This window comes from Trichogramma pretiosum, unplaced genomic scaffold, assembly GCF_000599845.2.
Source record: "Trichogramma pretiosum strain Unisexual culture from Peru unplaced genomic scaffold, Tpre_2.0 scaffold6, whole genome shotgun sequence".
NCBI lineage: Eukaryota > Metazoa > Arthropoda > Insecta > Hymenoptera > Trichogrammatidae > Trichogramma > Trichogramma pretiosum.
The window spans coordinates 1602524-1722692 of record NW_019641678.1 but is presented as its reverse complement, the minus strand read 5'-3'; the positions used below and the strand labels follow the sequence as shown (position 1 = coordinate 1722692).

The window sequence follows — 120169 nt, the reverse complement described above, 5'->3', positions numbered from 1 at the left end:
GTCTGTCAGTTTGCCGCTAGAGCGTAGCGAGGGTTGCATTGACACGAGTGCAAGATTGACAATTGACTTAGTTACGTATATTATTTTTCATCATCGATTGTAGGAAGTCGATTTTAAGATTTTCCTGCACGGCGCAGCGTGCGGGAAGTACCATTTCCCGCACGCAGTGTTGAAAATCGACTTTCCGCACGTTGTAGTGAAAATTAGTGTACGCAACTGGGGCCGTTGTCAATCTTGTACTCGTGTCAATGCAACCCTCGCTACACCCGGGCTGCAAACTTGACACTCGTGCAGATCGACAACCTCCCGCCCGCCCCCGTTGCGTAATCTACTATTTACGAACACGAGACAAGTGATTGGGAAATTGGTGTGCCCAAATTTACGGCTTCGATCGATGAAAAGAGAAGATAAAAAAAGAGGAGTCTCCTACTTAAAATTGAGATTCGCTTGCGACTCGTAACGTCAACTTCGCTATGCATGTTTTTCCAGCTAGTTTGAATTTACACGAGCTGACATTGAAAAATATACAACAGTCGCTACCAACGGATCTATTGTTAAAAATGTCAATCATGACATTTGCTACAAGTGCTAATTAGAATACGTATATGTATATGGTTAAAATTAAGAGTATATCAATATTCATTCGCAATTTATCCCTCGTGATTAATTATTTCTCAGAGCTTAGTTCTTAAAAAATTCAGTTTATTTTTCTTCTTTCGAAAAATTAAATTGTATATATGCCAGGCCTGTAATGACGATAAAGCTTATCGACTTATTTTCGTTCACTGAAATTTCGCTTCTCGTAAACGAGCGATAAAGCATTTATTTGTCGTTTTTCGTTGCTCTAGTAGTCGCAACTATATTATATAGTCAAAAAGAAAGAGAGAAAAAGAAAGTAACAAAAACGATCATCCCTTGTAAAAAAAGCCAAATATGTAGCATCGAACGGTAGCGTTGAAACGTAGCCCGCGTAAACAGTGTATTATAATGTAGAGTCAAGGAGGCTATGCGAAAAACCCGTCCTCGTTCGTGCACTACCGCTGCGGTGCTTGTAGCGCAAGTATAGCATATAGGTATGGTATTATATAGCTCGAAGTGTAGAGCGAGCGAGCCGAGAGCTGTGCTGGCTTAGCTCGGCTGCTCCGAAGCGACGAGGACGCCAGCGAGCTCTTACAGCGGTTTCTGCCGTTGCTGCTGGCTCGGCACAAAAACCTATGGAATTTCCGAGGCCGAAACACACCGACACGTCCATCGCGCTCCGTACGTGTGTATAGCCTGCCTTTCTCTTGCCGACGCTCGCGCGGCTGCTGCTGGCTCGAGTCCACAGAACTGCCGAGAGAACTGCCGGCTCGCTCCTCGCATCGCGTCAGCATCCTATACATGTGGCAATGTACACACGTACACCTCTCAAACCTTCATCCTCGCCTCGCGTCGACTTACGTATACGCGCAACTTTTTTTCCACTGTACACGATGAGCTCCGTACCGCTCGGGGCTTTCTTCCAAACGCTCGAGCTTTTTCGCTCTCTGCTCTTTCTCTCTTGCGCAGGCTTGCGATTTGCTCATCCTTGCTTATGCCAAAATAATCAGTCGGCAATTTCCTCCTCGCCTTTTTTCATCCTTTTTTATCGTCCTGCTGACGATCGCCACATTATTTTTCCTTTGCGTAACTCTGTGTACCAACGTCATGCACGCGCAAAATACGTCTCGAGCATCTCGAATTTCTATGACCGATTATATACGAATTATTAAGCACTTTATCAACTCATACATTTATTAATTAAATGTTGGAGCTTCAACGCCAAACAGCAAATCATGCTACGTGTTTTTAAATTATGAATAATTGTTGAATAAATAACTCAATGTTTATTGCGGAGCACAATTGAAAGAAAAAAGTAAGCTTTTTGAAGTGCACAGATGCAGCGGGGCCATAGACAACAAGAGCGCTGCGTTTTCCTTCGTGCTTGTCGCTCGCTGGCGCACTAAGCGCGGGGTTGAATTTCAGGCTCGACCGAGGGAGCAACAACAAGACGATTGGGGCCGATCGGGGCTCCCTTTATGCGTGCATCCTGGCCATACGCGAATAGCAGTCGTGCCTGCTCTCATGCTGGCCTCTGTGCATGTGTGTGTATAAACGTGATCATTCGGCAGCTGTGCAGTCGGACGCAGAGAACCCACACACGGTTACACATATGCGCACGTCCATATAGCTCGAACGTGTATAACGGTGCGCCCGTATATATATAGCTTATGGACGGAAGAGCTGGCAAGAGCAGAGCGGCTGCTTGTGTATATAATATATATATTTGTTGTAGGCACGTTGCCTTCCTTCGTTCCGCTCTCTCTTTCTCTTCGAAAAGTTTCGTTTCACGCTCTCGGGCCGCCAGCGCGCCTCTATACACATAGCTGTAAAGGTAAGCCTCGTCGCTCGCTGATCTCTGTCGGGGCCGCTTTCCCGCCTTCCTCCGTCTCTCTGTCTCGTATGATACATAACGAGCTGCTTTGTATAAACTCGAGCTCTGGCATATACTTGTACTACTGATCTTAAAAGCACCCACGTGGACCATTACTACGTACCGCCTGAAATGCCGCAACCTATATCTATTGAGAGATTGATCTCTACTCCGAAACTCTTCTTTCTCTCTCTCTCTCTCTCTCTCTTTCTCTACATTTAATACGAATGACGGCGCGAGAAAAACACGAGCGATCGAAACCCGAAACATCCTTCTTCCTTTTCATTTCTCATCATCAGACCGGCCGGAAAATCATCGTTTTCACATGGGCATGCAACGTATGATCTTCGATTACGATTAATATTTGTATTTTTGTTTTGATAAATGGAACCAAATCCGAGAGAAGCGAGGCGAAATTGCCTATATATGAAGCTTTACGCTACCGTTACCAGTAGTACGATCCCATATAAATGCGCTCGTGCCATTAACGAGCCTCGTATATACGTGCCGGCTGCCGCGACTCTCCCGACTTTTAAATACTACTATACTACTGCCTTTTGTGCGCGCGGCAAACGATCGTGCCTCGAGCTTGTTTCTCTGCGTACACGAGAGAGAGAGAGAGAGCCGAGAATGAAACGCCGTACGTCTACCTACACTCCTTGAAAAACTCGCCGTACTTTGTTATATGTTACTGCTGCTGCGGATCGAGTCTTATTGCCACAAACACCCACTCGCCAACGAGCTCGATGCACTCGACGCGCGCACACCTATCGTGCTTTCGATGCATTTTCTGCGACAAATGTTGCGCCACCTCCACTCGCATATTGTCTGCAAAACTAAACACTACCTCTCAAGTGTACTAGTACTTTTTTTCTCTTCGTACAGATATAAGTTGCGATTTCTAAGATGAATCACGCGACTGTGTTCCAAATTTTTGTAAAATATTGTACTTTGGAGTCATTACTCGTAATCGCCGAAACGCCAAGGCAACCAATTTTTTTTATTCTCTTTTCCTAAACTATTGTTGAGCACTGATGTTTCCGGACTATGCTGCTGGAAACGCATAAACATTTATTTTTCTACGAAACCAACCGAATGAATAATCCAACTGTGAAAATATGCCTCCGTCTGGCGGAGCGAAATGAGTCTTCGAGTGTCAATGAATTTATCGTTCAACAAAATTTGAATATATAAATAAACTGCATCTGTTGCATGATACCCATTAAAAATAAATCGTTTAAATTATCTATTCGTCTGATGGATACGCCACAAATATCTCAGTTCAGATAACGAAAGCAAGTTCCCACTTAATTGAGTCGTGTGTGTGTGCAATTATCTCGAAATCCAATAATCTTACTTTCCAAAATCGAGCATAAGCTTGTACGTTATAAAGACTAGCTGGAATTCGATCTTTCGAAAGATGAAAGAAGATTAATTGAGATTAAGTCACTTTGAATTTTTTGCTCTCCAAACGAACTTCTGTTGATCCGAATGAAAATTATCGAACGATTTTCATCGACTCTTGAATGATTCAAAGAACAATAGTCATTAAAGCTGCAAGTAGATCCATGCCAAGCACTACATACAAGAGCCCAAGTGTTTACGTATACATGGACGAGTGTAGCGAGTCGACCCCCTTTATCCCTACTCTCTGCTTCTTCTCTTTCTGAATGTGGCGTGAAACCCCATTGAGAATTCAGCGTACAGTCTTATCTCTCGCTCGGCGGCTATTATACCACCCATATACAACGACGAGAAAATAATGCCACGTGCGCGATAGAGCAAGAGCAAGGACGAGATCGTGCCGTGTACTGCTTGCTATCCACGCGCAACCCCTTTTTGTTGATATACCGGTCGTGTACGTGTAGCTCGAGATCGATTCGTCTAATGTCGCAACGATCGCAGCGCTACGACGATCAATTCAATTTGCTTCGCGCGTTTCACTCGATTGCTTAAAATTTTCCCGATTTTTTTCACGTCGCTGAGCAAAACTTCATTTCCTTCCGATAACGATCGGTGAATATCCTGCTCCGAGCGAGTGCCCACTGCTGTACACGTTAGGCAAGGATATTTTATTATAGAGGGAAAAAAGTTATAACAACGAAAAAGGAAAATAAGTATAGTAACAAACAACAACCGCGATAGACGACGACGGCGACGGCTACGACAACGACAACGACAACGACGACGACGACGACGACGACGACGACGATGATGATGATGACGGTGATGTAGCGGAGAACCGCAGGATGTGTGCGCGCGACCAACTTATCATATTCGCATCAGAGAATCTATTGAGATAAGTCACGCGAAGCGTAAACTCGTGTGCGACTCGTATGAACTGCACATAACACGAGTCGCAGCATTATGAGCGTTCATTTGAAATTGTGACTTGTTCGCAACATTCCATCAAAGTCTATCCTTCGAAATTATCAACTTTCATAAACATCTTTTATTTGGATTATCATGAATTATAGGATCCATGATGAAACGAATATGTTTTTCTGTTACAAAATAAGTTTTACATCGCAGCACAATTCTCAAAATTTTAAATGATAATAGGCAGCAAATTTTTAATCAAATCATGGAATTGCGAAGTTTTAAATTATTTCGAGCCATGTCCAGATATATGGTCAACGTTTTATATTTCGAAAGATAGTGTAAGCTTTTTCTGACAATTGTTTAAGGAAGTACCGGAGTTTGGCTAAGATGATTATTTTTTAACACATTTTTTTCACATTTTAACTGAATAATTTTTCAAAAAGCTAAGTTGATATCTTTTTTGTGGTTTTTTAGACATTCACGAATTTTTGAAGTAAAATATTCAGTAGAAATATTAGAGAGCATGTTTAAAAATTAAAGTTTTTTTCAGAATATCTATATTTTAGATATCAAACTGTGCTTCAAGAAATCAATTGCTATTAGCAATACATGGGTCATTAAATTAAAAAAACTCGAATGGAAGTCAAGAATAAAAACTATTGTCATTGAAAATAGATGCATTATATGGGCATAGATATTGCAGTTATGATTGTGATAATAAACCACGATAAGCACATTTTATTTATTCCCTCAATAATCACAGACGTATACATTTTGGTATACAATTATAAATTAAGAACGAAGATGTCAACCTTACTTCAACCGAAGTGGAAGTCAAAGTGATTTAAAGATCATAAAAAAAAAATAATTGTGATAATCACAACTTTTTCGATTAAATCATTATATTAAAATCATTTTTTTTTTGAAATAGAAAAGTGGTTGATTGTATTTTTAATGCAGATCGTTACATAGTATGCATATGTTATTCAATAAAAAATGTGTATACAATAATGAAAACAAAATGTATCTTATTAGAGAAAAAAGATTTTCGCAACGGAAAAAAATTGCCTTTTTGTTCGTAGGCTCTTATGTAGATTAGAGTTTTTTAATATCACATTATGTCACAAGAGCCTTAGTTTGAAGTGCTTATATGAGTTTTTTTATGAAGTAAGATATTGCAAATAATAATAAAATTGTTCTAATAAACATTCTTACCTCTTATATCTACTACAGGTTATAGAGCCCAGGTTTCAATATAAATTCATAGAAACCTGGATGGAAAGTGTTAATGCTATTAAATTGAAGAATCGAACTTTTCATCATATATTCATTGTATGTAAAGGCTTATTATTGTTCTTTGCACAAACTTATTGATTATTACTTTGAGTCTAACCTATATGTGGCTAGCGACACAATTTGTCGAATATTCAATGGAAAGGCTGCGCGCGCAGGCCGAGTTTTCGCGCGCTTTGCGATGTCTCATCGTCGATCGGCGCACGTGTGCATAAATCGATATCGCAATCGGTAAAAAAATCGTACGCAATGGTAATTCTCGCGCAGAGCGCAAAGAGCTCACGAGCGCGTGATCTTTCGGACCAATAGGGGTGGGGAACCAGTGCGGTATCATCAACCGTACGATACTACATCGAGTGGAATATGCGCAACTGCACGAGATACACATTGGCTGCCGTCGGCGGCAAGTTGGCGCATCAAAGCACATTTAAATTTTTGAGTGCTTATATAGCTGGCGCAAGTATGTGTATAATACGGCTATAAATGTGCAGAGCAGCGCAGTTCGGCCCGCATATTGGCACAAGCAAGACTTGACTATAGATAAGCCGGGCTCGCGTGCTATCTAACACGCGCTGTGCGATCCGTGGAAAACAGGCCGCGTCGCAGTCGCAGTCGCGCGCGCACTTGCCTGCCGATTCAATATTTTATCATAAAATACATGTGCTGCAGCGAACATGCTTCGCTAAGCATTTTGGCCTTATCGAATCTGCGCGACAAGAGGTTAGGTGCTTAAATGATAAACTACATTGGAGTTTTACAACCTTGATGCTTACGCAGCTGCATTACGATGCACGCCAAGTGCAACGAATGAAGCGTGACGTTCGATTTTCGCGTCAACGTATGCGGCTCCCGAGTCAGGCAGGACGATCGACCGTAGCTCGTTTCTATAGATAGAAGGGAGCTTTAACTCGAACCTACATTGAAGCTGCAGAAAATCCAGAGATTGTCTTATATATTCTCTCAAGGCCTGTTAGCTCCCTCGGCCAGAACGAGGCGCGCCGAGCCGCATGCACACTCCACTGGCGCAGCGGCAGCCAGAACGAGGCAATACCATTGCACATGTACACGGCTCACGTATACTGCACACAGCGCTACAGCTTCCAGAGAGTTATAAAAGAAGGGAGCGTTTGCGCGAGCGCAAATTCCAGCCGTGCGAATGTGCGCTGAGCCTGCAAGCGAAATGTTCGCTTAGCTATATGTATCTGCGTTGGCACTGGCTATATAGGTATATAATAGCGGTGCAATCGCGTTTCCATCGGCGCCGTCGCCGTCGGCGCTCTTTCTCTCTGCGCCTTTCATTTCAGGCAGGGGAAAAAGGCCGGCTGCAGCATGGGAGCGGCTCGTGCTGCGTCCAACTCGAGCTCGTTTCCGACAAAAAGGGGAGCCCTAACCTTAACAAAATCATCGATTCGCGTCCCTCGCCTGCGTTGTGCCGAGCTCCCGCGATGCCACGCAGCGAATGTGTTATATTACGTACGTACGCCGCGTACTTAGCTGCTCGTCGCTATAACCTATAAAACCTCACCGTGGGAGGGGTTTCGAGCTCGCTGCGATCGTTTGTCATTGTCGAATACAGAAGATCGTGGCTAGTACCCGAACGTATATTTGAGCTCGATTAATTTCATCTCCTTGGAATTACTTTACGGGACGACGATCGAGTAAACAATTTGATGGGAAAATTATTCGAGGTAAAAAAAAATTCAAATCTGAGGCTATTACGCGCGCCACTAATGCGGATGTTGGAGAAACTCATTAGCGCGGCGCGAGCGATATATAAAAGCACTTAGCTGGTGTGCTCGGCGTTTCGAAACGTTGCAAAATCCGTCGCGCATACGCACGGCTTTGATGTTGAAACGGAGTCTCGTTTTCAAAACTCGATATTATCGAGCGTTGAAAAATTTTTCTACCGAGCGTCGTTGCGAACAAGTTGAATTTTTCATCGACGTCGCGAGAATCGCGAGCGATAAATGCAAAAAATTGTTAAGCAAAGCAATATTCATCGAGCTGGTTTATCAGCGCGCGCGCGAGCGCGCGAGTTTACATTCAAGTTGAGTCGCTCTACTGCTAGCCAAGTCGCTGTCGAGCGCTTTTACAACGCAGCGCAAGTTAGGTATATGCTAGACTGCAGATATAAGAGTCCCGTGACGCCCTCGCTCGAACGTACATGTGCGCACATACGTGCCGGGGCCGAGGTTTTCTCCATTTCTCTACTGCTGCCGCTGCTCGCTTATATTCTGGCTCGCAGTTGGCGCGTCGCAGTCCGTACACATGCACAAGCGCGGCCGTGCACATACACACGAGGTAGCACACGTGCGCGCTCCGCAGCAGCAGCGAAGCAGCATTGGCGACGGAGTCGGAGCCGGGCAACGAATCGACTTTCCGCCAAGCGTTGCTGCTGCCTCGCTGTACTGCTGGCACGGGCACAGCACAGCACAGCGGAGCACGCAGCGCGCATATATAGACACGTATATATTCAGACCTCGCGCGCGTTCCCGTTTCTCGCTCGGCTTCTCGTTATATTCTCTCTCTCTCTCGCGTGCGCTATACACGCTGCCTGCTATACTCGGCGGCTCTCCCTTTATAACCTCCGCTGCTCTGCTCGCTCGCTCGTGTTGTTGCCGCTGCTGCTAATACTGCAGCCGCTGTCGAGCCGAGCGAGGCTATGTGTATACGTGTACACGTATATATACATGTGTAAAATATCCGCCAGCCCACAGTCAGGCAGGCAGTCGCGCGCTTGCCGCTTGTTCGCCTTCGAGCGAGCTTCGTCATCTTCGCTCGAGCTAAGCGCTCGCGTATATATGTATGAGCTGCCGCTCACTGCTCGACGCTCGTGTATATAAGCCGTCTTTCACGAGTTGGAAATAAATTTTCAAACGACTTTTTTCCTTTTTTTACCGTTTTTTGCCTCTTTCATTGCGAAACATGAAAATTATTTCAGAAAAAAAATAATAATACAAGCTTCAATAACGTCCAGTAATGGGAAAAAGCGAAATGCTCGCGCGAGCGATTCATTGGTTTTTGAAAGTTCAAACTCGCCGAGCGAGGAAACATTCAAAAGCAGACAATGACGATGACGCGGCTATAGTAACGCGTTTGAGCTGCTTTTCTTGCCTAGTTGCGATCTCGTTCGCATAACCTAAAAGTTAGTGGCGGAGCGCTATTTTGCCGGCTCCCTGTCTGTCTCTACTCTCTCGGAGTCTCTCGAGCACGTCTCGAGAATAGTTGGAGCGAGCTATACACGCAAAAAGCCTTTGCACGCGTGTTGAGCGCGCGATGACGTTTGACAGCTCTCGAGTATTCTGTAGCAATAGCTATACACACTATATCGGTGTATCGTATACGAGAGCGAAGAGCTGCGCAATGGTCGGACTTTTTCGACTATACATAATGCATGTCGCAGACTGCAGTGAGAGAAGGACGGACTTACGCTGGCAGCGCTTTAACGCGCGTCTGACGCTTTTCCACTATCGCGAGGCTATCCTCGTGATATACTCGTTGCGCTATCGCCGACAATTCGTTGCTCGTTTTTCTTCTATGCAGAGCTGCTTCGTTCATCGTTCGCATGCGAGCAGCTTTGATACACAACCATCACAGGCCGTTTTAAAGAGTAAACAAGTTTTTCGCAAGCCCCATTTACATCTCTCGATTGCAATTACTTTCATTCATAAAATATACTTATACATATGAATAATGATTGCTTGGATCGATTTATTTTTTCAACATATGCTACGGACAACTGGTCAAATGGATTTAATCTTGAAAATTATAATGTCGATCAACGTTAAAAAAGAAAAATATTAGAACCTATTTCGATGAGAAATAGGGCTGAAAATAAGGAATAATAAAGTTACAAACGAAAATAGAATTTGAATGGCAATTGAAAAAAATTATCACAAATAAAGTTAATATAATATAAGCAATTACTATTTGAATATTCATATAGCTCATCACTTTTTTATGACCATTAGATAATGGAAAAGCCATTGTGAACGGTGAGAAAGCTGGATTTTCAAAATCGAAAGTCGAAAATAATATCAAACTCTGAAAATCGATCATAAAGAAGATGAAGAAAAAACAGAGATGTATCCCCACGTTCAAATGAAAGAGCACAGATACGCGGAAAGTACGTGAATTTTCAAAGCTTGTAATAACTGAGAAAAGAGTAAAAGTTCATTCATGTTAACGATCGTATTTCAGGGTATGATCCACATGAACAGGTAAAAATCGGGCATGACACGCGTTCTTGTGTTACATTATATAGGAGAATGACACATTGCTACGTTTCGAAAAATACCATCTCTCAATTCGTCGGCTAGAGGCATGTGTAAAACAACCTTAACGTTCACTTGTATCAGGCAACGTTGGAAAGCCGCAGCGCAGAACCCGAGAGATATACATAGGTAGCAGCAGAGCGAGGCATAAAAGCAACGTACACTCATGCTAAATAGAGGGGGAGAAGCGACTCGACTCACGGCTATACGGAATAATCCGTATATATAGGGGCGATCCGGTCGCAAGCATATACGCGGGCTGCTATATGGATCGCGCACAAGAGCGCCTGGCACTGGTATATTGCGATGGGTGGTAGCGATGTCGGTGGTGGTGCTGGTGGTGCTGGTGGTGGTGAGAACTGCGTCGAGAGCGGAATTCTCGAGCGGGCAGAGCGCAGCGCCGCCTGGCGGCCCACTCCCCTTCGCGCACACTTTGAACATTCGTATGTGCCAGCGGCCGCTGCATGAGGTAGACAACACTGCGCCAAAGTCTGCTCGTATGTGTGCTGCTTATATACGCTTGTTTTGAAACGACGTTTTTCGCTGTACGCAACAGACACGAGCTCTCGAGCTTTTAATGATATTTGCGCTTGTATTTCGAATCGATTGAACAATTCATTAAAAAAGCCAGACAAATGAAAATGGTCTCTTTTACATTCGATAGTTTCTCTGATTTTCGCCAGGAAAAGGCATAGATTCGAACTCGAGCGATAAATTGCTCGAGAGGAATGAAATATTTTAAACGAGAAAATAGAATATGAAGAGGATCGAGGCATCGGTCTAGCGCAACGAGCGTAGAGCGCGACACCGGTTCACATATGCTGTGTCAGTAGTTCTATGGACTTTTGCATCGTGTGTGCTCAATACCGCGTGGTCAGTGGTGCATCCAACATATATAGACGAGCATATACACGACGGCGACAGTTCGCAATCAAAGTACACATACGGGCAGCACATGCACACAAGTTCGGAGCATTAAGACAGCAGCAGCAGCAGCAGCAGCAGCAGCGAGATAGATTAAAGGCGCAAGAGGGAGTCGAAACGAAGGGGAAATCGTTGCTCGGTAAACGTTGGTGGGGGCATTTGTGCCAAAGGTTGAAAGCAGAGCGGTATACGCGCGCAGCGTATAGAAACGGCCGTAGGAGGGGCGCTCGCCGTGCGAGAAACCAAGAGCTAGCGAATCCGATCGGGCCATAGTGTGCTGCCACCTAGCATTGAGCGCACATAGCTATATGCTCGCACACGGCTCTTTGGCTCTCGGCTCGCCTATACGGGCGCCCAGTTAGTTCGAGTCTGTTAGTTCATGCAGTCGGGTATCGTAGCCTCTACAACTGTACATACTCACACACGCTCGCATTAACACACACCCATACGTATATAATTTATATATGTTATACAGTCGGCGTTTACATATATATATGCACGCGCATACCGATTTTCGTCGCTCTCGTCTCGTTTAAAATTTGTGCCTGGTGTTTCGTTACGTGCTCTTGAGCCGTATATATAGAACATACATATATACGCATCGAGTGTGCAGTGAGTGCCACGCGTGACACTTGGTTGACAGAGAGACGAAAAGAGCCAGTGACTCCAGCAACTTTCGGCTGATACAGCATTTTTGATTTGTTTATTATAAATAAGGAAGAAGCTCAATTTACCATGGCTTCCGCAAAAGACACAGCCGTGTTCTTCGCTCAAGGTACACCCGCTCAGTTCGAGTACGTGCTGAAGCTCTATCCGCAAGCTCTGCGCTGCAAGGCCGAGGGTCACAAGTCCCGTAAGGCCGAGGAATTGATCAAGCTCGATAATTGGTGAGTAACGTTGGCTTTAGTTCAATTTGTGTGCTTGGGTGCGAGTGTAACATGCATAAATACGTGTGCGTACAAGAGATACACGACGCTACTGCTGCTGCTCCGTAATGGCGAACGCTCTTGTGTGCCAGCCACATACGTATAATATATGAGCACCAAATGCTGCATGCTGCACTCGCACGTATAACTGCCTGCTCCGAAATTTACAAGGGACTCGAAGTGCAGGAAATTTTTTCGACAAGGGTCTGCGAATGCTTTGACAAGCACGAGACAGATCATCTTTCGGCCTGTTTTCTCTCCACTCGGTTAGCGATAGAACGCGCGCGCGCGCTGCTGCTGCTGCTGCTGCTTATACAGTGCTACTGCTACTGCTACTTCTCTCTCGCTCCCTCGGACAATGAACTCCCGATGATGTTCGTATCGTCTAATTTGCACACGCACTCGCTCGCGCACGTTTTTCCATAATAGCTCAATCGAGTCTCGCGATACGCATATCAGTTTTAGCGGGCTCATCCGCTCTCGTGTCCTTTTCTTACATCCGCGAATACGTCTAGTCGCAGAAGCAGCAGCGGCAACACACCGCTCGCGTGAAAATATCGGAGCTTTCTCTATTCGTATCAGTGAGGGTGTCGAGTGCGTTGGTGTGCGTCGAGAGGACGTTTTTGAATTTCGTGGTTTTCGCCAATGGACGAGAGGGAGATAGCGAGTAGGGGTGCTTTACATATCCCTTAGCGCGAATAAGGATGAAGCGAGAGAGACGAATACGTAGATTTGCTCGTACGTGTGCGTCTGTGTGCGTTCGAGTCGAAGGCGCGCGCACTGCTCGATTCCACGTAGTGTAATGTTCGCTCGCCCCCTCCTGTTTCGCTCCGACTTTGCGAGAGTAGGGGAACGTGGAGCCAGCAACAGCAGCACAGGCCAGAGAGTTGCTTCCTGCGCGGCTTCGATTTCTACGGCCTGTTACACACACACACACAGCAGCGGCGCTAGCGGCTAACGGCCGAAGGAGGGGAGGGCAAGATATCGCGCTATGACTGATGCTCATTGTATTCTACGTATATATACGTATATTCCCTAAGCGATGGATGTTTTTGGAGCAAAGTAACGAGATAGATGCGTTTGGTTACCTCACGATGATTGCTTATCGGGCCTTTTTTCAACTCGCTTTTGCCTCGCTGGGAGTTAGCTTGTGCAAAGCAAGTTGGAATTTCCGTGGGTGTGGATGATGGATTCAAAATGGTGGCGAGGATAAATAGAGGCGAGGACGATGACGATGCTGCCGTACGTTGCTTTTTATTTGCAAAAGTTCACAATTTCAGGCTGAAATCATATTCGTTCTTGATAATCTGACTCGGACCGAGTATCAGTAATTACAGACGAATTATCCGCGCCCTACAAAAGTCGCCTCGGGCAAACACTGCTGCGTTCAATAAGTCGCGACCCTCGAGCTCATGATCTGCTTTTCTAGTCATTAATTTATTTGTGAGACAGGTAGAATAAACATTCATCAAATAATTTATCACTCGACTCTTCGCGGGCTTGATCGTCTGATATGAGTGAAAATTTATAAGTTGATAGCGCCTGCTGCTGAGATATTCATCATAGTATACTTTAATACGAGTCTTTGCCTTAGATGTATTGGTACGAAATTTTAACAACAAACAACTCGTATAAGAAAACGTTTGTTTATTTACAATACTTTTTTTAAAATAAACTGAGCGTGACTTTTCTTATGCGTCTATTTGTATACAAATTATAGAAGAAGTCGTATGATGTCTGTGTCTTGGTGTGTAAAGCCTATTGGTATTCAATGCTAAAAATAGTCTCAGAAAAAGAGTGCAATAAACTCAAGCTTCTTATTAAACACATGTATAACGGACTACACACATACTCGTGCGCGTACATATACACACATCAATTGACGAGCTCGCTTGTAATACGCAAAGACATCACGTTACGGCTACGCATATCGTATCATCATCGACAATAGGTTATATACGTAAGCCGGTGACTCTTTTCATCTCTTGCTCGTTAGTTGTCATTGACCTTTAAATGCTTCGGTATTTTAAATGCCACCTCTAGCACGTACCACACCCACTCACTCGACCGCGTTGTGATAAACCAAAACATGTTTTTTCTCTTTCTTTCGTTGTATTAGCAGACACAATCACGTGTACACGAGTAAAAGTCTAAAGTACTAGAAAAAGAGCGAGGGAGAAAGAAAATACAGTACCCAGACACAAATACCAGCATCGTGCATGCAGTGTAATAATCTCTCTCTCTCTCTCCTACACTCACACTCGCACTTTTGCTGCAGTAGTGCTTGCACAGGCTTGTCTCTCCTTCCGCGTGCGCAATGTGTCACCACCTCCTATCATATACACACACATACACACGTTGCATGCCGCCGCAACCGTTGTTTTCATTCCCTATTCCGGCGACTTGTATGTCAAGGTTGCTTAGAGTTGATCTCTCTCTCTCTCTCTCTCTCTCTCTCTCTCTCTTTTACACAGTCACTGGCTCGCATGTACACATGTAGCTGGCGGGCACATAAACTCTCGCACATTCGTTTTCATCTCTTTTTTTCTTTTCAGCTTCCGCACGCGTAAATCCTTTCCTTTTTTTGTTCACGCATGGAGAGGGACCATCTCGTCTACATATATAGCTATATACACTATTGCATGCGATGTATACGTTGACGCTCCGTTTCTTGTTTTTTTAGTTTTTGAACGAGCTTGTCTGCGTGAACTGGGGATCGTATTGAGTCAGTGACTCGCTATCGAGAGACTATTGTTTTGAAATTTGCGTAACGGAAATAATTCGTGGAATTTATTTGGCACTACACGTGCCTCATCTTACTCTGCATATACGTTCAGCTATGCGATACGTATGTGTAGCTAGCCTTTTAATTTCATCGCTGTTTTGACGTTTTTGAACGAGTTCAATGACATATTGAGAGTCATTCAATAAAATACATAGTTTCATGCTTTATTTTACCGTAATTTATGCGCGTACATTCAATATCAAATTGACGTTATCTAAAACATCTGCTTTTTGTGTTTCAGGTACCAAAATGAACTTCCTAAGAGAATCAGATCACGAGGAAAAGATGCTCATTTAGTACATGACGAACTGGTGCAGTGCATGAAATGGAAGCAAACGGTAAGATATCCAAATTTTGACGACATTTTAAAGGGTTTTCTTTTTCACTAAAAAAGGCGACTTAGTATTTTTTGCGCTATCATGAGTGACCGCAAAGACAAGTAACCACAACGATTTTTTGCTTTTATAGCGTGGCAAGTTTTACCCGCAACTGTCATACCTGGTGAAGGTGAATACACCGCGTGCCGTCATGGCTGAAACCAAGAAGGCTTTCAAGAAACTGCCCAACCTCGAGCAGGCCATTACTGCTCTTTCGAATCTCAAAGGTGTCGGTACCACCATGGCTTCGGCTCTTTTAGCCGCTGCCTCGCCCGAACACGCTCCCTTTATGGCTGACGAATGCCTGAAGGCTATTCCAGATATTGAAGGATACGATTATACTACCAAGGAATACTTGAACTTCGTTCAACACATCCAAACCGTCGTTGACAGGCTCAATCAACAGAGTGAGTTCTTTTTTGCAGCCTTAATCATTGCTAAATTTGACAAACAATAAGTTTAAACTAATTTGTACGCTTGTTTTCGTTCATTAGATACAAATGGCACTGTTTGGAGCCCACACAGCGTTGAATTGGCATTATGGACGCATTACATTGCCAACGAAATGAAGCCCGAGCTACTAACTGGCATTCCTGATGCCGATGCCGTTCCAATCGGAGTCAACGGCAATACTGAGAATGGCACTTCAACGAACGGCGATCAGCCATCTGACGATAGCAATCAAGCCTCTGAAGTAATACCCGCTGAAGAAAAAAAAGAAACGACAGACGGTAAACCAGCTGTCGCGACGACAAACGGAAATGCTGCTCCAGTAGCTGCCCTTGATGAAAACAGTACCACAACTTCGTTCAACGAGGATTCGCTTGACAGGACGAACTCACCAAATGCGCCCGTCGTCACTGAAAACAACGTCAACAACGTTGTGAGTGAAGACACGACAAACGATTCGATTGCCACTAATGACAGCAGCAACAGTAACCCAGCGACGACGCCAAGGCCGACCGACGAAGAAAGCGAGCCCACCGAGGGGGACGATTCTCAGGATAACGTATCTGAACCACCAACAAAGAAACTCAAACAGTGACCTGTGTCAGTTCACACTGGCTAATTAGACAGCAGCATCACCATCGGCACCGTGTAACTATAAGGTTGAAGATTCACCGCGATGATGACGATTTTCAAACTCATGTGAAAAGCCAGATCCGATGAAACAAGCTTGTCATACACAACAGAGACTAATAACAAAACATGAATGTCAAAGAATGCTTAAACTTATACATTAAAAACGCCTGCCAGAAAATGTGCGTATGAGCGACTTTTAATATAATGGCTACATGAAATGAAATTCACAAAAGTGGTAGATAATAGTAACGATTGGAAGTAAAAGAGTGGACTCTTTTATGGTATATACAAAGCCTCTCAGACGTAGTATGGACAATTTTTTTCAAAACGATAGGAGATCGTTGATTAAATGAATAAATATAGATTATATATATATGAATTATATATATGTGCGAATTTAGATGACTATATAAAGATATATAAATATATAATTATAGTTTACTAATAGACCACACATATACACATACGTACGTACATGCATACATGTGCATTGAACACACACAAAAAAAGTCGAAAATGCGATAACTGTAAATGAGCGAAAGAAGTGTATGTATGTGTATTCAGCACTGTTGTACGGTGTTCGTCTCTTCTGTTTTTTGTTTGACAAGATGGCGATTATGAGAAAAAAAGTACAAGCTTGGTTCAGAGATATGGCTACGGGTCCTTTTCCGATTTAATACTAAGTTGATGATGACGATGATGGTGGCAATTCCTACATCGGCAGCTTAGCATCACTGTATACTCGGAGGAAATCAAGCAACTGCTTGTTTTTCTTTCGTTTGTGCATTGTTAACGTCATTTACGCGATTTTATTTGCTGTGATAGCGAACTCTTGTAAGACTTGATGAGACAAAAAAGATTTTCGCGTTCTTTTGATGTTGCCTATTAGAATGCGCGGGTTGGTGTCATAACAATCGATTATTATGTGCATCATTACACACGTCAGCAAAGAATTTTGTTTATATTATATTATATATAACGACGCGGTTTAATGATAAGGAACAGATGGTGGCGCTGATCATTATGCTATTATTTAAGTAATAAAAATATATAAATAATTTCTATTGTAATTCTTAAAGAATCATTACCATAATTTATATAATTAATTTAAAAAAAGTGAAAAAACGCGCTCGCAAATGAAATGGAGCATAACATAAATCCATGAAACACAAAAAATTTTTATAAAATCGATTGAAACCAAATTATCTTGTAACTATACGAGAAATCGTTCGATGTCTTGAGAATGACTGAAGATATATGACTTACCTGATCATACAGGTTAACATCTTGAAAGATATCTAGCTCTAGCTTGGTGACATGATAGAAGAAAAAATCACACTCAACAAAGGTTATTCTGTACAGGGATACAATTAGTATTTTTTTTTGCATAATGTCGTGTGAAATCGAAGAGAGGAAGGAATAATAGTCGATGAACAAGTTTGAGAATGCAAGTGAGAGTAAATGTTAAAATTTTAAGATTAAAATAAAACGTTTTACAATAAACTTAAAAAGCTACAAAAAAATAATCTAAGAAAATCTACAATTAAACTTTAGGAGACAAACAATTTAATTATGGAAAATGTAGAAGATAGCTACTGTACGTTGAGAAAAAAATTAAAGAACAAATGTGTGCTTTAGCAGTGAAAATAGCGAGTGCTTAGGAAACCTAAAAGTGTATTAATAAAAAATAGTGCTGTATGCATGCACGTGCGTGTTAGTGACTCATGAGTGAGCAATTGACTCTGCCAGAATACGATCCTTTTAAAATTTTATAAATAAATACACAATGATCCATGTAAACATATTATATATATTTGTAATTTAGCGATACGTACACACACTTGAACAATACACTTACCCTCGTGCACAGCTGCACAGACACTACCTAAAAAACATTATGGCAAATGCGAAAATGCTCCTAGTGAATTCTGAACGTCAAAAACTTGAAAAATTCTCTAAACGAAAAAGTCATCATCACTGAAAAAGATATTGTGAATTTTGACGAGTGTCGAATATTGAGCTCGTTTATTGTTTGTATATGATGCAGTTTAAAAAAATTATGATGAATTGTATTTTTTTTTATATATATGTATAAAGCATAATTTACGATCATATCGAAAGAATGTTATATCTTTTCTATTTCATCTTGAAAGCTATGTTTTTTTTTTATCATAGACTTCAAAAGTTAACAATTTAATAGATTATAAATGATCAATTTAAAATGAACATTAATGATGTACGTATGATTTATATACCGTTTGAAAATAAGAAAATAAATAAGAAATTGTTGCAGTACGCGAATGTTCAAAGTTTCTATTATTTGATTTTTTTTCTATTATTAAGTTAAAAAAATACGTATAATGGCCGATGGAAGAATTGCACTTCTTGACTTTAACTGTATATCGCATCGTTTGTGAGTAATTTCTTTTCTTGAACAAATAAAAAAGTGTGAAATCGATCGAAAATGTAATCATTCACAAAACGCATATGAAACAAGATACATTCCAAGCCAATGCTTATGCTTACCTGTATTATATACCGAATAATTATGATTGTAGTTAAGTATTTTTGCTCTTCTATTAGATTTACCTTTGCATTTTTTCATTATATTTTTATTATGTATACGCGTAAACTTACTTAATTTTTATGTCTAATAAAATCGCTTGTAATTTATAGAACTTTGCGTTGTTTTTTCGATTTTGCCGTGTATGCCACCCAATTCGAGTAAAAATATGATTTATTTACGACGGCTCTCAAAGCGATGTACAGAAATTAAGGTTTAAATCATCTCTTTATACCTGCGTAATTATGTGTAATATTTGAAATAAAAACAATATTTATAATCATAAATAATCGTGCTCGTGGTACTTTCTTTTTCCGCAACCACATTGACAGAGTAAGCGTAATCTATTCGTGGGAATTTTCATGATCTGTTTTGTAATAATTGAAGCTCTGTGTGCAATTTTATTAGTAGTTGTATTATTTTTCTTGGTATAAAAACTCACAGGTCATCTGAAAAAGCGGACACTGAAATCGAATAAAGTCGTTGATGTGACATTGCCGTCTAAGTTGATTAATACTAGTTTAAAAAAGTTGAGCTTCAAGCGAGCAATGTTATCGCTCTTTAATAAACTTTTTCACCTCTTTGAATCTTTGGCACGATTAATTATCAAAGTGAGACTGAATCGATGTTTATCGTCGAAGAACTTTCCAAATGATNTTTTATGTATTATTTTTTTATAAAAATGAATGTGCATTGTAACAAAATTTAGTGCGAGTATAGGATACCGTTGTTCATGAAAGGTTGAAAACCAATACTGTCCATTTTCCAGAACTATCTATTTTATGTATTATTTTTTTATAAAAATAAATATGCATCGTGAAAAAAATTTAGTGCGAGTATATACCCTTGTTCATTAGTTGTGAAAAACCGATACTGTCTATTTTTCAAAACTCTGCAAGTTAGCGAATTCAATGCAAATAAGCTCTCGTAAAGTTGCAGGAATGTTGCCGGAACATTGCCGGAACATTGCTTTCACGAACCTGTAATCTAAGCTGTAGGCTCTCGTGAAGTTGCGGGAACGTTGACGGAACATTGCTTTCGCGGACTCACGTTAAATACAAAAAATCATTGAAAGTTGCCGCAACGTTGCCGAAATCTCGCGGACGCTGAACGACGACGCTCCAGCAACGTTACTTCGTTACCATATGGGACATAAACTGCGTTGCTTCAACGTTGCCGCAACGTTCATGACACGAGTATGTTAAAGTTTCAATGTTTCAAAAATATGGTTGCCGCAACGTTGCTGCAACTTTCCGTGCTATCAGGGCAAGTTGTGTGTACGCGCGGCTGCCGGTCTGCGTATGTATGTGTTTATGTGCAGCACAGTTAATTCGATTATGTATAGCGAATTATAATTACATATGTAAGCTAAAAAAATAAACAAAACGATTGAGAAAAGATCGAGCGTCGATTAATTACATCGATATTACTCATGCATAACTCCCCGTCACGCGTTATCTTTCCAGAAGCAAAGGAAAAACGATCGCTATATACATATACGTGTTATAATAAGACGCTATATAATACGTAAACAAGTCATCGAGCTTGCAAGTGTCAACGACCCGAAAAACGGTAGTGCAGTGTTTAATACGAGAGGGTGCAGTAGAGTTGTTTATATACTAGCACGTGTACGTAAGTATACATTATCAGCGGAACAAGTATAGAAAAGGAAAGGAAGAGAGAGAGAGAAGAAGGCGGAAGAGAATTTGAAAAGGCATAAGTAGGTCACGCAGTGGCTAGACACATACTTGCACAGAGGCTTTATGTCTGTACTATATAGGTATATACATATATACATACTCTCGAGATACAGTAGTCGAGGCCGTGACCTAGTAAAACGCCGCGATTCGACCTTCAACGGGTGTGTAAACTCTCTCACTCACACTTGGAGCCAATCACATGCACACATGTACACGTACTTACAGGCTTGTATATAGAGCGCATACAAAGTCAGACTCGGTGTAGTACGTACGAGCTTCTCTTTCTCTCTCTCTCTCTCTCTCGTACACGCTCCGAAACCAAAGGGGGAAAGGCTATCGTGCTATCCTATCCCCCTTTTGATTTACGCTCACGCAGTTGCTGTATATAAACACGTTAGGTAGCTGTAGCGAGAGGCTTTGATCTGCCTACGCGATATACCCTGTCACTCGGGGGTGCATGTTTAGTGCATAGCATCGATTCGTAATCACTCTACTCGGCACGATTTGCACAGCACCTAGACACGATTCCTTTTCATACTTATGATAAACACAAGTTGCAGGTCAATCACCAATGACTGCAAATACTGATTTTGCGAGACTCGTGTACCCGTTCATGCGCAGGGAAAAACGTCGTGAATCGATGACGCAACCTGTGCAACGAGTACAATAAATTACTGTATCTTACGCTTAAATGTCAACGAACTCCTCGACCCGAGCTCGCTCTCTTACGATCATATGCCTGTTACTTAACAATGATGCTATATGAATGCATATTGCGCGCCTTCGTATGTCTGCGTCGTGTGTCTGCGTATATATTATGTAAATGTCAATGACAATCGTAAAAAAATTACGTCGATTTTTCTTCGCTAAACGCGCCATTGTATTGCTTTCGCCCCTACATTATGGTATGCACGTGAATCGTGATCCACGCGTTTGCCTTCAACTTGACCATGAAACGCCTCGAAAACCTCTCCTTAACCAAGTTTACAGAGAATGATTTGAAATTCGTTATATACAGTTTTTTGGCATAAAGAGCTCGGAAAACTCTTTCTTATATTTTGATCTCGCATTATTTTAAGCCAGGTCATTAAACAATTTTCTACGAGTCAAAGTTTTCTACCCCTCTCTTTTTTCGATCACTATCCCCTTCTATCGATAACTAATTCAAAATATCGTCTTTTTTGATTAGTAAAAGAGTACTAGCTGGGTCATTCAAAAATATACAGAGAGAAATTCGTATAACAGAGGTATAGAGAGATAGTATTTAATTACATTTTAAAAGTTCTCGGCGACCTTTGATCATCATTGATGATCTTCATATAACAAAATAAAATTTATCGAGTCAGATATATTTGACAGACTGTGAGTTGTTTTTTATTCGCTCTTTTCCCTTGCAGCTGGAGCCCATTCACAGATGTTCAGGCTTCACTGTGTATCACGATTTTTACGAGTTCAAAAGCTTTGCATTATGTACTTGTACCCTTGCTGCATGGGTATACAAAAACTATCGTATACCATTTATTCTGAAAAAAGTTGAAAAAGACTGCCACATATCGTTATTCACAAATAAGTTTACACTTTTATGATTAAAATTAATTACTTTTTCCAAAATAAGTTACACAATGTATTCAAAAGTATTCCGAACAGTCCGAAATTCAGCTTGAAAAAGGAACTTTTTGACGGCGTGAGCAAAAATGATAAGATTCCAGATCGAAAGTATTATATTTTTCATTCACCACTTACACAGATGCCATTTCGCAAATTTATTTTATGGTAATTTTTGTTAAATCGATAAAAATACAACAAATTATTGCATAAATGAAGTATTTAGGTTGTAGTACTTAGTTTTTAGTTATTCGATTAGCTTAAGAACGTGAGATACAGATACGTAATAAGCAATTTTTGGGAAAATAGAGTCTACTGCATGAATTTATATAACTTTCAACGCCGGCCCAACCGACGCCTCTCATCCCGCGCAGAGCTTTAATATTCATGAAAATCATCTTCAATATTCACGCACGGTGAAAAGCAAAAAATGCGGATCTGCAGAGCCATATTCGTAGCTGCATTAATCGTGATTTTTGCACAAATTCTTTTCTGAATTTCATAAATGTCTAAGGCAGCTCGTTATTGTCATTTTATACTACAGAGATTGCTATTAGGGATGTTTAAACTTTTTAATAAAACTCGCGGAGTGTTGTTAAACCATAAAATAAAAAAGAATAAAATCGCAGAGAAATTGAACTTGTCTATATTACGTGCTTCAACGTCCCCGATCAATACTTTCTCTCTTTTCTCCTTCCTCACTACCGGTATGCCCCTCCACGTGAGCGGTCCGCACCCATAAACGTCCCCTCGGATAGCTTGCGCAGCAACGTTTTAATTTATCATACCCACGTTCGACAAAGTGACCAAATTTTTCCGAATTGGTAAATTTTTTTTGAATTTCCTTGCGCATCTCGGGTGGCCGGCATTTCGTCCAACGAATCCTCTCGAGTAAAATTGCTGGACAGATTTATACGTGAAGAGAGGTGACGAGAGCGCACAGGGGGCGGCTTTGCGTTTGTATGTCGAATTGGTGTATGTATAAGTACGTTGCCAGACCAACCGATCGATATGATATAGCTGGCTCGTCGTCGTGGCACTACGGCAAGCCATATCAATACTTCAAGCTGTTTAAAAGCGCGCAAATTTTCATCAAACCCGGCTATTCGTAATTGTGGACAAATGTCTCGTTAAAAGTATTTAATTCGACTTTTCAACTTTTCTCCTTCTTCAGAATTAAGACGAAACCATGCAAATTTTGCGAATTCAAAGCATCGCTTTGTAAACAATACTTTTATGTAGTATTGCTATTATTTTTACGACTGATTTTTTCTCGTCTATTGGTTCGACATTACACAAGCTCTTATGCGCGATGAGGTATTTTTAATGGAACATCGCGTGTAAATGAAATCAGTCAATACCCCAGGAACGGAGTCGAGCTGAAATATCAGCCCTTTGACGACTCGACGCATTGCTTCGCGTAAAAACACGTCTATTCGACTTTTCCGTATAATATCTAGTTCAAATACCTACGCGCTGTGCATGTGTATACTCGAGCCTTTTAAATCGACCCTCTTATGCTACTACGAGTCTGTGTGTGCGACAGCGAGACTGCGGCAAGGCCATTGACCGGTAAACTTCTGCATGATATATATGCACACGTATATGGTTGATTCTCCCGAAATCTGCTTTTTCGGGTATGGAAAACGAAAAAATGGTGAAAATTTTTTTGTCATATTGAACGGCGCGAACTAGTTTACCCTTTTTTAAACCATAAAATATGAATAATTATTGAATCTGGGGCTTTGAGATTTCGTTTTACGAAAACTATGTCCGATTTTATGCTTAAAATCGACTATTTTCGGTTACGGAGGTGACACACACGGAGGTGACAAATCGCTGCTTTGATCAACTATGTAAGAAAAATAAGAAACGCACAAAATTTTCCGCACAACCCGAAATTTGGTCATGAAAAACGAGTCTTTTGACGGGGCGAGCGGTTAAAAAGAATGATCATAGCTCGAGATATTCATGTCCACGGAGGTGACCGTTTTTTTGACACACGTGAATTTTTCAATAGAATAATTATCGCAGCATCGATAAAATGTAAAATTTGAACCCGCAACCTACACCAATCGAAAGCTGGGCTATAATACTTGACATTTACGTATCTAGCGACATCAAAAATGAGTTAGCGACCCAAAGCAGGCGGTATGTTTGAAATTATTCAGAAGCATGATTAAAATCCGAGACATTTTTCAATTGCGTGGGAAATTTTTTTAAAACATTTTTCAAAGCCCTATAATAGACTTAAACTTTACTCTGGATGTATAGAAGCTGGTCTCATAGTTATTATAGGGTCAGGTGCTAATGAGAATGCATGGTACATGCAAATAGAGTTGATTTTGAGATGTAGACATGCCACGGAGGTGACATTTGGCATGTATATCTTCACGGCAAATTTAACTGACCCTAAAAAATTGAAATATTTATGTCCTATCATGAAGAATACAACAATATTGAATGAATGACCGAGCCAGTTTTGGCTCATCTTCACTAGTTTAAGAATATGGCATAAAGACATGCAAAAAGCAGATTTCAGGAGAATCAACCATATATAACAGAGAGAAGTAGCAGCAGCAGCAGCAACAGCAGAGAGAGAGAGAGAGAGATGAATGAAGTGTGTTACGTCACACGCAACTTGTGGCATCGCACTCCCTTCCTTGGCTGTATAATATACCTATAATGCCGTACTATTGCTATATATGTGTACCTCCACCCTGATGCTACCTTTTCGTTCTCCTTCTCCAAGCCCGCAGTTCGACTTTTTCACACTGCTCATTTCACTTGATGCTTGCTCTTTCTCTCTCTCTCCTTCTCTTTGCGCACACTTTCATTCACTACTTGGTATAAATTCCTTTATGTACTCGTATATAAGTATGTATAGATATAGATGTACGCTTTCCCTTTCAACTCCTTTTCTCTTTCTTTCTTTCTTTTGGCTACTTCAGCTATCTAACTTTTTTACCACTACATAGATTTTATAATTATATCTTCGGTTTGATTGCATACTGGTAATAATACTTGTAATTCATGACCTTTTTTAGCTCAACTTTCTTTTTAACTCTTAGATTTTAATCCGATGACCCTTTACAATAAGAAGCGAGATTGAAATTCCGTAGAAAAAGTGGGAAAATTTAGATTTTAAGCTTTTTCCTTAAAAAATATCACATTTCAACTTTTTATTAAAAGTTAGAGCGTTTCAGATTATTAAACACAACTTACGTTGTTTCAAAATTTTGAACGAAATACTGGACATTTCGAGGCTTTGAAAATTTTTTACAAATTTTATAATAAAATAAATTAATTGGGATAAAAACCCGAGGAAAAAATATTTTTCTCAAATTTTATAGAGATATTCAATTTTTTGTGGATAATTGTATCTTTTCGATGTCGGACTTATTTTTCAGACGGAGTTATTATGGGTGCCTACTTGAGACGAGTGACCCAGCTCATGCCATTCTTTAAATCTTTGAATATGCAAACCCAAATAACCCCTAGTAACCAAAAGCGTTCCAATCGACCCAAGCCGTGCACTTCTTAATAATTAAATATGCAAACCTTGGTAATTTCAAGAATTCCAAGTAACTGAAGCGACCGATCTCGTGTAGTTTTTTAATTCATCGACCTAGAATATCCGAAGCGACTAGACACTTTGCAATTTTTTGGGTACAGATAAACTTTAGTAAGTAATCCAATCGACTCATCTCTGACAATCTTTTTGATTGTCCAACATGCAATAAAAAAAAAGAAAGTCACGAGCTGGCACGATTCGATTACTTACGATTACAATTTAAAGTTCAAATGAATCGCACGCCCTGTGGTGATTAATTCCGCTACTTGAGTTTAAATATTTTATTATTAGATAAACAGTAAAAGGTGGACTGATTTAATTACTTGGCTTACTCGGGTTTACATTGAATAACTTTTTTCACCTAGTTGCTCGACTGGTAGATATTTGTACCTTGAGCTCGAGGCTCCCCCGAAGGAATTTGAGAGCATCAGCTACGCCTCTGAATTGTCAGCAACCGAATTTATCAAATTCATACAATTGTAAGGGTTTTGAAACTTTAATGCTACATACTATGACGGGGGAAAAATTGATCAGAAGAGCACGTACTAATAGGCCAATATATTCATTATACACAATGAATCATAATAATTAAATAATAAGTGGCGATTGCTTCATGCATAATGACTGTTACAATAAATATTGATTATTTCGAAAAACAAGGGAAACTTCCAAGTATCCGTCAAAAAAACTACAATTTCTTACATTTCTTTACACATGTCCTGGCTTTTGTAACTACATTTAAAACTTCCCACTCTTCGTTCCTCATTTCCGGAAGAGGTGTCGAACTAATCTAATTACTAGCATACTATCTTAAACTTTATCCAATAAGGTTCTAATTATTATTTTATTAATTTTATTTACAGATCATCCTTGTCTACAAATTTTAATTTCATTTATTTACACTGTGTACAAAAAATACAATACGTTATTTACAAGGCACTTAATTTACACTAATATGAATATACTGAAAATATATTGAAAATGTATGTTAAAGTTTTATGCTTCCATTGGAACGTCCCCTCCTCTACCCTCTCGTTTATCTTGATCTTTTAGATTAGCGTACAATTTAGTTCTTGGATTACTTGGAGTACAATTTAGACGCCCATGAAATTCAGGTCTAGGATTCTTAGGCACAGATGCTGCCAAGTAAATGTCCATAAGACTTTTGTTCTGTAATTTGAGTGGTTTTCCGTGGACACCGCTTTTGCCCATATTCATAATTATGCTAGGGGGTGACATTGGAGAGTCCGTAGTAGCCCTTATAACAGTCGCTCTAGTTGCAGCTGTTACCGAATCTTCTTTCCCAATTCTATGAACAAAGGTATTAAGTTGATTGAAAATCATTTGAAACAGTTGAAGCTAAGCACTTACCCATCGAGTTCTCGTAAAGCTTGATCAAGCTCCACTTTATCTATGTCTTTGTCACTCTTGTTTCTCACTTCGAGTAGACATGTAAGCACTTCGGTATGAAGAGACGATGTTTGAGAATGCGCGCGAAGAAAAGTTTCCAACTCAAGCCAGAGTAGACGGTAGTGTTCTTCTCTGCGGCCTCCTCCTTTAGGACCTCTTCCAGTAAAATTAGGAAGAGGTAGAGGCTCATGTTTGGCTTCTTGCCCGAGTAAGCTGAAAATTATCTGCTTACATTGAACAACTTCATCCTTAGTAATAACATCTTTCATCATTGCTTCGATCAAAGGATCGCAATACTACATAAAAAAAATTGTTAGTTACATTTATTTAAAATTTTATACAAATACATTCATGATCAATTTTATAAAATTACCTGTTTCAAATTAAATATGACAGTGTTAGAGATGTTGATTGGCCAATACTTCGTGAATTTTTCCAGACGTTTCCTCATTTTTTCGGCAGGTTCTTCTCCTCTATCATTATTGCGTCGTTTCAAAGGTACTAATATGTTTGCTCTCATCAAGTTTCCAAAATCCTATGGCAACATTGTCAATTTAATTTCATCTGACTTAAATTAAAAATTAATAAAAGTATAATTGCTAAAAAAATCAACTTACAGTTATTCTATAATCAGTAACTCGCCCACCACAACCCTCACTTATACTAGGCGGATCTTCTAATACACTTCTGGCAGTGGACAGTGTATGTATAAATATTTCACCTCCATGACTGGCTAATAAATGAGAAACTGCTTTACCACCACTTTTTTTTGACATTTCCAACATCACGGAACGTCCATTTAACAAAAAATTAATCAAACAAGACGAGGGTCTACTGTTAATATCAAACGGTGTGATCCTGTGCATGGCAGTGCAATTTTGTAAATCACTAGAACTCACTCCTCTTGGAGTGCTCCACTTCAATGTTATCGTTTCATAATCTGTTCCTTCTCCAAAGCGCCGAAGCGTTTTTAAAAGCGCTAAGTCTGCAGGATTACCTATTCAATAATTATAATAAGTAATTAAAATTTTCTCAAATTTGAAATTTAAAAATGGAAGTTAATACCTTTCAGAATTGATGTATGAGCTCCAGCAGGATGAAATATCTCCACATCGTAATTTGCAGAAGAGCTTGCATTTTGTTCTTCTTTCATTGGTATTCCTGTTACAGTTGTGCTAGCAAGATTATAATGTGATAATATTAAATGGGAAAGCTTAGCGTGTAAACCAGAAGCTTTCATGGAATGTACCTCCATAGATAGTATAGGTGATACCTGGAAATTTATTTTTTATTTTACCCGTTGAAATTATCAAAACAAATAAATCATAAATAAGGCAATATAAATACTTTATATTGCTAAAAATTAACATTTATGAAACTTACCTCATACATTTTTCTATCTGACACTTGAGAGTCAATATTTAAAGGAAAGATATTAATTATAACCAGATGACAATGATGAATTGGCAGGAAACTAAAATAATTCGGTATTAAAAATAAAAAATTTTATTGAAACAGAATTTTCAATGTAATTAAATTTTTCTTCACTTATTTACTTACTTTTCTGAATTAGCTATTTGTTTATTCTGAGCTAATAAGTGATTAGCAAAAATGGCTTCTAAACTTTTCAAGTTTGAGTTGTCTCTTGCACTGGTTATACATATAACTCTACCTCGATTCAGAAATTTATTAGCAGAATTTGGTGAAGATGATAAACTTTGCCTTTGTTCATTAGATATTTCTGACAAAGCCTCTATGGCTACCTTTAGTCCATGAATCACAGAAAAATCAGAGCCTGATTGATGTGGCAAAGGAGTTCCAATGAGTCCAAATCCATTCATAATATGTGATGCAGTTTGTTGTAAAGGATCCCATGAATTCAATATATGAGCAATATGATCACTCGCCACAAATCTTATCTATGAAAGTACAATTGTCTTAGAAGATACATGACTTTTCAAAAATTATAACTTATTGACAATTACATTACCAATTTACCACGTGGAAATAAGTCCCAAACAATTCTACAGTATTCCATAGAAGTTTCTATACTTGTAGTCCAAAGAGACTTTGATATAGATGGAATAGGCATAACATTTGGACCTCTTGCTTTTAGGCAATCAAATTCGATCGAACAGTCAGAGGATATCCCAAAATAAGGTGTTCGGTCAAGAACAAAAACAGTTTTGTGATTAGCCGGATAAAGGCTGTCAAATGTATTATCTAAACTCATGATTATCTGTTTCCTAAAAAACGATAAATTGACTACTTTATTTCACTTTGTAAAAAACAAATGATTTCATCAAACATTTAATTTAGTGCTTCTTAAAATATTCAATTTTTACTTAATTTTCATTTTACTTTCTTTCTTTTTATACATCATAAACATTGCGAATGTGTATATTTAATTAGAGAATGATAAAGTAAAAAAATATTTAAATCATTATAGTAATACAATATATTATACCGAAATCAAAGTTATTTACTCCATGAACGTTGGACACAAAAGTATCCAAAAATAACAGTAAAGTAAGCGCAGCCGGCTAAAATGCTCAAACATAAAACATAATAGTCTCTAAAAGACTAAGGTTATGATTATCATTTATGACTCTATGTCTCTATCTGACAATTTACATTCTACTTTGTTTGACTGATCACTGAGCCCTGTACACTAGCGCTCTCTACAACATTTTTTTCGCCGCATAAATTTGAGATTTTATTTTATTTCATTATAAAAAAGCAAAACTTAAAATAGTTTAATTTATACATTATCATTGGAATTGAGAATAAGTATTTAACTTTCTAAAATTAAATGCTATATACAAGCGTAATTCAGTTGTATAATGAAGTAGTTGAGAGGATTTTTGAAAAAAAATTTGGGTACTCAATATTATACTGCATTCTATAAAAAAATTTAAATAAATAAAATTTTTCAACTTTGAAAATGTATTTATTTTTATTTGTCATGAAAATAAAATTATATTTAAGATACTTTTGACCAATTAGACTGATTAGCACCACCCTAAGTCGGAATTGCAGTGGTAGTTGCTAGAATTAGCCCATTCTTCTGAAACCCAATCACTACCAAGTTGAAATGCAGCTGCTGAATCATGTACTGCATCAGCTGCTGGTGCAACTAATGGAATATCATCAGTCCAATTTTCAGTTGGAGCTATTTGAACATCATTGGTTGACCAGGGTTCAACTGAAGGAGTTTCTGAGATTAAGATCTTTAGCTTGCTCTTCTTTTTCAACCTGAAAAATGTTTTGAATTTTAATACCTTGTTTCCAATACAATTTTGAATGTGTAAATTAATAAAATTGTGATCAGAAAAGAATAAGCTATATAACATGAGTACTCTAGATATAAGTTTATCATCATCTTAGGCTGGTAATTAAATAGTAAAATATATCTTTTTTACAATATTAATTTCATAGTTATTGTTTTTACCTCCACTGGATTTCTATAGAAGAAAAGATCTATAATAACATCCCAGTTTGTTTCTCAAGGAATGACTCCTTTTATTCAGAGATCTTCTCGAGCTAAGTACCACCACATGAGGCCAATACAAGGTTGACCCTTATTGTTGCAAGGTATGGCAATATCAACAAAACTAACAGGTGAGTCAGAAAGCAATAACTGGAATATTGACATAGGATGATTCAATGATAGTATGATGGTCTGCAGCTGGATCAGTTACTATCAGAAGACGAGACTCGCGAAATGCCGACTGTAAATAATTCAAGTTCCGTTGCAATTAACTCTTGAAACGATCGCGTTCTTGTTTGTTTCTAAAGCTCCATTTTTTCTCATCAAATGATGTTCATCATACCTGAATTTGATTGGCGAAGGTTCCGGGAGTAAATCTTCCAGCAATCGCGGTAGCCTCAGTGTGAGCCGCAAATTTAAGAACAGCAGTCCGCTGATAACAAAGATTTCAGATGGATGTTCAATCGCCGATGTGGCTCGTACGGCCAATAATAGTTTTTCCCAAGTTACAATTAATTAGCTGGCAACATGTTTTTTCGGAGCACCATGACTAATTTGATCCAAATGAATTCGCGGACTTGGTTTTTTTTTTCAATATTGACAGAAAGCTTATTTTCATCGGTTGGCAAAAATCCAATAATTTGGTTTTTTTCATTCTTTCATCTATCCAATAAATGTTCACAAACCTTCACAAATCTTCTTTTAATACTTCTATAACACCCGACACTAGTAAATTTTACTTATTAAACACTAAAAGCACTATTGTTATTCACTAATTAAATGTTGAGCCACTAAATTTGCAAAAAACGATCAAGTTCTGTAATGATCGTCCCCTCCCTTCCAAAAAAACATTAAAGTATAAGTATGGGCTAATCCAAAAAACAAATAATTATAATCCGTAACTAAAAGATCTCGAGCCCATAATTATTTATTTAAAGAATGTTGGTCAAGCTTATTATTTTATATTTTAAAATTAATATTAATGCGATTCCCTTACATTTCTTCAGTTGCAGTTGTATTTTTAACTATTAAAAAAATTAAATTTGAATTCACGATTTTATAAGGAATTAAAAGAAATCATAAAAGAATGCACAAGTTTCCGAATATATTATGACGAACGCTGTACGGTATTGACACAGAAAAAATATCTGGGCGATTGTGAATGATTTATTGCTAATCTGCTCGTTTTTTTGATTACTTGACATGGATATTTTTTGAGGGTCAATATTTTTTTGAATAGTAGATTTCTTGCACTACTGCAAGTGGCGCATTCAATCGTCGCAAACGGATTCAGGAATCAGGATGTTTATTCAGGTAGTGGCGCCACCTTCAGTCTCAAAGTAATTTGCACCGACCCGCCGCGTCGCTCAAACTCTAGACGATAATGCGGACCGCAGAGGGCCAATGATTGACTCTCTTTATCGGTACATTCAGACGTTTGGGCACTAACCTATTGTTAAGAATCTCATTTTTTAAATTCAATAAAATTCATATTGGTGTGTGATCGAAATACTACCTGTGACAATGTTTCTTCATTGTATTCGTATTTCCTTTATAGTTGAGAAGAAAATGTTTTTCATTTTTCAAGCTATTTTGAATTCAAAGACCGGAACTTTTTTTGCCTTGCATAGTTCCTTCAATAATTGCACAATCCGATCGGGAGGGCGCGTAACAATCGACAGGATTAGCGAATGACATAATGCGTAGTTTTCTCAATTGGCATCGATTAGTTACAATATCCGGATCTCTCTCTCTCATTTTTTCCTGAACCCTCAAAGGAGTAAGTCTTTTTTTGAACTTTTTTACTCGTGGTTACAATCATTTTAGATTAACTTTGGAACTCTCTTCAGAGTAAGTGCGGGTTGTTCACATGAACGATTTTTGACAATAATCGATTCTAAGTATGTGAAGTACTATCTTTTGGTAGCTACCTAAATATGACTGCGTAAAGTTCACTCGTCCAAGCTAGAGTATCTCGCGCGTTTCATTTGTTTAATTAGAGCACGCAACTAAATCAATAACAATCAATTTTTTAAGATAATAATATCCAATTCTTTCAAAATAAATATTCGCGTAGAATGAAACAATGTATTGATTCACATCATTTGCAATCCCATAATTTTTTTGAGGTTGGCTCACACGCGGTCGTGTTATGCGAATGAATCCTGAGGCGATTTTGATTATTCTGAATGATCAATAGTAGTGTAGTAAATAAAATACTCATGCATAATTATCGGGTTTCTCATTACAGGTCGGATAAGAGTATTTGACTAAATAAAGTCTAAGATGTCAGGAGGTTATGAAATTCTCGCCCTCAAGGAGGAGGACGTTTCCAAAATGCTTTCGGCATCCGTGCATTTGGGATCGCAGAATATTAACTTTCAAAATAAAACTTATGTTTACAAGCGTCGTGAAGACGGGGTTCATATAATTAATTTACGTCGCACTTGGGAAAAACTCTTATTGGCCGCTCGGGTCATAACCGCCATTGAGCATCCATCCGAAGTTTTCGTTATCAGTGGACGTCCACACGGGCAACGAGCTGTTCTGAAATTTGCGGCTCACACTGGGGCTACCGCGATTGCTGGAAGATTTACGCCCGGAACCTTCACCAATCAAATTCAGGTATGATAAACATCATTTGATGAGAAAAAATGGAGCTTTAGCAACAAAAAAGTACGCGATCGTTTCAAGAGTTAATTGCAACGGAACTTGAATTATTTACAGTCGGCATTTCGCGAGCCTCGTCTTCTGATAGTAACTGATCCAGCTGCAGACCATCAAGCTATCATTGAATCATCCTATGTCAATATTCCAGTTATTGCTTTTTGTGATACTGATACACCACTTCGTTATATTGACATTGCCATACCTTGCAACACCAAAGGTAAATTTAGTATTGGTCTTATGTGGTGGTTCTTGACTAGAGAAGTTCTTAGAATGCGGGGGTCAATTCCGCGAGAAGCAAAATGGGACGTCGTCGTGGATCTCTACTTTTACAGAGAACCAGAGGAGGTGAGAAAAATTGGTACATCACAACAGCAAATCAACATTGAACGATTTATGTGCAAAATATTTTTCGTTAATTTTCTAGTCCGAGAAAGAAGAACAAGCTGATACCAAAGCTGTGCCAACACTCAAAGATATCGGAAGTTATCCTCCAGTACTGATGGATAGCGCTGCAAATGATAATTGGGATGTGAACGATATTCCTCTTTCAACACCAGTTGAAAACTGGGGTAATGATGATGTTATTCCTGCTGTAGCACCAGTTGAAAATTGGGGTAACGATACACCGGTGCCAACAACTGAAAGTTGGGCTGATGACATACCACCACCTATTAATCCCGTTAATACAGCTGGCGCCGATAACCCATTTGCAGCGCGTGCGACTGATTGGGCCGCAGTGAGTATATAATTATAAATCAAAAGTTTGACAAAATATGATGTGGAAATAAAAAATAATTTTTTTTAGGAACACGAAGATTGGAGCTCTTCTCCAGCACCAGATTTAAACTCATCTTCTTGGGGCGGCGGAAATCAGCAAAACTGGGGTTAATTTATAAACAATGAATTACAATATTTGTAATTTGACAATACCTTTGTAAAAAATTTACTGATATAAAATGTCTTGTAAATTTATTTGAAATTTCCTTCTCGAAATATTTTAGTGGTATTTACGTATTTACCAAATTTACTTTTTTTTTTCTTATAATTGAATCAATTGTTTGTCTCAGAAAACTTTCCGTGAACCTTGAATCTATAAATGCACGTATGCTCCGAATTTCCCCAATTTGATACAATTTCTAAAATGATTCGCAAGAAAGGGATTTTTTTCATTTCCGAATTCTAAAAAAATTCGATAAATTAGTTGAATGAAGTTAATGATCGATTCAACGAAAAGTCATATTTACCTTCAAAATAAAAGTTTGCGAAGGAAGACCATTTTTATCGTACATAAATGTATCAATCATTACGTATTTGCCATCTATTTCACCCTGCAAAATGTAAACTCCGTTTTTAGTTGATAAATGAAACCATGAAGCCTTGAAAAAAAACTTACCAAAATGTTGAATGTTTTTGGCGCCGAATCGATTTTTCCAGTGAGAGATGCGCTGATAGGAATGTGCTCCATCGTGACTTTATCAATGTTAATCGTCATGGCAAGTTGAATATTTATTTTCCCTTGCGATCCTTTGAACGACCAACACTCACCGGCTTGTCTCCACGGCTTTTTTGGTAACGGTAAGAAACCGAGAAATTTTATCGAAGTCCACGGGAATTTAACATAATCTTCATTATCATACCTGAATAATTTTTCGCGGCGAGTAAAAAGTATGTTTCCAAATGGGTATGCCGAAGATGGTCAATTGCGTCGAAGCTACTTTGCTAAAAGGTTCCGTATCCGGTGTATCAATAACGAATCCTCCGGCTGACTCTGATGCGAAATCTGCCATACTCAAATCTGAAAGGTACCAATTTTAGCTTTGCAAAAAAACCGCGCAATATATTCAAAAAGATACTTGATTGCACCGAACCATTAGAATTAATAAAATTGACCATTTTTTGCAATGATTTTTCAAAATTCATAACTTCAGTTTTCATTTTGATGAGTTCCTTCCGAGTAGAATGAAAATCAATGAATCGAGACTTGTCGTCGAGTTGTAAAATTTCTCCTCCATCTTCGTTATCGAAAATGTCCGCTTGATTGTGAATCGCTATGTAAAAGAACAAAATAACTGCGGCAAGAAAGTTTACTAGGGAGTATTTGAATGCATGATAAAATAAAAATCGATTGACTTACAGACGCCGAGTCCCATGTATGCGAGAACTTTGAAAATAGGTAAGAAAATAACGCCCACAATATTTAAAAATTGACCCAACTTCTTGAAAAAATCATACAGCCATAAAGCGCGTACAGCCAGTTTTGTGATGACGCGCATCACTCCTAGTTGAAAAGAAATCGTGTAACTTTACGGAATTTTTTATCGATGAAATAGAGGTACAAGGAAAATTCTTACTTTTATTGCAATTGCAATTCGGTGCCATTTTTTCTCAAACCAATGTTAGCTCCCGAGAAGTTCGGTGTGTATACGCAGCCGAGTCAGCAGACGCTAACTACCGTTTTAAATCGTAATGGAACGGTTGAAGATATCGTTCGAAATTATTCGTAACATGTAAACCACGCAAGTTGCTTAGAAATACTTTATTATGAAAAAATTTACAGTTTGGTAAAAATTATGTATGATTCGAAACGATTATTTTTATATTTTTATAACTAAAAAAAATGTAAAGAATTTTGCATCATGGCTAAATACACCGTTTCTTTTTGGCTAAGTTTTAATGCGTAACGCGAAACAAAGTGATGCATTCAAAAATAAAGAAACCTTTTCACTATCCTGGGCAAAGTGAAGAAAAGTTAAATGGTTTGAATTCGGCCATGCGAAGTCGGAAACTGCTGTCGATCGATTCCTCGATGCATCTTTTCAAGGGCGAAAAAGAAATCGATTCAGAAATAATAATTTTTTATTTCACGTACATAAATTTATACTCACCGGCAAAGCTGCTCCTTCGAGTCCAAAATCGCGTAGAGGCAAAGAAACTTGGCTATGTTCGGAAATGGCAAGAAAAATCGGCGTGCAGGAGTTATGAAGCTCGAAATAATGCGAGTTTCGGCGGTACTTGAGCGTTTCTTCAACCTGCGTCGTATTTTGGACAAACAATGATAAATGTATCGACCATCCCACTACGGTAAATACATGCATGATTTACACGACGCACGTAGGCCAATTTAAAAGTTTATTACTCACTCGAAAGCAGGAAACGAAGCAACCCATGTCTGGGCCCTTCGCTCTTGTACAACTCGCGCGTGGACTAGCTCGTGGACTAGCTTGCGACCGGAATGCGTGCTTGGCTCGATTGCGCGCGAGCGTCGAGCAAATTTTCAGGTGCGCGACACGCGTACGCGACTTTACGAGCAGGGTTAAACGCATGCGCTTCGAATCTGCCCCATGCCCTTTGCTACTTTCCAACTTGCCTACATATACCTATGTGATAGACCCTCCTTTCCATCAAAAAGATTCAATTTCCCCGATCGTACCGGACATGTAATTTTATTACTTTTTAATAATCGTGAAAGAGACTAATCTGAGGTATCGCTCGACTCATCGGTGCCTCTTGAATTAATCAGAGCTCTCGATTGTTTGAGGCCCTACACGTTTAATACACCGATTAAATTTTACCTTCTGATTTTAAATTCGGTGAGTGAAATATTTGTGAACGAATATCGTTAATTTTTGCCGATTAATCTCGTACGATCCTTAGACACGTCTTACAATGTACAAGAGCGGATGTAAAGCTTAATAATCATCGATCAAGATCGTATTTTCGGTACAAAATGTTCATATCAAATTGTACAGACATTCCGAAAGTAGTTGAGATTTTCGATAAATATGGTCACATAAAAGCCCACCTGTCGCCTCTAAATACACAACGTAATAGCGAGAGTGTAATTATGATGATGAGTGCGTCGGGTAGCACGCACATACGCAGTCAGGAGCAGGCCTCGATGCAGGAGGCGGGGGTGGCACACATCAAACGCACGCCTGGCTCGATCATTTTTTGAGCGCTGCCGGATACAAGGCGCAAAATGGAATTGCAAAGCGAGCGCTGGCACTTTTACTAAATCCAATTTCCCTCGCCTCTTTGCAGCTTTGAAATTTAAAGCTCGAGGCTAAAGATGTCATTCGATTGTTTATAAATGAATCATCGTTTGGGAAAATCAGCCTTAATTACAAGGCAACCAGGCCTACTTTCATCGGCGTATAAATGCAGAAAACAAAAAAAAAAATAAGCTGCCCGATACCTCGTCGCGAGTAATATATCGAATGACACGCGTTATTGGCGCAGCGCCAGGCGAAACAATCGACGCTAGTAATTACACCGCCAAACAAATACAGTGCTTGATTAGCGGCGCGAGAGCGAGAGATCGAGTCAGAGAAGAAAGAGGCGACGCGCTAGAACATCCGATAAGAAAAAGAGGCGCAGAGATCGGCATGTTCGAGCTGTTGGGGCCGGTGCGCGACTTGTTGGCCGGTCAGCATCAGCAGCAGCAGCAGCAGCAACAGCAACAGGCGGCCGCCAATCGGCCCTACCCACTGCGCATCGACAACGTCAGCTTCAGACTGCACACGCAGCTGAGCTTCGCCCTTCTGGCCTGCTGCGCGGCCCTCGTCAGCGCCAAGCAGTTTTTCGGCGAGCCGATCGTCTGCATCAACCACTCCGGACTCGGTATACCATCGATCACTAGAAAATACGATGGCGCTTGAGGTTATATAACATGTGTACCGATCGTTGCGCAGAAACAGAGTCGGTCAACATCTACTGCTGGATCTACGGCACGTTCACGGTCAAGCGGCACCTGCGAGGCGTAACGGGACGACAGGTCGCCGCTCCAGGCGTGGCTCAAGCCTCCGATGGCGACGAGATATACCAGCACAAATATTACCAATGGGTCAGTAGCAGCTTGAGTTTATATATAGTAATGGCCAAAAGATGGATTTGGTTTGGCACGTTTGCGTTGGGTTGTGCTGGGACAGGTGTGCCTGGTGCTGCTGCTGCAAGGCCTGGCCTACTACGTGTCGGGGGCCCTGTGGCGCGCATGGGAGGCCGGCCTCATGTGCCAACTGAGCAACGAGCTGGCCGGCTCCGGTCGCATCTCCTCGGCTCTGGGGCCCGACGACTCCCCCTGGACGGAGGAGGTCAAGTCGCGCGTCTGCGCCTACTTCGCCGAGGCCCGACTCAGCAGGGCCCACGAGCTCTACGCCCTGCGCTTCGCCAGCTGCGAGCTGCTCAACTTCCTGCTGACCCTCGGCCAGTTCTGCCTGCTGGACAAGTTCCTCGAGGGCCGCTTCGCCAGCTACGGCCTCGACGCCCTGAGCTTCCTCCTGTCGCAGCCCGAGGCGAGCTCCCTGCGCCAGCGCTACCAGCCGAGCTCGCGAGTCGACCCGATGGCCCGGCTCTTTCCCAAACTGGCCAAGTGCACTCTGCACACTTTCGGCTCGACGGGCTCGAGCCAAGTGCACGACGCCCTCTGCGTTCTCTCGCTCAACGTCGTCAACGAAAAGGTCTTCGTGTTCGTCTGGTTCTGGATGGTCTTCCTCTTTGTCGTCGGCTCTTTCGCGCTTATCTACAGGTACAAAACTTATACCGCTCGTTACTCTCCTTTCGATACGCAGGCCGATTTATTTCTATTCTTATCTGCCGCAGAGTCGTCGTACTGACGCAGAGGTGGGCGAGAATTTTGTTGTTGAGGGCGAGCACGCGCGGCAGTTTGCCCAAGTCGTTGGCGCACCGCCTGACCGTCGGCTCGAGCTACGGCGAGTGGTTCGTCCTGCGCCGACTCTCCATGAACGTCAGTTTGGCCGTCTATCGACGATTGCTCCTCGATCTCGCTGAGCACTACGAAGCTGACCATCGTACTCACAAGCATATCTCTTAGATTTGTGTCTCTTTTACTTTTATATAAATATATGCGCGGTATCCGCATTATTCGTATAGATATTATATTATTAGCTACTCGTATGGATTATATAAATCTTTTATTTATAAATTCATATTTATCTATGAGCTTTTCAGCGTTTTTTTGCCAATTAAAAGCATATCTTCTGTATGAATATTTTTATTTCATAAAAAATCGTACCGTTCAATTTCTTTTCAATTTCGTTCGCTTTCAATTCGTCGAGTAATAAAGTATGAGCATGACGCTTCGATCCTTCGATCGGTGTCAATGATACGAGAAAAGAGCTTTATTGCGCATATATTATATCATTTACGCGGTGCAGGCACCTGTACTCGAGGAAACGATCGACGGGCCCTGTCGAAAACAGATTTGAGCAATTCCTGGCTATATGCAAGCGTACGCTGTATACACTTCATGACGCAAAAACAGGCGACCATGTACAGCGGCATGCGTGTACAGCCCTAGGACGGATAGGAAAACTTTGCAGATCAAACGACGCTAGATTGACTTTTCAAACATCGATGTGCTTTAATACGTACGCACTTGACTTATCCTTATATTCATATGAGAGCCTCCTATGGCTGTATCGTTTAATTCCCTAGAGACTTTCGAGTGTTATTCGCATTGTACTTGGCAATTGCTCTTTCTAGCATATCAACAAATCTCGTTACAACTCTGCCAACGAATTTTTATCCTTAGTTAGAGAACGGAGTACGAAACAATAAAACAAATAATTTCTGATGAATCGCGGATATGAAAAAAGCTGAAAAATAACATTTCAAAGCAGTTTTATTTTCAACTGAGCGAATTTTTAATAAAATCATTCAAAAGCTGAGAAAAAGTACGAGAAAAAGATTTTCCATCTTTAAACTAAACTACCGAATCCCGAAATTTAACATTAGTAGCCCAAATTTCAAAGCTCCCGAGTAAGATGAAATGCATCATAATTTTGAAGTATATATTTTGAACTTATTTTACGGCCAATTCTCAACAGACAAATCTCTCGATTCCGGCAGTATCGGATATTTATAATTTACTTTACTCTGATCAGATTTGAAACTATTGAATTTGATGAAATATACTGACGAATAATCGGGCGCAATGGATCATCATAATTCCATAAGTACTTGGAAGTAATCGAATTTTTAATTATTTCTGGTTAATTGCGCTTATATTTCATTGTTAGTCATCGACATGAAATTAAAAATTGTTCTATTGCGAAGGTTCGTACACAATAGAGGCAATTTAATTACTTGGGCATTGACTTTTTTAAGGGAACAATGATGAATTCTTGCGGTGACGTCCAAGGTTGTAGCACCAATAATTTTTCACTTTTACATTCTTGAACTCTGTCAAATTCTTCTCTTTTCCCTATAGTTTAGGTCATTAACGCATTTAACTAAAGCAACGTAATGCATGTACTGTTCGCGCGTCGCACCAATGCTGAACGGCAATTGTCTCTTATTGATTTTTTTAAAACTCTTTCATCGTTCAAAGAACGTGTACGCATTATTGTGCACTTCAATCATTTCTATTTGTCCCCTATAAGATTTTAAATTTTGAAAATTTTGAAAAATAATAATTTTTGTTTTGGGCGATACTTCGTCAAGTAAATAGGTGGGCAAGTTTAATATACTGCGTAAAGTATATCGACTTTCAAATCTTGAAGCCTACAAAATAATTCTAAATACAATGGTTATTAAACTTCAGGGATAAGTTGGCACAAGTTGTGCACACGGGATGAAATTACTCATTGTCGACAGCAGGTTATTAAATGCGAAAAGAAGCATGGCCCAAAACATAAACGTACCGAGACAAAGTAACGATGGCACATTAATTTATCGCACGCAAGGAGAAAATTTTCCCTTGCGCTCGCGAACATCAAAGGCTTCTCTCTTTAGACGAACAAGTCGTATCGCTTTTTCGCCAGCTTCGCTCTATCAGGTGATTTTACTATGCTGCGTTGCCTTCAAGGGACGACTTGATAAAATGTACATTGGATTTATTATGATCCCAAAGTTGCTTTTATGCAGATGCTGAAGTCAGGTTGAAAATGAAAAGTATCCTATTTGTTTTTTTAATTTTTCAGTGAATACTGTTATAAATATTTAGCTTGATAAATATGCTTCCTCCTAGAATAAGCTTTGGGATAGGCTCGATAAAGAGTTTTTGAACCAGACGTCGTCGGATTAATTTGGTGCACCTAATCGTAAACTACGTTAAATTCTCAATGAATATTCATAATCTTTTGGCTACATCATAACATTATTTTTTATTATTAGAATTTGGGTCTGATTATCCATTTTTTATGAAAATCATCAAGTTCAAAAGATCTGAAAAGATTTTTATGGGTAATCAAGTACCATAAATCAATTATTAATTTAAACATTATTAAAATAATTTATTATGAGATGAATAAATTATAATTCTATTTTGTTGATATACTACTATATAATCATTTTTTTTTTATATACTGATATAATCATTTTTTAATGCATTATCAACTTAAATAAAATTTGTGAGGTTTAACTCAATTTTACTTTCATGTGATTCATGATACAGATTAGTATTTTTGCAATCAGAATGAAGTTAAGAGTTAAAACAAGTTTTTCCCACTATAAATATTTAACCTGACATTAGAATAAGTGACAAACTGATAGGTTTAAATTGAATAATATTTACATTTATTTTATTTACCATGAATATATTTATAAATTTATATGATTATTTTAGATACATAAAATAAACTACCAAAAGATTTATACAAATATAAAAATAAAAAAATATTACACGTAAAAAATATTTTGTTGCTTCTATATGAGAATCAAGTTAAAATTAATCTCTATACATAATTGTAAACTATACACATTATTTTTAAATTGTAATATATAAAAAATCATTGGGAATCACTCGAAGAACTACTAGATGAATCAGTTGACATGACTTCCACATCTTCTGTTTCTTGTTTGTGGGTATTAATAGGAACTGTACCTTGTCCTGTCACTGACATATGTATTTCACCAGATGGGTGCCAAGCAAATGGACCTCCAACTTGCGGTGGGATGGTTTCTGTTTGTTGCCCACTTGGCCTATGCAGACCGGTAATATTACTATGTGGTCCAACCATTTGTCCATTAAGTGGTAAATCGCTAAGCCTGCCAAGACAACCAACTCTCATTTCTATATCTGTTGGATAAGGACGTCTAGGATCACCTTGTTGCCAACTTAGAGGGGCACATACAGCATTAGAAGCACTTATTCTGTGAGCATATTTTATAAGCTCCTCCGAAGGAACAGGCCTTTTGTTAGCCTTCGCTATGGACTGTAATTTTTGACGGGCCTGGAAAATGGAAGTAGCTAAAATTTGTTCAGCTTCTTTTAACTGTTTTTGGAGCTGTTGAATTTCTTGATCTTGAGCATGAACTTCTGCTTTTAAAGTTTCCATTTTTTGATTGATTTTGGCTTGCTCTTCAGCTTTGGTTAAAAAACTTTTTAGTTCTTTATCTTTATTTATAAGTAGTTCAATAAGAATTGAGTGATCAGAAGTGGAAAGCTTGAGATGTTTTGCAGCAGTTATATTTTCTATCAATTCTTTTGATATAATTTCCATGTCATCAACCACCGAAAGCAACATTTCCCTTGTACTTTTGTGAATAGACATTTTGTGGAAGGAAAGTGTAAACAAGTGTAAAGTAACAAAAAATTTTTTTCAAATACCTAGAATAAAGATAAATAATTAGAAGCTAAAACATTTGTTTACAATAAAAATAACCTATAATGTTGAAAAAATGTACCTCTGCCTGGTTTTTTACGTAATATATCTACGTAAATTTAACTTTGAAAAAATATCCAAGTGTTTATCAGAACGAAGAGAAAATTTTCTCACGTAAAAGGCACAAATTATATGTTACAATTGTCAACAAAACACGTAGACTGAAACTTCATGAAAACGAACATAAATACACACTCGTGTAACCAACTATACTGTTCTGCTGCTTTAGCCTGATAGCAATAGCAATGCTTCCACTGGACTGGACACTATTACATTCCCCTCTTCCACTGTTCTATAGATCTCATTGGATTTGTTAATCCGGCCGCTGAGGAGAAAAAAAAGGGGGGGGGGGTTGGTGATCAATAGTTTTTTTATTTGGAACTTGTATAATTTTGAAATTTTTTAAAAAATTGCTAAAATATTCTAAAAAAATTCTAGAGTATTTTTAAAGCACTTTTGAGAGTTTTTAACTTCAGTAATTTTTTTTTAAAGTTGATATTTTTCGAGAAAAAAACCTTGAAATTTGATTTCATAGATTTAAAATACGTCGATAAACATTAGTTGTTTTTGCAGACCGCAATCCCTTTCTTCCAGCCGCTGTGTACATACGACGGTACGGTGTCCTCACGCTGTATAATATAGTCAATAAGCGATGTGCATCCAAATTGAAGTACGCAGATACCTTTTAACTGACGGTCACAGATCGCAAAATTTACCGTAACAATGTAATAATATGCCGGCTTTCTATGCACTACTGTCTACTTCACTCCAACAACAGGGCCAGCTTACAGTTGATGTTCGTTTCGCATAGCTTTGGCGTCTCGAGTAACTATACCTACTATAGGCACTACAGCTCTGGGCTGCCAGCTCTTTTTCTATACAGGATATATATGGTTTATTCTTCAAAAATTTGCTCATTATCATATCTACAAGTCACTTTTTTTAAAATAGCGCAAATAAACCAAAACTAAAATTTTAAATTTTTTGTGATCGTTATATTTGACATCAAAGATAGGTAACATCTCTTCAAGGTGCTTAGAGCGAAATATCGAATTGACTCAAAATTCTCGAGCTGGAATAATTTTTTTGAAGTCGGCACTCTCATAAAGCTCTTTATTTTAGGGCCGAATTTTGGGCTTTTTGAAAAATTGTATTTATTGATTACTTATCCAACGTTGTTAATTAAAGAAGCGATTCGTCACTTCCATTAGAATCACCTCCGTGGGCAAAACTAATCAATTTAAAGAATCAATGATACCGATTTATTTTGTGCACAGAATTTCTACTTAAACGAGGTTAAATAATTCAAACCGACAAATTAAATAAAAGTTTTTCACTTTCAATCCTCGCGTAAACAGATTTCTGAAGAATGAACCATATATATAACATGTACATTTATATATTGCCGTCTCAGCGTAAGAACCACCTTGATAAACTTGAGCGGTAAAAATGTGCCTTAGTCCTATCATTTCAACACTTACAGAACTAAGGATGTTTTTATAACTCTAGCTTATAAAGGTTATTCTGGCGCTGAGACAGCGATATAATAACGCAGCTTCTTTCTGCTGCCCGAAGGTTTTCCTCCTATCTCATATTCGCACAATTGGTGCTGCCTCGCTCTACCGAGAAGTCGCTGTTCCTCCAATAGACTCGGATTTGCCGTACTTCGTGCGGGTGTACTTTTTCGGGTTCGTTTTCTCCTTCGTTCAACGTTTTTACATCCTTTATAATCAGACGCGCAGTTAATTTTTCAACGGTTCGATTCAGGGACTACCTATACGGCATACGCTCTGCATCGTTATTCATGTGCACTCGATAAAAGTTCAGTTTATCAGTTTTCGTTCGATTTTTGCGCTTCTCTGCAGCTGCTGGTGCTACTGCTGGTGCTGCGATCGTAGCTGCATAATAGCCGTTAGCAAAGGAAAAAAATTATATACCGAGTAACAACTAACACGGTCCATACTATTGATTGTGCTGCGAACATGGATCGTGAGCTTATTGACAAATTCATTGAAATAACTGGTACGTATCTACGAGGTGGGAATGTGTATGGTTGAAATAGAAATTGTGCACAAATGAATGTTTTTTTTTGCACTGCAGCTCATGTCATGAGTATGCACGTATACCTTCGATATGAAGGTACGAAAGATGTACAAAAAGAGCGAGAAAAATGATATAAAAAGAGTGAGAAACTTTGAAGCTTGCAATATTTCTTCTTCAAACTCTTGCATTATCTAAAAGATTACTTTTTAAATAAAAAAAGCATTACTAAGCGTATACTATTAGCCTTAAATTGATTTTAATTAATGTAAGTTAGTATTTTATTGGTAAAAGAAAGGTTAGAATCGGTTGATGACTTGGTAAACTACTCTTTGTTAGAACATGCCTTGTTTATCTTCTATATTCTCTCAAAATAATTTTACTGGGTCTATCATTAACAATCTACATTATATTAACTTTTGGTTGAAATTTATATTTTATGAACAACAACTTACTGCAACTCATTATAATTAGAATGCTTAAATTTATTCAATTTCTTTACTTTAATTAATTATAACACAATTAACATTTGAATTCATGTTAATTTTAATGTTCATAATAATTAATCTGAAAAACCATATATTTCCAAATTTAGGAGAAGGAGAAGACACAGCTGCTCAATACCTGTCTCTGACCGATGGAAATTTAGAATCAGCAATAAGTTTATTGTTTGAAGCCGGTGGTGGTGGTGGTGGTGGTATCGCTGACAGTACAGAACCAAGGCCAATAGTTAATCTTGATGATGAACCTGAAGTTAGGCCGCCTATTTTGCCGACTCAGGAAGTCCTTGTTCCGCCAGATGTCACATGCTCTTATCCTAGGTCTTCTAACAGCATATTTGACAGATTTAGAGATTTTGCCGTTGAAACAAGTTAGTACCACATACAACTTTTTTTATTGATTATTTTATGAAAGATTGTTTACTAAATTTGTATGTGTTAATTCAATAGGGAGACAAGAAGAAGAAATGACACAAAGAGCATTAGGCGCTAGAAGAACAACCAATCGCAATAATAGACAGAGACGTTTGGAAGATTTATTCAGACCTCCTTGCGACATATTGTTTTTAGGTTCATTTATGGAAGCAAGGGAACATGCTAAAAGCATGAATCGTTGGTTACTTGTCAATGTGCAAGACCAACAAGAATTTTCATGTCAAGTTTTGAATCGTGATGTTTGGCCCAATGCTCAAATTCGTGAAATCATAAATGATCATTTTGTGCTGTGGCAGGTAAATGAAAAATAAATATGATTCAATTAAAATATCCTACCTAAGCCTGCAAAAGAATGTCTCAAATTTGTGGGGAATTAGTTATCAAGACAAGGAAAATGAAAATTTAATTTGGCTGCAGATCCAAAAATATGACTATTGGCTAGAATTATACAAAAACAAGTTTTCGGAATAATGTAGCTGATTAAAATTATTTCAGGTTCTTTCAAATTCAATAGATGGAAAACGTTACATTGATTTTTATAATGTGGCAAGCTACCCGTACATGGCTATCATTGATCCAAGAACGGGTGAATGCATGCGCACAATCATTAACAACATTACAGTTGATACTCTTGTATCTGATCTGAATGACATGTTAAGTACACATGCATCTCCTGATAATGTTGAAACTACTCCAATCAAAAAGAAAACTTCAGTCTCTTTTTCAGAAAATCTTCAAAATGAAGCTGCATCTAATTCGGTAATTTATTTATAATATTAATGTTGTATCATAAAGAAAAACAAAGAAACAACAAAAATCTAAAATAATTTCATTATTTTTAGTACATGACAAATGTAAAACGATCTCGAGTTATTGATGCTAGTGCTACTAGTACTAAGACTACATCTGAATCAGGTATTATACAATATAAAATTTCTATTTTTAAATATTAAGGGCTATTATTATCGCATAATAATGTTTAAAAAAGATTTAAGGGAATCAAAACCGAGCACAAGTGTGATGAGTGCACCCAAAACAGCAAATTTCATCAGTAAAAGATCTAAAATTGATGAAATGGAGAAATCTATTGAAATAGAACCAGAACCTCCAATTGATCCAGCTGCACCCACAGTAAAACTGTGTCTTCGTTTGCCAAATGGTAGTAAAGAAACTATCACTATTGTGGCTAATGATACAATTGAGGTAAGTCCTTGTCATAATTGAATTATCAATTTAAATGTTAAGTTATACAACTAACTTATCCAACAGAACTTCATGAGGAGAATGGAAAGAATGGGCTATCCTGCATCGGAATACACTTTTCTTATACCTTTTCCAAAAACGAACATTGGAGAATTATCGATGGATATAAGGCTTGTGGATACTATACTTTATCCTACTAATACAGTATTTATTACGAAAATATAGTCGATCTGAGAGAAAAAAAGTGATTTTTCACAGTTTTCTGATTAAGAAACTTTTTTCATTGTGGTTTTAAACTTGTCGAAAAAAGAGTGTATCTGTGTATTTTATAGTCCTGCCTAAATTTTTTTGATTCGTTTTATTAGTGAGTTTTAAAAAATTGTGAAGTAAAAATTATTAAATTACATTCATCTTTACTTTTGATCAAAGTTGTTTTTAAGAATATTTCAAAACCATTACTCTTTTATAGTTCATCATGAATATAATTTTCAAACATCAAATTCAATTTTGAATACATAGTTTGTACATATTAATTGCTGTCAATCATAACTTGTACATTAAAATTAATAATACTGTAAATTCACTGCCGCATAAGAAAAATTCTTTAAAATTTTTGTCTTATATCAAACGTCTTTATTTTCAATACTGAATGTATGGGTACGTTTTAAATAATTTATAAGCAATTTTGAAAGAAAATACATACAATATATGTATGTTCAGTAAAAGTATGACTTGCAAATTAATACATTATTATTATAAATTAGTTATAATTAATACAGTTAATTTTTGCTAAAATAAATATAGTTATTTGATTAAGGATCGTTCTATAGACATGTAAAATAATTTTAAAAGTTCATTTGTTTTAAAAGAGGGTTTATAAAATTTAAACATTTAAATAAACAGAAGTATTCATATTACTCTTATTACTCAATATGTATATACAAAAAACTTGATATTTCTGTAAAATTCGCTCAATAACTTTGTTGTAACACCTTGTAATAACATATTATGGTATAAAAAATTTTAAATCTGATGAGTTTCTTATCATTAGTTTACAAAATAATAACTATCTTTGTAATACAGGTATTAATAAAAGTTATTGAAATTTCAAAAAAAAAATTGAAACATTGTCGAAAAATTATAACTTATATTTATGAAATAGAGTAATATAAACAGAGAATGATTGAATAATTTCAAAAGTATTGAGCAGTCCTTGATACCTGTGTCGCTATGGTTGATAGCTCCATTACGTCTTTTTGTTTTGAATCCTTATAGAAATCGCGTCTAATTTTTTAGATGTATTCAATCTTGCTTTTTCAATAAATTTTCGGTTTGCACAGCCAGTTTACCAAAAAATAAGTCTAAAAAAAAAAGCTTGAAAAGTTAATCAAATAATACAACGAAGCCACTTAAATTTTAAAATTGATTCAAATTTTTATGTAAACAGAATATTATTTTACAATTTTAAGGTGAGTATTTCATTAATATTTAAAACTTTTGGTTTAATAATATATTTGACAAGTCGTTAATGACGTAAAATTCTATACCTAAAAGGGCACTTCTAAATTATTTACAATACTAGAGCAATATGGAGTATATACGGATCAATTAAACAATATTTTTATGTAGATTGAGTGTCATAGTCACATTCAATATTCTAAATATATTTCATTGAAAAGCATTACAATTGTTTAGAAAAATTGAGAGTAATAAGAGACTAATAATATTTATCTTTAAAATTTTTTTTTCAAGATGTGAATCTAGTATCAATGACAGAAAAATTGACAGATTGATAAACAATTAAAACATCTGAATTCATAAATGTAATCATACATGTTTGGTAACAATTTGTGAGTATCATTTATATATCACAGAAATCATTTCAATCTACACTTTTTTCAGTAATTTAAATGAGTAATCAATTTTTGATTATCAAAGATTTGTAATAACATGAACAAAACAAAAACCTAGAAAATGAAATATGCATTCGCTGATAAAATCTTAAAAAAAATATTATGAGAGAGTATTAAAATTTTGCCTTAATAATTTTAAATTGTTTGTCTCTCATATTGAATGAGACATGAAAAACCTGAAATTAAAATTTGTAGACAAAATCTTTGCCAACTTAAAAAGAAATGTTTTTCAACTTGTACAATTTTTTTTTATGAAAAGTTAAAAAAAAATTTTTTCTTTACCAAGTTCTGACATAGGATTTTTAAAATAAATGTTACTTTTATATATGTATATATATTGATTCATTAAATAGCAGGCTTAGGTCTTGCCTTTTTGAGTTGAACTTTTTAAAAATTGCAATGATAATCACAATATTGATATTCTGTATGACAAAAATATTAATCACCAAGATTACCCCAATGGTGAGAAAAATAGAACTCAAAAAAAAGATATATTTTTACTTAAGAATTAGAAATTAGATTAAAAATATGGAACTCATTAAAATACATAATATTTATTTCAATTTTAATCAAAGATACCAGGCTGCATACCAAGTTGCTCCATAAGTTCGCCCATGGGAGTGCGTTTAAGTCCAATTCCTTCAACTTTATTTGCTAGTTTATTTTTTATGTTCCTTAGTCTCAGCGAGGCGTGGACAAATATTACTGTAGTTTCAGAACTTTTTATTTACATGTTCAATCAATTAAATCTTCCATTCAATGTAATAAAAATTACCTGATATTGGCATCAAGACACCAAAAAGAAACACTAGAAGCGATCCAAAAGTATACGTCAGGAATCCAGCCCCTCCAAGCATGGAAATAACTCCAAGTGCAGGGTACTTTTTTTTCAAGTTATGGATTGCTCTGCCTTCTTTTGATACATAAGCAAAGGCTAATATAATTAAACCTACCGCTATTGTACCAATGAGCATTTTGACAGGTTGTAAAAATCTGTGACATAAAAAAAAAAATTCTAGATTTTGTAGAGGTCGGAGGTAAGCAATTTAAAGTAAAAGTGATATACGAACCCAACAAATGCAAAAATTATGACAGCAGTCACGAAATAATTTGTCTGATAATAGAGCATGTTGTTAACAACTCGATTATTCCATTTTTCAAGATCACGCCAGTTTGGCAATTGAAATCTCGCCGAATCGAGGAGGAATTCGTCAAGACTTCTCAAAGGTGGAACTTCCATCTCTGACGAGCCTTTTATTTTATGCATTTAGTAATAGGTTTTAAACTGACTTACTGCTCTTATAGAAACTAAATGAGGCAACGTCGACGATGTGCAAGACGAAATTTTGACTTTTTCTTTTTACTGTATTTATCCGCTCGATTGCTAAAGTTTATTTCCGAACGATGATGTCAATACAACTATAGGATGCGTTTGAACACGCCATATAAGTGTGACGTTTTATTTATTATTATACATTCACTATTCCACCGTCTGGTCATCAGCTGTGCTGACCAATACAAATCACCTACGATGTAGCAGAACGAACGCGTCGCGTTCTTGGACTATGGAGTTTTGTGGCATCTTGTTTGAGGTGACAGAAGAGAGCGCTACCTGCGCGCCTAGATACGTCAAAATATGAAATAAGTATGATTTTTTTCGACTTATTGTTTTAAAATAAAGTTTTCTCTTGTGATTCTCAGAAGCGCAAAACGGTAAAAGCAACAATTGAGTTGGCAGGATCACTAATCATGCCGTCGCAAGAACTGTTCATTACAAAGTTCAACGAAAATCAATGAGTTTCAGGACAGATTGTGCAATAGTGGGCGTAAAATCACCAAAATTGTTAAAATCATTAGGCGTCAGAGTGTGATAACGCAAGAGAGTAACGCAGCCCTCGTTGCACGCATGTGTTACAATAGTCGCATTTCATGTTTTCACACAATCTTAGAATGATGCAACATTATATTAACAAAATATCATTGGCGAAACGTTAAGCTACACCCATGCATTCCTTTCCCTCTCTTTCAAGTCCCTTTCCCTCTAAACATGTTTTTTGTCACTAAGTGCAAGCTCCTGTGTTCAGTCTACTGTCCGTATAATTTTGCCCGTGCAGGCAGCGTAAAATAAATTTCTGCATATTTAATCCATTAGTTACTGTTAACTCGTTATATGATATAGGCCCACAAAGAACATATTGTGAGCTGCTTTGGAAAGATCGTCTCGAATATCCACGCGTTCGATCGATTCTTCGAACTCTTTATCGGTGTACTCGGAAGCTACATAAAGCCCTTGCTGCCTACTACGCGCTGACCATTGCGCGGCGAGCTTATATATATAGATATATAATATTATATCTAAACAAAAGTTGTTCTTTCTTCTCTCCGCTTGCGCGCATGTACACACACGGCCATGTCGATCGCGCAAGCCTCAATGTACGACGCAGACTTTTAAGATAATACTTATTTCGAGATCTGGTTTTTTGGTGCAAGCATGTATATGAATGAGCGAGGTAATGTATATCATTAACGCATACACATGCGTTATTGTCCTACCTTAACCTATTAAAGTCAACGCAAGACTCGAGAATGACTTATCGCAGTCGTACAGTGCTGAGTACGTTATAGCAACGCAAACAAAATCAGTCATCTCGTAGATACATCCAGCAGGTAGTGCAATTCTGTTCATATAGACATATTAAATATTGTTCTTCAGATCTTCGACGCAACGCGATGTACTTTTGTCTGTTTAATATTTTGAACGTTATTTTACAAAATTGTTTTTATGCCTGGTGATAATGCGTCTGTAAATCAGATCCGTTTTTGTTTCAAAACGTTGAAGTATTGTAGCAATCTGTGTACCTTAAATCTCATAGCCCGCTTGTGATCCCTGTCATAAAATAATTCAACCTGCACGTGGTTGCGTTTTGAGATTATTATATTATTATAAGTACTATCCATGACAATTTACCTTCAAAAGTTCATTTTTTCACTCGATATACTTAATCGAACTAACGCAAGGCAGTATAAGAAATGATTAATTTTTTAGTTTCAACTTGTAAATTTCTTTTTTTTTAAATTCTTGCTTTCTGAATAATTGTATATGATGAAAAAATTGGTGTTAAGAAAAATTTCCTAGTACTTAATTTGATTGGTTACTTACGATAAAAAAACAATAAAAGAAATAACATTAATATTCAAACATATTCAACATCAGTGACTCACAGATAAACTTATTTACTGTGTCAGAAATACAAGAATGAAAAAAATGTTATCTATATTGAATTGATTACTTATCATTTTAAAAAGCTTTAAATAAGTTAATTAACTGTATTCAGAGATATTTATCAAGTTATTTATTTTCAGAAGAAAGTTAAAATTCATAGCCACGACTGAGTTTAGCCATCATGGCATCTAATAATAAAAAATTCTATGGAAAAAATGACAATAAAAGTTCTAATAAAAACAATTCTAATGATGGAAATGAAAAGCGAACCATGAGTAAGCTAAGAGAAATGTTCCCATCTTTTGAAACGGATATTTTGACAGCTGTGGGAGAAAACTGCAAGTGGAAGTGTAAGTTTTTATTCAGAAAAATTGTAAAATAATTAAATTATGGGTGATCATATTCAATTATTTACCCAATATTAAAATGTACTTTGAAAATTACTAATAATTTTTTTTTTTTATAGTGAATGAATCAATCGATACTCTAATTACACTTTCATCTTCTGATATTATCTCAAATGCAAACAGCAATTTTAACAAATCAACTATAAAAAATAATGAAAAATCTCATTTAATGGAAAAGATCGAGAATACTTGCATTGAAGAAAGTGGGGAAGCTTTTTTGAATTTGGATGAACAACAACTGAAAGAGCAGCGTGAAGCATTGCAACAGTATGAACGACAAGTGGAACTCTGTGGTTTAAAAGTACAGTATAGATCCAAAAGCGAAGCAGAAGAAGAAAGTCATTCCGATGATGATGATGCTGATGTTGTAATTGAAGAAGAAAGCAGTGATTATTTACTAAGTTCTCCTAAAGAACAATACAGAGTAAATGCTTGCAACTTTTTCGCCAAAACTACCCAATGTCCGCCAATGAATACATTTCCTAAAGCCCAATGTGTGACTACACCTTCACCACCACCAACAAATATTACTAGCTCTGCATCAAATTTTTATACTGTGCCATTAGAAATTGAGTCATCTACTTCATTAAAGCAGAATGTTCAGCAACAGAGTTCTCTTACTGTTGTTAAGAAACCATACAGTATAATTGCAAGTACGACATCTGCTGCAAAAAAAACTCCTTCATTGGCAGCCATCAAAAATACTATTAAAGAACCTGCATATCATGATAATATTGAACAGTTAATTGATGAGATAAAAACAGGGTTAAAAATTGTTATTATTATGCGGGGAATACCTGGGTGTGGAAAATCATATTTAGCTCAAACTTTGATTCAACGAACAGTGGGTCTCCAATTTAAGCAAGATTGTATCTACAGTACAGATGATTTTTTTACAGTTCAAGGTAAATATAAGTTTGATGCCTGCAAATTATCTGAAGCGCATACTTTCAATCAAAAGAAATTCAAGGAAGCATGCAAAAAGGGCGTGAGTCCGATCATCATTGATAACACAAATACTCAAGCTTGGGAAATGCAGTATTATGCTATCATTGGAGTAAGTTATAACTTTTGCCTATATAATTACTTTATTGCATGATATTATACTTTTCTATTTTAAATCAGGCAGAATATGGTTACAAAATTGAAACTTTAGAACCCCGTACATCATGGGCCAAAAATCCCAGAGAATTAGAACGTCGTAATACTCACGATATACCTCTATCCAAAATAAACCAAATGCTGAACCGATTTGAAGCTAATATAAGTGGTGAGCGTCTCCTACGTATTTACGGAATTACTTATCAACCTCATAATCGACCGCCACAGTTGCGTGATTTCCCGCCATTAGAATTAAATAAAAGATTTGAAAAATTTGAAAAAAGTTTAAACACTCACAAAGCAAAAAAGGGATCAAAGAAATTTAGTGAGCGGGTATGTTATGTATCATTATGTACCATACATAAGTTACTTTAAATATTTTAATTTATTTATTTTACAATGATGTTACATTTTCAGCGTCTCATTGACAATGAAGCCTTAAATATTATAGCTAAAGAATATGCTAATGTTGATTTGAATCCTGAATCAAATGAAAGTTCTGATAACGAAGAATTTCAGACAGCCAGTAGTCTTGGTGCAGCATTTGTAGAAAGTACTTCATTCAAAGAGGAATCATTGAATCAGAGATTACTTGGAGCCATTGGATCTGAACGTATAAAAAATCGTGATACCAGCCCAAAAGACGAACCGATCCTGGCTAATAATAATGACAAACCTGACGAAGATCAAAATGTTGATCTAATGATGTTTTCATGTGAAAATAGTTCAAACCGTAAAGTTAGTATTGATGACGATGATGATGATGTAAGTTAATTTTTATTTTTACATTTTTTAACTTATTTAAATACTTATCAAAAATTATATAAGAGATGAAAATTGAAAATTATTTTTTAAATAGCAATGGAGCACTACAGATAGTGAACCAAAATCATTAACTGTTGAAGCTGGAAGTAGTGCATTAAATGTATTATCGTCACCTTCCACAAAAAATATAGATCAATCGTGTGAAGCAAAAATGTTATTACTGACTGCTTCACCGTCAAGCACAGATGATACTCCTGAAAGTTTTGATGCTAGTGGCACCTCTTCTTCTCCTGGCAGTTCTGAACGTACATCAGACATTGATATATCTCAATATGAAATGTGTGATTCTGGCACCAAAGATATTGTTAATAATATTAAAGATCGCAATCATAAAACTAAAAATGAAAATACTGAACAAACAAGGAGTGTTGCTGTTTCATCGTTATTTGATTACTTCAAAAATACGTTTCAAAAAAAAGAAGATGAGAAAGATGACGTTTTTTTTCTAACTGAAAATGATGTAAGTATCTCATATATTCATATGTTTTTTTGAATATTTCAGCTGCATGAAATCTATTGATTATTATTCTAATCATTTGTATTGCAGAATACCAAAAAATCTAAAAAAGAAAAGTTTGTTAAAGAAATCTCATTAGCAAATATTTCTACAAATAAAGATGAAGTTTTGTCAAGCTCAGAATCTTCTAACGATCTTGTTGATTTAGCTGAAGAAGTCGTTGTTGATCAGCATAATAGTCAAAATCAGAGTCCAATATCAATAACAGTAGTTGAAGCTATTCGTGATGCCATATCAGATTTACAATTGGTTGGTAAAAATGATAACGTTAATGTTAATGATGAAAAAGAAACTCAACATCATGTTTCTAAGGTAAATTTTGTCAGATTATCATCTATAAATATTTTAGAAATTACACGCGATTATTGACGTCTCTCTTGAAAATCATTTTTTTATTAGTATTTACTAAAGATATCTATTTCATAGTATTAAATAAATATTGCTGTTCATGAGACACTCTTTTTATAAACATTAAACTTTGTATTGATCTGATACTTATTTCAAATATTTTATTTAGAATGATGCAAAAGATCAAAAAGAAAAATGTCAAAATAGCTCTCCCATAGATAATCGAAATTTAATCGATTGGAAAGATTCGGGATTCCCGGTCAGCGAAATTACTTTGCCATTACATATAAGTTGTTCGACCATTGAAAAGTCAGTTGAAGCCACTACTCAGGATAAAGGCACTTATACTGAACCATACGATTTCAATATTGCTTACATAGGCGTTGATCATGTTGAAGATTCAACTTATTCTTTTCTTACACCTCACTATCGAGATATCAATCAAAATGATCGACGTAGTGAGCAGTCAACAGGTAAAATAAATTCCTGCAACCAAAAATGAATCTCTCAATCATACTGTTTCTATATAATTATTTTATAAATCATCACTTTTATTTTTAGAAGAAAAAACTCCGTCCAAAAAATTAAAGTTAAATAAAGGCACGATGACTGAAACATTTTCACTTGATAGCGCAATAGTAGCTGACACTGAAAATAGAATCGACGAGTTACAGGATAAATTCAGAGACTTTCCTAGAGCACTAATACAAGAGGTTTACATGAACCTGTGTCATCAGAGTTTTGATTGGGCTTGTGATTTTTTATCCCAACTACCAGAAGAACAAGCACTCAAATATACAAGTTGCATTACTGAAATCCATCGTGATAATATACCCACTGAGCAAACTCACGAAAATTCGGAAAGAAGTGATTCTGGATCGTCATCACCAATTCATGGAACCACTTCAGTATCTGCTAAAAAAAAACGTTCGAAAGGCACTAGAAATAAATTACATAACAAAGAAATCAGTAATTTAGAAAAAGAAATTCAGAATATGTTTATTTTAAGTGCGGAAAGTTATCCAGAACATACTAAAAAAGTTAAACGCTGGAAAAATCCTAAAAGCACTATAAACTTTGATGCTGATGTTGCTTCTAGTTCAGCTGATACACAACAGATTCAAGAAAATTATGATCCTAGTGTGAATTCTGAATCATGTTTCTTGCCAACCAGTACCTTTCCACACCCAGATAATACTCATGACATGGAAAACAATTTAGATATTTATTCAAATGACGAAGAAGAAACTATTGAACTCAAATTAGGCCATGAGTTCATTAATATTCTCGAATCTGAGTTTGGTGATTCTTCTAATCCCCAAAAACTTGATGGATTATTCCCTGTTATACAAATAAGAAAATCTATGGCGCAACAATTGTATTCTCTCTGGATGGAAAGTATGCAACAACAACTATGGAGTATGCAAAAACAATTAGATGCTATGATTGCCAAAGGTATGTAGCGAATTTTAACAGTGATTATTTTTATACTTTATTGGGTTATTTTCAATTAATTATTGCAGATGCAGAATACGCAAGATCCCTAGAAGAAACAGAAGGAGCATGTGCTCTAAACCAAACAACAGATCAACAAAAAGATAAGTCTCCAAATTTAAAAGAGATTATGGATATGGAAATGGCTTTAGCAATGTGTACTGATTCTAATGTAAGTTTATTTAAAGCGTGAAATTCTGTACAAAAAAATATTCCCAACATGTGAAAAGCTAAAAATCATTTTATTCTTATAGAATCGTCATTATAAAAAAGAAGTACCCAAAGATATGGCTTTAAGAGTTGCGCGGCAGACATTAGAAGAAATGTTTCCGCAATATGATAGAGATATGATACTTGATATATATGAAGCACATGGACGAAATTTTGAAGAAACTGTAGCTGTTATCGAAGACAACTGTCATAGTAAATCAACTTTAACAATGGCTGATGTTGTAAAAAAACAAAAACATTTGATAAATGAGTTACACAAATATAGCAAAGTAAAACCATCTCCAGCAACTGATGAGGTAATAAAATAATTTTAAATGTTTCAAATTTATTTTTTGTAAAAAAATATTATATTTTTTTGTATGTGGTATCAAAAGGTCGATAGTAAGACAACCTTCAGTTAATTTTTTTCACTTCTATTTAATTATTATGTTACAATAAAGTTGGAATTATTCAATTTTTGATGATTTATTATGTATTTTAACTAAGCTTTAAGGAAGAAATGAAATTTGAAAAAAATATTGTATTCAATGAATGCTTTTTTTCAGGATGACCAAGCAACAGCTGGATATGAATATAATGATCTATTGACTCACGAGGCTGTGATGGAAATGGCCAAAAATTCTCGTATGGAAGCGCAAAGACAGCTTCAACTGTATAAAAAAAATAATGATAAGGCAGCTGTAGCATATAGATCAAAAAATGGACTAGTGGCATCATATTATTCTGATGTTGCAAAATTGCACTTACAGAAAGTGCAATCAGCAAATAATGCAGCTGCATCCATGTACTTGGCAGCTCAAGTACATGTACAAAATACGGAAAATACTATCGATTTACATTACTTCCACGTTTCTGAAGCTATGGATGCTCTGAAAACATTCTTAAAACGTCAAATTGACATAACACCTCCAGGTGGAGAACGAGATGTATTTATCATTACTGGTCGGGGCTCAAACAGTTTAAATGGTTGCAAAATAAGACCAGCAGTAACTGCAGCACTGAAGAATAAGAATATAAGGTAAATTTAAGTCGATAATTTTAAATATCATCAAGAATTTTTAATTCATAGACAATTTATTCAGTTTCAGATTCCCTAACGGAAATACCGGAATGATCATGGCAACTTTAAAAAAAAAAAAGAATACATAGCACTGAAGAATTTATTTGTTGAATAGCGTTTTTCAAGAAAATTGAAATTAAAGTGAACTGAATAGTTTCGGTGTACAATTTAGATTTTGTTCAAGTATTTTAACTGTTATATTTCTACTAGTAAATGTTCAATTATACACTAGAAGAAATAGCGTACTCTGACCTGAAATAAAAAAATGTTACAAATGTGTTTTGTACTTACTTACGTTGCAAACAATATTATAGGTTTGAAGGTAGGCAAGTTTTTTCTACGTATTTCCTAATTTTATTAAACATGTACATGGCAAAATTTGTTTAAAATCAATCATAGCCACAATTATAAACAATATGGAACCGAATCTTTCCATGTTACTAACTTTATTCAAAAAAAAAAAAAAAAAAAAAACATGGTACTCTTAAATACAAATTTTATGAATATATCTGAGGTATAAATATTATCAGATAAATAATGTTTAGGTCTATAAGAATACAACAAAATGTTAAATGATTACTTTGTCCTAGTTTTTTTATGAGCATAGAGCAAAATAAAAAGAGTTATTTCAAAAAATGACTAATCATTCCATCAGTAATCTTTTGAAGCCAATATAACGATATTACTAGCTTTTAATTAAATTAAAACTCAATAACCATATGGCGATTAACAAATACATTTTTTATTACTTGTCAACTTGGCACTCATTGAAAGTGAGAGCCGGGTTTTTTTTCTTCAATTAATTGGGCTGAACGAAACACGTTACTTAGCACCAAGTCCATATATCCTTCGATAGCTCAGTTGGTAGAGCGGTGGACTGTAGTTGGTTGAAATCAAAAGTAGAAATCCATAGGTCGCTGGTTCAAATCCGGCTCGAAGGAAAACCTTTTTTGCCTCCAAATTATTCAGGCAAATATCAAATTACATTGAATGGAGATAAAAAAGCAAATTATTTTTACGAGTGGCTGCCTTAATTTTTTATGTTGTGGAAAAAGAAATTATTTTTATCTTCGCTTCGAAAAGGTTGAAAAAAAGTCCAATGAAAATGAAGAAAAACTATTGATGCTTTTCTTGCGAGAAAAAGATGCTTGAACCAAAACCTTGTTGACTATCATTTTAATATTGCCAGGAGCACTAGTCTCAGCAAAGATTTTAAATTTTCGTCATTTTTACGTACTTGTTCTTAAAGCGGATTATTAGTAAATGCACGATTCTCAAATTATAAATGCCATGATTCAAGAGTTTTTCATTTATTAAATTTAGTCGACTAATTGATCTAACATATTCATTAGAAAATAAAAATAAAAGTCATAGCCACTGACAATTTAAAATTTATATGCTAATCCTGTTATGCAGTCATTATATCATTGTATATTTTTTGATTTTCCCACTCAAAATATTTGATATCTAGGAAAGTTGGTTTTAACAAATTTATCATTAAATAGTTGATGAGAACATTATCAAAGCTTGAATAAAAATTTTGGATAAATTATATTAAAAACAAGTCAATTCAAGTTCGATTATACACATTACAGTTTTTTTCAAACATTAAAAAAATCAGATTACATTTATTATACATCGCTTGATGTGCTTAGTTTTAGGTCGATCGGTTAACATCTTTATTACACAATTTCTACTTGAAGACTTATATTAACATACTTGTTGTTTTTTTTTTATTTTTACAAAACTTATGACGTATCCATGTTTTTAATAAACATAATTAAAATGTAAACCCATTCATTTTAAGATATAATATATTTTAAAATAAAATATGGCTGCGATAAAATGTTTATTTATTCAATCAGTTCAAACTTTGTTGTTCATACTAAAAAGATAAATTTAGCGAGTTCATGTGTGCTTATATTGTATTTTACTTATACACTCAAGTCTATTTTAGTGAATATACACTCTCTACCTTTTCAGTAAATTAGAGCGCATCAATTGATGATCTGTAAACTCACCCTTATTTCCTGCGTATGTGCACTACATACAAATAGGACGACCACTCAAAAAATGAATAAATCGTCTTTTAAGATGTTTTAAAAAAAAAGAATACAGTTTATGTAGTAATTTTACTTAATATTTATAGTATTAGTCCTTAATATTGACTTTCTAATGGCAAATAAAAGTATTTTATAAGAAATAAATAGATAACACAAAATGCTAAGAAATTCTTCAAATCTTGCCTACATAATATTGTAATACAATAGTTATTGATCAATGCAGTGCATAACATTTGCAATTGTAAGCATTAATAAATCATTTTTTTGTAAGAAATGAATACTCTTTCCTTACATTAAGTACATGGATTATTAACACTTGAAATATTCGTATGAATTAATAATTAATCTCAATTGAGAAGAAAAGAGAGCTTTTCAAAGTAAGATAAAAAAAATCATAAAGGTATTTATTTATTAATTAACGCCTCATTGATCATGTTAACCCATCAAGTCCAGGACGGACACATTTTTGATATTTTTTTGAACCGTTGTACTTTTGCTGAAAATGGGATCTGGAAAACTAGCGAGTAAGCATATTCTACGCAAAATTTAATGAACTTTCCGAATCCGGTGTCACATATTCGATATAACAAACAGGTCAAAAGTTATATATGGTTTTATTCAAAAAAACGTGATTTCGAAAAAAAGTTGTTTCTTCTTTTCGAACTTTCACATGAAAATCTTATAAATCCTGACGTTTTTTGTACAAATAAAGCGTCCATGGGTCCTTATTTTAAAGTTATGATTTTTCCAATTAGTGAAATATGACCACTGGAAAACGAAAATATATAAGGAAATTTCTGGAATTTTTAACTCAAAAACGATGGATTCTTAGAATTTATCAAAGAACTCATTCATCGCTAAAATTTTGTCCTCAAATCGATCGTTTTTGAGTTAAACATTCCAGAAATTTCCTGATATATTTTTGTTTTCCAATCGCCATTTTTTGTACTTGAAATCATATTTTACCAATTGGAAACAACATAACTTTAAAATAAGGACCCGTGGACGCTTTATTTGTACAAAAGACGTCAGGATTTAAAAGATTTTCATGTGAAAATTCGAAAAGAAGAAACAATTTTTTTTCGAAATCCCGTTTTTTCGGATAAAACCATATATAACTTTTGACCTGTTTGTTATATCGAATATGTGACACCGGATTCGGAAAGTTCATTAAATTTTGTGTAGACTATGCTTACTCGCTAGTTCTCCAGATCCCATTTTCAGCAAAAGTATAACGGTTCAAAAAAGTATGAAAAATGTGTCCACCCCGAACCTAATGGGTTAATTTCTTTCATGAAAAAAAAAAATAAATAAATAAATAAAAACTCATCGTCTAAATTTACAACAGCTTTTCTTCTTTGGAATTTAGATTGTTAAAATACCTTCTAACTCCATTATCACTGTTTTAATGCTACAATAATTTGAATTTATAGTTTCAAATATCGTAGCATTCCATAAAATTATTAAATATAATAGTTGAAGTCTCCATAAAACCGTCTAAATTTCAGAAATTTAAGTCGTAAAATTCATGGGCATTAAAACTGTAAGTTTTTGATCATTCACCAATTTTTGTTCATGTACAGTTGATGGAGAATCCTCATTTACACTAGCACTTAAACTATCTAAAAGTGATTGTATTGCATTGTTTTTGTTAGCAGGATGCTTTCGTTTTAAATGTTCTCTTCTGTGCTTGCTCTCTTTGAATGTTTTACCTGTCAAAAAAATGTTATTTTAGAATCTTGATTCGTTTTTATGAGATGTTATATGATGGAAAAAATTAATTACCACAATGTTCGCAAACGAAAGGTCTTGCTGCATTATGTGAGCGTACATGACTCTCATAATGACTCTTTCTTACAAATCTTTTGGTACAGATACAGCACTGATATTGATATCTTCCTTCATGTGCAGCCACATGTGAGCTTAAAGTCCACTTAGTTTTAAATGTCTTGCTGCAGTATTCACAGCGTATTTTACCATTTGTGGAGGGTGAATTTGATATTTTTTGTGGCTGTTGTCCAAGAGGTTTACGTATCAACAGCATATCTTCTAATCGAAAATCATCATCTACAGAAGTTGATTGCGAGCTATTATTTGATGTACTGCTAATAGGTGCCAAAGGAGGTGGGGATGTCATTTGTGGATGGAACGTTAACATAGTGTTTGAATGTGATTCGCTCTAGAATTAGAAACATATTCAATTAATTCAGCATGAAAGAGTATGAAATCTATAAGTTATGATTAATTTAAGTTTCATCTCTCAGCATTTCAGCAAGCCACAGGCTCATACTGAAACGGCCGGTTTTGTCGTCATAAAATAATTTGCGAGCAAGGATAAACCATCATTGAGAATTTGGAATCATTCAATATATAAATTAGGTACATAATAATAATGTATAATTTTACCTTAACATGAGTAGACATATGAGAATGAAACTGTGTTTCATGCTCAAATACTTTTTTGCAAACATGGCACAGATAGGGTCCTTGAGATATTGGAAGATTTGCAGGTCCATGCGCCATTGATTTGTGCTTTTCAAGCAATACTTCATTGTAAAATTGTGATCCACATAAAGGGCAAGGAAAAAGGGGAACTTCAGATTGTATAACTTGCTGCTGCGTTGTTGTTGAAGTTAATGTTTTGTTTTCACGTTGCTCATGTCGGGCTATATGACGTTTGAGGTCATGAGCACGAGAAAAAGCTCGACCATATCTACTACATGTTGGGTATGGACAACCCTTAGTTTTATCTTCCTTTATGCGAGTAGGTGGCGCTTTGCGTACCGGTGTTTTTGGTGTGTCTTTAATAGCAACAACATTGTTTTCTGAACTTTTATTCAAAACTTGAGGTAAGATTCCATTTTTTGACAAATTTGCTAATTGTGTAGGTAAACAAGGTATGACTATAGAAATAGTCTCATTACTATTTGGAGCAATAATTGTATTAAACTGAAGAGCTCCAGCATTAGTTAAAGTCAAAGCTCCACTTTGAGCAGCTGCTGTCAGCAAATCATAATCAACTGTAAAAATATTAAAAACAATATTATTTTAATTTTCATATTGAAAAAAATTGATGACAGAAAATGATGTACCTTTTTCTTCCTTCATCTTATACTTATAAAAAAGTTTGAATGACAATGGAAGATTTCCAGATCCTGAAATCAAGTAAATTCACATATTATTTGGTTGTATAATGGTTTGAATCAAATGCTAATAAATAATAATAAAAACATAAAACATAAAAATAACAATAAAACCATAATAATTAGTGTTTAACAAATTCAAACACGATGTGCAAATATTATGAGGGTGATTCAACTTTCAAGTATAATAATTTTTTAAATATTTCACTTTTTCAAATAGGTAAATAAAGAGACTTTCCAAAGTCGCTAAAAAAAGCAAATACCCATACACAGTAACCTCATTTAGAGTCAAATTCTATTTCAAGTGTGCCCAAACTTACGGAATTGATCTTGATATATATTCTTACAAAATGATTAGTCACACGCATGTACGCGAGCAGCCAGCAGTTTTCGAGATTCGTTTCGTTGTCGCTGTAATATTTATTAGTCTCGACGTATACGTCGAAATTTATGAATCAATAGAATTAAAACTGTCGATAGAGAAATTATCATATCCACTTATTTTATGCTAAGCTTTAGCTGGAGCTCTACTCCATTCAACATTCAAATATCAACTATTCCTTGCGCAACGAAAAACCTCCAAAAATAAATGCCCCGTCTTAGTATTAGGGCACTCATAGAAAACTTACACCGATAAAACAGGAAACATGGCCCTCGGCGTCATGCACACATAAACTAAGTATACTTAAGACATATCCACGATACGTTGATCTTTCAAGAATATACCGTACACGCATATAAGCATATAGCATATATCTACGTACGCAAGATTCGGCACTCACACAAGTTCTCTTGCACACACGCACACTTGAAGAAAGCAGCTGCGTGAATGTGAGAAAGTGATTCGCATCAGTGGTATTTTCTTACCTTTTTAGATTTGTTTTCTCTCTTGCGATTTTGAATTCACCACAAATATTAAAGCTTTTGCGCTCTGTTTTTTAATCATATCCTTGAATTATAAATATATCTCCAAGTGAGAATTATTCAATGCTGGAAGATCACCAAATGAATCCACTATGTTTTGCATCTCTTGAAGTATTTGAACCTAACACAGCTTGCCTTTATGCAGTCTTTTACATACAATAAACAGCGCAATCTTGAACACTGATGCTCTTCACGGCGAGCGTCGCTTGATATATTTTGTAAAACTTCAATAAATTTGATAAAATACGTATAAATCGTACTTGTGCAGTCTTGTTTTGTTTACTTAAAAAGATCTAAATTAAATGGCTGTAACGTCGCTCAATTCGACGCTTTTACTTGTACTTTATGATTTCAATTTAAAGAGAGTACCATTAGTGCGAAAGGGCAGCAGCACATACTTTTCCGAATTCTTATCTGTTTTTCTCGTATATAAAATTAGGAATTAACCTTGCTTGAATAGCCCTTCGGCGCTGTTTCTTCTCACAGTGTACCTTGACTTTCACTCGTTACCATTTGCATAAGAATTCCTATAGCAGTACATTCGATCACTAATTCAAGATGAATACACGAACTCATTAATTATACACTTTCACTCCCTTGTTCAGTCTTCTATTTCGAAATTTTAATAAATCGAGAACGATGATGCGTTAGATGAGGGTCGAAATCCGACGCAGGCCCATCTCTGTGTAGTTGTGTGTATGTAGTAGTTGGAGTCGTCCTCCATGATTACCACGCACACGATTCGCACACAGCTAAGGGCCTGTCTGCAGTCTGCACACCAATGGATAGAGAAAGAGAGAGAGAGAGAGAGAGACAGAACAAGTGTGTATGTATGTGTGTGTGTGTGTGCGAGTCTGCTTCTTTTATGTGTTGATGTTTCCTCGAAAAGGAGAAGTTGTCCGAAGGGTATAACGATCGTACGAGAGAGGGGAAGAAGCTTTTCTTGCAGTCCATGACCGTTTACAATAAGGAAGAAGCAAGTTCCTAGCCATCATTTATAAATCATTTGTAGATATGTGCTCATTCGTTTGTAACGGAACATTCCCTATAGGCATTTATATGTCTTAATGTTGGAGATAGAATATCTTCGTATTGAGACTACAATAACGACTGACCGCAATGTTAGAGCGTAGCATTCACGGCGCCTGCTATGATGAGTTGGCCCAGCGCTGGGAAAAACGATAGCGGCCTGTGCAGTTCAGCCACCACGCACGACGGGCGACATTTCAATTAAATGCGCGCGCACTTAAATTTCTCGGTTGCGGAAACATAAGAGCGTATTCGTAATAATGAGAGACAATTTTTCAGTACGGTAGAAAAAAAATCGTTTCATCTTTTTAATTTTCCAGTAATTTATACACTGTCAGGCAAAGTAACGGCTCTCGACGATTGCCGCTACGCGATTATTCGACGAATTAAATATATCTCACGCGATAAAAGCTAAGAGAAAACATCATCGATTCATCTTTAGTATAATGTCTTAATCTCAAAATTTGTTCATTGATTTCATACAGATCTCCAAATTTTTATTAAAACTTTTTAAACCGTTTATCACTCTTTATTACAGTGTCAAAGGTTACATTTTTTCGAAATCCATTTTTATTACTAACATTGAAAAATTCCGAGCTCAGCCTTGAGTGAAAAAAGTACTAAAAAGTAGTGAAAAGCTTTTTACTTGACAGTGTCCAAATTTTAAGGAACTTCTTTACTCCAAAAAATTCTGACTATTTAAGTAGCTTATTATTATAAAGAGAAACATAAAAGTCAAAATATCATCAAGTTCGATCATGACTCTCATGAAATCCATAAAATCCATTGAGCTTTCTTACATTATGTTAACTAATATATTCTAAATACGTGTAATGAGTTTTCAAGTTTAACGGACAGAAACAATTTAATAAAATAGAAAAATATTGTAAGGTCGTCAAAAAATATACGTCAAATACAAATGTAAAACAGTCATTCATTAATTTAAATACTTGATTGAAATTTTTACTTTTATTTATTGAAGTAAATTCAATTTTTTACTAATAAAACCTTTTTGTTATTAAAAAAAAACATTCATCATTAAAGTATGGCAGACATTGTTTTCTACATCGACACTCTAACAAAATGTCACGCTTCAAATTAAAAAAAATATAGCAATTACAATAATGGTTAAAAAAGGTGTGGGCATTTCATAAAAGTCTCTTGGCATTTATCAAGTCGCTTAGTTAGTAATGGCTGAATCGAGTTTTTTATGTAGATGATGTTGATGAAACAGCATTTGAACGTGTTTTCACTTTTTAGCGGCTTTCATTATCTTTATTTGACTAGTGTGATATTTATAGCTACTGACATGATAAAACATATAATTTTTTATTTTTAATTGTAATTGCATTCAAAATGTTCGAATTTCTCCACAATAAAGTAACAAACTAAAAACAAGAGGATCCTTCCAATTAAAAACATATTCGATTAATAAAAGTTTGAAACAAAAAAGTTGTATTCAACTTTTGAGAAACACGGATAAAAAAATTACAGTTATTATTTCATACAGTCACGAAAATTTAGTGAAAATAATTCCGAGTTAATACTTAAATCATCTATAACTTTTCAGGTCGAAGCAAAAACTCTCATGAATTGAAAAAAATACGCATTTATCAAGGCACTTATGCACACGCGTAGGATAAGATATTCAGGCAGGTCATGGCCCATGGGATTTAATTAAGGGGAAAGGCTGGGGTTTCAAACTGAAATTCAAAAACAACCATATAAATTTTAACGGTTGACATTATTTTTATGATAAATATGGTAAAATATGTTGATACCACACCTGATTGATTGATTGATCTACCTATATGTGTACACTTCTTCATCGTACCCCTCGTTAGATCTGCAAAATGTTAGCTCGCGAAATTTTTTTTTCAACTGGTATGTACCAGTTTTTACAAAGAAATTAAATCTTTCAAACTGAAGCAAACCATATGCCCATGATTAAAAAGATGATAAGAAAATCTTTTAGAATCTCATTACAAGAAAGAACAATTAATTCTTTCTAAATTAACTTCGTAATATCATCACATAATCTGCGATTTATTGTCACTCTACGTTACACGTATGCATTATGTACGAGATATATATAATTTCATACCAAGTAAAACCAAAACTCATCAAATTAATTAAATTGCTGTATAATACATCTCATATACATAAATGAAATACGTATCGTGACTGGTTAACAATAAAATTGCTGCATTCTGCATCAAAAAGTAAGAAAATTTTATAGTCTATTTGTGGAGGATGCAGTAAGTGTGGCTTGCCTGTATAATTTTGGATAAATGGTCACGAATTGACTATGCAAATTGTTACTGAAAAAACTCATAAACATAAATGGTTTCCCAAATTCATTAGTTCTAGTCGTTGTGGTAACATAGTAGAGTCATTAGAACAAATTTAAAAATAATATATAAATAAATTTTGAGTGTCTATGGGGTGGCATTATTTCAGGAAGTATTAAACGTGTCTGCAATTACAAAACCAACTTTGAAAATTTCAGTCATTTAGTCATAATAGTAGAAATAAAAATTGAATTAAATTTTCAAAACTAATTAATGCTATGAATTGGGTCAGTTTAAAGAAACAATTTATGCGTTTATAGATAAAGTTAAAAAATCTAGGGATTGTATTTATTCATGTTTATTTATGCTTAAAAAAGTGTGGCCGAAATCCTAAAGTATCGAGATTTATCGAGGTTCTATAAAAAAACTGATAATTTATAAAAAAAAATTGCTAAGAATTTGTTGAATAATCGTGTAAAAAAATCGGAATTATAAATACATAATAATAGAATAATTACAAGCTGATTTAAATTCATTCACAAATTAATATACCTACGAGAAACTAAAAAAATTAATTTAAAGACATATTTATCAACACTATATGTCAGATTTTCAACACAGTACTATTTTCTCGTACATTTGATAATTTCATAAGATTTAACTCTAAGTACAATTTGTACTATGACATTGTATCTGTTTAGACTAAGTTTCTGTTAAACACAGAATATAAACTGTACACATTCGATTTTTCTTTCATCAATATACATATAGTAGATTTGGAAAATTATTGGCTTTTGCTTAAATGTAGGACAATGACAATATTACCCAATGCACTTAAAAAATGTCGTCTTCATTATATTTAATAATCTCTAGAGTTAGACTGTACATTGTTATGATTTGGATTTTCAGAATCGTGCAAATACTCTTCATATGCTTCAGCCAATGGATCATTGTCTTTATCATTCTCCCATTGATCTTGAATTCTGCAATAATTAAAAATTGTTTTTATTACCTTCCTTTTAAGTTTATGTTGATGAATTTTAATTTAATTTTTAATACTCACAAGGAATCTTCTCTATTTGCAGAAGCTAAAAATCTGCTTTCTTCTTCTGATAATATTTGCCCATCTGGGCCATAAAAAACTGTATCATTTGTTACTCTCAAGTTTTTAGGCTCTTCTACAACTTCTGAAGAAGGTTGAGAAGACACAGCACCCCAGTTACCACTTCTCAGTTCACTTACGCTAGTAACCATGCGACCTACGTTTTGGTCAACTTTTCCTTCAATGACTAGATCGGACAATTTTCGCATAACTTGCTCCATATCAGTTCGATTATCTCGTTCTAGCTTTTGACCAGCCAACTAATCGAATTTATTCAATTGATTTTAGTTTACAGAATTAATTGTATGTAAAGTTGTAAAAACATGTATTACCTTGAGAGCTTGACAAACATTTTTGGCAGAATTAGGACCTGGATTCTGAAGTATAGTACTGATTAGTTTGGTCAGTAATCTTCCCAAAGCTGTAGCTGGCTCCAACTCCATCTGTGTAACTAATTCAGCTAAAAAGAATATTAATCCATGACACTTCTTTTCCACGTCGTCTGTGTGTTTTGTTATTTGCTGCCATGCAGCAGATTGCTCTTCAGATTTATCTTTACATCTGAGAAAAATGAGATTATTAATTTGCAAGTAATTATAAAAAAATATTTAAAAGGTACTAGAATTTTTCACTTACATTTTAATTAAAGTGTCTCTAAAAACAGATGTATTGGATTCTGTAGCAAGTACTACAGTATCCAAGTGGGTACACAATCTTGCTCCACTGTATCGGAAATTCATCTCATTGATTGACTGAAAAATTTCAATACATTATTTCAATACTTTGTGAATAATAGATTTATAAATTCTAGTCACTACATACCTGTTGGATGATCAAATTGAAAATTTTTTCACAATGACTTGCATCTTCCAAAAATGGGCTCACAGTATCAACTAAATGTGGAACTAAAGAATCAAATTTACCAGGATTCATAGTCAAAGTTTTCATTGCATTTTCAAGTTGCATCACTGAACTGTTGATATCATTTGCTCCTGAACTAGGCTAAAAGCAAAAACATGAAATGAACAAGTGTTTTTTAAATCTATTTTCATAAATATGAAATATAAACCTTACCATGTATTTATCATCATAATCACCAGCTCCACTATCATATTGATTATAGTCTTGAGCATGTGATGGATAATGTTGATTGTACATTTGCTGATATTGTACGTTTTGATATCCCATGTCAGGATAGTTTTGATGTTGATAGTATTGTGATGGTTGACCATGACTCTGCCAATTAAAGTGTTGATGTTGAGATTGTTGGTGGTGTCTTTGGACCATAGTGTGGTGAACATTTTGTTCCGCCCTAGCCAGTTGAAGGCGATCTTGAACTGAAGATCTGTTTCCAGAAGCAGACTGTATACAAAAAAATATTTTCATCGATCATCGAATTGTATTAAATAAATTTATTTCAAATATTGAGTTAGGACAAAAACTTACCGAAGTAAAAGATTTAGGAACAAACTCGGCAGCTTCTGGAGAAAGGACTGAAGTACGTACAACCTCACTATCGTTGCCTATATATTATAATGTTCAATTAATAATTAAATCAATAATTTTTGTAATTAACTTCAAAAAAATTGAAAAAAAAAAAAAAATTATAAAAAAGAAAATTTACCAGGAGCTGAAGCTTGTTGATGCGGCCTGCGCAATAAGGGCGGCTGATCCTGGTCGTTAGGTCTCAGACCACGACCGCGACCCCTGCCCCCACCAGTGTATCTTTCAGGCTCAGCGGCATCGTGAAAGTCGGGATGATTGTGACCACCGGATTCCATGTTGAATATTTGGATTTTATTAAGTTTCAATCTCTGGTGTCTATCCTTTACTGTAACACACTCGAGCGTATATCCAAAACTCTGTTTACTATTTTAAGGGATCAACGGGGTTGAGACACAGACTGCGAGATGCACTAAAGTGAGGTTATCCACATGAAATTGGTAAAGCCAAGGTACGACTACAAATTGTAAACACCGAAAGCACAACGTCGAATTTTTATGGGAACGACGATGAATTCGCCTTTTACAATCTTTACACAACTACGATCTATTAATTGATTGAATATAAGAGCAGCTGGGAACTTATGGAGTCGACGACTGTGGGGCAATGTTGCGTGGATCGCGGGGACGGACAATGTGTACTACTCTCTTAACTCTATATACACAGCTTACTCGATCAGTTTTTGTAAATGTGGTAGTAGCCGCAGTGGCGCATTGCACAGCACGCAGAGTGCCGATAGTTCCAAACAACATAAGTAACGCAGGCGGCAGGCAAGCAGCACAGCGCTCCCAGCCCCTCAGTTCTCATGTTCCGAGACATGCGCCGCAGTGTGTCCCTGCTGTAACTCTGCGTTTGTAAGATTTTAGCACGAAAATACAAAAAAGTCTGAGCCACGTACCGACAAAATCAAATATTTCGAATGAAATTTGATTTTTCTTCGATAAACCGGAAGATTCGTAGAATCGGAAGATGGAAATCTTTGCACCGAATTGATCGAATTCCTGACTCGAAAAGACGATTCTCAAAAAAACAACAAGCTAAAAGTACTTTTAAAGATTTGAACGAGTTCTTGCCCTATGGGCCAAAAAATGACCCTCATACTTTGCTGCTTCATTCTTCACCTTTTTGTTTACAATGCTTATTTTTTTATGGCTACCTATATACACTATACGTGACATGTGTACGTGGTTCATGTTTTTTATATGAAATTAATATGCATCCGGCAATGACAAAGTTCCGAAAATGGATGCGACGGTCGCGAAACTACATCGCTGTTCAATGACCCAATATTATAGTGCCTCGATCCAAAGAAACGAACCTCCATAAACATTGGATAAAACCTGCACAATTGCAATAATACATATACTTGAGTCTCTCTATATATATCTCGTCAATAAGACGGATAGAGAAATGCGGTGCAAGAAAGCGTTGATGATTATGATTTCGAGACGATGATGGCGATGATGATTCATGTTATGAGCGATTTCACTAGTAGATCATACGTGTGTTCTCGCTGTACTCATCGCGCTCGCACGGAGCGATGTATCGGCCGCTCCCCACCGCATTCTACTTATCCATCGGCAGACAAACATTTAGACGTTTTACTCGAGCCGCTTTAAGCTGCTACGTCGGCAAACGCCTGATACACATGTTGACGCACAGATCGCTTCGATGAGTCGTCCTCTCGAGGCTCGAGCAGCTGAGGAGCAAGTAGTAGGTGGATGCGTGTAGGTGTGCCTACATTACACAGGTAGCAGTGTCGGTGCGCGGTACTTACGCCCCACCTCGAAAACAAAAACGTCGGAATGTGCGATTCTGCGTATAGGTGAGAGTTTGGCGTATGTCTCTGCAGTGTGCGCGTGCGAAAATCCCTACGCGCAATTCGTGATTTGAGAACTCGCAGACAGTGCGTCACGTACAGTAGTACACATACGTGCTTTTGGTGTGTGTGTGTGCTTGTGTGTGTGTGTTTACCCTCGTGCACAGTGCACAGTTCGCAGCAGCATTGCTACATCGAATAGTTTATATCTGAGTATACAGTGCCAGCTCGGCGCAGCTCCGGCCTGCAGTCGTACATATATATATACGTCAGAAAACGATACAGCGATAAGAGGCGTCGATTTCGCGACGTTCTTCATTCAATAACTGCACATAGCGAGATAAACGGTAAGTAGAATCGGTGACGATCAACTGAACCTGAACAAGAGTAGAGTGAGAGATAGGGTACAAGGTATAGAATGCATCGCGAGTGAGTGCGAACATCAGTGAGTGTCGAGGATTTTTCCGTGTGATTGTGAATCGTATCAGGCATGTGTCATATTATGTACTCACGAGTGCGTAACGTGTATACATGTTCGTGCGTATCATCGAACAAGTTCAATAATCTCGTTTATCTCGATCGTCTCGACCCGTGAAATTGACGTACTAGTATGCTTCTTGGAGAATTTTTGTAATAAAACGTTCTTCTATATGTACCATACTATATGTACGAATCAGTTATTCATTCATATCCTCTCGCTTTCTCATTTCTTCGCTTCTTCAAACATCGAGATTTCTTGTATGTTTTTTTCACATATTTCTCTTTCTCTTTAGCTTCTAGGCTCTTCCCTTGTGCTTCTCTTTGTACATAACACACATCTATACATTGATGCACGAAGTATATCCGCGCACACCCACACGAGCTCGTACACTTGTACATATACGCATGTATACACACACGCAGAGTCGCTCGACTCATTCTTGGATCGATGTGTACATGGGTGCATGCACATATACCAAGGCGAGAGCACTTTGTATGGTCGCAGTTTTGTGTACATGTATATGTATAAACACTACATACATACATACATACATACATATATACATACCGCAATGCTTCTTTGGCGGCTCCCTTGCAACTTTCGTTTCATCCCGAAATTGCACGAACTTGGCGTGGGACGAAGAGAGTCGAAAGAAAAAGAGAAAAAATGTTTGCAATGTAGAATCGAATACGTATACTCACACACGCGCGCACATATGAATGCGGTATGGTACTGCCGGTGCCTTTTTTATGTACGCGAAACTTATATATTTCTTTTAGCGGCTTCTAATGCTACTGCTCTGTGGCTGCACCTTTTTTAATCCTCAGTTTCGCCTTGTATCGTTTGCCTGCGAGCAACTCGAAAAAGAACTCACTGAGAACAAATTTGAGAAATTTTCGCTTTGAAGCTCGAGCAATTAATTTTTAATTCATCAATTTTTAAAAGATTTTTCGAGAAAAAATGTGAAAAATTTAATTTTCATCATACTTTGGACATGTTTTTCAGTCACTAATTTTTATTTCAACTTAACGTATTAATAAACGCAACGTGAAAACTATTTTAGAATCTCGTTGGTTTATTAAGCCAGTACAATATTAATCCATGAAAATAGATTTAATCGCTTGTTATTAACATTTGCCAATTAAAATTAAAACTGGACAATAAATGGTTTGAAATAATTTGTTTAGCAGGTGTGAAGGCACCGCAACAAGTCAATCATGAGTTATCAAATGCCCCAGAATCAATCCAGGCCGAGTAAGTATCAAATGAATCGCGTCCGAGTACGAGTGTCAAGCGAAGTGGATGAGAATATACGATTTATTTCTGAACAGTGTCGCATGGAAACTATCAGCAAGGTCCAGCCGATTTGCCAATGTGTTCGAGCAAGGAGCAAACCCTAATGTGGCAGCAAAACACCTACATGGCCGATTCGGGTATCCATTCGGGGGCCGCGACCCAGGCGCCGTCTTTGAGCGGCAAGGAAGACGATGAGATCGAGGGCGATCAGCTGATGTTCGATCTCGACCAAGGCTTCGCCCAGGGTTTCACTCAGGATCAGGTAGACGAGATGAACCAGCAACTGAATCACACGCGATCTCAGCGTGTCCGCGCGGCCATGTTCCCCGAGACCCTGGAGGAAGGCATTGAAATCCCGTCGACGCAGTTCGACGGTAGCCAGGCTACGGCCGTGCAGCGCCTATCCGAACCGAGCCAGATGTTGAAGCATGCTGTGGTCAATCTCATCAATTACCAGGACGACGCCGATCTCGCGACCCGCGCCATACCCGAGCTAATTAAACTGCTCAACGACGAGGATCAGGTTGTCGTTTCGCAAGCTGCTATGATGGTTCATCAGCTCTCGAAGAAGGAAGCCTCTAGACACGCCATCATGAACAGCTCACAGATGGTGGCTGCCCTCGTAAGAGCCATCTCCAACAGCGAGGACCTCGAATCGACCAAAGCAGCTGTTGGCACTCTGCACAACTTGTCTCATCACAGACAGGGTTTGCTGGCCATTTTCAAGAGCGCCGGTATACCAGCGCTTGTCAAGCTCCTCAGCTCGAACATCGAGTCGGTGCTGTTTTACGCCATCACGACCTTGCACAATCTTCTCCTTCATCAGGAAGGCTCGAAGATGGCCGTGCGTCTAGCCGGCGGTCTGCAGCGCATGGTCATCCTCTTGCAGCGCAATAACGTCAAATTCTTAGCTATCGTAACCGATTGTCTGCAGATTTTGGCTTACGGCAACCAGGAGAGCAAGCTCATAATTCTTGCCAGTCAGGGACCCGCCGAGCTCGTGCGCATCATGCGCACTTTCGACTACGAGAAGCTCCTCTGGACTACTTCTCGAGTTCTGAAAGGTAGCTTTTTCATAGATTTTCAAAACTATATCTTTTCTTTCTTTATCTTTAATTAATACGATTTTACAGTTCTCTCGGTGTGCCCGAGCAACAAGCCAGCTATCGTCGAAGCTGGCGGTATGCAAGCTCTCGCGATGCATCTTGGAAATGCGAGTCAACGTCTCGTACAAAACTGCTTGTGGACCCTGCGCAATCTTTCCGATGCTGGCACCAAAGTTGACGGCCTCGAAGGTCTTCTGCAGAGTCTCGTTCAAGTTCTAGCCTCCACGGACGTCAACGTTGTCACCTGTGCCGCCGGTATATTATCCAATCTCACTTGCAACAATCAGCGCAACAAGGTCACTGTTTACCAAGTTGGAGGCGTCGACGCTCTTGTCCGTACAATTGTCAACGCAGGCGATCGCGAGGAAATCACCGAGCCAGCCGTTTGTGCTTTGCGTCATTTAACTTCCCGACACATTGAGGCAGAAATGGCTCAAAATTCTGTTCGACTGAATTATGGAATACAAGTAATCGTTAAGTTGCTTCAGCCTCCGTCTCGATGGCCTTTGGTTAAAGCTGTCATTGGTCTCATAAGAAACTTGGCTCTCTGTCCCGCTAATCATGGCCCACTGAGGGACCACGGTGCAATACCTCATTTAGTTCGTCTACTACTTCGTGCATTCCAGGATACCCAAAATGTTAGTTATTCATAATAACTTTTGTTATCCACTCAGCATTTTGATTTATTGAATAAACGTTAAAAATTTAATTTCAGCAACGATCTGCAGTTGGAAATGTCGGTGGCGCAGTACCCCCAGCCACTTACGCCGATGGTGTTCGCATGGAAGAAATAGTCGAAGGCACGGTTGGCGCACTTCATATTCTTGCCAGAGAGTCTCACAATAGGAGCATCATAAGATCGCAAAATGTTATTCCCATTTTCGTACAGGTAAGAGATCTCGATCTTTAGTTAATATTTTTAATGTTGAAACAAAAAATGATTTTATTAAATTTCATCCGATCTTCTGATTATCGTCTATTGATTAGTTATTGTTCAATGAAATTGAAAACATACAACGGGTGGCCGCTGGCGTACTTTGTGAATTGGCAGCTGACAAAGAAGGTGCAGAGATGATAGAACAACAAGGAGCTACGGCTCCTTTAACAGAACTTCTTCATTCACGCAATGAAGGTGTCGCAACCTACGCCGCCGCAGTTTTGTTCCGCATGAGCGAAGATAAGCCACAAGACTACAAAAAGCGGTTATCGCTAGAGTTGACAAATTCATTACTGCGAGAGGATACAAACTTATGGAACAATGCAGATTTTGGAATGGGTCCAGATTTACAAGTAAGTTTTTGATATCTGCGAAGAAAAGTTGAGAGAAAATATTAATTATTTTATTGTAGTATAATATAGCATGATTTTCAATTTTATAGCATACATATATCATCTGAAACTATTTCAAAATAATATATTCAAATAAATTTATGTACAAAGTTTGAAATGAAAAAGCTTTACTCGTAAATTTTACACACAAGACAAACAATTTTTGGTATTCTTACAATTGCTTTTTATTATATGCTATTTGCTTCTACATTTCTGTTGGTGAGCTTAGCTTATAAAATAATGTAAATTTTTGTTTTCATTATATAGTCTCAATGTTCAAAATAGAATGTTTAACGTAGTTTAGTTTTTTTATATTGTAATTATTATAATCATTATTATGGTTGTTATTATTATTATTATTATTTCTTATTATAATTCTGTTTTTACCTCTATATTTGATGAAATTCTCAGGATATGCTTGGAAACACTGAACAAACTTATGAGGGTATGTATGGACAAGGACCACCTAGTTTACACAGCAGCCATGGAGGTAGAATGTATCAGCCTCAAGGTAAATGATTGTCTTAATCATTATCAACAGACCATTATTCTATTCATTCATGCAATCATTCAATTGATATAAAATTTAATGGACTATGTTGCATAATGAAATGAATTCATTATCACAAGTACCTATAATTCATATTTTTCTTACTCCAAATGTGACTTTTTCAACTATACAAATTTTATCTAAAACAAAAAAATGAAAAAAATGAATTGGGTATTAGAGGGCAATCAATATCAAACCTTAAAAGAATTCATTCATTGATTACATGTCACTTTCGCAGTAATCACTGTTCATATTTTATCAAATATCTTAAATTCATAGAAAATCTCAAATTATTTTGTTATTCGAACAGCCTGACCCATGGATTAAACTATAAATAAAAGGATAACATACCCAGCTTAACATCATAGGTGAAACATTTCCTAAAATTGGCATAAATTAGAAATTTTATTTTCATCTAGTTTGTTTTGATGTTTGCATTTTTATGTTGCTATGCTATAGATGTATTTAGTGTATTTGTATACACGTTATGCATGTTGAGATTACACTTTAAAATTCAAACACATATAATCACTTGGAAATTCATATTCAAACTTTTTATTTTATCAAAAGTTACAAGTTAATACTCTGTAGATAAAATTAAAACTTGAATCCTAATTTTTTATTATTATAATTTTAAAATTGTGAAATTTGTTTTAATTTTTTATATTAGAAAAAGTTATTTTCATTATATTATTTTGTTTGCAAATGTTTAAAGATAAATTTTTGCAAAATAGAACTATTTGTTTAAAAGAATTTTAGTTTAAAAAAATATTATTCAGATTAATCACTGCACACCAACTCAAAATTTATTATTAAAAAGTATTTTTCACCATTTTTATCAAATTGCACTTTATGAATAAATTAATTATTCCAAATATTTACTTAGTTTTTGATTTTTATAGGCTATGACCAGATACCAGTAGACTCAATGCAAGGACTAGAAATTGGCGGGGGTTCTACATTTGGAGCAATTGATGCAATGGATGTAACTACAACAGATAATGAACTCAGCTTTGATCATCATGAAGAGCTAGACAGTTCTGTTCCTGCACCCTGGTACGACACTGACCTTTGAATATTTATTGCAATAACAAGTATTTTATTATTATTGTTAGGGGTAGCCAGTTCTGATATTTTATTTACTCTGACTTCGTAATGTCGAGTATAGCAATAGTTTTTTTATCTGATTTCTCCATGTGACCTGATATACAGAGAAACTGATAAAATGTATGTATTTATCGTGAATGTAAGTACATACAATTTTTATAATTTTTTTGTACTTTTATTATAACTAATGTCTTATAAATTTTTGGAAATTCTTTTGTTATGAAAATTGAAATGCAGCATATGAGCTTAAATATTGTATCAAATTCAAACAAGACAAATTAATGAAAAAAGAAATTCTTACACTAAAATATCATGAAGAGAAAATAAAAATGACAAAAAGACAATCTAAGAAATAAATCAAAGTTGAAAGAAGGTGTTCAAAACTTCATTTTGAGCGAATTATCAATTTTTTTTCGCAAAAATTAAAAATTAGCTTCTTTAAAATCAAAAATTAAAAACAACCTCTGATAAACGTTATGATGTATAAAAAAAAAGGAGTTGAATGCAAATAAATATTACTTATAGAATATTATTGTAGTGATAAAGTGGTAGTGAATATTATATTTGCATAATCTTGTGACATCTTTATTATAATAATTACCAGCATAATATCTATTACATTAGAAAAAAGAGATCGGTCTACAGGGACTCTACTTTACAATTAAGTATTAAATGATCATTTACTATGTAATCAATAGACCATAGAATGAAGTACACAAAAAATGTTTATTAATCTTTAACGAATTTTTTCAATGTTTTACAAAAAAATGATGAAAGTTTTTTTGTATTTGAATAACCACATGTAAACCGCATATATTATCACATACCGATTACTGTATAAGCAAAAACCATCTATGGTACACTTGTGAAATAATGAATCAAAGATTTTTTACGTAATCATACTGACAAATATCTTCAAGTATTAAAAGTTATAAATTATAATCTAATTTTTCGCACAATGATTAAATAAAAACTCAGTGAGTTAACAAACAAAATGAAAAAGAAAATCAAACTACTCATAAAAATAATGTAAGACAAAAGTATAAATGACATTTTATATATGTTTTAAATCAAGAATTTTTTGTGAGATTTATTATTAAACATTGAATTATATGCATATATAAATAAAAACATATGTTTACATCTGCATTTGTATTTTAAAAGTTGAAAATTGGTAAATAAATTATCATCATAAAATGTACAGCTTTAATTTATTTACCTTTTGCACTATCTTTCTTTGTTCTCCATCCAGCTGCGTTCATTCAATAAGAATCGCTTCTAAAAACTATCCGATGCATGGACTTTTTTTGGGCACCAATCATATTAATGCGAGACTTACATACTTGTGCGTGGAGGGGGTTCAATGCTTGAGAGAGCGCACTGCCGCAAGTTTACTGACACTTGCAGACGAACAGTAGTTTATAACGGAGGATATTATGTGTAATGAGTGCATACAACACACGAATTTGCTTGCGCGTGAAAATTGCTGCACGCGGAAATAAGCCCATCGCAGCAGTATCATAAAAAACTCAAAGCGAATGTCTAGTCAGCGAGGCGAATATGATGCAGTTGAGGCAGAAGCAGCAGCACCGGACGATGAGGCAGTGTGCCGGCCAACGACCGACTCTACTTGCAACTGCAACAACAACATCACGATAAGAAAACAGTATATACCGGAGTGCAGTCGAGCGTTTAGGTAAAGTCTGCCAAGGATAGACGAGCAAGTAGACCGGCCGGTGCCAAGTGTGAATGGAGGCGGTGCTCCATCAGCAACAACAATCATTGCACAATGACGAGTTGATGACTGCTGGTGTCGAGTTTTCACTCGTTCATAATTCAAATTATCATCGCAGCATGAGTGCTTGGAAGCTCTTACAGAGACGATGCTACGATCTTTTGTCCCATCGTTACTCGCTACTAGTTGTCCTCGTCGCACTCACCTGCATATTCGTTGGAATTATCCACTTTGGCGAGGTCGGTAATCTTATTGAACTTTCAAATCATATAATAATTTAAGTAATCAACAAATGTTCTTTATGGATTAGGTGTGGGTGACTTGGAGCAAAGAAAAATATAAATTGGTGTTTCATTCCTTTAACGATAACATACTAGGCATATCATTTCAAAAGCAACTTTGTCAACATGTACCTATCGATGTTGTTTACACTTGGGTAAATGGCTCTGATCCACAGTTCCTTGAGAGTTTACATTCTTATGTACCAACATCTAGTGTTAATAGTGCACCCTCTAGATTTAGTGACAAGGATGAATTAAAATATTCACTCAGATCATTGGAAATGTATGCTCCTTGGGTACGAAAAGTTTATATTATTACCAATGGACAAATACCAAGCTGGCTGGATATGGATAATCCAAAAGTATCTCTTATAACGCATGAGGATATTTTTATCAATATCAGTCACTTACCAACATTTTCTAGTCCAGCTATAGAAAGTCATATACACAGGTAGTTATTGTTTTAGAAATTTAAAATCTATTTTTTAATAATAAAAATTAAATTTGCTGTTTTTTTTATTTTCTCAGGATTCCTGGATTATCTAATAAATTTTTGTACTTTAATGATGATGTTATGTTAGGCGATACAGTATGGCCTGAAGATTTTATTACTTTTGCAAGTGGGCAAAAAGTTTATTTAGCTTGGTGGGTACCAGATTGTTCAGATTCATGTCCTTGGGCATGGGTGCAAGATGGAGCATGTGATCCTTCTTGTAACACAACTTTGTGTGAATTTGATGGTAATATTAATTTATATTTGACTAAACTTAAGTGCTGAATTTAATTTTTTTTAAATTGTTTCATAGGTGGAGATTGTGATATAACTAAACATAAGTCAGAGAAATATGGAGAAGATATTGAGGATGATTATCCTTCTAAGTATATGCAAGAAACTAAACTAGGATCAAATGGTGTTGAAAAGCTACTTGAAGCAATCCAGTTGAGAAAAAAATCAATATCTCCAGGAATAAATGATTCAACTTTAAATACTTTGAGATCATTACTTTTTGATAATAATCCTTGGGAAGAAGCATTGCAAAAATTAGCTAAAAAAAATAATGTCTTTACAGAAGTACCTTACAAATATGTCCCAAAACTTCACAAGGATAAAAAAAATACTGACAATAATAGTGCAACGACAAAAAAAAAAATATCTACATTTCATCCCACAAATATTGCAAATAATACAGATAGACGGTTGATAAAAAAATACATTGCCAATGACGATATTATTAATTTAGTACATGTTAACGATTCTTTTCAAAAATCTGATCAACAAAATAAGAAAACACGCTCTTTGGATACATACGCCGAATCATTGTTAAACGTCAACAGAATTTACAACAAAGCTTATGGTTTTGCTCGACGCAAAGTCCCTGCTCATATGCCACATTTATTAGATCGTCAAATTATTGTGGATATGCAATTAAAATTTGCAAAAGAATTTGATATAACATCGAGTCATCGCGTGAGAAGCTCGAATGACATGCAATTCGCTTTTTCTTATTTTTATTTTTTACTCAGTGAGAAACAGGATGTGCCGATAGCTAATATTTTCGATGTTTTCGACACGGACAAATCACAGTGAGTTTATTATCTCTTATTCTGCTTAAAATAAAAATAAAAATAAATAATCACACTGAAAAGCTAATATAATTTTCCAGGACTTGGTCTGACAGAGAAATTCGAACTTTGTTATCTCGAATGTACCCATTACCACTCGATTATAGTATCGTTGTCGATTTTGAACAAAAAATAATTAACTGTTCAGATTTGCTTCAATTAAACGATAATTCAAACATCACACCTCCTCCTAACGAGAGATATATCGATTCATCATTGGTAAGTATACATTCAACAATCGATACTTTCCGTATTTTCTAACTTTTACACCCGAATTTATTTCCGTACAGCCAACAGTCACGCGTGAATTAATATTAAACTGTGAATCGGTAGTCAAAATGCTGCATTCGAAATTTGGCAAGTTGCAAAAGTACCAGCACAAAATAGTCGAGGCTGGTAAAAACGAAATATTTGAAATGCTAACAAGTAACGTCACGACGACCGTCAGAGTATTAGACAAAATTCGAAGCGAACCGAAGTAAGCGATATTAACAACGAGAAATGTACAAAAGAAATCGATTCGAGCGATTAAAAATTGCTTTGATTTCAGGAAATTCATATGTCTCAATGACGACCTAGATCCATCGAAGCAATCGGACAACGAAGTAGTCCGAGCTCTACTCAACGATTTTTATCGATCGCTCTACCCAAAAAGAAGCAGTTTCGAGCTACCCCTGCAGTATCGGAATCGTTTCACTCATCGACACGAGCTATTTGAGTGGCGTCAAAATCGCACGAGAGCCCGAAACATCGTGCTGCTGCTCGTTACGCTGCTGCTCGTGCTCATTTCGTATCACGCGATTCGTCACACTTCAGTGGTTTACGGTGGTAAACGCTGCTCGTCGACTATTCAGATTAGCAGACAGCGATTACCGACGCACCATCACAATTCGTCTGGCGTCTCTTTGTTTTGATGCTCATAACGGTCTGCAGCTGCAATAATGTTTAAAAAAACATCATGATCTGCAACGATCTAGTCAAGTGAAAGATTATCAAAAATCTTGTACATAGTTTGACGTTAAATCAAAATTTTGCTTTATTTTACTATTATATATAAATATATAATGGATTTATTGGTCTATCCGCTCGAGTCGTAAAGTTACGTTGTTTTTTTTTACTACAACTATTAAATACCTGCAGCTGAATAACTTTATTCTACATTAATTTTACGACTGATCAACAACAATAACAACAATTTGTGCAGTAATCAATATATCTAAACGTAATTATAAATGTACAATATATATTTATGTATGCCATGTAAATATATTAGACATGCATATATATTTAAATACGTTTAAAGTTTTTCGTGGCTATACATACATTACAATGTCTTTGAAATAAAAAAAAAAGGAGGTAAATTACTTTGAGCGCATAATTCATTGATCGTTTCGGTAACTGTAGTCGGTAGCGTCGCAGGCTGAAGCCCCTTCGAGCGGAGGGCACTCGATGTGTCGAATATTTCGTGGACCGACCATACCGGCTTGTCGCCTCGAACAATCGCTCAACCAAACAGCTACATTGGCAACTTCTTGGGCCAGCAAACGACGCCCTATGCCTGCATCGTCATCGATGTGATATGAGATCGTATGTGTGAGCTCCGCGTGGAGTTTCAAGTGATTACTTACCTGGTACGTAAGGGTAGAATTTGTCTATCGTCCGAGTCGAAGCGGAACTCGCGCTCGGGGTTGGTACTTTGGCTGGTTGTCTTTTGAGGGACTCGCGGGACTCGGGAACGACTTCGGTCATGGACGTTCGCTCGTACTTGGTGAGACTCTCGGTGCTTTTAATCTCCTCCTTGACGATGGTTTTGGACTTTGTCGAGCCGACCGAGCTCTTACGACTGATTACATCTTCTTCCAGGTAGGATTTTTCTTCCTCATAGAGTTTCTCCTCCTCGTGATGTTCGTAAGCCGATCGAATGCTCGAGGGTGCCTCGTGCAGGTAGCTGTGCTCACCATCCTCGCCAAAGCTTTCCATGGCTAAGGGAAGTTGAAGCGCGGGTCGTTGATTATCAGAATTAAAGGTTTGAGTAGCAGCTGTAGGTGGAAGGACATCAACTAGGAAAGTACTCACTGATGGCCGATTCGAAATCGTCGTGAAAATCGAGATCGACGTCGCGCTCCGTGTCCTGACTGGCGAAGGAAGTCGGAGCTGCAGCCGCGTCGTGGGCCGGCTCCGGCACGTCCTGGAGCTGCTCGTCCTGGGAGGTGGCTGGCGCGGCGGAGCCGGCCTCGGAGGGTGCGCTCGAGGACATGTCGTAGGAGCAAATGCAGATGTCCTCGCTGGTGGAGCTGCAGCTGGTGGTGCTGGCCCTCTCGGAGCCGTCGCAGCGCAGGCCCGCGAGATAGCCGTAGATCTCCATGAAGAGGCTGTAGGGTATGAGAGCGGAGCCGCCCTCGGGCTCGTTGGTGAAGAGCTCGCAGACTTTGCTCATGGTCTCGGTGAGGCTGCGACTCAGCAGGCCCAGGCCGATGGCCAGGAACTTTTTCACGACGCACGCGCAGGAGAACTTGCCGATGCCGAGGATGAGCTCGGCGTCGCGCGGATCCAGGCAGAGCGAGTCCCAGCGCTGCAGTACCGTGTCCACCGCGACGCTCTTGTTCAAATCGGCTGCGCATAAAGAAGAGAAGATAATTGGAAGGGCAGACGGGATCGATGGATCGATGAACTTTCGACTTACGTCCGAGCAGCCTGAGGAGGACCTTGAGATAGCCGAAGGTGAGACTGTGCGCGGCATTGTACTCGGGCGGGAACTCGAGTCTGAGCTTGGCCGGCGGCTCCTCGCCGTTGGCGAGCGCGCGAAAGTACGCGCTGGACCACTTGAGCAGGTCGTAGGGCTGAGTGCGTATGGCCGACTTGCAGAACTGCTTGAGTATGGCCGGCAGCTTGGGCGGCACGGTGATCTGCTCTATGCAGTAGGTCGTCTCGGATAGAGGCATGTTTTCTGCTCCCGATCTATCCCGTCCGCATCCTCCGTGCGCTATCCTCTGTCCACGACGTTACGCGCGAACGCGACTCGCATTTGTACAGCGAGAGCTCCGAGCCTCGGACGTAATGCGCTACATACGTGTTAGCAGTCGCTTAGCAACCCTATACGTTGTGATATCGGCTCGTCGGGACTGCAGCTCGCACGGCCGACTTATATAGCTGCAACTGCAACGCCAAAGTAACATTTTTCATTCTCTGGGGCGATTCGAGCTCCCCCCACAGACCCTTGAAGCTTGGTAGAGGCTTTGGCGACGAGCGATGCAAAGATCGCGTGCTGCTCGGCGATTCCAAGTCTGCATCGAGCCCTGCATACCGCTCTAATCGACTCCAAGCCGATCCGCATTGCACTGGCCCTTGCGATCGCGCTCCAGACTCGGCCGAATCGACCGACGGACCTGCGCTCGTAAAAACAACGGATGCGAGCCCCAAGACCTTGACCCAGTGACACCGAGCAGCGGCATGACACGATCGGGCTAATATGCGCCGCTTCCTTTTCTCTCGACTCGATGGGAAATTCAAGGTAACTACTTGTACTTAGCTCTTCGCTCGCTCCTTTCCCCCTCCCATACTTTTTAAACAAACAAACGCAATGTTTATAAAAGTAAACGTAAAAGTGTACAAGCTGTGCTCTTTAACGTGTTTGCGCAAAATTCGAAATTTGGCGCTTTCAGCAGCCAGAATAATAATGACAATTTGTCGGTAAGGTCGTTTCGTTCGTTGTAGCTGTTTTACCCAATGCCGATTTAAATTTACGCAATCCTCGCATTTATCTGCACGAATAATTTGGCGCGCCTGTAAAGAAAGAAGTGGCAGGACTGGAATAGATAAAGAGAGCGAGAGAGAGAGAGAGAAAAGAGGAGAAGAGTAGGAGGGAGAAGGTGCGCGTGCGTCGGCGGCTTTGTGTTGTACATGTATAACATGAGCGGGCAACGGCGCGACACACACATACACACACACACTAGCACACCAGCACACCAGCACACGCAGTGAGCAGCTATAATCTTAAAAGTTAAAGCGAAAGAGAGAGATAGATAGGTAAAACGTAGGAGCAAGAGAGAGAGAGGAAGAGAAAGAGCAAGGCATAATACGCGGCTGCAGTGCTTTCGACTAGTGAGCGAGAGAGTCGGGTGCTAGAGCTCCGATAGTGCGGAACACTTGGCCTTTTTTCCGTTCGTCTCCTTCTCCCCCCCCCCTTCACGAATTGTATCTCGTGCGAGTGGTGTCTCACCTGGTGCGTTCAAAGATTTGTTCCTTTAGTTTGGATCGTCCTTCGACAAGACTACTACAACACATCGAGCAATCATGTCTCTGCTGTACCGTGTCACCAGCCGCAAAGCCGTCGAGCTTCAGGTAAGCCTTGCAGCCCTTTTTCCATTAAACGTTGGCCCTTTGGCAGTACCTCGGAATCGTACCCTCGGAATTTGACGATCGTATATTAGGACGCGAGCAGCATCGCCTCGAACTTGGCGTCGTGTTACCCTCGTAGCTGCCCGCGGCACTCTCGGCATCTCTGCCGCGCGTACAACGAACGCGTGTCCGTACTCGGCAACGGCTCGACTCGCCGAATCGACGGATTTCTGTCTAGCTTTTTTTGCTCCCGAACTAAACCGAGCCAAACGCGAAACGGTTACCGCATCTGGTCTTCCCTCTGTATTATTCTTACACATATAAGCAGACTCACGCACACGAGCTTAGCGCGTACCAATACATGTGCATGCCATAACATACACCTTTGGCCGTATGGGACACGCACATACGCCTCGAGAGAGAGGTTTTTTTCATTCTTACGTTCGTGCCGCATTCGTATAACTCGCATCCAAGGGAGGACGAGGCCCATGCACGGTTCGGACGAGACGAGAGAGACAGAGAGTAGGGATACGAGTATCGAGCCTACGGGTTTTTACCACCCATATAATTGTCTCCGATCCTCGAAGCTGCTCCGACTGCAGTGTTGGCGTGTCTCAACCGTCTCCTTTTTTTGAGCTTTCGAGATGTCGTGTCATCTAATGTAGGCAGTTTGCTGTGTGGCTCGAGTCTCGATGGATATAGGCCGCCGACGCCGAGTCCAAGTATACAAAGTCGAAAGAGCTCTGGCGTGCCGTGTCGATTATGTAACGGCAAAAGGTCGCGAGGAGGAGCTTTTCTAAATACGTCGCGCTCGCTGTTATCGCCTTCGGCTTCGCATGGTACACGTGGACTTCCATGTATGTATATGCTCCTGCGATTGACGTGACGGTCTCTCTCGCGCTCTCTCCTTTTCTCTCTCTTACTAAAAGTCTCTTGTTTCTCTATACTCGTTTACACGCACGAAAAGCGCGCGAGCCAGCGAGCGAACAGAGTGTACATACCCAAAGAGAAGAACAGGAAACTCATGAGAAGAAACTTTTGTGCTCGCCAATACGCGATATACGTAAACTAACAGCTCCGTGTGTGCGAGAGAGCTCTGTATACACGCTAAATGAAATTATACTTGCATCGTCGATTTTTCGCCGAAAGAGAGGAAAGAAAGCCGTTTTCATGCATATTACTCTCGTGTCTTTGGATTCTCACACGTATTCATTTACAAGTAGGTATGCATGCGCGCGAGGCGAGCATGGCACATTTTCATGAGCGGTCGATAGACGCGCGCGGAGAGGCTCGCTCGCGGCCGTGTTTCGAGACCGAGCCAACGCCAGTATAGGCCAGCTATATGCACACCGAGCTTATAGCAGACACACGTATGACACACGAGCGAACGTCCACTGTGTGCATCGTACGAGCCCGAGTTTATCCTGACACTCGGTCCTATTCCCCCGCGATTCGTTACGTAAGCCGAACGACAGTGGACTCGGGGCAAGGTCCGACAAAGCTCCTGCTCCTTCGTCCTCCAGCCTTTCCTTCGCAAGCCGCCAAATGTCTCGAGTGAACTTGGCCCTGTGACTTGCTCGCGAATGCCGCAACTTTGGAGTGCAGCGAGACTTTGGAGACGAAGCAGCAGCGACGACGAACGCGCGACGTCTTGTTGCAGTAACCTCCAAAAATGAACGCACATGCCTGCGCACATGAAGCACTCGCGTGGCAGGCGCCTCGAGACTTTCGTTCCATCGAGCAGCAGCTCCTTCGGCGAGAGCCGCCGATAAGCCGCGTACGTTGAATCGACGCGCTTCCGACCTTGGAATCGATCCGTTACACGCACGAGGCGTTATAGACGGCACGCGTGCAACTATTCTCTCTTCCTTTCCGTACGCATCTCCACCTCGCACGACCGCCCGAATGAATGACCGCTAAATGCGGCCCGCTAAAATTAGCCCGGCCCGTGCTCCAAATGGTCGATCGAACGTGCGCCGCGAAACGTCAGGGTCAAGCCTCGCGACCAACACGACTCGACTCGAATACCTGAGAAAGCGAGAGAAAATTGGCCGAGCTCCACGCACGTACCTATCTGCGATATAGGTACACCCTTGCTCGGCTCACTTGGACTTATTGCTCGCGTCACTCGTTGAATAATAAGCGACATAATTGATCGATAATCGGGTGAAGCTTCGGGGGGTGCAGCGCGACTCCTTCTACGGCTTTAATTTATGCACCTTCGCTCAACTCGTGCATCGCATGTTCGATTCTTCTAATCTCGTCGCACGTACTTTATTAGTCGTATATCAATTTCTATTATTATGCAATCTGCTAATGCCAGCTGCCATCGAGCAGAAGCTCGCCTTTACATAAGACGTTTGGCCTCTTCTCGAATCGCAATTAAAAATAAACCGTTCATCGCCTGCTTTAACGTTGCCTAGGCCTATTTTTAAATTCACCTTTCTCGATCGTCCTCTAGTCGATAAAACATTCGGCTTTCTTTCTCTCATCGAGCGTCTGTATCGACGAAACTTTCATAAATAAAAAAAACTGGATGTAAGCGATGAATCACTCGACGCAACTTCCAAAATTGATACTCAACGGTAACCGGTATGCAATAGCAGCTGCTTTACTAGTTCGGATATCATCTTTTCTATACTCTATCGATGCCTATGAAAAAATAAGTGTCAATTTTCTGAATTCTTAGTCTTACTTGTATGAGATAATCATTTTTTCAATATCGTACGATTGAGGCTAGAGCTAGAGAGCAAGGAAAAAATTATCATGAATAGTGCGAGACATACGAGCATTCGTAGTTGTGTTATCAAATTTCAAAATCTTTAGTTTACGATTTTTGGTAACGGTATGCATAATCAACGTAAGAAAAAAATTCAAAGCCGCTCTCTATGTTGCGTATATCCTATGTAAATAATTCATCGAGTTTGTCGGCATCTAACCGCGGGTGGGTCTGAATTATTTTTGTAATTAGCAATTTTTTCGGCCATCGCGGATAAAGACACGCACGCGCAATAGCAGTCACGAGCTTGCCACTGATTATTGAATATGTAAAAAAGTGCAAAAATATGGATAGTGTCAGAAAACGAAGCGCGCGCACATGTGCAATTAGCAGCTCTTGGCGCGAGATGAGTAAGCAAGACGTGCGCACGATCGCTTATATGTAAACATATGTTGTGTGGCCTTATTCGAGAAATACAAACACGTATTATAATACAGGCCACGTCTGATAAACGTCTTTATCGCGCGATGCATTGGCGCTGCGGCGTGTCGCGCGAAAAGCACCCGCACTCCTCCACGCTCGCCGTCCGTGAAATTTGCCCGCAGCTTACCTGTGAAGCGCGCGACTATCGTAAATTCATTAGATGACTGTTGCAAAATTATTTGCACCAATGTCACGCACGAGGAAACGTTTGCTCGCGAACAAAAAAAGAGAAAAATAGCGAGCGCGTATGCAGTGCACCAAAGAGAATTCTTCTCTCGGCAGCTTAAATGCGGCTGTCGTTCAACGCGCGTAATTAACCGCTCAACTCTGTAAAAAGAAAGAAAAAAAATTAAAAGCTCGATACTCGTCTTGTAAGATTGAAAACGAAACGATTGAATCTTTTACAGCGCCGCGCGACAAGCCATGCTTCGTTAAACTTACACGTTCAACAGCTTCGATTACACGCGGCTTATGCGTGCCCCCATGTGATCCGCCAGTCTCGTATATAGATATTTACACGTGTATATATCATGAAAAGGTATTTGCCAGTTTCGCCTGTACGTGATACGATTGAACGTCATTGTATACACAGACACACTCGACGTGACAGCACTAATTAGGTATTTTACATTTGCCCGCGCTTCTAGATTTTTCCGATTCGTTATAATCGATTCTTTTTCTATAAACATCTATACACATATGCATACAATAAAGTAGATAATAATAAAAAATGATTGCTGTCTTTCTACCAATAGATATTATAATAATTGTGCAAATGACGTAAATTTTTAAATCGGTGTCGCCGATAATTTTTCCGTACGATATACGTTGACGCTCATCTTTTTCGCAACTTGTGGGCTCGTTCAGCGTTTAATCGATTTTTTTACGTACCTATTGCGTTGAGTTCGTTCTTATCCGCGCGCGATTGTATTGTGTGCGCAACACATAAATTTGATCCGAGTCGAAGGCGCCCCGCGCGTCCAAGATCAATGTCGAGCAGCAAATAAGAGTGATGCGAGAAGCAAGTCGACACTCGAATGAATTAATTCGATCAAGTTAATTTGCGCATCTTGTGCATGCTTGTGCAAGTATGCGAGTGCGATGATAACGTGGAGCGGCCTACCAAGAGCGCAATAAGTGCCCTCATATATATACATGTATGCGCCTATAAATACATACTTCGCGCTATCTTATTCAGTTGCATTCATTATGCTAAAAGTCGAATCGGTCCTGATTTTTTTCTCACGCAGATCGACTTAGCTCTACTTTCACGATCAAGTTCTCCAGATGTTGAAATATCAAAGATGGTAATTTCCTAAACCTTACGAGATCCTTATTTTCTGATGGCATTAGACCTTATCGCTAATGTTATAAACCTATCGAAAAGCAGAAAAGTAAAAGCAGTGGTTTTATCGCATTCGTACAGGCTTCGCGCAAGAAGGAATTGTACGCCGCTGCGAATCATCGACGATGATTTCCCAAGCATGCGGATCTGATCGGCCAACATAAATTGATAAGAATCGAATTAATCATCGCCGATGCAATTCCATTGACATGTGCGATCGGACGATGTGTAGACGATCAATGGTGGAACGTGAGTGGCCTTGCCCGTGACCCATGCACGATGAACGATCTTATGTATCATTTTATACATCACGCACGCATGACGACGGTGTGCTCCAACTGATGATATAATCGCGCAAGCCTCGAGTCTCATACGATCTCGCTCGGAAATTCGCGATAATCGATGCTTTTCATCGGATGTTTAAACGTAGCTTCGCGTCTTTCGACGCGAGAAGAAAATCTTCTCGCCAAGATTGTCCTATGAATTCTTTGCATTTATATTATCATTGATGTGTCGAAGTTCATTCGACATCGTAGTGTAAGATTTACGAAGTTTGGCATCAAATTGATGCAGCGATGAGTCGTAAAGGATCAATTCTCACCGTATAGCAATCCGTAATGTCATATACAAGACAAGTCTCTCTCTCTCTCTCTCTCTTTGAGAGCGCACGAACTCTGGCGGTTCATTATTTTTATTGGCTGGTTTCACCCATCGAGTGTAATGACATTCGCTCGGCGCTTATAGGGACTTTCCTGCAATTCATCGTGCGCGCGATAGCCGTCGTCGCATGTATGTGTATACTGTATAAAAACAAAAGTCAATAATAATCGGCCAAACGCGAATATCTGCTTCGTAATTGTGCCCGCAACGTCGGGTCTATATGCTCATAATCGGTCGCGCACGCGGCGCATTGTTGTAATACCTTACTTCTATGTATATGTGCGAGACGAGCGATACCGACAGTCTCGTGCTGATACAGACACTCTTTTTGCTTTCGCTTATACATTTACACTCGCGACAGACGAAGGAGCAAATACCCCTGCGGATCCGATAAGGCGCTCTTTACTCCCCGCGTCTGGCTAAATAAATGCGCCTCTCTCGAGTGCTACACATGCGCGCTGCAATGTGTGCAACCGCTACAGTATACCGCTTTATCGTAAATACTCTTCGCTGATCCGACAATTGTCATGTGTATTTATTTTGATAAGACGAATACGTGCCAGAGCGAACTGCCCGCGATTACTACGTACTAAAGGTCTGACTTGGATGTCAAAAATCTGTTGACATCTTATCGTTTTTTTTTTTCATCGTACGCGTGCCGTCGAATCGTAGATATTTGTAAAAGTACGAAAAAAAAAATTCAACTCTCGAGCCACACACGTGCCACGAGTGCAGGCGTTACATAATTCGCTTTAAGGTATTACGAAGCTCCGCGTAGAAATAATGACGTAGATGCAACTGCTCGCTCGCGCGTATTATGCATAGAAATCCATCGAGGTTTTTTTCGCTAGCACTGCCACCGCACACGCACTCCGAAGTTCATAGCTGCACGAGAAAGTCAGTACAGGGTCTTTGACAATGGCAATGTTTACGTAACGCCTGCGCTTTTCTCGTTTATTGCATACGCTGTAACGTGCACGCACACACCCGAGTCAGAGACGATCGTCGACGCAACCGATGTTGCTGAAATTGCTCTTGTTTGTCAAGGTCAAAGTCTATGCAGTGTGCACACCGCATCATTGTCCGTCCCTCTATTGACGTTTTAATAATTGTCTACGTGCAGCTAGCTACCTGCTGTAACGAGGCTGTTCGATGAAACTGACTTCGTGGCACTTCGCTCACTCTAATATGTAGAAATTATTTTCCATAGCTCGTGGAAAAACGATTCACGCATCGTGTTGTGTCCTTGGAGATATTTGTTAAAAATATGTACAGTTGCTAGAGCGATTTCAAAATTGTTTGTTTTTTCCTCTTTTTGCAGAAGCTGAGCCAGAATGTCGGAATCCGCGCTCTGTCGGATCAGTCGACCGACCTCAGAAAAGTCCTTGCCGATAAAATTCCCAAGGAACAGGAACGCATCAAGAACTTCCGCAAGTCTCACGGTGCCACCAAAGTTGGAGAAGTCACCGTTGACATGGTGAGTTATCAAATATATATATTTTTCTTTGCCTCAAATGCACATGACATGGCTACCGTGCTCAAAGCGCTGCACAAAAAAGAGACCGACTCTTTTGACTCATGCACGCGCCTACGCGTGACTCGATCTACAGCTGTTTCCTTTTGATGATTACATGTTTACGAAATCGCGTGACTGCAAAAATCTTGTTACGCGATGTACGTTCACTTCAATTAACAAATTGACAAATTTTGAAAATAATCATTGCTGGATTTCGTTTTATATAAATTTGAATTTATGAAATTTTAATTAAACTCTTATAGTTTTACTGTAAATGAAAATTGTGCATGAAAAATCAATTTTTTTGTTGGTTTTGCAAAAGCATACAAATTGCTGTTATAAAGTACTGAAAAAGAGAGAAAAAAATAATCATTCGACTGGTCGTTAACAGATGTACGGAGGTATGCGAGGAATCAAGGGTCTCGTGTGGGAACCATCAGTACTTGATCCAGAAGAGGGTATCCGCTTCCGTGGCAAGTCCATTCCCGAATGCCAAAAAGCTCTGCCAAAGGCCGCCGGCGGTGCCGAACCCTTGCCCGAGGGTCTCTTCTGGCTCTTGATCACCGGTGACGTGCCCACCGATGCCCAGGCCAAGGCTCTGTCCAAGGAATGGGCTGCTCGTAGTGCTCTGCCCGCCCACGTGACCAAGGCCCTCAACGACTTCCCCAAGCACTTGCACCCAATGAGCCAGTTCTCGGCTGCCATCACTCTGCTCAACAGCGAAAGCGAGTTCGTCAAGGCCTACACTGGCGGAGTCCACAAAAGCAAGTACTGGGAAACCGTCTACGAGGACTCGATGAACCTCATCGCCAAGCTGCCCGTCGTTGCCGCCACCATCTACAGAAATCTCTACAAGGGCGGCAAAGGTATCGGTTCCGTCGACGCCGGCAAGGACTGGTCCCACAACTTCTCCCTCATGTTGGGCTACGACAATCCCCAATTCATCGAGCTCATGCGCCTCTACCTGACCATCCACTCCGACCACGAGGGTGGCAATGTGTCTGCCCACACGACTCACTTGGTCGGCTCGGCTCTGTCCGATCCCTACCTGTCCTTCGCCGCCGGTATGAACGGCTTGGCTGGACCACTCCACGGTCTTGCCAACCAGGAAGTCTTGGTCTGGCTGCAGAAATTGCGCCAGCAAGTCGGTGACAACCCCAGCGACGAGAAGCTCAAGGACTTCATCTGGAACACCCTCAAGAGCGGACAGGTCGTACCTGGCTACGGACACGCCGTACTTAGAAAGACCGATCCACGATACACCTGCCAGCGCGAATTCGCTCTCAAGCACTTGCCCGATGACAGTCTCTTCAAGGTTGGTATCTTTGCTCGACGACAACCTCTTTGTCGCGTTAACTTGCATTTATTGATGTTAATTCTTTACCCACTCTCTCACGCTCTTTTTTTACTCTGCAGCTCGTGTCGCAAGTCTACAAGGTCGTGCCACCAATTCTACTCGAAACCGGCAAGGTCAAGAACCCATGGCCCAATGTAGACGCTCACTCCGGTGTCCTCCTCCAATATTACGGAATGAAGGAAATGAACTACTACACCGTTCTCTTTGGAGTCTCGCGCGCTCTCGGAGTCCTCGCTAATCTCGTCTGGGCCCGCGCTCTGGGTCTGCCCATTGAGAGGCCGAAATCTCTCAGCACCGATCTCCTCATGAAGGCTGTAAAGGCTGCCTAAGTAATTCATTTCAACACAATCACATACACGGTCTTGATCGATTCATTGATTCAAGACTCGCTAACCACTAACCGGCTGACGACGATAATAGCGATGATCTGATTATCGATGTAGGATTCCACTTGTTTCTCGCCTCGCTCCGACAGTGATCGGACATGGCCTGAAATCGAGATAATTTCTGCATATCGTGTTGGTCAGCCGATAAATCAACATCTTTACCTCCATTAAATTACACAAACCTCCCTATCCCTCATAATCCCACAAAAAAAGTTAGTTCAAATCGTTATTTTGCGAAGTCGACCGAAACTTAATTCACTGCGTTAGTTTATACACAAGCAGCGTATAATCGAATAAAAATAAAATGTATTATCAAAATATTGCATACTGCCGGCGCTGAAGTTCAGCGTGATACTATCCACTGTTAGTTGAAAACTTTGTTATCAAGTCGCTTTATACATGCATTTCATGTACTTGACGAGTTACGACGCAAGAGGAAAAAGTATGGAAAAAGTCGTGACAAAGCGCTGCTGTTACCAAATGTTATTTACAGTAATTGAATAATTTAACAGTAGGCAGAAATGAGTATTTAAATTTTTGGTCGACTATACGTTATATATTATAATGTATCTGAATTCAACGGCAAACGGTGCGTCTAAATGTATCGTTCGCGGATCGATTCTCACGCGCCATGCGCGAGACAGAGATTCATTTAGTTTTTTTTTTCAATTAGACACATTAAAATGAATTAATAATAACCATTTCGAATGAAATTTTACAAAACGAGAAAGCATCGGAAAAACAAAGTGTAATCCGAAACGACGTTTTAGACTGTTCTACATATACATTGTAGTGCGTCGATGACGGTAATATGTAATATTACTAGACAATACATATGTGTGACTATTTAATAGTATTAGTCGAGTGACCCTCTTGTATAACCACGTCACACGATATAATTATCTAGAATCATAGAGACCACTGTGAACGAAAAAATGGAAACCGATAAAACAATTGTATCTTTTACGAGACAAAACCACCGACAACGAGCGCTTTTATTTGTTATGATAATCTTGGGAGCTCCCTCCAAAATACTTAATGTGAAAAAAATGATGAAAAAAGTAAAAGCAATATGAGAAAAGCGTTATGAAGCTCGATTTTTCAAATCGTGGAACGACTCAACGCCTTGGTGCTAATTTTAGCAATACTATAACGTCAAACTTTGTAACGCTCGAACAGTCAATTCGTAAAATTCTTTTTTTGTTTGTTGCGATGTGAGTCTTTGCTCTTTACTTTTTATCTGTTGCAAAATTAAATCCTTTTTATCGAAAATAATTGGAGTTTATCTTTCGTTATGTTTTAATCTCTCCAACTATTTTTTTTTTATACCCCGAGTTATAAATCTTTATCTATGATTTTGGAGATGGAGAATAAACCGGTGGTAGATCCATCGATAACAAGTATGAATGCGTGAGTGCTGATTTTTATTTATAATAAATGAGCCGAAAATAAATAGAAAAATGTTTCAACCAATAATATACTCGTCGTTTTCATTTTACCTGCACAGCCTTGTAGAATTACATGGAAAAAATATTTTAAAATAAAAACATTTTAGTTCTATAGTTTTTATTTCTATTATGAATTAACGTTGGTTTTTTTCTTAATCAAATTAAATTCTATAATAAAATTCGACGCGATACAATGATTTACAATGAGTAAAATTTAAAATGGTTTCAATTTTTTTTCAATTAATACATAAATATTTTAATTTACAAATATGAATGATAAAAGTAACAATTGAATGGAGAGGAAATACGAGAACTCGTATCAAAAGTAAAAATATTAGAATTAATGAAATCATTAAAAACGAAAAATCTCATTGACGTGTATCGTAAATGATCTTTTTCTCAATATGAGAAAAAATTATACTGTCTCATTTTTACATTTGCATTCAAGCTAAACAGTAAATTACTAGATTATTCAATTGGTCTTCCATTTTCGATAATCTCTTTAACAATTATAGAATTTTTCTAATTTGAGAATAGACTTGAAATCATATCTTGAGCTAGTAAAATTTGACATATAGTCACAAAAAACTAGCTGTTGCATCTATATTTCGAACAATTACGAGATAAGACAGCCTTCTCTTTATCAAATGATTTAGCTACCAGATTACTAAGTAAGTAAAATAAAATTTTTCATACTGTGACGTTTATCGTAAGAAATATGAATGAACAAGGAGTGGAGATGTCAACTCTTCTCACTAGTTCAAATTTTTGGTCATATTTAATACTGTTACAGTTGAAATAAAATCTTTGTAAAAAAAGATGGCTGTTTTACCGAAAATTTGATGTGTATCACAGAGTATACATATAACTTGCTTTTTAAATAATTTTATCATTTATGCTCTCAAATGGATGCACATTTAACCTTGTCAGAAAGTCTTTAGTTCTTTACTTTACTCATAGTGAAAACACACAGAAAGATAACTCTTGATTACTTTGTCAATATCGACAAATCAATGTACATCAATGTACATTTAAGTTTTATACAGCAGAAGCTCTTCATTATGTGCAATTATCAAAACTATATACATGAAAGTACCATTCTGGGCAAGTGTGTCTCTAATTAACTATGATTCAAAATGTTTTGTCACTTTCTTGAACTGGAATTATAAACAGAAAATTTTCTAGTCAATAACAAATTTACACAATAAAATAGATCCTGGAATGATAAAACTAAATTCATCATTTCAGGATGTTGGAATTTTTGATAGTCTTCAGTATTTTTGACTTCTGAAAGCAGTTGCATTTTTTCATACTTTATACTCTATATTAATCCTTATTTTTAGTAATTGTATCGTCATGATTTCTTCAATCTCTCCACAATCCATTCTAATCCTTGATACAACCTAGAAAAAAAAAAGAAATGCTAGTTTTGACTACTTATTGTCATATTTTTTAAAACGTACCCTTCTCCTGATAGCGCACAACAACTCTGTATGTGCCAAGGGTGCTTTTTAATAGATGTCAAATCTAGCTGTCTTGAAATTTCAGAAGCAGTCATGCTTCCTTTTAGGTCTTGTTTGTTGGCATATACTAAAACAGCTGCCTTACTAAGTTCATCCCTTTCAAGCATTGAGTAAAGTTCTTCTCTGATAATTCCTAATCGTTCTCTGTCTTGGCTATCGATGACAACAATAATGAACTCTGTATTAGTGTAATAAGTTGACCAAGCTGCTCGTAAACTTTGTTGACCACCCAGGTCCCACATTATGAAATGAATGTTTTTCCACACAACCTCTTCAACATTAGAACCTATAGTAGGCGATGTATGAACAACTTCATTCATCAAAAACTGATAAAGAATAGTGGTTTTGCCAGCATTATCGAGGCCAACCATTACAATTTTGTGTTCTGCAAAGAAAAAACAATACATAAATTACTGGCTTGTCATTACTCAAACAGATTGTTTAGTTTTAACTGTTTTCATAAGCGAATGAGTAGCAAGAGTTAATTTTTGAAATAATTTTTTTTTATTAAAAAACAAGACCTTTGCGAAAAGACTCACCTTCATTTCCAAAGAAACTCCATAGTTTCGCAAACAGGAGCCCCATATTGAAGTTGTGCTAATTTTAATAATAAAAATAAGTTTGGAATTCTTTCAACGGGCAGCAGAAGTCGAGGCGTTTCGAAAGAGCAGGAAAAAATGCGAAGTTTCTGCGAGGTAGGAGTAGCGATTAATTGATTATGAGAGACACTGTAGAGTCAATATAGCTGCTCCTTATATCACGTTATCACGTAGAATGCTTCGTTATGTCACGCATGTTTCAATTCGGCAGTGTATGAGTTTTCATGTCTTCATACTTATGCGTTCCGTAAAATCCAAAAGCAGAAGCTAAGCGAGCCCGTAACGATGAAGCTACACATATACACACACGTCCGTATAAAGGATATCCGAATAACGAAAGAAAGGAAAACTTTCTCTTCGCGAGTATTGAGACTTCTTGAAATGTGTGTTTGTATATCGTCTCGCGAATGGAATTTTTGAACGCAGCAGCAGCTACTCACGGGGTGTAGAGCACACACACACACACACTGTCTCACAGTTTTAGCAATTATCTATTAATCGCTGAGAAAATCGCCAGCGACATATTGTATGTAGTGCTACACGTAACTTTTGTTTTTTTCCTTTATATTAAACTCGAGCGCTTTTCGCGTGTAACACAACCTTCGCTGCCAGATCGCTACTAATGCAGTTTTATGTGCTTTCCTTTCCTCGTTTACGCACAACCACTAAGACACAAGCACGAGGCTGTGTACATGTGTACCTCTCTTTTTCTCTCTCATATTTCGTTGTATGTGTATGCGAGCTATAAAACACCTAAGTCAGTTTTATATAGGCACATATACACGCATGAAAGAACGATTTCGCAGTAACTTTTCGCAATGTGGGACTCGAGGAGATACTGGAATAGTGCGTAAGAGCATTCGCCTGTATGTGTTTGCTTGTGTATGCGCGCATGTCTTGGCAGCTCATTCGTGTTAAACTTTAATATATATATATATAGACGACCATTATGGTGGCGTACAGACAACAGTACCCTGGGTTTAAGATGCATTTAAATGGAATAGACGTAAGCGACATCTGAACTTTTAAACAACTCATTGCCCCATTTAAACGCATGTTAATCCCCGGGTGGACGTCACCATATTGGTTGTCTATACATATCAAAGTTTGACGCCCAATACATCGACATGCGGCGACATAAGCGGGAGATTGCTTATGTACTGTAGATGTGTGGGAAAGCAGCACTCGCAAAATTAGCACAGGCACATTTTGCGTAGAGAACTGCTGTACCTGCCGCGTCGCTTCGTGACTCCGCGACAGGAATCTACCTTATTGCATTCGAGATGGCATCGATGATTATTCTCATTTGTATGAAACATTCAAGAGCACCAGAAAATTTATTAAATCGAAAAGATTTCGAAAGTTCGATTCCGTTTTTTAAATTTTACCGCATTACATCATATTTCACTTTCTCTCATACGTATTTACGGGATAAAACGGAATGAAGACTAAAATAACGTTAAATTTTCTAAAAACGATATTCCCGCAATGCCTATGAAATCGTATCATTAGATTCTATTCAAGTTATAATAATAATACGAGTCTCATACGTACGTAGATATACAATCGTGGCAAGACACCACCACCGTCGTCGCTGATCTTCCTGTTATTGGCTGATACCAGCCTCAGCTGACACGAACTCGAACGCGTCCCGCTTCGACTTTCATGAAGCATACTGTGTTTCATTTACGATTTGACCAGTATACTTGCAGGAGCCAAGGCTGTAGCAGTACACGTCGATTCACACGTTGCCTACAATACGTGCATCTTGACACTTGTTGATCGGTGACTCCGACTAAACGACTGCATTCGCACGGTTCATTTTTCTCCTTGAGCCTTATTTTACATTAACAATACAACTATGGCGCAACCGTAAGTGAATTTTTTTCCGTTAAGTACTTGGAACCTCGAGTTTTGATCGTTTTCTTAACGATTCTCGTTTATATTCGAGAACAACCAATCTTTTGAATGTGTCAAGTCACGGCTAAGTCAATTAAAATGTTTTGCGCCGACGTACATCCGCCTCGTAGGCAAAATCTTGCATTCTATTTTGTAACGAAGCATTTAATTGAGCGACTTTTTCTCGTAACCTTTCAGAGTTGCAGATATAGCCCTTATTGGTTTGGCAGTAATGGGCCAAAATCTCATCTTAAACATGAACGATCATGGTTTTGTTGTGTGCGCCTATAATCGTACTACTGACAAGGTCAAAGCTTTTCTGGAAAATGAAGCCAAGGGTACCAATGTTGTTGGTGCATATAGTCTTGAAGAAATGGTCAATAAACTTAAAAGTCCTAAGAGAGTTATGATGCTTGTAAAAGGTAAAAAATCAAACGTTTTTTTGTTTTTGAAGAAAAAAAAACTTGAATATAACTATTATTATGATGTTTTAGCTGGCTCAGCTGTTGACGCTTTTATTGATAAGTTGGTGCCTTTATTATCTCAGGGAGACATCATTATTGATGGTGGTAACTCTGAATACAAGGATACTGAAAGAAGAACCAAAGATTTAGAATCCAAAGGAATTTTGTTTGTTGGTAGTGGAGTAAGTGGTGGAGAAGAAGGTGCCAGATATGGCCCTTCGCTTATGCCAGGTGGTAATCCAAAAGCTTGGCCACATATCAAACCTATTTTCCAGGTACTAATATTGCTTACGAATAAGACAAAAATATTTAATACCATTTATTGTTAATTTAAATGGTTTAAATTAATTTTTTTGCAGGCAATCTGTGCAAAAGCTGATGGAGAGCCATGCTGTGATTGGGTTGGAGACAATGGTGCTGGACACTTTGTCAAAATGGTGCATAATGGCATTGAATATGGTGATATGCAGTTGATTGGTGAAGCATATCACATAATGCGTAATGGATTAAATCTCAACAATGAGCAGATGAGCAACATTTTTGCTCAATGGAACAAAGAAGAGCTTGATTCATTCCTTATTGAAATAACTAGCAACATTCTTAAATACAAAGATCAAGAAGGATATTTGTTGGAGAGAATAAGGGATACAGCTGGTCAAAAAGGAACTGGAAAATGGACAGCTATATCTGCATTAGATTATGGTGTTCCAGTTACTCTAATTGGTGAATCAGTATTTGCAAGATGTTTATCTGCTTTAAAAGATGAGCGGGTGGAAGCAAGTAAATTATTAAAAGGACCCAGTACTAAATTCAATGGAGATGTCAAATCAATGACTGAAGCATTGAAAAAGGCCTTGTATCTTTCCAAAATTATTTCTTACGCTCAAGGCTTTATGCTTATGAAAGAAGCGGCCAAAGTTCATAATTGGAATTTGAATTATGGTGGCATTGCTTTAATGTGGAGAGGAGGCTGCATTATTAGAAGGTACATACAACATGTGTTTACTAACGATTTTTTTAAATTAAATTACGCAATAAATTTACTAAACTAGCACCTTTGATTGTAAAAAGTCTTATCTTCTATATAACTCATGTTTTGTGACGTATATGACGTAAACATGAATTATTGATAAGAACTTTGAAACATTCAGCAAAATTTTCTTCCGGTTCGGGATGTTAACGCAGTCGCACGCAAGTAAATTCGTGGCTTTTTCTGATGAAATAAAACATGAATTCGTTTTTTTTTTGCAGTGCATTTTTAGGTAACATCAAGCAGGCGTTCGACAAAAATCCAAACTTGAGCAATCTCATGATAGATGATTTCTTTGCAAAAGCTTTGAACTCTTGCGAGCAGAGCACGCGCTTAATCATTGGATTAGCTATAAATTTAGGACTTCCAACGCCCGCTCTATCAACTGCCTTGGCTTTCTACGATGGTTACAGAACTGCCAAACTGCCAGCAAATCTATTGCAAGCTCAGCGTGATTACTTTGGAGCTCACACGTACGAATTGCTCGGCCAAGAGAATACATTTGTCCATACCAATTGGACCGGACATGGTGGCAATGTATCCGCTTCGACTTATGATGCTTAAGGGAATAGTGAAATTGTATAATGTTTCAATTCTTTGTAAGAGTAGATTCAGTTTTTTCAACGGGAGCTTTTTCAAATTGTATTATGATCGTTCTTAAAAATCGTCTTTGTAAAAAGTCGGTAATGTAGAAAATTGTACAGAATCATTGAATTCATGTATAAAAGATGCGGGACCTTGATAAAGCGATGAAGAACATAATTCTAATTATAAGTGAGAAGCTTAAGTACTTGATTTTTGATAACGGAGAAATTTTAATTTATATAAAACTTTATAATTGGTCAAAATAAATTGGTTAAATTTTTTGAAGAGCCTGCATGAACAAATTTGACCAAAGTCAAGTGTAATGATAATGTAGATATATCTTTGTTGTCATTGTTGTTTTCTGAAAGGGCTTATTGTAATATTCGAGGTCGTTTTTGTACAAACTAGTGAGCATTTATGTTACAATCATCTACGCTGGGACGTTGATATTCACATAGTAGTAAGTGTTAAAAACTATAACTGAATTAAAGGGTTGCAATTTACTGTTTATACATTTAAGTGTGTTCATATCGAACTATTGTAAATGAAATTAATTATTATATGTGATTATGTTATTGCTGGCTTTTGACAAATAAATCTATTAAATTTTGGATTTTCATAAAATATTTTCATATATTTTTATATTTATTATTGAAAATTGAACTTATAACACCCATGAAATTGCAGAATTTAACATATCTAAGTTATATTTTTGAATTGAATTGCTGACTGTTTTTATGAAAACATTACAGGAACCTTATGACTCGCAAGGGTTGGGTGACATAAAATTATTATCATCAACAATTCATATGAATGGGTATTAATTTATTTACTGCGAATCGAGTTGAGAATAAATTCGTCAATATGGTTTGCCGAAAGTTAAAATTGTTCAACTCATCAGCTAAGTAAAGTTTTCCTGTTTTTAAATCCATTTTTATGAATAAATACAAGCAAAAGTCGTGTCAAAACTTTCATGCACACACTTTGAAGCAAATAATAATTGTTTAAAAAACGTGTAATGCTAACACGTGTCAGCTTGTTATATATATTAAAAAATATAAACTTGTCTGAGACGGAAATAATAAGTTACAATTGCAATTATAACATGCTATGATAAGTACTAATCTGAAACATGAACGATCTTTGGTACACGATAAAAAAGAAAAGACGACAAAGCTTTGGTAATACGAAGAATAATGAATTTCTCTTTCATTCCTGATGTACATCGAGAAATCTATCGCAGGCAGTCGACAGTGAAATTGACGCTGTTTTCACAAAGGCCGACAGAGATTTGTCGTCCGTTCTCGGCAGCTCATTAAATTCGTAATACGGCTCGGCTGAGTGCGCGAAGTGATCTCAACGATGGTTTTCAATAATAATTTTACATCCCGTTACTGCTTGCTTAAATTGACTAATGTCACTCATCAAGGCTATTATTAGAGGAAAAGAATCGGTCGCGCGACCTATGTATGCAGCTCAAGTATTTTCGACGTTACGTGTGCTTATGCGAGCGTTGACTTGCCCGATATCGGGAAGTGCTTACCGTAAATAGATGTAAAAATATTTGCGCGACATTCTCATGCGTGCTTCGTATTTTTTTGAAGGGGAATCCGATGGAGGTGTTGGTCGTAAGTCGTAAGTCGAGTAAATTTAGTCGAGTCTCGAGATGGAAAAAGTCGCACCCTTAAGGATCCTCGGATCGGTTGCACTACACGTTGGCATTCCATCGGTCGGTCGGTCGCGCTCGCGGTAATGTACAAAAATATGAGGCGCAAGTCGAAAAAAACGAGTTACATAATGAAAAAAGAGCAAGACGGTGGCTGTGCGTGGAATGTAAATAGCTTATACGCGTATATTAAGTTTCTCTCGTCCCGCGTGTCTCTTTTTCTCTTTCTCATCTGCACAGGTTTCTTAGCGCGGCCCAACGGTATTATGCGCTTAATTATACGCGTGCGCACATGGCTGCAGCACGCCTATACGTGTGCGTGTGCTTTTTCTCTGCAGCGGCTCTCGAAACTCGCCGTGTCGCGGCTCCGTCTCCGCGTTCGCGCAAATAATAAGCAAAGAGCGCGACGTCGCAAGGAGCAATGCACTACGACGCAGCTCCGAAGGAGCTTCGATTTCACGGATCGCCAAGCAGCATCTTTTTTCGTAGCTGTAAAAAGAGCGATTTATTGACGATATCCCATTGCTCGAATGCAACACCTGCGCCGCGTAAGATCGGCCAAATGTATTTGTCAAGTAGAGATTATATACTTTTTCGAAAAGAGGCGAACGGTTTTTGGATGCGCCGGAAACGATCGAGTATATATAGTTATGCGAAATATGCCGAGTCGATGGACAATTCGACGAGTCTTGAATACGTTCGGGAAAGAGAAACGGAGAGGACAGATTTCGAGCGAGCAATTGTACCGTTCAATCGACTATGAATGGGAGTTGGAATTAGAGCCGATTGGAGCAGAGTCTCTATGTGGATTGTCGACGATCGTCGATGGCTGACCACACGCCCACTGCCAGATATTTTCTATCGATGGAATCTAGGCATATACGTACATTTCTCTCTTTCTCTTTCTCTCTCTCTCTCTCTCCTTCTCGATCCAATCGGTACACACGCGTGCATAAATACGTGAGCGGCTATATAGAAGAGATGCCGTCGCGCGGCCCGATCATGCCCGTCCTCGGAAGAGACGAACGAAAGAGGGATAGAGCCGAGAGAAGGCGAGTTAACGGTCAACGCGCATATGCCAAAGAATTCCAGCTTGGCTCTCTTTAAGCTACTGCCGGACAGACTTTCGATATATATTTTCTTCTTTTCTCGACGAGTCCCACAGTGTATACGCGTGTACGCGTATCTCGACTTTTTCCATCTTCTATACGATCCCCCAAAGAGAGAGAGAGAGAATTACTGATCGCAAACAGCTGCACAACGTACCAATTAGCATCGAAAGGATGCCCTCTCGGCGGCCACGTTTACGAGCCAATCGCCAAATTGTTGGGACACTGCAGAGCGCAAAAAACGATCGACCGAATAACACACGTGTACTCGTGCGGATGCGTGGCTGCTGTATTGGCGCCCGATCGATGGGGAAAGGCGGGCATCAATAAAAAAAACAAAAAGGAGAAAGAAACGAAAAAGAATCGACGGCGTGTATGGGCGTTCTCGTGTCTGGGGCCTTGGACGTGACTCATTCTGGCTGCGTATCGCATCTCTCGATTACAAAGACCGGTACGAGCGGGATCGACGACTCGGTCATCGGCAACGATCGCTCCTCGTAGCATCCGTAGGAGCATATTTGGCTCCGAATATCGCCGTTCGCCAATAGGTCAAAAGTATGCGCGTATTTTCAAATCTTGTATCGAGCAGAGACTGAATGACATTTCGCTTTCGTTGGCGAGTGAAGCGTGATCACAGATCGACGGCCGCTCGTACATTCGCTCGGAGAAATTTTTCTGCGATCGCGCGTGACGCCTTGTCCGGAAATGGCCAGTCGATTAGATGCAAAAAAGTGAAATTGCTCCGGCAACCGCGTTGCTTTGCGTAATTTAATAACCCTTTAGCGCTCGCTGTTAGCTTAAACGCGCAACAAATCTCTACCGTTTCTGTGACTATGGAAATTAGTCGCGGGCATAATAAAATGGATAATTATGCAAATTTAAACGAGCGGAAACGGTGGCGAAGGAGAGAATGGAGGTACGATATCAAACGATTGGCTGCACGTTATGAGAGCTTTGTCAAAAGTCCCGAGCCTTGACTCGTGCCACATTCGCGTTTGGAATTTCGCAGCACATGTATACTTGAACAAGTGCGGACATTCCTGCGGTGGCGCGAATATTTATAGGCTTTTTGGCGTTCGATGGCAAGCATTATTTTTTTGACGATCCAGCATCCTTCGAGTCATGCCCTCGCGTCGTGCGTGTTACTGCTGCGCGGCAATTTAGCACCTGAACTTTCCGAGAATCGTAAGCATTTGCGCGAGGCGACGCTCGTTCGAAGCAACAATAGCCGCGATGTACGTCGTTGTTTTTACTTCCGCGCTCGACACAAGTTTTTTTGTCTCTTTGTCGCCGAGTCACACAAACACCGTAATCCGCGTCAAAATCTTCACCGATATATTATATGTTTACAGGAAGAAATTCTACTCGTGTAGCCTGGCTCGGAAGTACATACTAAGATGCGTATGTTTATGCGTATATTTACGGCATATATTTTCGCTCCGTGTATGTTTAATTTGCGTACTTAACGAGGCGCGCGATACAGCTCACATCCGAGCGGTCGTGTTTTGCAGACAATATTTTCTAATTTTACGCCGCAGCCGCCGACGCTTCCCTTGCCCGATGCATCCGTAGCCTACGCACGGTTTTCGCGCGAGCTTTTCTTAATTTTCCCGCTGCTAAGAGTTAGTTGCGTTACGGCATCCATGGGCGAGTGCGCGGGCTTAATCAAGTCGTCTCTCTTTCTCTTGCCAGCCATGTAATATACACGTAAACATCGAAAGTATCCCGAGTAAACGCTCTAATTCGGAAGGCAGCGCTGCAGCGTTAAAAGAAAGAGAAGAAGCAGCAAAAAATACTGGGAGCTTTGAACGTACAATAAGCGCGACCCGACTATGCATTAGATCGGTATACATTTGAATAATTGAATAACGAACGGACGGAACAAATAGTCGGCGTTACGTAAGATTGGCGCGCAAAACTTTTATATGCACAACGAGAGCGACTCTCGGACGCGATACATGGATCACGCACAGTACATCGTCGTTTGTATCGGCCCCCGAGTAATCGTACCCACACTCATATATACAAAGCACGTGTATAATGTGTGTCGAGCGGCATTATGTGTATTACGTAAAAGCTCTGGATGCAATGCGATTATATAGCGCGCGTTTACGATGAAACGTACTCAAATAAAGGAGAAAAAAATAACAACAACTGCATGCACATAACTGGTAGCTTACTGCGAGTAAATAAGTCAACGCGAGGATTTTATCGGCGCATCGAAAAATAATCAGTGGTCCTTTTGAAGGATAGATTCGCGCTGGTCGACGCAAGGAAAATCACGGGATGCCTCGGCTGCTTATACTCTTACTTACGCGAGCGTTGCGTTCCTTTTTTTGTCTTATTTCTTTTGGCCAACAGTTGGGAAGTGCACGCAATGAGTAAAGCCGAGAGTCAACGAACCTTGGCATTGGAGCTAGGCTCATGCACACGCCGCCTTCTGCATCACATACGAACGAATAGCCGCCGCGCAGATTCTTACGTCGATACAAACATACTCGTGTATTCTGCAGCGTGTAGATATAAATATATATTAAGCACGCGAAGATGCACTCGTGTATAACGTGTGCAGCAGGCGCGTGTATGTACGTATACGCGCCTAAAGGTCAAATGAAGTTGCTCGCTCGCGCACGAGTATACGAGAATTCGAGCTAGCAACAAGAAGAAAATGTACCTATATAGCAGCGAATCGAGAATTGCCAGCACCGCAGGCGCGAAAGCCGAGTCGCGCACAAGCCGCACTCCGCGTATATATGACTACGATGTGTGTGCGTGTGTGTACATCGTATAGTCGACTCTCACTCGCGCACCAGTGTTAGTGACTCCGACTTGTGTGCGTGTGTACTTGTACATACGACGCACAAAGCCAGTAGTATAGTCGCGCGACGACGCCGGGCGGCACATCTCTCCACCTGTATATATGTATACTCTTTGCGCATACCTACACCTATGTAGCAAAAGTCTCGCGAGTCGCGAGTCAAGCCCGCGCGCCGACCAAACGGCACATCCTCGTCTCTGTCTCTGTCTCATGCTGCGCGCGCGAGAGTCAGCAGCGACGGCGATCGTACCGTATACTTTTGCGTTGCTCCGAACTGCGTGTCGCCAATCGTCCGTCCACAAAGTTCCTGACTCTGTCGCGTATTATATTCACTCGATATTCGTGCTTCTCTCTCTTTCTCTGTCTGTCTCTCTGTGTGTGCGTGTGTGTATGTGTGTACTGTGTATGTGTCGCACAGGTGAATATCGTATACAGAGACTGGCCGTGGCACACGTTCATGACTTTTACTCATTCAGTTTTCGCGTGTCTGGCTCATTGAACGCAACGGCGTTCGACGCGCGCCAACGCTTGACAATCACTTGGAATTAACAACTTTCTCGTAATAACGGAGTTGTGCATTCGTCGAGTGCTGGATCGAGCGGGCGAAGCGACAAAAGTGAGCGATAAAAAGTGCCCGACTTATCCACTCGATCTTTGGCACGCCTCTTTGGATAAAAGTCAATAGACGTGCTTTTTCATAATTGTGCTGTCGCATTTGCGTCGAATCGGCGAGCCGTGCACGAGCTGCACACGAGCTGGCTGCATAGGCACCTCGATCGGGCCGGAGCAACTGCACTCGACTGATGCCTCCTGCCTGCTGCATCGTATACGCGCGTAGTACACGGACTGCGGAGCACGACGCGGACCATACGCATATGTTCAGTAGATTATACGTGTGTGTGCTAAATACATCGGTGAGTGAGTGCGCGATGTTGTAGCTTTTTGCTACTGCTGCTGCTTCTTCTTTCTGCTGCTCTCTGCGCACACCGGTTCATTGCACGCCTGTGCGCTTGCTGCTGCTGCCGCTACTGCTGCTGCTACTGCAGTCTCGACCACGCACCTCGCAGCGTCGGTGCAGGTATTATACATATATACACACGCACGCACCACACCACTCCACACAACGTATACAGAGCGCCGTACACAATAAGGACTCCGAAAACGTCAACGACGCTACAACCATACACACGGGCCGTCGCTACTCTGCAACCGACTGGCTTTTAAACGTCCCACGCTCGCCTTTTACAAGCCTTAATAATTATAAATATCGACGGCGCATTTTATCAAAGCTTGCAAATGGCTGACCATCACCGCGATTATTACTCCAACAACATGGGTGGATGCGGCGGCGGCGGTGGCGGTGGAGGAGCCGATTTGCGATCCAAAAACGATGACCCGCCGAATTCCCGGCTCTTCGTCATCTGCCACAAAAGCCTCGAGGAGGATGAACTGAGGCGAGCCTTCGAAAAGTTCGGCAAAATCGAGGACATCTGGGTGGTAAAGGATCGCAACACTGGCGAAAATAAAGGTCAGTTGCTTTTTTCTTCCTTCTTTTCTAATTATTCAATTGCTCCATTTTGCCTGACTCTATTTTTTGCATTAAAATGCTTAATCCTCATTCTCGTTATAAAACTAATTTTTTTTTTCTTTGTAAAATGTTTAGGGGTAACCTATATCAAGTTTTCAAAGACGTCCGAAGCAGCAATCGCGCTCGAAGAAATGAACGGGAAGATGCTGGGCAACGTGGGCAGGCCTATCAAAGTCATGATCGCCTCCAAGTGAGTCAAAACCAGTTTTACCATCTATATCTTCACATACTTTTACGTATACACTTATAGAGATACATACATGTATATCTATATACATCGCAGCAACAGCATCATCAAGCTTATGTATGTAAGAAAATAAGTATATACGCACACACGTTCAAGTCTTTTTGGATTTTAATACGTTACATGTTCCAATACGTGCGTATATGCGTTATATGATCGAAACTACGTAGACAACCTTCATATTGATCGCTTCAGTCCCTCTCTCTCTCTTTCTCTCTCACTCGTTCACTGTTTTCTCCCTGCTTTGACGCTCCCCCGGCGTGCTGGAGTAAGAGAGAGAGAGAGAGAAACACATGCTGTTACCATTAGAGCACCCGATAAGCCTTATCCTGCTTTGGCGCCAGCTATTGCGTGCAATGTGATGCTCTTGCTACTTTATCTTAATCCTATGGGTATGCACGCACCCTTTTCATGATTCCAAACTAACATCGATAGAACCAAGCGCGTTTTTTTAAATATCATTTAATTACCTGAAACTGGATTATGTTAAAAAAAAATTTAAGCGGGTTGCTTTCATGCATCTGATTGTCATAAAGCCCTGAGAGTCTTTCACTAAAACGGTTTTTTTTCCTTCATTACAGTCGAGATCAAGGTTCCGTCCGAGAGACAAACGAAGAAGAACGTTGGGTTCGTCTCTTTTGCGTACTACCAAAGTCAATGACTGAAAATGAATTGCAACAGGAATTTCAGAAATTTGGAGCTATTGAATATGTCACAGTTGTCAAAGACAGAGCTACCAATGAATCCAAAGGCTTTGGTTACGTAAAATTCAAAAAGGTTTCCAGTGCAGCTAAAGCATTCGAAGAGTGTGACAAGAAATACAAAGCTGTGTTCGCAGAGCCAAAAAGACCAAAAAATGAATCAGAACCAAAATACACTAATGGTAACTCTATGAATTATGATAATTCTAATTCAAATTATGGCAACAATTACAACAAACACAGCATTGGCATGGAGATAGGAGCAAATCATCCCAACCCTGAGGGATACACAAAACTTCAAGTAATTGTACACCCAGCTGTAAATCAAGACCAATTGTGGAGACTATTTGACATTGCCCCTGGTTTAGACTATTGTCATTATAAAACCGAAAATAGATATAGAGTAGCTAGAGGTCAAGCTACTGTAGTGTATTCCAATCCAGCTGCGGCTGCATATGCTAGAGAGAAATTGCATGGATTAGAATATCCTCTTGGGCACAGATTAATTGTCAAACCAGACCTGTCGGGAGGTGTAAAGTTGAAACACGCTTTACCTAATAATAATATTCCTAGCCAAGGTGGAGTTACAGCTCCAGATTTGGCTCGCATAGCAGAGACAATTGCACAGGCTACATCGTTAATACAAGCTGCTGGATTCACAGCACCCAGTAAGTTATAATTACTTTTCATTAAGCTAATATAATAATATTTTTAGTTGTATATAATATTTAAGCTCTAGATCACACAATATGTAAACTACCTCAACCTCAACCAATGGCTAACATTGATGCAGAAGTAGCTAAACGATGTTTCATTGTCTGTGGACCTCCAGTGCCTCCAATTTATGCAATGAAAGATGCCTTCTGCAGATTTGGAAATTTGATAGATGTATACATGCTTCCTGGTAAAAATTGTGGCTATGCTAAATATGCGTCTGTTGACAGTGCCAACAAAGCTATTGAGGTAATAATTATTTTTCATGTCAAAAAAAATTATTGTTTTACTTTCACACAGATTAAAATTAAATTTTACTTCACGTTTGCTTGTAGACTTTACATGGACAAGAAATTTGTGGTTCTCGTTTGAAGGTCCTTGAAGCTGAAGAAAGAAATGTCAATGATGATAGACGCAAACGACTCAGAACAATGGATGATGGAGATGAGCAGTAATTGCCTTATTAAAACGTGAGTAACTTTTTATTGATTTTTAATAGAAAAGTAAACCATTGGAAATCAACATGAGCTTCAATAGACAAAAGTTACATCTTATTTACTTTTCCACTATATCACTTTGAAATCATCAAAGAAAATATAACAATGTCTCTTTGTCTTCACAGACACCGACTCGTTACAAAAAATGCAGGACGCACGTCACGAATTGAGACAAAATTTTTAAGACTACACACTTGACCACGTCGAGCCTGCAACTGAAAAGGAACTGCTAATCCTACCACAACTATTACTACTAAACTGCTACTATCACCATGACCATCCTTACTTAACACTCGTTTACGTTCGCCACATTAATTATTCATATATTTTCTATCATCACCAATAATACTGATATTTACTACACTCAAAATATTGCCGGATATCACGGTCATAACTATTAAATAATAGTGCCTGTGTGAACATATACTTTTCGGGCGCGAAAGGTTAGTAACGTAATAAAGAGGTAACAAAAAATTGCAGAAAAAAAGAAATTTTATGTATACAAGAATGAAAAAAAAAACAGATAGTAATATTTTAATTAATTGGACGCAGGAGATTATCGAAAGTATTTTGATAATTTTTATAAAATACAAAACGTATGTACATATAGCTATAAATATATTTGTATTTTACTGTGTGAATTTTTATTAAAAAGCAAGATTATAGATTTGCATATATTCATATATCAATAACCAATCGTATAGATAAATTTATATACACTAATTGCACTTAATATGTGTTGAATAATATAGTCAGATTATATATTTAGTTTTATTCAAGTTTTTATTAAAAATAAATGCCACAAGTACTTTATTATTTTCATACAGAAGTCGAGTATTTTGCATATATAGATATTTTTATTTAATATACTTGACTCATTGGTCTAGTATATATATAATTTATTATTGTACTTTAAAATATTGGTAAATTCGCGCGTATATCGAGAATATTTTAACTAAGACGTAGTAACGATCGTTGATCTGCGATATGTAACATTTCACGTCAACTCTCTAAAGTGCTTTACTCAAAGAGTCGATACTTAACTGACCTAAAAATCATGGTAATAATATTTTTTATGAATAATATTTTCTGAGACATTAACTTTTTTTCCAATAATGAGCCTAAGATAATTAACGTGAAGTGCTGCATTTATAAATGATGAAATGCATTTTTATCGTCCAAAAGATATATTTTTCACACTTTATAAATATCATGTTTTTATTTCAATGCAACTAAAATAAGTTGAAAGTCCAGTGAAAAAACGAGAGATATTATAGTTATCTTTTAGGTTTTATGTAATAAATATGGTGATTGTATATTTACGCGTCGGATTCGATACAATAAAAATTGTGCCCGTGCAGAATAATGTGCAAGCGAGTAAGATATAAATTCTTCAAATTGAATTAAGAGAAAACCACTTGGTTTCCTAGTATCATTTAAAGATTGAATAAAAAACTATGGTGAAGTAAAAAAGCAAAGCACATAACATACAATATAAAAAGAGATAGCGCATTATTTTCTTAACAAGCTCATTGTCCAAGCTTACATGACATCTAAAGCATAAAATTAACTGTTAAATAAATGTGTGTGTTCGTATATTCGTTATATATATATATATTCTTAAAACCTTTGAACTCGGTTGAAATGAACAAACACGTTAGTACCATTATATATTAATTGTCTTATTGCAAAGCTGAATGGTAAACAAATAACAATTAAGAAACAGAAAATAAGGATAACAAAAGGTACAAACAAACAAAAAATATGTAAAGCGCGAGCGCTATACTAAATGATATACTTTTTCATACATAAATAATTTATATCTTTTAAACGAAAAAAATAGAGAAACAATTTTATCCGTACGTCTATAAAATAAAATAAACATGAGATGTCCTATATGTATAATTATAGATAAAAGCCCTGGTGAAAGGGAATTTTAGCTTATGAAAATGACTGTAACTGTGACTTGGCTGTCATGGTTTTGATGATATTTGAAGTTAACTACAGATACAGAAATTAAATACAAACTGTATAAAAAAGCAAAAATACCAAAACGACTTGTTTTTCTTTTTCTCATTTTTTGTATTGTATTCCAGATTTTTATGATCATAAAAATATACTGACGAGACCTTTATGTCATGATCCATGCAACTAATCCACTAATCCATCAAGCTTTCGTTGACCACTTTTTTCTTTTATTTTCAGGATGAAAGGAATCGGCAATCTTGAAGAGGGGTACCCGATACACAACTGTGATACTATAGACTGATAAAAGTAACGTTTTTGCGCGTGCAAAACTGGTTTTTCCAGTTTTTAGCTAAACTTTAGAATTGCCAATAAACATATTTTTATATGCACACTGACTTATTGTTAGTTCCAGTATAAGATTATATATTTTACGATCTATTTAATAATGATAGTTAGTATAGTTTCTTACGAATGTGGAATATTTGTTGAAAAGTTAAAATTAACCCAATTCGGAAGAGGTTTAATTATTTTGTAATTTATTAAAAATATGTACAAAAATATACAATGCTATATAAATACAAACATGCGAGATTCTTAACGAAGTACATGGCTATATACAACATATGAACAATTGCAAATACTATACATAATACAGCAGGATCGCGGAGCTTGGACACGTCAGACTTTGGTCATAGAAGGTGGACGAACGTAGACTTGAGATCTCTTCGGGTTGATGATGATCTGAATTTCCTCGAGCGACTTTCCTTTGGTCTCGGGCGTAATGACATAAATGCAGATGGTCCCGGCAGCGCAGCAGGCCGCGAAGATCCAAAAGGTCGGATAAACTCCGAGCAGCAAGACGACGTGCTGGTAACCGAAACTGACGAGGAATCCGAAGAGCGAGCCAACGACGATGGCCATGGCCACGGCTGTGCCCTTCAAATTGGCCGGAAAGATCTCGCCGAGCAGGACGTAGGGTATGGTGCCGATGCCGAAGGACACGAAGATCTCGTAGCCTATGATGCCGGTGGCCGGCAGCCAGACCAGATGGGAGGCGTCGCGTCCGAGCTCCTCCTTAACGAAGAAGAAGTAGCCGACGAGAGCCAGGCAGAAGGCCGCAGCCAAGCCCGAGACGAGGATGAGCGGTCGGCGTCCCAGGCGATCGACCAGCAGGGCAGCCAGTAGACCGGCAGCCAGCTGAGCCAGTCCCAGGACTATGGCCCAGTGCTCGGGTCCCAGGGAGCCTCCCTCGCTCGAGTCGTAGCTGTAGCCGAAGATCTCCTGGGTGTAGCTGACGATCGCCTGGTGGCCGGACATGTGCTGAGTGAACTTGAGCGCCAGCACGATCCAGACGGCTCGGCGATTCTCGCACAGCAGCCGAACGAGACCCCCTTGGTGTTCGGAGTCGCGATTCTCGAGCGCGTCCCGCTGCATCGAGTCGAGCTCTCGACGAAGGGGCTCGTCGAGGGACTTGCGCCGGCGAAGCCTCAGCACGCAGGCCGTGGCCCGCTCGGTCTGGCCTCGGCTCAGATAAAAGTACGGCGACTCGGGCATGAAGACGAAGCTCGCCACGAAGAGCAGCGGCGGCCCGAGCTCCACGAGGTTCAGCTGCTGGTAGGGCAGAAAAGCTCCGGCGGTCGTGGCGAACAGGCCGCCCAGATTGACGCTGAGCTTGAGCAGAGTGCCGAAGGCGCCGCGCACCCGACGGTCCGCGATCTCGCCCATGTAGATGGTCGCCACGTTGAATATGCCGCCGTGCCCGACCCCGGCCACGAAGCGGGCCAGCAGCAGAAGCTCGACCGATCGGGCCGGTATGACGATGCTCCAGCCGACGATCTGGGGCCCGGCGAACATCAGCAGCGAGCCTTTCCGGCCGAGGCGCTCCAGCAGCAGAGGACTCAGCAGCGAGCCCAGTATGCCGCCCAGCGTGTAGAGCGAGGCGATCCAGGACGACTGCACCTTGCTAACGCCGTACTCGCGCTCGAGGTAGGGCAGCGCCGGCGAGGTCCATCCCACGTGACCGCCGCACGCGATCAGAGCTACGCTCGCTGCGAGCAGGACAGACAACAAAAAGGATCGAGCCATTAGAATTCAATTTGGTTTTTTCCTCGACAGGCTACGAGATCGTTCGATCGATCGATCGACCAAGCACCAAATACATCGTATTCGATAATTACCCAGCTGTGTCGATGGCGATTATTAAAAATGAAAAGTGACGCGCTATTAAAGTATCGTACGCCGAGTCGAAAAGTCGCTCTTATCGTCGAGTACCGTCAAAAAATCTCCGCGCGTCCGTCAGTTTATGCGCGCCGCCGAGACTAGTAATTATTTACATAACCACGGATAATTCGTACAGCGATTATATACGCACGCCGACGATATGTGCACAGAGCAACATTTACGTATATGAGCCGGCCAGAGTCGCGTTCGTCGCTCAAAAGTTTTTTTTTTTTTTTCAGTAATTTGTAAATTCATTCAGCAAGTTACATATAATTGGGGCTATTTCGAGCTACGTTTCGTTGAGACTGCGTAAGGAGCGAGAAGCGGTCAATTGAGACATTGCATCACAATTGAATCATCTCTCGAAGTTTGCGTATTTGCACGTAAGTTATCAATCCCCCGGGAGAAAATCACCCGCGACTTATTGGCAATTCTCGGTGTTATATGTGACATAATAATACGAGCGTGAACAATAGGAGTCGTAAACTTTCAGCATTTTTTGCTAACAATTAAAATTCTTTCGGAAATACAAAGAAGAAAAGTTTCCGAAACACGTGTGTGTGTGTGCGTATGTGTGTATGTACCTATACGAGCAGTCGAGCATAATTAGCGGCGTGATTGACATACCTGCAGCGTGCTATGCTGTAATAAAAATGTTTGTAAGCGCAACCGGTCAGTATCGCAAACGCTCGCGAGCATTTGTACTACGAGTCAAGATCAAATAGCAAAGCGCCAATTATGTAATGTGACAATACTTTTTTCGACCCGTACTTTTGTGCTAGGTGTTAAGAATAGTTGAAAAAAACGACAAAGCAGATGAGATAATTTTATAGATAAATTTTCAATTTTCCTCCGATTATGAAATTTACACATCGTTATGACACCCGTTATGATTTTGAGCGATATAAAAAAAATTATGCTTACAATTAGTCCAGTTATTTATCTAATGCATTCCTCTGTATAAAAGTATGACCGATAATTATTGAAAGATCGGTTATAAGATGCTGTTTACGTTGAAAATGGAATAACGCGAATATCTATTAACAACGACTGAAAAACAATCGATCGAATGAAAATCAAGAAATTGGAAAATAAACAATTAAACATGCGTAAAAACCACGTATAAGCATTTGAAGATATTAATCGCGTTTTCTCGGGGTTTCTCCCACTCCCATGCCCAGAAATTAAAATAACGGAAAAAGCTATTTGATTATTTTGCATCTAGGTAATAACGTCGTAATGAGAATGGTAATTTGGACAATCAAAAATTCACGTAAGAACATCACCGACTTTTAACGTGCATCGAGTTGTTTCAATTTCGAACGTTCATGTGCACCGATTTAATTTGCCTGTCTTCGCTTTATCGCATCTGTGATTGCAGGTCTTAATATTGGTTGGAAAAATTTCTAGTTTCAATTCGGTTGTACATTGGTTTCTTAACTAGCTTACTGTATTCGAATGCACAAGATTTTAATTTTAATGCCGAAAGTGACAAAAAATCGTATGAAAGATATGATTCTTACCGATCTATTTAGAGACCGATTAATGCTCGTTTACCTATTTGGTAAAGTTTTTTGTCAGCAGGATAATTGTTGCTTATTTATTGCTTCATGCAGCATTTGCATTCCTTGCAGAAAGTCATAAAAGCCCTTAAAAAATTGCGAAACCCCTACAAGAGTCCTACAGTATTCCGACAGGAGCTACAGAAAATTTTTTCAAGGGTAGAGATAATAGAGTAAACCGATCTTGATTATCTTAAATTTTAATTTTAAAAACAAACCCGCTGGCAGCCTGATTTGAATAGCTTATGCAAGTTTGAATGAAAATTGCATTGACTCGTTCTTTATCCTAATATCAAGTACTGAAGAAATCAATCAACAGCTTCCTAAAGTATATTATTATTCGTGCAGGCGCGATTAAAAGTCACGTTTATGAATAAACAATTCGATATTGCAAGCGATAATGATCCCATTGACTCACGTTTCACCTGAGACTGATAATGTTTAGCAAGTCTCGTGCAGAATTGTTTCACGCGCATATTTCACTAGTTTTGGAACAATTATGATTGAAAAAGAAGGTCATTTAACGTACCACTGATGGCAGCCAAAGCCTGGAGCCATAAATCTCGCTTCCTGAAAGGCCGACCCTCTTGACACTTGGTTTTATCGATGCCCAGAGCCTCTAATTCTTTGACAATAGAAGTCTTTCCCTCGAAATGTTCAGCATACAAAGAACTTATGGTAACCGGAGCTTTGGACTTTTCATCACTATTGCCAAGTCCACGCGCGTTCGGTACCATTTTTGGCTTTTCCACTTCTTCTCGACGAAGACAAGAAAACAGTCCAAATAATTTCATCCTGACTGCTATTTTTATGAGCGTGGCAACGAAAACTATTTTTTACTGTATTATGCTAAATAGGCTCGATCGGAAGCGAGTCGGCTTCGATTGCAAACCTTTAGCTTTCGTTTGATGTACGCGCTAAATGTACGTATCAAGAGGTAACGCAAGTAAGAAAACTGAAAATTGAATAAAATAGCTGCGAGACGGAGTGCAGCTTTTAAACTTCACGCGCGACTGCAGCCACACTCATACACATGCAGGAACACATGCACACGGATTGGTGCGCGATATGTACGTATAAGCACACATGTGTCTCGCGATGATGACCCGCGTCTGAGTGGGGTACGTATACGATTGCATCTTTCGTGGGAATCATTAATACATACAGGCGTATAGGTGCACTGTGCAGCTAGTCATCTTTTTTCGGAGATACGCAAGATTTTCTCTGGAGAGTTAATTTTTCCCGAAGACGATTGACTAATACAATGGGCTACGGTGGTGGCTGCGTCGCATATTCCCGCGTTACGCGCGTAAACCGATCACCGATTTTTCGAGACGCTTTTCTGCAAATTGACATGTTATATACTGCGACTATGTTGCTGTAGAGGTTTATTGAAATGTATCGTGCTTTTATTGACGCACTTAGAAGACGCTACGCTCTACGCAAATTCTTTCGATTACCGTACGTACGTCCAAACGATGACGTTTTTCTATCTCTTCGACATTTTTACCTCATCCGATGTATTGCTTTGGGCTGTATCGGTCAAACAAGAGTTCGGAATAAGAGAAAAAAAAGCTGTGCACCAACAATGACGGATGCATTTCGTGATTTATCTCAAATTTTTTAGTGCAGTACATGATTGAAGATACGCGTTCGAGAGAGTACAAGTCGACGCTCGCGCATACATGCGCAATGTACTTGTATGCGTATATGTAAGATGTGGACTGCGCCGCGCCGTTTATCGCGAAAAATCAAACTACATCGTATACACACGCTTCCTTTGCTCTGCCCATGTATTACACATCACACACAAAAATTTAATCGGTCGTTTATCTTTTCGAAATATCTGCGGAGCAGCTTCGACGCGAGTTTACCAACATAATAATATAATAATGCGTATATTGCATGCGGGCGGCTCATTGAAAAATACCACACGCGCAAGGTTTTCACGATAACACACGCTGCCCGAGGAATTTACGCGTACCGCGGAAATATTCTCATTGCTGATTAAACTTTTGCTTGAACCTTGCGCATAATTTCCATGTCGCACTTATCGAATTTCAATTTTTTCAGGCAAAAATCCTCATGATCATAAATGAGGGCTAAAACTTGTTGATTTGATGCAATTTCATTGAGATGATCGATAGCCCGGAGTCTCGCAGCTAAGACAACTGTCGTGTCGTCTAATATCTCGTGGGTGTCCTTGCAGTTTACTCGCTGAGTTTTGGAAAAAAAACCCGATTTTACACTAGCTCCGAGTTCCACTGCGATATCGCGATGAAATTATCTAAACTCGTCTACCAGAATGCAGCGTTACGCACCTTACGTAAGTACAAAAGGAGAGTAGAAAAAATGCCGACATTTCAAAACAAATCCGCATTTATATTTACAGACTACCGTTGAAAAGTATCCAAGGTGCATACGCTCTTGTTATCGACATTTTTTTAAATATTTATGATGGTAAATATAGGATCGATAATCACTTTTTCAATTTAAAAATATTTAATTTTTTCTTACGTATTGACAATAATTCTGTGGTATTTCAATTGATATATTATTGCCTTATACGAGTCTCGGCAGAGTCATTTTATAGTTTTTTCTAAAGAGTTTTAAATTTTCTCGCGAAAAAATGAAATCATCAAAAGTATACTATTTTTATTACATTCACTTTTTTGTTTTAAATATAGAGATCTACTTTGAATAAAAAGTTACTTCTCTATCCAAGGATTAAATCGACGAGCTTTAAGTCAGATCCTTTGCCCATGAGCTTCTGGACCATTTGTAAGTTTAAAGCTTTACCCGATCAATTTTACTTGAAAGAACATCTTGAGGGAACAGTTATTTTATGATACGCTAGAGACTTGATTCTGGTATAAGGAAGGATGGGCGTTCAGCGTGCTAGCTGTGAACTTGATGTATAAAGTATCAAAAATTTGTCAGGAAACTTGTCACAGCGTGGACAATCCACCAATTGTTTCAT

General features: G+C 38.2%; 20 protein-coding genes and 1 non-coding gene across 32 annotated transcripts; 11 read left to right on the top strand and 10 right to left on the bottom strand.

Moving 5' to 3' along the window:
- Positions 1–11568: 11568 nt before the first annotated feature.
- Positions 11569–16819, top strand: LOC106657906. Its single transcript, XM_014379606.2, has 4 exons — positions 11569–12152; positions 15218–15314; positions 15445–15760; positions 15848–16819. The coding sequence occupies exons 1-4, from the start codon at positions 12001–12003 to the stop codon at positions 16396–16398; spliced, it is 1116 nt and encodes a 371-aa protein (XP_014235092.1). The 5' UTR covers positions 11569–12000; the 3' UTR covers positions 16399–16819.
- A 9934-nt stretch (positions 16820–26753) lies between these two features.
- Positions 26754–29897, bottom strand: LOC106657891 (integrator complex subunit 13). The gene is made up of 9 exons (XM_014379587.2): positions 29756–29897; positions 29279–29534; positions 28849–29207; positions 28672–28762; positions 28354–28561; positions 27906–28285; positions 27662–27823; positions 27250–27584; positions 26754–27187 (listed from the first exon to the last, which is right to left on the bottom strand). Exons 2-9 carry the CDS (start codon positions 29519–29521, stop codon positions 26875–26877), a joined length of 2091 nt encoding a protein of 696 aa, XP_014235073.1. The 5' UTR covers positions 29522–29534; positions 29756–29897; the 3' UTR covers positions 26754–26874.
- A 592-nt stretch (positions 29898–30489) lies between these two features.
- On the bottom strand, positions 30490–31291 carry LOC106657772 (40S ribosomal protein SA-like; the record flags this gene model as incomplete). The annotated part of the gene is given in 5 exon segments (XM_023460788.1): positions 30490–30543; positions 30740–30917; positions 30919–31019; positions 31122–31207; positions 31210–31291. Coding segments are annotated over 5 exon segments (501 nt in total), but the record flags the coding sequence as incomplete, so codon positions are not given.
- Positions 31292–32453: 1162 nt separating this feature from the next.
- Positions 32454–34427, top strand: LOC106657882 (40S ribosomal protein SA-like). Of its 3 annotated transcripts, none has more exons than XM_014379578.2 (5): positions 32454–32558; positions 33030–33403; positions 33506–33793; positions 33873–34184; positions 34254–34427. In XM_014379578.2, exons 2-5 carry the CDS (start codon positions 33065–33067, stop codon positions 34335–34337), a joined length of 1023 nt encoding a protein of 340 aa, XP_014235064.1. In that variant the 5' UTR covers positions 32454–32558; positions 33030–33064; the 3' UTR covers positions 34338–34427. The 3 variants fall into 3 exon arrangements, with proteins under 3 accessions (XP_014235064.1, XP_014235065.1, XP_023316541.1); XM_014379579.2 differs by lacking the exon at positions 32454–32558 and adding an exon at positions 32560–32629; XM_023460773.1 differs by lacking the exon at positions 32454–32558 and adding an exon at positions 32661–32679.
- Positions 34428–34498: 71 nt separating this feature from the next.
- On the bottom strand, positions 34499–34993 carry LOC106657771 (SUN domain-containing protein 3-like). Its single transcript, XM_023460774.1, has 3 exons — positions 34842–34993; positions 34693–34776; positions 34499–34627 (listed from the first exon to the last, which is right to left on the bottom strand). Exons 1-3 carry the CDS (start codon positions 34938–34940, stop codon positions 34499–34501), a joined length of 312 nt encoding a protein of 103 aa, XP_023316542.1. The 5' UTR covers positions 34941–34993.
- Positions 34994–37833: 2840 nt separating this feature from the next.
- Positions 37834–39278, top strand: LOC106657769 (innexin inx2-like). The gene is made up of 5 exons (XM_014379444.1): positions 37834–38068; positions 38140–38291; positions 38377–38478; positions 38536–38972; positions 39047–39278. Exons 1-5 carry the CDS (start codon positions 37834–37836, stop codon positions 39276–39278), a joined length of 1158 nt encoding a protein of 385 aa, XP_014234930.1.
- Positions 39279–42104: 2826 nt separating this feature from the next.
- LOC106657926 (mediator of RNA polymerase II transcription subunit 4) lies at positions 42105–43354 on the bottom strand. The gene is made up of 2 exons (XM_014379641.2): positions 43094–43354; positions 42105–43016 (listed from the first exon to the last, which is right to left on the bottom strand). The coding sequence occupies exon 2, from the start codon at positions 42958–42960 to the stop codon at positions 42196–42198; it is 765 nt and encodes a 254-aa protein (XP_014235127.1). The 5' UTR covers positions 42961–43016; positions 43094–43354; the 3' UTR covers positions 42105–42195.
- Positions 43355–44633: 1279 nt separating this feature from the next.
- LOC106657957 (UBX domain-containing protein 7) lies at positions 44634–48282 on the top strand. The gene is made up of 7 exons (XM_014379683.2): positions 44634–45093; positions 45707–45982; positions 46062–46342; positions 46542–46805; positions 46889–46961; positions 47035–47249; positions 47316–48282. The coding sequence occupies exons 1-7, from the start codon at positions 45054–45056 to the stop codon at positions 47472–47474; spliced, it is 1308 nt and encodes a 435-aa protein (XP_014235169.1). The 5' UTR covers positions 44634–45053; the 3' UTR covers positions 47475–48282.
- Positions 48283–48377: 95 nt separating this feature from the next.
- Positions 48378–50707, bottom strand: LOC106657959 (PRA1 family protein 3). Its single transcript, XM_014379685.2, has 4 exons — positions 50233–50707; positions 49938–50155; positions 49754–49867; positions 48378–48610 (listed from the first exon to the last, which is right to left on the bottom strand). Exons 1-4 carry the CDS (start codon positions 50427–50429, stop codon positions 48552–48554), a joined length of 588 nt encoding a protein of 195 aa, XP_014235171.1. The 5' UTR covers positions 50430–50707; the 3' UTR covers positions 48378–48551.
- Positions 50708–50717: 10 nt separating this feature from the next.
- LOC106657956 lies at positions 50718–58795 on the top strand. 4 transcript variants are annotated; one of them, XM_014379682.1, is made up of 13 exons: positions 50718–50807; positions 52526–52735; positions 52852–53849; positions 53918–54226; positions 54311–54658; positions 54753–55178; positions 55266–55547; positions 55753–56056; positions 56145–57038; positions 57107–57249; positions 57332–57604; positions 57854–58326; positions 58391–58795. In XM_014379682.1, exons 2-13 carry the CDS (start codon positions 52567–52569, stop codon positions 58455–58457), a joined length of 4686 nt encoding a protein of 1561 aa, XP_014235168.1. In that variant the 5' UTR covers positions 50718–50807; positions 52526–52566; the 3' UTR covers positions 58458–58795. The 4 variants fall into 4 exon arrangements, with proteins under 4 accessions (XP_014235168.1, XP_023316662.1, XP_014235167.1 ...); XM_023460894.1 differs by lacking the exon at positions 50718–50807 and adding an exon at positions 51560–51672 and having other exon boundaries at positions 52529–52735; XM_014379681.2 differs by lacking the exon at positions 50718–50807 and adding an exon at positions 51569–51672.
- A 419-nt stretch (positions 58796–59214) lies between these two features.
- On the top strand, positions 59215–59309 carry Trnay-gua. Its single transcript has 2 exons — positions 59215–59251; positions 59274–59309. It is a non-coding gene; the product is annotated as a tRNA-Tyr (tRNA).
- Positions 59310–61571: 2262 nt separating this feature from the next.
- On the bottom strand, positions 61572–65296 carry LOC106657868 (zinc finger protein 98-like). 3 transcript variants are annotated; one of them, XM_014379560.2, is made up of 5 exons: positions 64204–64291; positions 63524–63586; positions 62838–63451; positions 62217–62610; positions 61572–62143 (listed from the first exon to the last, which is right to left on the bottom strand). In XM_014379560.2, the coding sequence occupies exons 2-5, from the start codon at positions 63537–63539 to the stop codon at positions 61944–61946; spliced, it is 1224 nt and encodes a 407-aa protein (XP_014235046.1). In that variant the 5' UTR covers positions 63540–63586; positions 64204–64291; the 3' UTR covers positions 61572–61943. The 3 variants fall into 3 exon arrangements, with proteins under 3 accessions (XP_014235046.1, XP_014235047.1, XP_014235045.1); XM_014379561.2 differs by lacking the exon at positions 64204–64291 and adding an exon at positions 63895–64148; XM_014379559.2 differs by lacking the exon at positions 64204–64291 and adding an exon at positions 64442–65296 and having other exon boundaries at positions 61573–62143.
- A 2843-nt stretch (positions 65297–68139) lies between these two features.
- Positions 68140–71175, bottom strand: LOC106657878 (polyadenylate-binding protein-interacting protein 1-like). The gene is made up of 8 exons (XM_014379574.2): positions 70545–71175; positions 70367–70443; positions 69995–70282; positions 69743–69922; positions 69557–69672; positions 69253–69481; positions 68882–69180; positions 68140–68801 (listed from the first exon to the last, which is right to left on the bottom strand). The coding sequence occupies exons 1-8, from the start codon at positions 70699–70701 to the stop codon at positions 68678–68680; spliced, it is 1470 nt and encodes a 489-aa protein (XP_014235060.1). The 5' UTR covers positions 70702–71175; the 3' UTR covers positions 68140–68677.
- Positions 71176–72005: 830 nt separating this feature from the next.
- LOC106658022 (armadillo segment polarity protein-like) lies at positions 72006–79110 on the top strand. Of its 4 annotated transcripts, XR_002763559.1 has the most exons (9): positions 72255–72589; positions 73911–73977; positions 74055–75083; positions 75153–75763; positions 75841–76014; positions 76113–76415; positions 76866–76965; positions 77315–77372; positions 77907–77992. XR_002763559.1 is itself a non-coding variant. In XM_014379806.2 (8 exons), exons 2-8 carry the CDS (start codon positions 73941–73943, stop codon positions 78077–78079), a joined length of 2427 nt encoding a protein of 808 aa, XP_014235292.1. In that variant the 5' UTR covers positions 72006–72248; positions 73911–73940; the 3' UTR covers positions 78080–79110. The 4 variants fall into 4 exon arrangements, 3 of the variants coding, with proteins under 3 accessions (XP_014235292.1, XP_014235291.1, XP_014235290.1); XM_014379806.2 differs by lacking the exons at positions 72255–72589; positions 77315–77372 and adding an exon at positions 72006–72248 and having other exon boundaries at positions 77907–79110; XM_014379805.2 differs by lacking the exon at positions 77315–77372 and having other exon boundaries at positions 73914–73977; positions 77907–79110.
- A 328-nt stretch (positions 79111–79438) lies between these two features.
- LOC106657864 (N-acetylglucosamine-1-phosphotransferase subunits alpha/beta) lies at positions 79439–83050 on the top strand. Its single transcript, XM_014379555.2, has 7 exons — positions 79439–80085; positions 80157–80578; positions 80656–80867; positions 80934–81711; positions 81792–81969; positions 82041–82228; positions 82301–83050. The coding sequence occupies exons 1-7, from the start codon at positions 79861–79863 to the stop codon at positions 82662–82664; spliced, it is 2367 nt and encodes a 788-aa protein (XP_014235041.2). The 5' UTR covers positions 79439–79860; the 3' UTR covers positions 82665–83050.
- On the bottom strand, positions 83044–85619 carry LOC106657863. The gene is made up of 4 exons (XM_014379554.2): positions 84434–85619; positions 83827–84363; positions 83379–83732; positions 83044–83308 (listed from the first exon to the last, which is right to left on the bottom strand). Exons 1-4 carry the CDS (start codon positions 84690–84692, stop codon positions 83130–83132), a joined length of 1329 nt encoding a protein of 442 aa, XP_014235040.1. The 5' UTR covers positions 84693–85619; the 3' UTR covers positions 83044–83129.
- A 260-nt stretch (positions 85620–85879) lies between these two features.
- Positions 85880–96030, top strand: LOC106658007 (probable citrate synthase 2, mitochondrial). Its single transcript, XM_014379776.2, has 4 exons — positions 85880–86091; positions 92617–92772; positions 93203–94126; positions 94228–96030. The coding sequence occupies exons 1-4, from the start codon at positions 86044–86046 to the stop codon at positions 94495–94497; spliced, it is 1398 nt and encodes a 465-aa protein (XP_014235262.1). The 5' UTR covers positions 85880–86043; the 3' UTR covers positions 94498–96030.
- Positions 96031–96118: 88 nt separating this feature from the next.
- Positions 96119–99404, bottom strand: LOC106658008 (ADP-ribosylation factor-like protein 5B). The gene is made up of 3 exons (XM_014379777.2): positions 98065–99404; positions 97466–97910; positions 96119–97405 (listed from the first exon to the last, which is right to left on the bottom strand). The coding sequence occupies exons 1-3, from the start codon at positions 98108–98110 to the stop codon at positions 97357–97359; spliced, it is 540 nt and encodes a 179-aa protein (XP_014235263.1). The 5' UTR covers positions 98111–99404; the 3' UTR covers positions 96119–97356.
- Positions 99405–99739: 335 nt separating this feature from the next.
- Positions 99740–102728, top strand: LOC106657942 (6-phosphogluconate dehydrogenase, decarboxylating). The gene is made up of 5 exons (XM_014379656.2): positions 99740–99996; positions 100222–100445; positions 100518–100762; positions 100847–101472; positions 101739–102728. The coding sequence occupies exons 1-5, from the start codon at positions 99986–99988 to the stop codon at positions 102079–102081; spliced, it is 1449 nt and encodes a 482-aa protein (XP_014235142.1). The 5' UTR covers positions 99740–99985; the 3' UTR covers positions 102082–102728.
- Positions 102729–107819: 5091 nt separating this feature from the next.
- Positions 107820–112277, top strand: LOC106658010 (RNA-binding protein 45). Of its 2 annotated transcripts, none has more exons than XM_014379780.2 (6): positions 107820–109223; positions 109359–109473; positions 110109–110896; positions 110968–111191; positions 111278–111412; positions 111565–112277. In XM_014379780.2, exons 1-5 carry the CDS (start codon positions 108992–108994, stop codon positions 111395–111397), a joined length of 1479 nt encoding a protein of 492 aa, XP_014235266.1. In that variant the 5' UTR covers positions 107820–108991; the 3' UTR covers positions 111398–111412; positions 111565–112277. The 2 variants fall into 2 exon arrangements, with proteins under 2 accessions (XP_014235266.1, XP_014235265.1); XM_014379779.2 differs by having other exon boundaries at positions 107827–109223; positions 110962–111191.
- LOC106658009 (facilitated trehalose transporter Tret1-like) lies at positions 112276–118135 on the bottom strand. The gene is made up of 2 exons (XM_014379778.2): positions 117719–118135; positions 112276–115455 (listed from the first exon to the last, which is right to left on the bottom strand). The coding sequence occupies exons 1-2, from the start codon at positions 117981–117983 to the stop codon at positions 114086–114088; spliced, it is 1635 nt and encodes a 544-aa protein (XP_014235264.1). The 5' UTR covers positions 117984–118135; the 3' UTR covers positions 112276–114085.
- Positions 118136–120169: the final 2034 nt, after the last annotated feature.

Bases quoted from the DNA above. Each gene is read 5' to 3' on its own strand.
- LOC106657906 (XM_014379606.2), top strand. From the start codon at position 12,001: ATGGCTTCCGCAAAAGACACAGCCGTGTTCTTCGCTCAAGGTACACCC. The intron at 15,315-15,444 runs GTAAGATATCCA...TTGCTTTTATAG, and splicing joins GCATGAAATGGAAGCAAACG to CGTGGCAAGTTTTACCCGCA. The intron at 15,761-15,847 runs GTGAGTTCTTTT...TTCGTTCATTAG, and splicing joins TGACAGGCTCAATCAACAGA to ATACAAATGGCACTGTTTGG.
- LOC106657891 (XM_014379587.2), bottom strand. From the start codon at position 29,521: ATGAGTTTAGATAATACATTTGACAGCCTTTATCCGGCTAATCACAAA. The intron at 28,562-28,671 runs GTAAGTTTCATA...ATAAATTTCCAG, and splicing joins CAGATAGAAAAATGTATGAG to GTATCACCTATACTATCTAT. The intron at 28,286-28,353 runs GTATTAACTTCC...ATTATTGAATAG, and splicing joins TCATACATCAATTCTGAAAG to GTAATCCTGCAGACTTAGCG.
- LOC106657882 (XM_014379578.2), top strand. From the start codon at position 33,065: ATGTCAGGAGGTTATGAAATTCTCGCCCTCAAGGAGGAGGACGTTTCC. The intron at 33,794-33,872 runs GTGAGAAAAATT...TTAATTTTCTAG, and splicing joins TTTACAGAGAACCAGAGGAG to TCCGAGAAAGAAGAACAAGC. The intron at 34,185-34,253 runs GTGAGTATATAA...AATTTTTTTTAG, and splicing joins GTGCGACTGATTGGGCCGCA to GAACACGAAGATTGGAGCTC.
- LOC106657771 (XM_023460774.1), bottom strand. From the start codon at position 34,940: ATGACGATTAACATTGATAAAGTCACGATGGAGCACATTCCTATCAGC. The intron at 34,777-34,841 runs GTAAGTTTTTTT...TACATTTTGCAG, and splicing joins CAAAAACATTCAACATTTTG to GGTGAAATAGATGGCAAATA. The intron at 34,628-34,692 runs GTAAATATGACT...GAATTTTTTTAG, and splicing joins CGCAAACTTTTATTTTGAAG to AATTCGGAAATGAAAAAAAT.
- LOC106657769 (XM_014379444.1), top strand. From the start codon at position 37,834: ATGTTCGAGCTGTTGGGGCCGGTGCGCGACTTGTTGGCCGGTCAGCAT. The intron at 38,069-38,139 runs GTATACCATCGA...ATCGTTGCGCAG, and splicing joins CATCAACCACTCCGGACTCG to AAACAGAGTCGGTCAACATC. The intron at 38,973-39,046 runs GTACAAAACTTA...TATCTGCCGCAG, and splicing joins TCTTTCGCGCTTATCTACAG to AGTCGTCGTACTGACGCAGA.
- LOC106657926 (XM_014379641.2), bottom strand. From the start codon at position 42,960: ATGTCTATTCACAAAAGTACAAGGGAAATGTTGCTTTCGGTGGTTGAT.
- LOC106657957 (XM_014379683.2), top strand. From the start codon at position 45,054: ATGGATCGTGAGCTTATTGACAAATTCATTGAAATAACTG. The intron at 46,343-46,541 runs GTAAATGAAAAA...AAATTATTTCAG, and splicing joins ATCATTTTGTGCTGTGGCAG to GTTCTTTCAAATTCAATAGA. The intron at 47,250-47,315 runs GTAAGTCCTTGT...CTTATCCAACAG, and splicing joins TGGCTAATGATACAATTGAG to AACTTCATGAGGAGAATGGA.
- LOC106657959 (XM_014379685.2), bottom strand. From the start codon at position 50,429: ATGCATAAAATAAAAGGCTCGTCAGAGATGGAAGTTCCACCTTTGAGA. The intron at 49,868-49,937 runs GTAATTTTTATT...CTGAAACTACAG, and splicing joins TGTCTTGATGCCAATATCAG to TAATATTTGTCCACGCCTCG. The intron at 48,611-49,753 runs GTATGCAGCCTG...TTTTTTTTTTAG, and splicing joins CGAACTTATGGAGCAACTTG to ACTTATTTTTTGGTAAACTG.
- LOC106657956 (XM_014379682.1), top strand. From the start codon at position 52,567: ATGGCATCTAATAATAAAAAATTCTATGGAAAAAATGACAATAAAAGT. The intron at 54,659-54,752 runs GTAAGTTAATTT...TTTTTTAAATAG, and splicing joins TTGATGACGATGATGATGAT to CAATGGAGCACTACAGATAG. The intron at 56,057-56,144 runs GTAAAATAAATT...TTTTATTTTTAG, and splicing joins ACGTAGTGAGCAGTCAACAG to AAGAAAAAACTCCGTCCAAA.
- LOC106657868 (XM_014379559.2), bottom strand. The intron at 62,611-62,837 runs GTAAAATTATAC...TTCTAATTCTAG, and splicing joins ATATGTCTACTCATGTTAAG to AGCGAATCACATTCAAACAC. The intron at 62,144-62,216 runs GTAATTAATTTT...TTTTTTTGACAG, and splicing joins TTTCGTTTGCGAACATTGTG to GTAAAACATTCAAAGAGAGC.
- LOC106657878 (XM_014379574.2), bottom strand. From the start codon at position 70,701: ATGGAATCCGGTGGTCACAATCATCCCGACTTTCACGATGCCGCTGAG. The intron at 69,181-69,252 runs GTAATACATGTT...AAATTCGATTAG, and splicing joins ATGTTTGTCAAGCTCTCAAG to TTGGCTGGTCAAAAGCTAGA. The intron at 68,802-68,881 runs GTGAGTATTAAA...TAATTATTGCAG, and splicing joins GCAAATAGAGAAGATTCCTT to AATTCAAGATCAATGGGAGA.
- LOC106658022 (XM_014379806.2), top strand. From the start codon at position 73,941: ATGAGTTATCAAATGCCCCAGAATCAATCCAGGCCGA. The intron at 76,015-76,112 runs GTAAGAGATCTC...TCTATTGATTAG, and splicing joins TTATTCCCATTTTCGTACAG to TTATTGTTCAATGAAATTGA. The intron at 76,966-77,906 runs GTAAATGATTGT...TGATTTTTATAG, and splicing joins TAGAATGTATCAGCCTCAAG to GCTATGACCAGATACCAGTA.
- LOC106657864 (XM_014379555.2), top strand. From the start codon at position 79,861: ATGGAGGCGGTGCTCCATCAGCAACAACAATCATTGCACAATGACGAG. The intron at 80,868-80,933 runs GTAATATTAATT...ATTGTTTCATAG, and splicing joins AACTTTGTGTGAATTTGATG to GTGGAGATTGTGATATAACT. The intron at 81,970-82,040 runs GTAAGTATACAT...ATTTCCGTACAG, and splicing joins GATATATCGATTCATCATTG to CCAACAGTCACGCGTGAATT.
- LOC106657863 (XM_014379554.2), bottom strand. From the start codon at position 84,692: ATGCCTCTATCCGAGACGACCTACTGCATAGAGCAGATCACCGTGCCG. The intron at 84,364-84,433 runs GTAAGTCGAAAG...CTTTATGCGCAG, and splicing joins CCTCCTCAGGCTGCTCGGAC to CCGATTTGAACAAGAGCGTC. The intron at 83,733-83,826 runs GTGAGTACTTTC...AACTTCCCTTAG, and splicing joins CGATTTCGAATCGGCCATCA to CCATGGAAAGCTTTGGCGAG.
- LOC106658007 (XM_014379776.2), top strand. From the start codon at position 86,044: ATGTCTCTGCTGTACCGTGTCACCAGCCGCAAAGCCGTCGAGCTTCAG. The intron at 86,092-92,616 runs GTAAGCCTTGCA...CTCTTTTTGCAG, and splicing joins GCAAAGCCGTCGAGCTTCAG to AAGCTGAGCCAGAATGTCGG. The intron at 94,127-94,227 runs GTTGGTATCTTT...TTTACTCTGCAG, and splicing joins CCGATGACAGTCTCTTCAAG to CTCGTGTCGCAAGTCTACAA.
- LOC106658008 (XM_014379777.2), bottom strand. From the start codon at position 98,110: ATGGGGCTCCTGTTTGCGAAACTATGGAGTTTCTTTGGAAATGAAG. The intron at 97,911-98,064 runs GTGAGTCTTTTC...TTTTCTTTGCAG, and splicing joins GAGTTTCTTTGGAAATGAAG to AACACAAAATTGTAATGGTT. The intron at 97,406-97,465 runs GTACGTTTTAAA...TTTTTTTTCTAG, and splicing joins TGTGCGCTATCAGGAGAAGG to GTTGTATCAAGGATTAGAAT.
- LOC106657942 (XM_014379656.2), top strand. The intron at 100,763-100,846 runs GTACTAATATTG...ATTTTTTTGCAG, and splicing joins ATATCAAACCTATTTTCCAG to GCAATCTGTGCAAAAGCTGA. The intron at 101,473-101,738 runs GTACATACAACA...TTTTTTTTGCAG, and splicing joins GGAGGCTGCATTATTAGAAG to TGCATTTTTAGGTAACATCA.
- LOC106658010 (XM_014379779.2), top strand. From the start codon at position 108,992: ATGGCTGACCATCACCGCGATTATTACTCCAACAACATGGGTGGATGC. The intron at 109,474-110,108 runs GTGAGTCAAAAC...CCTTCATTACAG, and splicing joins AAAGTCATGATCGCCTCCAA to TCGAGATCAAGGTTCCGTCC. The intron at 110,897-110,961 runs GTAAGTTATAAT...ATAATATTTAAG, and splicing joins TGCTGGATTCACAGCACCCA to CTCTAGATCACACAATATGT.
- LOC106658009 (XM_014379778.2), bottom strand. From the start codon at position 117,983: ATGAAATTATTTGGACTGTTTTCTTGTCTTCGTCGAGAAGAAGTGGAA. The intron at 115,456-117,718 runs GTACGTTAAATG...TCCTGCTCGCAG, and splicing joins GGCTTTGGCTGCCATCAGTG to CGAGCGTAGCTCTGATCGCG.